At 39.4% G+C, this 107,719-nt stretch overlaps 3 protein-coding genes across 5 annotated transcripts; all 3 read left to right on the top strand.

Moving 5' to 3' along the window:
- The first annotated feature begins 19,136 nt into the window (after nucleotides 1-19,136).
- Nucleotides 19,137-23,143, top strand: LOC124172752. Its single transcript, XM_046552238.1, has 7 exons — nucleotides 19,137-19,292; nucleotides 19,527-19,655; nucleotides 20,311-20,524; nucleotides 20,608-21,006; nucleotides 21,363-21,571; nucleotides 21,730-21,892; nucleotides 22,540-23,143. Exons 1-7 carry the CDS (start codon nucleotides 19,137-19,139, stop codon nucleotides 22,629-22,631), a joined length of 1,362 nt encoding a protein of 453 aa, XP_046408194.1. The 3' UTR covers nucleotides 22,632-23,143.
- A 9,068-nt stretch (nucleotides 23,144-32,211) lies between these two features.
- LOC124172662 (zinc finger protein 569-like) lies at nucleotides 32,212-41,584 on the top strand. Its single transcript, XM_046552118.1, has 4 exons — nucleotides 32,212-32,409; nucleotides 33,823-33,957; nucleotides 37,468-37,608; nucleotides 39,857-41,584. The coding sequence occupies exons 1-4, from the start codon at nucleotides 32,260-32,262 to the stop codon at nucleotides 41,369-41,371; spliced, it is 1,941 nt and encodes a 646-aa protein (XP_046408074.1). The 5' UTR covers nucleotides 32,212-32,259; the 3' UTR covers nucleotides 41,372-41,584.
- A 10,021-nt stretch (nucleotides 41,585-51,605) lies between these two features.
- LOC124172645 (zinc finger protein 239-like) lies at nucleotides 51,606-99,330 on the top strand. Of its 3 annotated transcripts, none has more exons than XM_046552093.1 (8): nucleotides 51,606-51,910; nucleotides 67,460-67,645; nucleotides 72,695-72,784; nucleotides 84,571-84,698; nucleotides 84,820-84,994; nucleotides 85,517-85,638; nucleotides 85,760-85,988; nucleotides 97,722-97,807. In XM_046552093.1, exons 1-7 carry the CDS (start codon nucleotides 51,776-51,778, stop codon nucleotides 85,953-85,955), a joined length of 1,032 nt encoding a protein of 343 aa, XP_046408049.1. In that variant the 5' UTR covers nucleotides 51,606-51,775; the 3' UTR covers nucleotides 85,956-85,988; nucleotides 97,722-97,807. The 3 variants fall into 3 exon arrangements, with proteins under 3 accessions (XP_046408049.1, XP_046408050.1, XP_046408048.1); XM_046552094.1 differs by lacking the exon at nucleotides 97,722-97,807 and adding an exon at nucleotides 95,408-95,570; XM_046552092.1 differs by lacking the exons at nucleotides 84,571-84,698; nucleotides 84,820-84,994; nucleotides 85,517-85,638; nucleotides 85,760-85,988 and having other exon boundaries at nucleotides 97,722-99,330.
- The last annotated feature ends 8,389 nt before the right edge of the window (nucleotides 99,331-107,719 follow it).

Here is a 107,719-nt window from a genome sequence, read left to right as displayed (position 1 = left end):
ATTAAGACATGTTTCCCTCAGCTCTGCGCCTCATGCATGCATTGGTAATCTCAGACGATGTATAACTCCTATCTTCTCCTATAGAAACTAGGTCCCTGTGACGTCACGTGGAGTGGCATCGCATGGGCGCCAAATTGGCCCTTTTCAAATGAGGATAAAAATGGACCATTGCCATTCGTCTAAACCGGTATTTCTAAAACGAAATAATTTGTATGTTATGAATACAGTAATGGTGGGTAACAAATCGCAATCAATGCCTTTCGGTTTCTTTGATGAAGGAAACTTCCCTATTAAGGCTGGGGAGGGGGGTTTAGGTGCAACTAATGCCGGGGTGCGTGGGGGTTACGGTATACCCACCAGGATAAGCGGTAGGAGCGAGATTATTAAATTATTATTAGTAAATAGGAATTATAAATTAAATGGTTCAAAATGGTGAGTTTTACGGCTTTCTGAGGGATATTTTATTGATCCTTACGCTATTCCATTAGTAATATCAATCTAATTAAGTAAAATGGATTAATGCATAAAGGTGAAGAAAAAGACTTTGCTGTTTCACATAATAAAATATTTGAAAAATCTTCCCGGGATAACGCGCGGGTAAGATTATGCAAGAGCGCCGACGTTTCGGGTACCGACTCGCTACCCATTCCCACGGCTACAAAATATTTAAAAAAATATTCAAATATTGTTCGCCGGGAAAGTGTTAAATCACATATAAAATAAAATATATTTGCGACCGGTTTCGATACAGCGTATCATCATCTGGCAATTACAAGTATCAGTACATAGAATTTACACCCTTGAAGGCGTTAGAGGGGCGGTGGAGTGGAGGGGAATGGGGGAGGGTGGGACCTCCACTCCACCGCCCCTCTAACGCCTTCAAGGGTGTAAATTCTATGTACTGATACTTGTAATAGGGTGGTTTCCTATTATTTTTTTATTTTCTAATCGAAAGATTATTACTCCTGGAGTACGTATTTCACGCTTTTAGATTTTTAAATGACAATATCTATTTTTCGCGATCAAATGAAAAGTGAAAATTTTCAAGCGAGCGAAAACGCGACGCGTAAGTAGGAATGAAGGGAAAAAGTCCGTGCGACGCATTTCTGGTTCCCCCTCCCGCCTGGTAGGTGACCTTGATCGAGGCTCTGAGCGCTGATAGGACGCAGGATGCTAACGGGTAGCTGAGTACCTTCCTGGCTGGTAGCGCATGGCTTAAAATAGGTTTATTAATACCTTATCAAGCGAAGAAAACTTTCCGACCTTAGCCAGTTTTAATAGGTGATTATTAAGACATGTTTCCCTGAGCTCTGTGCCTCATGCGTGCATTGGTAATCTCAGAGGATGTATTATTCCTATCTACTCATATTGAAACTAGGTCCCTGTGACGTCACGTGGAGTGGCATCGCATGGGTGCCAATCTGGCCTTTTTCAAATGAGGATAAAATTGACCATTGCCATTCGTCTAAACCGGTATTTCTAAAACCAAATAATTTGTATATTATGAATACGCTAATGGTGGGTAACGAATCGCAATCAATGCCTTTCGTTTTCTTTCATGAAGGAAACTACCCTATTGCCAGATGATGATACGCCGTATCGAAACCGGTCGCAAATATATTTTATTTTGTGAAACAGCGAAGTCTTTTCTTAACCTTTGCGCATCATGAAGGAGTTTCACCATGTTAAGTCAACCACCATCGCATTTAAAATGGATTAAACTTAAAAATTTCTCTGTGCTCTGGGGGGGGGGTTTATCCCCCAAACCCCCCCCCCCCCTCGCTGCGCCACTGCTACAGGGTATTATGTAGATGCAGATAAAGGAAGAAAAATATCGGAATTTTGATTACATTCAACGCATGTCCTCCGCCGATGCAATCCATGGAATTAACAAGTGACTATCAGTCCGACTTTCTTCCTCCCGCGACCTTGAGTTCTCAGTACATTCATGAGGAACCGTTAAGAGACTCCGCCTCCAAACTACTTCCTCACGCCTACCATGACCAAAGACTCTCAAATTCGAATGAATGGCCTTGTTTCCAACTCGAAATACCCAACCCCCGTCTCTTTCCAACTGATTGCATTCGTTCAAGGCACAGTAGAGCGTTGATATGTATAACCACAATTGTTTAGGGACCAAGTCCACGTTATCGCAAAGGTTTGATATACTTCAAACGTGAAAAAACATTCGGCAAAAAAAATTGAATTCACTATGGTTGTGTCGTTAAATAATAGGGTAGTTTCCTTCATCAAAGAAACCGAAAGGCATTGATTGCGATTTGTTACCCACCATTACTGTATTCATAATATAAAAACTATTTCGTTTTAAAAATACCGGTTTAGACGAATGGCAATGGTCCATTTTTATCCTCATTTGAAAAGGGTCAGATTGGCGTCCATGAGATGCCACTCCACGTGACGTTACAGGGACCTAGTTTCTATAGGAGAAGATAGGTGTTATACATCGTCTGAGATTACCAATGCATGCATGAGGCGCAGAGCTCAGGGAAACATGTCTTAATAATCCCCTAAAAAAACTGGCTAGGGTCGGAAAGTTTTCTTCGTTTGATAAGGTATTAATAAGCCTTTTTTTAAGCCAAGCGCTAGCAGTCAGCAAGGTACTCAGCTACCCTCTAGCAGCCTGCGTCGTATCAACGCTCAGAGCCTCGATCAAGGTCACCTTACAAGACGGGAGGGGGAACCAGAAATACTTCACACGGAGAGATTTCCTTACCCGTCGCGTTTTCGCGCGCTTGAAATTTTTCACTTTCCATTCAATCGCGAAAAATAGATATTGTCATTTAAAAATCTAAAAGCATGAAATACGTACTCTAGGAGTAATAATCTTTCGATTTAGGCAATAAAAAAATAATAGGAAACCACCCTATTAAAGACGGTATATAAACCCATTTTATATGAACTTTATGCGTAGTATTTCAATGAAGCATTCATATACATTCATTTATGTAATTTTTAGTCACTTCACCTTATTTTTCAATAGATAAGAATCCACAGTGTCAACGGTTCACTGTTTTGACATGCGGCTTAGTAGTAATAGACTGTATTTCACATCTCACAAATACAGGGTGTTTCAAAAAGGACTTTACAACTTTGAAAATTCATATAAATTTTATTAAACGAGGTACAGAGCTAATTTTGGTGTTATTTTAAAGGAAAACACTTCAAGTTTTTTTACCTTAAACTAAAGATGTTCTATGTGGCTTCCGTTGGTTATTCTGCAGACATCCCATCGGTAGCCGATTTCTTCCCAGACTCTCACTAGCATTTCTGGTTTAACTTGCTCAGCAGCAGCGTAAATTCTTGCTCTAAGTTCAGCTAGAGTGGCCGGCAAAGGAGGTACGTACACCATATCTTTTATGAAACCCCAGAAGAAAAAATCGAGTGGTGTCAGGTCTGGGGAACGGGGGGGGCATGCAATTGGCGCATCATGGCTAGTGAGAGTTTCGGAAGAAATCGACTACCGATGGGATGTCTGCAGAATAACCAACGGAAGCCACATAGAACATCTTTAGTTTAAGATAAAAAAAACTTGAAGTTTTTTCCTTTAAAATAACACTAAAATCAGCTCTGTACCGTGTTTAATAAAATTAATATGAATTTTCAAAGTTGTAAAGTCCTTTTTGAAACACCCTGCATTCTCTTGAATTGGAAGAAAAGTTTAAATACTTTAAGTTACCAAGTGAGGAAGCTCAAGCTTATGTATTTAAGGAATTCTAGTTTGTGGCATAAACAAAAGTTTATATTAGTGATATAAAACAATAGGGAACTTGCATACATTTCATATATAATCAATAACCCCAAAATTATATAAAAATATATGTTTGCATACCTCGGTGAAAGTTTTTTTGTTATTTTATGAAGTGGTTTGCGATATTTAATGCATCAAAGTTCACGAGAATTTTCAAATGCAAGTGAGAAGCGAAAACGCCCGATGATTGGCTGGTAGAAAAGTGACGTCATAGTTCAGTACGAGGAGGCACGGCCATAGTACTTGAATTGATTACATGCGATGGCGTGGTTATGATTCATTTATTGAAGTGCAGACGTATCGGAGTGGTTCAGTGTGACTTCAGGGCTATTATTTGATCTATTTACCTCCATTGAAAGCGATAGATTGCGTAAAGATGAAGGAATATGGTTATTCCTAGGCTGATCCTAGCAAGCTTCCTGTTACTGATTCCATCATGATAACAGGGTATTTTAGTGAAACTGTAGACTTCGTCGGCGCGGAAAGTCGATGTCGAGAAATGGAATGGTAGCTGATGTGCATCTGAAATGTTTTATAGTTCATAAAAAAGTGAGACTTGCGTATAATATTGGCGAAAGCGTATACTCGTGTGAAATGTGTATTCTTTTGGTAGTCCGGAAGAGAGTCTTATGGTGAACTTATTTCCACCTCGAAGCTGTCGATGATACTTTCAACTTAAAAATACCTTGCCTGGAGGGCGACAGGAAGCTCTGAGGAAGCCAGACTATTAATTTTTCAATTTAGTAGCGATAATATATAGACGAACTTCCAACACAATGTACCATCTTGTGACTCAAAACCCCGAAGCCACTTCCTATTCTGCAGAAAGAATCGGTCAATCGCACTTCGATCAATATAATAAACACAACGTCTTCAGGTGTTAATAAGTTACTTTTGTAATGAAATCCTTCCTAAATTAGCATTAAAATGTGAATGTTTTCCAAACAGAGTCTTTAATACATTTTGGGAGCTTTTCTCACGATATATCTGAAACCTACTATAAAGGGGGGAGCTAATCTTCATTGCGATCGGTTGTCACTTAAAAATTCCGTATCGGAAATCCTAGAGGGATGACCTTCGACGATGACCATGATCACCTGCACTCTCACTATCACTAGAACCCGTGGTGAAAATATCATCCCAATCCTATTTCTATTTGGTTTCAACTGGGGAAAGACCAACATAGAACTGCACATTCTTTGGGCAACTTTGGGTTTGACTTTCCCTCAAACACCCTGTTTCCCCTATGGTGCGCATCAGTCCTACTTCATACGATGGCCTGACAACCTTTAAATGGATCCTTTGTTTATCCTGACAACCAATCGAAATTGCTGATCCACACATGTCTTCTTCTTATCTCCACAGTTTCCAAATCAAGGGCCGCGGAACATTCCTCTTGTGACTCAACTTTTTCTGAAAAGCAAGCCGGCGTAGAATAAAACCAAAGAATGCTGCGATTCATTTTTTGTGACCACCTCTGGATTCCATTCTTTTTCCATCTACAAATTCCTTTATCTTTCGGGGTAAACTATGGGACAAGATAATGTTTAAATATTTTCATTAATTTATAACAAAATAAAAGTTCTAAAAATATCCAAAAGTCATTTTATTAACCCGCACTGATGAGTGTAAAGATGAATGCTGTAGACGTAGTAGTTTTCCTTAGGTTGAGTTGCAAAGTTCATGAAATTGACAAAACGGCTAATTTTTCGGTGCGCGGAGTCATTTATTGCACAGGCCGTGTCAACATTTTTCAATTTTTTGTAATAAAATAAATCAGAATTTAGGATAAAATATCCTTTAAAATGACGTATAGTTCATTATTATAGCATGCAGTGAAGCCAGGATATAAATTTGCAAAGTACAGCGGCACATCATTTTGACGCCGACAGGAGAAGAAAACGCTGTCTTCTTGGCTGGCACTCGAATGCATGAGGATCAACGTTGCTCTATATTTTCATATTTCCTCCCTTGATTTTAAACATCATGGAATTTTCTATGTCCTTCCGTAACTGAAATTGAACAAGTGCCATAAATAATTTGAGTCCATCGTAACCATCGAGAAACACCTATCTCGATTTTTGTTGTGAATTTGAGTTTTTATTCTACGGCGGCCGAATTATCGAAAAATCTCAGTTTCAAGTTATTCAGTCAATGAATAATGGAAATATTATTTATATTAAAGTTATCATCGCTCACATAGCACACGGGTTTATCATTCTGTTTATTATACTTTTATTTTTCCGTAACGCTCATCCCGACAGACGGCATACACTGAGGCTTTTCTTCTAATTTCCTCCGTGGGAATGCAGACGAAAATTTTTTCTGGGGTGTTATTGCACAGAGGAACAATGCACCACTTGTAATTTTTCCTTACTTCACCCATGTTCTCCTTTAAACGCAACGTGGCTCTTCCAAACCTGCAGTTTGGGCTTGGATCTTGGACTCCTACTGAACTATGACGTCACGGCCAAATATTAGTGGGGGCGGTATTTCTTAGCCCGCGAAACTCGGGAGACTTTTGGGAGTCATTTTCTAGTGAATAAACTGAATTTTAAGCGGAAAAAAGTATATTGCGGTACTAAGTGTTTACTGTAGTATATCAGCATACTGTTTATAAAAAGTATGCAATTTCCCTATTGTAGAAATTGTAATTTCGATTTTATGGCTTCCAATTGCTCTTTATGCGAACTTTTATAAATCAAGTACGTTATAGGAATCAAAATACAATAATTAATATGAATTTATCACATAGTGTTTGAATCAAACGTAACCTTGTATTTATGAATCTAAGTCAACTTACTTTCCGTCAAATGTGAATCCTTATTTTCGACGTTCGTACTAGTAACCTACTATACTGCAATACTTAATTCTTTTTCACAAAAAATAATCATTTGAGTAATAGGGTGGTTTCCTATTATTTTTTTATTGCCTTAATCGAAAGATTATTACTCCTGCAGTACGTATTTCACGCTTTTAGATTTTTAAATGATAATATCTATTTTTCGCGATTAAATGAAAAGTGAAAATTTTCAAGCGCGCGAAAACGCGACGCGTTAGTAGGAATGATGGGAAATCTCTCCGTACGTCGTATTTCTGGTTCCCCCTCCGCCCGGTGAGGTGACCTTGAGGCGAGGCTTAGCGCTGATACGTCGCAGGCTGCCATCGGGTAGCCTAGTGCCCTGCCGCCTGGTAGCGCTTGGCTTAAATAATGATTATTAATACCTTATCAAACGAGGAAAACTTTCCGACCTTAGCCAGTTTTAATAAGTGATTATTAAGACATGTTTCCCTGAGCTCTGCGCCTCATGCATGCATTGGTAACCTCAGACGACGTATAACTCCTATCTTCTCCTATAGAAACTAGGTCCCTGTGACGTCACGTGGAGTGGCATCGCATGGGCGCCAATCTGGCCCTTTTCAAATGAGGATAAAAATGGACCATTGCCATTCGTCTACACCGGCATTTATAAAACGAAATAATTTGTATATTATGAATACACTAATGGTGGGTAACGAATCGCAATTATTGCCTTTTGTTTTCTTTGATGAAGGAAACTACCCTATTATGTATTATTAAACAATCTCTGATAACTCGAAAAACGACGTTGGTATTAGTATGATACTCTACTGAGGCAATGTTATTCTCACAAACTAATAATCATTTGACTAACCATGGATTCAAACAATGAACGACTTATTTTTTAAACCACAGAACAGACCGCGCATCAATCCTGAAATTCAATTTAAAGGACTTTAGATCATTGAGGTTATTTTCATTTGGTAGACACAACCATCTTACCTGCTACCCGATAAATTCAAGATGAATTTTGGCTTATATTAACTTATGACTAAGCTAAAGCTAAGTTATGGATTTTAAGTTGTTGTGATTCAAAAAATAAGGGTAAATGTGGAAAACAGTGTCTGACAAGCACTGATTTGAGGGTTCACCTCCTATGTCATGATCCTGGCAAGGGGTTTGCCTGTCCTTTGTGTCCCATGAGGTACAGACAGCCCAGCAATTTGTCCGCCCACATAAGGAATTTCCACAAGAAAATTAAACTGTATGAGTGTGGCATTTGCAAAAAACGATTTGCTGTGAAGCGCTATCTAATAGTACACTGCTCTGTCCATTCAGACCATCGGCCTTTCAAGTATCAACACTGTGAAAAACATTTCAAGACCAAGACTGGAGTGTATAATCACATCAGGCACATGCATGTTCAGCATCAGTTGCAAGTACAGGGTGTCCTCTAATTGGGAAAAATGCTGAATACTCTGGTAAAATCAGGTGAAAATCCTGAAAAATAGGTTTGTCATAGTGATAGGTTAATTATTTATGAAATGCTACCGGCTCCTATCACAATTACACTGTCATATTTCTAATCCATTACAATTAGAAATTATTCTTCAAAAAAGTAATGGGTAGGATTGCGATTGCAATTAGTCTTTATTTTCCTCATGTGCAAGATGCAATGACTGTTACTTTTCTCATTCAGAGGCAGGGGCGGATCCAGGATTATGTTCTGCAGGGGCACAAGGATATCTCGTAATACAAAACGAACACAATGATAATGGGACCATATTAAAAATCTTGCATATTTTTGAGGGTCACGTGCCCCCCCTCCCCTCCCTGGTTCCGCCTATGTTCAGAGGTACTATCATGCAAACCAGCTTTTTAATTCTTATCTGATTTCAATGTATAAAATAATAATGAAAATTTTCAATCTAGTTACTTAAATCATAAACCAAAACGTTCTCCCAGTAATATGTATACGTGGATTATGCTAACGTTGTTGGAACTGCTTTGTGATCATTGCCCTTGGAGTTAAAATTTTCACTTCTGCATTCTACAATGTAACTATCACTCGTGTGTAATGCTTACTCAGAAGAGTTTTGGAGTATATTACAAGTAAACATAACTTACTTAAAAATGTACCTGTAAAATTAAAAATTACCCGAGGTGTAATCTACAGAGATATATGTACGATTACTTTTAACCGTTACATCATATCACTTTTGAGAGTTTCATTAGATGAGATTTTGATGAGTTTAATTATTGTGATGCAGCTAATGCAAGCCAAAAATAAGAAAAGTAGTTACTTACGTCACTTTTGCTCCTGGCTCACTTATCTGAACACTGCAGTGGTCTCGCATCACGTGGAATGGCATCGCATGGGTGCCAATCTGGCCTTTTTCAAATGAGGATAAAATTGACCATTGACATTCGTCTAAACTGGGATTTATGAAACCAAATAATCTGTATATTATGAATACAGTAATGGTGGGTAACGAATCGCAATCAATGCCTCTCGTTTTCTTTGATGAAGGAAACTACCCTATTGGTAATTTTAATGGGTGATTATTAGGAGATGTTTCCCTGAGCTCTGTGCCTCATGCGAGCATTGGTAATCTCAGAGGATGTTTTATTCCTATCTACTCATATTGAAACTAGGTCCCTGTGACGTCACGTGGAGTGGCATCGCATGGGTGCCAATCTGGACTTTTTCAAATGAGGATAAAAATTGACCATTGCCATTCGTCTAAACCGGTATTTCTAAAACCAAATAATTTTTATATTATGAATACGCTAATGGTGGGTAACGAATCGCAATCAATGCCTTTCGTTTTCTTTCATGAAGGAAACTACCCTATTATCGCTCCACAATATGGTCCGCAGGGACAGATGTTCTGCATACCCTTTTCTCATTTCCTCATAGTTAGGGAATATAAGATATGATGTAGCACAGATGCCTTTAACTTCATCTGATTGGTTGATTATTCTCTGAAAAGCTAATAGGGTGGTTTCCTATTATTTTTTTATTGCCTAAATCGAAAGATTATTACTCCTGGAGTACGTATTTCACGCTTTTAGACTTTTAAATGACGATATCTATTTTTCGCGATTAAATGAAAAGTGAAAATTTTCAAGCGCGCGAAAACGCGACGCGTTAGTAGGAATGATGGGAAATCTCTCCGTACGTCGTATTTCTGGTTCCCCCTCCGCCCGGTGAGGTGACCTTGAGGCGAGGCTTAGCGCTGATACGTCGCAGGCTGCCAGCGGGTAGCCTAGTGCCCTGCCGCCTGGTAGCGCTTGGCTTAAATAAGGATTATTAATACCTTATCAAACGAGGAAAACTTTCCGACCTTAGCCAGTTTTAATAAGTGATTATTAAGACATGTTTCCCTGAGCTCTGCGCCTCATGCATACATTGGTAACCTCAGACGATGTATAACTCCTATCTTCTCGTATAGAAACTAGGTCCCTGTGACGTCACGTGGAGTGGCATCGCATGGGCGCCAATCTGGCCCTTTTCAAATGAGGATAAAAATGGACCATTGCCATTCGTCTAAACCGGTATATCTAATACGAAATAATTTGTATATTATGAATACACTAATGGTGGGTAACGAATCGCAATTAATGCCTTTCGTTTTCTTTGATGAAGGAAACAACCCTATTGTTGTAAGCTTAAAATATTACATAAAGTAGATTCCGGTTAATTGGGACACTTTGCCCCAATTAGGCAAACACTCTCGTATATGGGCATAAAAAACGTTGAAATAGTAGAAGGAAGACTAAAGAATGTTTATAATGCAAACAAAGTTTATTTATAGGAACACTTGTGAAACATAAGACTAAATCAAAGGAGGAAAATATAAAAAAACAATAATCTGTAACGAAAAAAATTTAATTTAGTCGCGAGCATAGAGTCAATGTCGCCTACTCGTGGCCCAATAAAGCGGGCATTTAATTCCTAGTAGTCTAGTTTCCTTAGTAAGCTACTAACGCCTAAGAAGTGTTCTAATTACAGTGGATTCCGGTTAATTGGGACATACTGGGACTGGCACACTTTGCCCCAATTAAGCGGCAACCCCAATTAGGCGAACTATCCTGCATATGGGCATAAACAAACGCTGAAATGATAGAAACTAGACTAAAGAATGTTTATAGTGCAACATAAGTTTATTAAACTATTAATTTTAATTTATATATCAGTGAGTTTAGTTAATTTATTATCATTTTTAAGAATGATAACATTTTTGTTAAAATATTTTTCACAGCCTCGGGTGATGCTGAATGAAGGTCTTTTACTAAGTCCTATTAATGAAAAGTCCTATCCTCTTGCGGATAGTATAGCATCAAGAGCTTTCAAAATAGGGCGAGAATAGGAACATTTGTGAAAAACACGAGTAAATCAATGGTGGAAAATAAAAAAATAGTACTCTGAAAACAAAAAATTTTAATTTCGTCGCAGTCTACGTCGCCGACTCATGGCCCAATAAAGCGGTATGCTGCCCCAATTAAGTGGAGAATACTCTGGGATATTCCTCTATTGGGTTCTGTTCTTCAAGAAATGTCCCAAGTAACCGGTGGACACATTAACCGGAATCTACTGTATTTAATTTGGGTATTACCCACGATTCACCTAAAACCTCACAGAAATCAAAGATTAGCGTATTTACAATCGTTCTAGCCTTACCTCTCGTAAGTTAAGAGAGCCATTATATCTGCTGTGCTTTACATTAGATAGGTAGTGGAATGTGTAAAATTTGCAGTCATTGTTTTAACTCCCGATTCCCATGTAACATTGTAGACTCATTACATAAAGGAAATTTTAATTCCGACACCGTCGTTCACGTAAGCCTTCCATACACGTTCCGTCCCGGCCTCAAGGCCCAGCCTTGAGGCCAGAATTGCGCAGTTTGGCCGGAGCCTCAGGCCCACCATACACGTTCAGTTTGTCCTCAAGGCCTGGACTGTAGTGATGAGCGGAACTGTGATTTTCGGATCACTTCGTTACCTGTGACTGCTACTCATCAGTAACGGTGATTCTTAACTGTGATTGCGATCACCGAGGTGAATCACTCTTTAAAGTCATCGGTGATTTGTGGCGCTGCTATTCCTGCTACTTTGTCCAATTCCAAGGAATGAGCTCTTCTCAATAGGAACATATAAACTTATAGAAAGTTGTAAAATTAGACAAAATATTTTTTTGAGGGAATAGTTCTGATTCCGAGTTTATATTACAATAATAAAGTAAATTTGATGTGGTAGAAGAATTGATAAGGGGCAATCATTTTTTATACATATTTATGATCAAACCATCATAATTCAAAGCTTTAGTTGTATATTTCGCACAGAATGTCTTATTTATCATTAAATATGAATAAGACGCCGTTATTTTACTGTTGGTAGCATCATGGTAACTGCCGAAGCTAACTTCACCGTATTCACAGTCGCAGTGATTTCGAGTATTTGGTGATTTAGTCACCGGCAGTGATCGGCTACTTCTATTCAATCACAGGTGGCGATATATCGCATATCACTTGGTAGTAGCCAGAGCTATCTTCACCGAATCCAGTGATTGAATCACCGATCACGGTGATTTCGAATATTGAATCACCGACAGTGACTGCTACTTTTCAGTAACGGTGATTCAATCACAGTTAGCGATATATCGCTCATCACTACTGGACTGTTCAGTTCTTGACTGAAGGCAGAAATGACAGTGTGTGGCGATACCTTGAGGTGGATTGTCGGCCGGATGGGTAAACAATGAGGTCCGGCCTCAAGGTCGCTTGGTCTTGAGGCCGGGCCTCATTGGATTCCCATCCGGCCAACGATCCGCCTTAAGGCCCCCCACACACGTTCAGTTCTGCCTTCAGTCCGGGACTGTACAGTCCAGGCCTTGAGGCCAAACTGAACGTGTATGGTGGGGCTTAAACGTTCAGGGCCGAATTTACCCAAAGTTACGCTATTGGCACCACTCCATTGAGTGACCCTCTGTGGCTGCGGCAAACGTAGCTCCTACATTTGCTGTGGTCATCCCTCTTCGCATTTCCAGACTTTCTCTTTTTCCTGGGATTTTATTGCCGTCCTTTCCGCAATTGCCCAACTCACTCAGCCCAACCTAATGGCAGAGAGCAATAAAGGCATCCTTTGAGAACTTGGCACCCTTTCCACGGGGAGCTCTACCCGGATTATCCCTTCTCTGAGAGAGAGGGAGCTCCCTGCTCTCTGCAGTGCATTCGCGATGAAAACAATTCCAACGAATCCTTGCATTTCCTAGGAATTTATTTATCTTGCCATTGTCCATTAGCCAGGGAAACTTATTTGAAAGCATTGGTCTCTCTTTCTTATACTTCTGGTGGTGGGTCACCCCTGCATAATTTCCATGGACATTTCTTTCCTTTGAGCATTATAATCTCTTTCTGGATTTTCCACTGAAATTTTGATTCTTAGAAAGGGCTCAATTGTATTCATGGTATGTCGTCAGGGGGTAGATTGGGCAGTCCCAGATAATGAGGGTCAACTATCTTCTAGACACACGCCCAGGGTCGACTGAAAAATATCTTCCCCGCTCATGTCCCACCCCAGGGAGAACACCAAGACCTATAAGACGTCTTCTAGACGTCTTATAGGTCATGAAATGGTCAATGGTTTTACTTTGGTTTTGAAAAGAAAAAAAATGACCAGCAAAAATGATGAGCAAAAGTTTTTTAATGCGTCGCTTTGCAGTTTTAGTACATTCTGGAATCCATTTTCATGAAGATTATTCGTTAATTCCAAATTTATTTACTTCATCATTAACGTGGTCTATGTTTGGTTTTGAAGTGGCCTAGAAAACGGCGAATAAGACGTCTTCAAAAGAGGTCGTAAAGACGTCAAAAAAACGTCATTTAGATGGTGAGAAAACCCTATCGATCTCATATTAATAATGCATATTCCCTATAAATTTTCCCTTTACGGGAAAGTTGCCAGCTTATATCAAGGTCTCGATCCTATTTTTTTTCAAAATCAGATATTGTTGACCACCTAACGCTAAAGTGGTTTTACTTTGGTCTTGAAAAGAAAAAAAATGACCAGTGAAAATTGTGAGGAAAAGCTGTTTAAATAGTTCACTTGGCAGTTATAAGGAATTCTGGAATCCATTTTCATGAAGATTACTCGTTAATTCCAAATGTATTTACTTCATCATTAACGTGGTCTATGTTTGGTTTTGAAATGGTCTAGAAAACGGCGAATAAGACGTCTTCAAAAGAGGTCGAAAAGACGTCAAAAAAACGTCATTTAGATGGTGAGAAAATCCTCTCGATCTCATATTAATAATGCATATTCCCTATAAATTTTCCCTTTGCGGGAAAGTTGCCAGCTTATATTAGGGCCTGACATGCCAGTTTTTTTTCAAAATCAAATATCGTTAACCACTGCCGCTAGGGCGGGAGAAACCCAAGGTCAAATTTTGATGTTCTAAAAAAACCTCTTAATCCCAAGTCAATGACACCTATTTTCTTCCCTCCACCATATGAACCAATCACGACCTCTCGTGGTTGGCGAAAAAGACGGCATTTTGATGTTTAAACTATCGTGTAAAATACACCAAGAAGACATATTTTCTTCCTTCCACCTTATAATATCCAAGGAAAATACCCTAATAGATGATGATGAACTGATGATGATAAAAGATAAATAGGTAAAATAGGTCATCTAAAAACAGGAGATGAATGAAGTAATTTTTTAACTGTGAGCAACCAAAAGAAAACTTAACATAGATTAATGTCGGAGAAACAAAATATATTGCGAAATGTAGAAAACTCGAACATAACACAAAATATCTTTTAAAATCTGAAATTGCCAAAAACCTATTTCTGAAAATATGAAGACGAAAATTTGTGAAGCAAATAACAATTTCGACTACATGTATTTCTGGCATATTTTCCGGCATACATAATATTAAATAACAATGATACGGCGAATGCGTATAATTTTTTCTTCCCCTCGGTGGTATCTATATGATTATCTATTACATTTCTAAATTGAGCTCGTTTCCACCGTTAGGTCACATATGTGACTTAATTGTTCATGCAAATGCTATCACAAAAATTAGAGCTAACAAGGAACTTGCAAGGAACATAGTTATTTATTATAATGGCAATCCGTAACAACCACTAACAACGCAAACTAATTGGTTTCCATGCGAACCTTTTCCTGTAACAACGGTCTAAACAAACAGATTTTCACAGCAGTTTGTTCATACTGAGTTGTATCGTTGTATGGCGTGCAAACGTAGTACAAATAGAACTTTTATCAGTTAATAATAATAATTATTATTATTTAACTTAAGTTACCCGGATACTGAAATTTTTTCGTGTGATCTCACGGATATGGAGGACACGGGAGTAGAAGAAACTGGCAAACCTGTAAGTATCTGAATGCTTTTTATTATCGCACATTATTGGCTTCTATCTCGATATTTCAATCCGCATAATTTCTACGCCTATATACCCTTACTCATGGGTGACCGTAACTAAAACGTTCTCAATCTCAATTCCGCCGTTCATTAATGAAATTGTGGCTGACGCGGCATGGCCTGACTTCGAAAAACAGAATGATAAAAAAACCTCTTCTATGCTATCAATGAATTAATGCTACGGCTAATCGTAGAAGTGCATTTATATGATTTCCTGTTTAGTGTCCCTTTTTTGGAGCCAATTACTTTTTTATTATCTTTTTATGTATTTATCATTAACCCAGATAAGTGGATTGGATTCGGTGGGCGATTGTTGATCGCTTGTACAATGACGGTATCGTTATGTCTACCAGCAGCTTCGGGAAATGGTGAACTTATATCGTATTTACTGCACTTAAGGTATTATTGGGTATTCCGGAAGTACGGACGAGGTTAGACTGGTTAGGTGATTAAAAATTGGCGCCTGTGGTGGTCTGCAGGTGTGCAGTGCGGCCGTCAGTTGTTTCTAGTTTTTTTGTTTACGATAAAGGCCGAGCCGAAAGCATACGCCACAATTCCCTTTGTGGCGGGCACATCAGAAAAGATTGCCAGAATGCTCAGAAAACACAACGTAATTACACGTTTCAATTGCGTGGCAAAGATATCAGACATGCTACCCGGAGCGAAGGACAAACTCCCAATGGACCATTATGAGGGTATATATCGAGTGCCTTGCTCATGTGGTAAATATTACATTGGCGAGACCTGCAGATCAATGAAAGTCCGATTGCAGGAACATCGGAGGGCTATGAAAAACAAGCAGCACCAACTCTCAGCCATATCTGAGCATGCTTGGAGTGAACCTGGGCATAACATCCTCTTTGAAGACGCCAGGATAATAGCTAAAGAGAATAAATACTTCCCTCGCTTGATCAGAGAAGCTATTGAGATAGCGAAAACGCCCGCAAATTTCAACAGAGATCAAGGCTACAGCTTGCATACTGCATGGAAGAGGATTCTCCGACCACCAACAATGAGAGATGGACAACCGGCCAATGAGAGAGCAGCAGCGGATCAGCAGCCGCCGCCGCCTATATAAGGCGGAAAATTTTATGCCTATAAAAGGCGAAAAAATTTTCCAAAAATTTTACCTTTGACCTGAAGACGCCGACTGTAACGCCGGCGAAACTGTTGTCTTTAAAATACAACAAACGCGGTGAAGAAACCCGAATAGAATGGAAATATCATAATGGAAATAATTTTGAAATTGCTTTGAAAATGCTACTGGATTTCAAAAAAGTAATACCTAATACATTATTTTAAAATGTTTGAAAGTCGAATTTAGCCATCTTATGATATTTTGTTGTTAAAATTTTTTGAAAAAATTAAAAAATCTGTTTTCAATATTCTTATGCTAATTGGACAATTGCAACAACAAAGTTAATGTCAACATTTTCCATATTCAGCTATCAGACTACTCTAATGATACGCGGAAGTGGCATTGAGGGCGCCATATTTTGGCGACTATTATAATATTAGTTGGTACATAATATTAGATTGCAGTCATATGATATTCTTTTCCATGAATACATTTTTAGGTGTGCTCCAAAACCCGGAAGCATAGAGCAGAAAAGTGTGTCAGAAAAAAATTGCGTTTGGAGCACTTAGTGAGGATTGCTGAAAATCAGGACATTGATGAAAGTAATAGCTCTGCTTCCTTTTCGACCTCAAACATTGAGTGTGATGGCCTATCTTCCTTTGGTTCAGACATCGATTGTTCTCCTGAAAAATTTAAAAGTGAAGATGGGTCCATCACAAGTCAGGAAAGTGAGCGTTCTTTCGGAAGCCTGAATGCAGGGGAAAGTGTGTTGTCTGAACAAAGTGAGGAAGAGGGGGAAGTTATGGGTCCTGTCCTTACTGAAAATGAGCAGGAGAAGACTTCATACTTAATGAAATCACTGCAGGAGTGGGCATCGCAGGGAGTTTCATAAAGGAAAGTTGATGAACTCCTCTTCAGGTTAAAGCCATTGTTTCCTTCTATTCCAAAGAGCTATAAGACCCTTTTAAAAACACCCAGGCGTACTACAACCATAGCTATGAGTAATGGTGAACTATGGTACCAAGGTATCGCAGTGAATCTCACCTCAATTTTGACAGAAGATTACCTAAATGAGCACGACAGTGTTATAATAATTGATATTGCCATTGATGGGTTACCTTTATCTAAGAGTTCCTCGGTACAATTTTGGCCTATTATGGGTATGTTAAACAATGATAAAGGAGGTCCATTTATTATTCAAGTGTTTTGTGGCAAAGGGAAACCATCTAGCTTGGGGTCATTTCTTGCTCAATATATTGAGGAAGTTCAGCAGCTTACAAAATATGGTTTTTTCTTCAATGACAAAGTGTGTCACTTTATTGTGAGAAACTACATATTAGATGCTCCTGCGCGTGCATTCATTAAGTGTATCGTTGGTCATACCGGCTATTCTGCCTGTGAAAAGTGCACAGTGCCTGGTGAGTGGCATGCCAACCGTATGACTTTTCCAGGGGTTGATTTTGAGGAGAGGACAGATAAGTCATTCCAAAATCGTACTGATATGGCTCATCATTCCTCCGAAACATCACCATTGGAGGCCTTAAATACTGGCATGGTCTCTCAGTTCAGATTAGAATACATGCACCTTGTATGTGAAGGAGCCTTCAAAAGACTATTGCATGCCTGGCTGACATGGCCAGGACCATGGAAATTGCATAGAGATGTTGTCAACATGATATCCAATGAACTGAATATTGTAAAAAATTTTCTGCCCAGTGATTTCAACCGACCTGCTAGGCCACTGTCGGAATGGAAAATGTACAAAGCCACAGAGTTTCGGCGCATTCTCCTATACGATGGACTAAAAGTGTTTAGATTAGTGGATGAAAATGTTTTCAAGCACTTCCTTCTCCTACATTGTGGAGTATTCATACTTGCCAGTGCAAAATTAGTAAAAACTCATGCAGATATTGCTGAAAATTGCCTAAAAACATTTGTTAAACATAGCTCTACTATTTACGGGAAAGAATTTGTATCCTACAACATACATAGCCTTATTCACTTGGCTGCAGAGTGTCGAAATTATGGGCCATTAGATTCATTTTCTGCTTTTCCTTATGAAAATTGTTTGAAGTCGGTGAAAGATTCTTTGACATCAGGGTACAAACCACTTCAACAACTAGCGAATCGTGAAACTGAGAAGAGGAGACTTGGCCTGAGGAAAATTTCCCCTCGAGGAGATTGTATTAATTCACAGTTTTCAAAGACGCAAGTGGGCATGCGGGATGATGCATCAAAAATCAAATATAAATCAGTGAAAATAAATGGTGCAAAATTAAGCATTGGGCAGCGTGATTCGTGCTGTAAATTGAAGACGAAGGATGTCGTCATCATTCAGAGTATTTCTTACCTACCAACAGGCAATGTTCAATTCATTGGTCATAAATTCACAGAGGGATCTGACTATTATGAATATCCTATTAAATCATCAGAATTAGGGATTCTGAAAGTGTCAAAATTAAAAACAGAACCAATATCCTTTTGTGAAGGTGATATATTTGCAAAGTGCCTGCTTCTACCTTTGACTAACTCTCAATTTTTGTGCATCCCAATGGTTCATTTCAGTGATGCTTTTGTGAAGTGAACAACTTTCATGAACACCAATTACATAGATATTGGGAAAATAAGTTGTTTAAAGTGATGATGAAGAAATGTTAAGCTTAGTAATTAATTATAATCAATATTCAATTCAAAAGATTGCTTCTGCCTTACTGAAATGCATTAATTTTTCTAGAGTGTCATTCTTCTTGGTGATCATGTTTTATTTTTTAATGTTCATGGTTCAATTTGCTTTCCCTTGGGCTATTACCCTATTGCAATGGAAATACTTGCCCATTCCTGTGACCCCTAGAGCTGCACTGGTGGGATTAATTCTAAATTATTCCCGGTAGGGCCACCCATGATAGGTCAGAGGGTAGGAGTCAGACTAAAGGTAGTCCACGTGATGGTGTCACGTAAAAAGCACTGATGGAATGGAAGTGGGAAACCCTACAAACTATCTCTTCCCTGAAAACATGGAGTAGGTACTACAAAAATGAGCCTTGGAAACTCATTGAACGAGGTCGGCAAGGTCCTCGTGTTCGTCAACATCCGAAATCCTTGCAGAGGCTCATCATCATCAGCAGCAGCAGCAATGAAGAAAGAAGAGCAGGAAGATAGAGAAGAAGCAATAAGTATAGGGACGTGGAATGTGAGGGGAAAATAACAAAAGGGAAATGGAAAAAGGGATGATAGATTCTTAGGATTATGCGAGTTGAGATGGAACAATTGTGGGGATTACTGGATTGGTGGTATAGCATTATACATACCTAGTGATGGGGAGGAAAGTTTACAAGGGGTAGCATTAGTATTAAACTAGAAGATGGGTAAGTGTGTGGTGGGTATAGATTATGTAAGCCACAGAATTTTTGTGGTTAATATTGAGGTGCGATCCACCAACCTTGTAGTGGTTCAAATTCACATGCCCAGCAACAATCACAGGGAGGAAGAAGTAGATGAGGTGTATGAACAGCTCAAAGCATCACAAGCTAGGAATGAGGGCCTCAAGATAAAAGTAGGTGGAGAAAGCAGGTAGAGCAATGCAACTATTTGGGTAGGATATTAGAGAAAAATGGAGACAACGTTAAGGGCATCAGGAAGAGAATTGCATTAGCAACGGAGGCTTTCATGAACAGGAAGGAGCTTCTGAGAGGATCGTTATGTAAGAGTTTAAAGAAAAGGTTAGTGAAGAGTCTAATCTGGAGTGTAGCACTTTACGGTGTAGAAACATAGACACCTGCGAAGGAGGACGAGAAAAGACTGGAGGCATTCGAGATGTGGGTGTGGCGAAGGTAAATTGGAGAAGGTATGGTGAAGGTAACTGGGATGGAAAGGAGGAGGAACAATAAAGTGCTGGACATGGTGGGTGAGGAGAGGCAGCTTTAAGATGAGATACAGAGGGGACAGAAGGTAATGGTGGTGCGAGTACTTGGCGGGGAGGGGATGTTGAAAACAGTGTTGGAGGGTAGAATGTTAGGTAAACGATGGAGGGGAGGGAAGAGAATAGGATTTTTAGATGGACTGAAAGGGAAGAGGCCTTACTGCAAATTGAAAGGTAAGCGCTTGAAGGAAAGGGAAGCTCCCAGAGTACTTGTTAAGTACTCCATGGTAACCCATCTCAATCGGTATAATATTTTAATAAAAATAATATGTAATAATAATAATTTCAGTTTGCTGTGGTGAAATTTATGGAGGAGGATAATTGTGAAGTTATTCCATCAAAATGGATAGTAACTGATGGACCACTGCCACCAGCCAGCTCAAGGGCACAAGTGCTGTGGCCTCCTGCAGCTACAAAATTTTCAGTTTCAAAGGCTATTGTTCGCCTAGCTGACCCTCTGCCAACCTGGGATAAGCATGACACATGTGTTATGCGATATTATGGTATTTTCCTATATTCTTAACCTGTTAATTTCCTTTGTCTGATACTGTAGTTAATTTTTAAAACTTTTATTTTTGATTTTTAGATGACTATTCAAAAGCTCGCCTTGGAGCTAAGCAAGCTGAAGAAACTTCAAATTTGGACACAGATTTGGACGTGAGAAAAAGAAAGAGGAAACCAAACAGGAGGTTCTTGAGTGACAGAGATGTATCACCAAGTAAAGGGTGGAAGCGGATTTCAGTTTGCCATAACATGGATGACTCTGATGATTCAGATGAGGTGCAAAATACCTCAAGACCTAAACATAAAATTCCTTCTCCTCCACCCATTCATCCATCTACTACTGGACAAACGACGTTCAGTGACTGCCCAACTTCATTACCTCATAGACTAACCTCATCCAATTCACTTATTTTATCAGAGGATGAGGAGACAACTGAGGAGAAGCAACCAAAGAGAGAAAGCATTGATAACTACAGATCTGGTAAGCTATGCTGAATGTTTTACGCAGTGTTTGTAGTTACTTATGGTGTGTTAGTTTGATTTCATTCTCAAACTTTGGCTAAGCCTTTTTTTGACTAGTCTAAGAATATTTGTTGCACTTGGGGAGGACTTAATGATTTACTTTTTATGTTGCTTGCCCATAAAAAGTAGGTAATAACTTACTGTCAAATACAAATTTTGTTGGGCTTGCTAATGAACTGGAAATATACTATCTAAATTAGTCAATAACAATCAGAATAGTAGGGTAATCCTAGAACATGTACAATTTGCTTGGCCTTGTGGACTTTGTCTATTGATGGTCTCTGTGACATTATATGGATTTTTAATATTTTTCAGAAATGAATGTCCTGAGTAAATTGGTCGCAGAGCTAAGCAGCAAACTAGATGTGATAATAATGAATCAGGAAATGCTGATGACCGAATTGATGCCAGGGAAGAAAAGGTTATTAAGACCCAATGGCCTCCCATCACTGCCTCTCAAAAGTGTTTCCGCTATAATGGAATTTGAAAGATTCCTTGGCAGCGAGGAAAGCATGATATCCTTTGTAAGTATTTAGCATGTAGATATTATAATAAATTAATATTTTCATTCTTTTTTTCTGAAATATTTTAACATTAATAGGGCTATGCTTTAATTGCGATTTCCAGTAGATTTATTGAAATGCTCTTTAGCTGCATAATATTTCTCTCTCCTCTTGATCAGGTTGATTACATCAGTACTTATGCCGGTACAGCAGATGAGGCAAAAGCAACAGTGAGAATGTTAAAAAAAATTTTTACTAACGAAGCAGCCAAGAATTACAACTGGCAAGGGACAGCTCCCAAGAAATCATTCAAGGAGTTGAGAATTTGTGAAGCGGTTTTAGGTAGGTGGACATTTCAATTGCATTGTATGGCCACATGTACCAGACATAGACTTCTGATCATAGTTAGGAAAATTACCAAGAATGTTCCTGTGCACCTTTTCTCGCAATTCAATGGGGACTGTTCTTATATTTGATGTGTTAGAGTGGGTCAACTCATTGCATTCTTGCACAACTACCCATTCTTGCATACTGTTTCATTTTCCCATTGTCTATTGTGCAAACTTTGCCTCTGAAATGAGGCAGGTCAGCTGTTGCAAAAAATTAACTAGAATTACTTTTCGAATCAGTTTATGCTCAATTAGAAGGATTAAAAGTTTAAGGCCTCTGCATTTATTTTGGGATTGCTTCATGTATGTTGACTTCGCTTAAAGAGAGTTACATTAGCATTCCAGCTGGAGTCTTCAGGTCAACTACTGCATATTGGTGAAAACCTTCGAACATACACTGAAAGTTCACTTCTGAAAAAAATTGTTAACTTAAATAGTTTGTAACCTTGCAAAATATTAATTTAAATTGATAATCCCAAATTAGCTCATGATTATAGTGCCAATGCGAACTGTAATTGTTAGTTTAAAAAAATAATTGTGTTGATCACTGTTGTGTTGCACTTGATCTAATTTTTTTCTGTATTACATTTTATTTTGCAGCTGCTGTGTTAAAAAAAATGCCTTCCTCACGCCTTGAAGTGGCAGAAAAAACAATAAAGGTGTGGCTGAAAAATGCGCCATTCAGAAAATGATTTGTATGAAAGAAAATAATAACACATGCAGTAACCGAGATAGCATGCTATATGTACTTGCTGCAAACTTGCCATAAATTTGTCATGGCAAAGTTGCAAGTTTGCAGCAAGCTTGTCATGACAAGCCTGCAAACTTGCTGCAAGCTTGAATCAAACCTAGTTATGCTTTTTCTAACTTGTCTTGTCATGTCAAAGTTGCTGCCAACTTCTAGTGTTATACCAGCTGCAAACTTGTAGTATCATACCTGCTGGGTCATATCATGCTCAACTCATACATGCCATATTATTCTGGCTGCAAACATGTCTCATCATGTGCAATGAAAGCTTAGTTTCACACCCATTATTTAAGTAATGGCACTTGCTTAAGGAAAAAGTCTTAAATTGTCTACTGTTGTAATAATGGCCACGAATAACCTCAATTTACAAGGACTAAACCTGAAAAATTCTGTAGTCAATTAAATTTTCTCCTCAATTTATTCTTCTTCATTGCACATAAGTTGGCAGATAAATTTAGTGGCAAATTTATGTACTGAAATAATGTTCAACTAATAAATACTAAAAATAGTTAATTAATCCCATTAATTATTTGCAAGCTGAAGACTTTAGCCAGGATATTACCTATTTTTCAAATTTTGAAATGCTAAATAAGAATTGACCTAGACATGGTACAAAATCAGTAGAAAACATCACTGCAGAATTTGGAGTCATTTCCCTTAAAGGAGGTAGATTCACACAATGGAAGAGTATCAGCAAACATCAGTTGAATTGCTAATTCACATTCACATACTTTACATAGAGAATTATTACCTAGATGAGTAGAGCTGTTAAAATTCACATTAGCCATCGTTACGCAGGGTCTGCTAAACGCCGTTATTTAACGGCGAGAATGCTGGAAAAATTGCGCGACGGTGAAAAAATTTCATTTCCCTACTTACTGCATATCAGCTACTTATAAGTTGTCTGCATATCTAACATTGTCGTGTTTATGGTGATGCTCAGAATTGCTGCAAAAATTAACGTCCCGGGCTCCCGCGACAGAAGAGTCAAATTTCGCGGCATTTCTGTCTTCATGGATATATGGGAGCGCAGTTGAATATATTTAGCGCAGCGCAATATAGTTGAAATATTTTCGCCGGAAGTTGTGATCATCTAGGCTGCAGTTTAGTCGCCTCTTTCATTAATTGTAAATAGTATGTGAGCACTTATAGAGAAGTCGAGCAATAAACAATATAGGAATCGGGCGCTATCGCACGATTTTTACCATGAATCGAGAGAAATTAACTATCTTAATCTTTCTCATTTCTACAGTCACTTGCACGCGGCAGCATTAATGATCTTTGTTTATTTTCCTATTTGTTATGCACAATGGACCTTGGTGGAGGGAAGAAAATATGTCTTCCTTGTGTAGTATTTTACACATTTTTTCGACCGTCTAAATGACGCCTAAAAGACGTCTTCTTGACGAATTAGAAGACGTCGTGGGTAAGTCATGGTGGAGGGAAGGAAATAGGTTTTTTTGACCTGTGATTAAGAGGTTTTTTCGACCGTCTAAATGACGCCTAAAAGACGTCTTCTTGACGAATTAGAAGACGTCGTGGGTAAGTCATGGTGGAGGGAAGGAAATAGGTTTTTTTGACCTGTGATTAAGAGGTTTTTTCGACCGACTAAATGACGCCTAAAAGACGTCTTCTTGACGAATTAGAAGACGTCGTGGATAGGTCATGGTGGAGGGAAGGAAATAGGTTTTTTTGACCTGTGATTAAGAGGTTTTTTCGACCGACTAAATGACGCCTAAAAGACGTCGTGGATAGGTCATGGTGGAGGGAAGGAAATAGGTTATTTTGACCTGTGATTAAGAGGTTTTTTCGACCGCCTAAATGACGCCTAAAAGACGTCTTCTTGACGAATTAGAAGACGTCGTGGATAGGTCATGGTGGAGGGAAGGAAATAGGTTTTTTTGACCTGGGATTAAGAGGTTTTTTCGACCGCCTAAATGACGCCTAAAAGACGTCTTCTTGACGAATTAGAAGACGTCGTGGATAGGTCATGGTGGAGGGAAGGAAATAGGTTTTTTTGACCTGGGATTAAGACGTTATTTCGACCGTCTAAATGACGTCTAGAAGACGTCTTTTTGACCTTGGTGTTCTCCCTGGGACACACAGTGGCAGCAAAATTTCTACGCTCCTGCAGCTTTTGGGTTAAAAAATTCTATTTATATTATTGTTTAACAATTTATGAATTAATAATCATTGTTTGATTAATATAGTCAGAAAAAATAAACCTATATATTTTTTTCTCTCTTCTTATCTTGACCTTGTTTAATATAAGTTATAATATTTCCTGGAGTCTAGGTCAATGTAAAACAAGTTAAAGTCAACGTTTCGATTTATTTAAAATCATCCTCTGAGCTATGAAAGAAAAAACATGAGCAATATAAAATACAAAGATAACAACGATATACAATATTTTTTCATAAAAATGTCACTATCGTGTTTTTTATACAATAATATAATTTAAAAAATATATATATAAACATATATATATATAAGAACAGAATAGAATACACAAAAAATTTTGACATACCTCTTAACTTTGTACATATTTATTGATGTCATGTTACTAACCCTGTAAACACAATGAGTTGCAGCAACGTTGCAGTCAGGTTGCACGAGGTTGCAGAGGTTGCAGGGCTGTTGAGGTCTCTTTGCAACGTCCTGGCAACGTTGCAGACAGGTTGCACGAGGTTGCAGAGCTACTTAGGTCTCTTGAAACGTTGCAGACAGGTTGCTTTGCAACGTCCTTACAACAATTTTCCCTCATTCATTAAAATATGAAAATATTGAGCTAAAAGAATAGGTACCCACACAGCAGAGGATATTCCTGGAATATCCTATTTTGATCCGTTATATTCCTATTTCGTCCCAGAGACATTGCGAACCATTGTGGGATATTCGCGGTATATATTTTGACAGTAGGCTTTTGTGTATGTAATAACTGAGTCACAGTTGTTACAGTGTGTTTCATCATTTCTTTTCGGAACACCCAAGAACGCCGTCCACCTGGGGTGCTACGAAATGCAGATTAATTAAAAAATCAATCAATTCCCTTAAGATGTAAAAAAAATCCTGCCATGATAAGTTTTCCTCGTTTCATAAAGAAGAATGTTCTTCGAAATGTGATTTCACTCGTGCTTTTTAATCTACTAAGGTGATGATACAAAAAAGATATATTTCCCAGTGGGATTTATTCCTCAAGTCATAAGGCGAAACTTAATTTTTCGCCTACCAAGATTTAGACTCCCGCCCGCGATGTCGAGCTATCGATTGTGGATACCATCGATGGTCGATTCCACCAATAGTCGATTTCCATCGAGAGAAAAACAACATGCCAACGGCCATGGCCGTTTGATGGCCGTTGTCGTATTCATGTGCACATTAATAATGTTACGTGAACTGTGTTGTGTTCTTCGTGAGCGGAATTGATCCTGCCGAAGCATATCAGCCTCTTAAGTTCTTCTTTTACTTGTTTCACCAGCACCTAGGCAATCATCTACTGTTACTACGTAATTTTGTAGTGTTATGTTTGCGAAACTTCTCCAACAAAAGTTTATCAACCGCTGAAGTTCTACTTTTGCTTCCTTCATCAGAATCTGGGTAAGTAGAAGTGTTGCTTATTGCAACATTTTTTATTTTAAATGAAGCATATTCTTAATATTTTCAACCTTCTCACACTTCCTGAGACAGCTCAGTCAATCCATCTTCTGTGGATTGAAAAACATTGCATATGCATAAACTTAAATTTATTTTAATGCTTGACGCATTGCATCACCGTAGTGTGGGAGGATTATGAAGAAAAACTTCTCGGCTTTACTATTTATCGAGTCATTTAAAGTTATTTACATTTTTTATAGTGTTTATTTTTCATTTAGGTGTAGTGGGTTTAAGTGTAGCTTCATGTCAAAAACATCTTCATGATGATGTAAAAAGTTTTGGATCAAAGTTCCAATCAGGTAATTGTTATTAAAAGAAAACATTTCAATCAATTTTGTGTCTCATTTTTGATAATTTTTTGTAGTTAAAGATGTCACTGTGATTTTGTTAAAGAGGGGATAAGTAATGGGATTTGATTTGTTGGAGGCAAGTCTATTTGTGCACATTACTCAGGGATAAAACCATTGGGCCATAATGATAAAGTGAATATCAGTTTATCTGTGGTAATATTATTAATACCCAGCCCAGTATAGGAAATGGTTTAGATTTATCTTCCTTTATGTTTGCTTGAAGCACTTTTCAATAGAGTGATCAAAGACTTTGAGATGCGTTGGCTCCCTAATATTGTTTTCTTCTAAGCAAGCAGACTGTTTGATCTTGATTCCAATTATGCAGGGTATCCCATTTATCTTGACCACCCGAAATAACTTTTTGTTCAGATGGAAGTTCAAAAATGTGTCAAGCAAATGTTCATAAGCCCTCAGGGGGACATTAATCAGCATGACTGCCTTCCTTGTATCTTTGTTTCTACAAAGATTTGAAGAGTGGTATGTCTTTTTTAAATGACACCCTATATTTTTTATGAATGACTGGTGGAGTAGTTCCAATACCCGCCTTCCTGCACTAAGTGCTATTGAGTCAGACATTTTTCATAGCACTGTGTTTATGTTAATGGTCCACTGTGCTACATTTTTGAATAAGTCTTTAGGAGAGGAAATGAACTGCCAAATAAAAAATATAGGGTGCTATTTTAAAAAGGCATACCGCTGTTCATATCTTTGTAAATAATAAAGCTACAAGGAAGTCAATCATGCTAATTAATGTCCCCCTGACGGCTAATGAACATTTGCTTGACACATTTTTGAATTTCCATCTGGACAAAAAGTTATTTCGGGTGATCAAGATAAATGGGACACCCAGTATTCTTCATGTAAAATTGTCATAGTGGATGTGTACAGCCTTTGGTTCAATGAATTATCCCTAATATAATAATTTTTATTTCAGATTGATTTTTTGAAAAGAGTTGGGGGTTCTACTCCACCAGATGCAACAAGGCGTGGGTTGAGAGCATCATTCTTAGATGATATTGCAAAATATTATTTATTGGAAGGCCTTAAAGGGAACATAAAGTTTGGACAGACACACATTCATTTGGCTCTAAGCTGTAAGTAAAGTTTTCAAATTTCTATTAATTAAATACTTCAATGAGACCAACATATGTCAGTAGCTTAGGTATTTTCCTTGAGAGCTATCAGCAATCCATCCTTGCATTTTGTTGAAATTCTTGCAAGGACATTACTTTTGTTATTTTGTGCTGTCCAGCGCCCAGAATTGAATTATGCTCTCTAGTCTCTTGGGTTGTATTCAAAGTTAGTACTCTCCCTTTCAATACAACCCTAGCATTCGATTATTTTTATTACCATTCCTATGATTTTCAAGATTGGCTGTTCTAAAAAATATCATGAGATAATTTCTGTTTTCTTTGAATGACATTCAATTATTGTTGTGCTTGCTTATTTCATTAACATTTGGACTAAACTTTTATTTCTCTAAAGTAAAGAAACCACTCTCCAGCCTTAAATTTATCAGGTGGATTTTGTGGGAAAATTAACTGCTTACGCCTTAATTATCGAGGTCATTTCAAGATCTCATGTAATGACAGTAATGATAATAGAATCGCTCAAGAAAATGACTAAGTATATGCAGCCAAGCTCGTGTCTCAAACCCTTGTTTGTCATTTCATATGAAGTAATTTGCCAACTCTTGCCTCATAGAAAGTCCAAATTTGTGGGCTCTGACCTAGGTGGCAAGTGCAATACTAATCCTGCTGATTTCATCAGCTGACCATCACATCTTATTGGTTATGTGCATCTATTTAAAAATGGCCCTATAAAAACTACTGTCTTAATTATATTATAGTCAATTTACTTCTCACCTTTATAATAAGATGAAAAGTACATTATACATATTTTTTAGTAATGTAAACTTCTTCTGGTCCCATAGTTATTTCTGAAGACCTTCTTCAGTATTTAAAGAGAATTGAGAAGACGCAGCTGGAAATTTTAAAGGAAATTCGGGCTTTGAAAAGAGCTAAGTCGAACTGCCAGATGCCAGATGAAAGTGACAACGACTTATTATTGACCTGGAAATTCCCCATGGATACAATGGAAGAATTTGATGCCCTGGAGGTGGAACTCCTCAAAAAGCCATTCCACGCAGCTCTGGTAAAATAAAACTTTTGAGTGTCATTTGTTTGATGGGCTTTTATAAGTAGCTATTTGTGAGTTTTTTTGTGTTGTAAAAATTCCTCTGATTTTTCAGACTGTAGAGTTATGCAGACGAGGTCGGAATAACATTACTGAGGGTGTTTTCGGCATGTTATACCACCTATTTACCAATAACCTTGGTCGGAGATTTTCATTTTTCGGCCATTCCAAAATGAACACTAAAAAAATCCAGTTCTGTGCCACCAGAACGTGTGCCTGTATTATTGGTATGTTGTGCTTATAAAATTATTTCAAAATGGGAACTGTTCAATAAAACTACTTGTGTCTAAAATCCTTACTAAAATTTAATTTCAGATGCTTTCCGTTGCAAGCCCACATTAAAGGAATATGGCCATAAGCACATAAAGGAGAAGGCAATTGACTGGTTCAGGCACGCTGAGTCAAGGCATCAGAGGGTGGAGGAAAGGAAAACAAATTGTAAATAAGGAATAATAAAAAAATTTCCTTTGAAACGACACAATTTAAAGTATTATTTATTAAAGGTTGCATCACGTTACGCTTCTGGTGGCGAAGATTTGTGAAAATGTAGTAAGGATTAAATTTTGGCAGTAAATTGGTTGACGTGAGACGTAGCTGCAACGTTGTGGCAACCTATATGGTTTACAGAAGGTTGCAATCATGTTACGTGTCACGTTGCAAAGATGTTGTGAAGACGTTGTGAAAACGTAGTACGGAGGACGTTTGGCAGTAAATAAGACGTTGTCACAACGTTGCATGGAACTCCCAGTTGGTTGCCGTGAGACGTTGCTGCAACGTTGTGGCAACCATTATGGTTTACAGGGAAGGCATTGCCACACCTAGTTACCATTGATTTTGATTGACATGTAACTTTTTTAATCCCTTGCTCCGTAATGACTAGTCTCGCTCGTCATGATTCCAAAGCCAAACTGCTCATTGACGAGTGTATCTCGTTATTGGATTTTCATAATTTTAGCACTATTTAGAGGAACAATATAATTAATTTGAAAGCTTAAAAATGGTAAAACATACATAGTATACATGAATAATTCATATTTCATGATAAATGATGCATTGTAAGGATTAAAATGATTTCATTCGAGTATAGCGATAGCTGTGTTCTCCATGTTTAATGATCACATTTATTACACGGTTCTATACTTTGATTAGAAAATATCATTTCACTACGAACCATTTAAAAGAGAACCACAGATAAAAATAACTAAAGAATAGCAGCACAATATTCGGAAAATTAATCGAAGTGGAAGGTGTTAATAAACTTTTAAATTTTTACCGTCCCCTGAAATATGCCACCCAAGCAAGGGCGTCTCTCCCCTCCCCTGTTCCGGGCCTGCTGTGAATACGACGAAAACCATGTGTGTCGGTGTTCATGTTCGAAGTATACCTTATAATTACCGACTGGTTCCATAATTTCCAATTATCCTTTGCATATACGTTTCAGAGGCAGAAAAATTTACCGTTGACCGTCGCTTTGTGAAGTAAAAAAACTAAAAAGGTATAAAATTATGACGTAATTTAAGCATATACCATGAATTTCGAACCATTATAAACATGCTGAACAAACCATACTGGAGGTACGTCTTCTTCTGTCTCATACTTTCTCATATTTCCTTATTCTCAAAGAAACCTTGGTAGGGTTATTAAACAATAGGTAAAAGTTTCCAAGTGACCTCATGAACCTATTATTCGAAATTATCATTTGCTAATGTGATCTAATATTAACCCACCTGATGCAATGAATTGACAAACTAGTGTCACTAGCTTAGTACTTATAAACTACTGATACCGCAAATGTGTTCAGCGACTCATGATTCTTCCCAGAGCTACAATGTATCCGCTAATGGGAAGCTGCGTGAGTTTTTCACGCTATTCCTAAACCTCTGTCTCACTATAATGTAGTCTGTTGGATATCTCCCAACATCCCCTGGACTTTTCCATGTGTACCTTCGCCCTTTATGATGACTGAACCACGTGTTTGTGATGACTAATTTGTTTCTCCTGAAAAAAATGCTGCTTTCTCTCCCTTGTCATTCCTAGTCCAAAATCTCCTATTTCATGTCCATCCCACCCTTTCCTGATCGAGGCGCTCCAGTCCCCCATCACTACTGCATTTTTCTTACCCAGGGTTTCTCTAATTATTTCCTCTAGCTGTTCATACACCTCATCTACTTCTTCATCCCTATGATTGCTATAGTGAACCACTGCAAGGTAGGTGGGTCGTGCCTCAATTTCTACCACCAGAAACCTAAATCGGTCACCTGGTCTAAACCTACCACACGCTTACCCATCCCCTGTTTGATAATAAAGCTACCTCGATCGCTGGCTTGCCTCCCTACCACTATATACAACCCTATAACCATCACTCCAACAGTCCCCCCCATCCTTCCACTTCACCTCGCTTAATCCTAAGACATCTATATCATCCCTTTATCCATTTCCCTTTTGATATTTTGCTAACTTCCCTGCCCTCATCATTGTCCTCACATTCCACGTCCCTACATTTATAGCCGACTTCTTCTTCTCCTTAATCTTCTGTACAATAAAATTTAGTAATTATAAAAATGTTATTTTTAAACTTTAATATTATTTTTCATTTCAATTTGCATTTTTTCACTATTCAAGGTTGGAACTAAATAAACACAGCTGCGAAGCGCTTGAAAAATAACAGTGCAATACTATAGGCACTCCAAAGTTTCATGCTAATTTCCCCATCCATTCCAATGCGCACAAACCCAAAGCTAACTTAGCAATAGCTTAATAGTTTCACAAGGTTCCGCGCTAAGTTTAACTATAGAGCTTCCATTAGACGCAATTTTTATATTGGACAGTATGGGAGAATATACCCTCTGGATTGTGTTGCACAAAAAATAGAGACAGTATAGTTTCTTTACCAAAAATAAATGAGTTGGTGAGCAGTTGAGATTCACTTCGAATTCGCTCTTGATTCTTTTTTTACGTTAATAAAATTTAAAATGGAATAAAAACTAAACTGGGAAGCAATATTGATTCATTTACGATTCAATTCTGCGTTATTACCTATAAAAAATAAAAATTTCATCGATCATTGAATTATTGATTTAACGATGATTTTAATAAATCCGCATAATTCAGCGCTATTTCCTTTGGTTTTGAATTAAATGATTATGCGCGAAACTTTTGAATTTTATCGCCAATCACTTTTTCCTTAGTACTTATTCGTATTCTTTTTCTTGGCTGGTTGTTGCGTACCCCCACTTTTCCTCATTTGAGAAAGGCGCCACCTTTTTCTACCGTGCATAAAACAGTTGCGAAATGATATGAAATGTTATTGAGGTGGGCATTCAGTTTGGTGATTACGGTCTGATTACGGTCCTGCTGGGTTTATTGTGAAATATGAATGGATTTCCTTGTATTCCGTCGGTTGTTGAATATTGTCGATTTTGCAATGAGAAGAAGCCGACTTTTGTGGATATATTTTCGACCATGGTGTTCCGGGACGGCTGCTCTTTGGCGAAGAAACTCAACGAATTATACGGTATCGAAGTGAGTAGCATCTTCCTGACAATCTTGTATTATTACTAATAACTTAGCCATTTTTCATGTGAAATTGATGTTCTCAACAACCGTATCGTAAATAAATTAGGCATGGCTTTACCGTTCGTTTGTTTTCTCTTCGAATAATTCTTCGTTGAATATATTTAAGTGTCGTGACGTACCACATAATATTTGTTTAACGAAACACTTGATTTTGACTAATTATTAACTTTTAGGCGCTGTTTTTGTGTATAACGTAGATACGGATCGCCTTTTTATTATCGTTACCCCAAAAAGTTTGTAATATTTCGGAAATATTGCTGCAGGTGTCTACTATAACCTTTGTAATCATGTTGTAAGCGTTAGAAGTTTCATCACAGAGGATAGTTAATGGAATTTTTAGAGGATAATTGCTAGTTTCTATGTAATAACTCATTCGAAGCTGTCCCTTGCCCTTCCACCTGATCTTCCAAGATTGTTTTCATCAGGCCATCGTGTATAGTAATTTGTGACCAATTAAGTTGTCCTGTCTCCTCCCTGACGATTTTAGGAGGCTTCTCTTTTCTCCCACTCTTCTTAGGACTTTCTCGTTACAAACTGGGTCGATCCATTTTAATTTCATCATTCTTCGGTAGCACCTCATTTCGAATGCTTCCACTCGTGACTTCTCTGCTGCTGTCAACGTCCAAGCCTATCTCCTATTCTTTCCATCTCTTCACTTTGTTTCGTTTTCAACTAAAATATTTCCTTTCTCGTCCCTTACGGTGTTACATGTTGTTTTCAATTCCTACTTCAAGTGTTTCTTCACTATTATATGGGCCACTTCCTTTTTCCTTTGTACGAGGTTATTTTGCAGTCAGAAAGTGTAGATATTTATTATTTTTTTAAAACCTAAATTTTCATTAACGTAGGAATAGGAATGATGACTAGGTATATCTCCTGTTTAGTTCATATTGCAGATGGTTTGGTACAGTTGAGTTAAAGACTTCTCTCCTATTTTTTTTAAGTTCTACTGGAGTTACATCTATTCCCAAAGCCTTATTCATTTGAAGGTCATTTATTTCAGTGTCAAATTCAAATCTGAAGATTGTTAAATAATGGGCAGCAGAGAAAACTTTTCTTGTTCCATGATGGGTTTTATTCAAGATCACGAGTCAGACTGGAAGCACATGTTTGGCGGTAACACGCCCACACCACTATACAAAAGAATAACGAAAGTACGTGAAGTTCATAATACATTCACAACAAAGATATGCTGGCTCCCACGTCATCCTTTCCTACTTTACTGTCCTCCTCGTCCTATACTATTGATGTATTTTATTGGTGCAGGAAAAGGTACATGACTGCGTACAAAGTCACTGATTGTATGCAATGCTTTGAATTTACAACTCTGCTGAACATGTTACTCTTTTAATTCTTTAGGCCTCATCTCCGGACGATGACCTCTCCAAATTCATCTGCATTGAGTGTCTACGTCAGATTATGAGGCACGGGAACTTGACTTACAATCTCTGGAGCACGCTGGACTATTTGTTGAGGATGCATGCAGAGAAGGTGGTAAGTAAATCAAGGTTTGAATGCTGCAATTGTCCTACTACAGCTCCATCTTTTAAGCCGGCGTATCAAAATAACTACCAAAAAATCGATGTCATCCTCATATTGAGAAAAGGACGAGCTACAATCCTAGGGTAAGGGCTAAAATACGAAAATCGGCCATCTTTCACCGATCCTTACATATAAATTTCTCTCCATTATGTAAACATTCAGTTCAAAACGTTATCCTAACGTTTATATCATCGTCTTTACTAAGACGACCTCAAGTATTGTTGTGGGCAAATATGCGTGTGGTCCGTCTATTCTGCCCAATTAAGCGACATTGTGAGTGTTTTATTTTTGCTTTTTAAGCAACTTATGGACCCATTACTCGAACACACGTGACACAAATACAGTGGAACCTCGTTAAAGCGAGTACGGGCTACAGCGACACCCCCGCTATTACGAGAGATAGCCGATGCACCGTCAATTGACCCTATAATAAGCGTGTTAAAAAATTCGTTTTTACGAGACCCTTTCGGTGTTGGCTCTCGCCATAGCGAGGGTTTCACCGCCGGAAGACTTTCATCAAGACTCCTTAACCTCTGTATTTGCTAGCGATCTGTTAGAAATGAAGTTAATGGAGTGCTCAGTCTCAAATTTATGTGGTAAACTGTCGTTCGATAAATACAATGATTGACGAAACAATGCTTTGCATGATTTTTATTCAGTGCGGCGCTTATAAATTGTTTGAATAGTTAGTCGTTATTTGAGTAAGGAAATTTAGTGATGCAAAAAAACATCGCCTTTTGCCTGGATTTATGCTTACGTTTATCGGATAGATGTTCATCTGTCGCCGCACCACTCCTGTTCCTGTATATCTGTTTGCAAGAGGTATATTGGCTATTATTTGCTCCACCCCCGGTAAAGCGACAATTCGCTATAGCGAGTGTTTATTAGTGCACCGTGGGGTGTCGTTATATCGAGGTTGCACTGTATGTTCCCACCCCCCTCGAAAACCTGCTTGATGAAATCAAGCGACCATCGACTTGTCAAGCTGAGCACTTATGGTGAGTTTCCAGGAGCATCAATGGCTGTGGGGTAGCCAGGAATTTTGTTTGGGGGGGTCTAAGGCCAGGCGCGCACTAGCGCAACCACGACCACGACAGATCTCTGTCACACACCTTCCAACCAGAGCACGACCACACCCACGATAGCAAAACACATTCACCTTCCCCTTGCTCAGTCGGTATGGTCGGGTCGGAGTCAGTGCGCGGCGCGCCATTACAATGTGTGTAATTTCTGGCCGCAATGACTGCTGAGTCGGGGACGACCAAATTCAAAAATTTTGGTCGCACGACTCGGATCCGACCTACGAGTCGCACTTGGCCTAATCGCGTCGCTCCATTTGTTGCAATGCTGAAACTGGTTGTGTGCCGCAGGTCGTGGTCGTGCTAGTGTGTGCCTGCCCTAAGAACTAACTATTATCGCTGCAAAAAAGGTGGAATGCTTAACTTTTAGCATATGTATTAACACGTTGCGTACCGGGGTATTTAAATTCCTTGGAACGCTGATTCTGGGTGGAGGTGTTGAGAATGGAAATATGTGCCTATTAGGCCATAATGCCTTTGGTTTATACATGGTTATAAAGCTAATGTTTAGAATATAACTTTACCTAATCAAACGTTATGATGCATCAATTCATTATGAATAATGAACAACTACTGAAAACGTACAAACGAATACTAAACTAAAAACAGGTTGTGGTCTTGGTCGTGCTAGTGCGCGCCTTCCCTAAGACCAGAGGGAAATTTTTGAAAACCACAGTACTATGGAGTCCTTACTCCCCTTCCCTTTCAGCTCCTTTGGCGAGTGTCACCCTGCACAGGGTTTCCCCTGTTTGACCTTTTCTGCCCTCCCGTGGTCTCCGCCCAGGGGATTTCACTAGCACCCTTTTGCGGTGAGGGCTCCTTGGCCGTTACTCGAGGGTCAGTAACCCTTTCCCATCCGGGCCCTTGCCTCAGGCGTGGGTGTCATTCAGTGTTTGTCGAAAGCCGGGAACGTGCAGATACAGAGTTTTGCCGTGCAGTCATCGCAAGTAGCGCACAAAGTAAATCCGCACTCGGTAAGAGTTTTCCTCGTCTCATTTCATTTGGCATAACCTTGGGCACAAGGCCCTGCACGCGCGTCCATTGGTCCACCACGGGACAGAATGCGTGCTCAAGTACTAAATAGAGTGTAAAAATCTAAATTTAACACTTTTCATTGGCGAAAAAACTTCATATTTTAAAAACATCTTTTGTAAATTCATGATTTTTCAATATTTTTTTTCTTTTAGGAATAAATGTGATTGTGTTTTTAAAATTTGGGGGGTCCAGAACCCATTCATCTTCCCCCTTGCTGCGATACTGATCTATGGGAGTATTCATGGAAAAAATTAACGCGCTAACTTTTTAAAATATCGACAAAAAATTTGTGGAATTTGGCCTATTTCGAATTAATGAATTATGAGAACATTTTTGTGAAATTGTTATTTTTATGGGCTTTGTAACAGATTTTTGGTATTTCTCAATGAGAATTTTGAAAGAAGACACCTTGGAATGAAATACAGGGTGTTTCAAAAAGGACTTTACAACTTTGAAAATTCATATTAATTTTATTAAACACGGTACAGAGCTGATTTTAGTGTTATTTTAAAGGAAAAAACTTCAAGTTTTTTTACCTTAAACTAAAGATGTTCTATGTGGCTTCCGTTGGTTATTCTGCAGACATCCCATCGGTAGTCGATTTCTTCCCAGACTCTCACTAGCCATGATGCGCCAATTGCCCCGTTCCCCAGACCTGACACCACTCGATTTTTTCTTCTGGGGTTTCATAAAAGATATGGTGTACGTACCTCCTTTGCCGGCCACTCTAGCTGAACTTAGAGCAAGAATTTACGCTGCTGCTGAGCAAGTTAAACCAGAAATGCTAGTGAGAGTCTGGGAAGAAATCAACTACCGATGGGATGTCTGCAGAATAACCAACGGAAGCCACATAGAACATCTTTAGTTTAAGGTAAAAAAACTTGAAGTTTTTTCCTTTAAAATAACACCAAAACCAGCTCTGTACCTTGTTTAATAAAATTTATATGAATTTTCAAAGTTGTAAAGTCCTTTTTGAAACACCCTGTATAATGTGGACATGAAATTGAGAAGTTAATGGCGGAAAAGAAATCGATGTGGCTGAAAAACGGCTCAACTCCATTTGAATACCTTCTTGTGCAGCAGTTTGCGTTAATGTTCTCCAAATAAATGATGCATATTGCCCAGTCCAACCATATTTATCTATGAACACCCCAAATCTGTGAAGGTGGTATTTTCTGTATTCAGGACAAAAATAACTACTTCTGAGAAAAATTAGTAAATTTTCGGTGGTTTATGAAAATTTCCAGTTAGATGTTGAAGATATTTTGTAAAGAAGTAATTGCAACTTGCAAGAACTTGTATCTAGAGGTTCCTTATACAACTAAAATAATTTATGTATTCTATTAAGATGGACGTCACATCCTTTTACATTCCTGCGGATTCTCTGGACTTCCTGTTCTCAAGGGAAATGGATTGTTCACTCCAGCCTCTTGTGCTTGAGAAGAAAAATCAGCCGTACGGATCGCAAGTCTCAAGTTGTGGAAATAAGGTTAGAATTGAGTTCTTTAACAATGTTTCTAATAATGAAAGAATTGTAATATTATTTATTAATTTATAATTTTCTCTGTCAATTTTTCGCACAATTTTTGCATTGTGAGTTACTCCGTAAAAGTCATCACCGCGGCTAGTCCCGGTATACTTAAATAAGTCTAGAGCGAACACATCTCGTGTTCAAAGTTCGGGCTTTGCTCTCCGGTTGTGGTGCCATGCGCACGACATGGACTGCTGGTCGCATAATATGCTCGGCAGTCCATACCACCTTGTCCGGTATAGTCCACAAATTTCTTCAGGGGAGAATGACGCCTCGGTAGCTTAACTGGCTAAAGCACTCGGCCGAAAATCGAGGGATCCGGGTTCGAATCCCGGTCAAGGCGAATGATTTTTTTCCTCTGTGGATTTTTCGCACAATTTGTGCATTGCGGGTGACTCCGTAAAAGTTATCACCGCGGCTAGTCCAAGAATACTTAAATAAAATTATGAATTGTAAATATGAATGCAATACGGAAAATTTGGGCTATTCCTAGTAATTATTTGCATTGATTGTTACTGTTTTCGTACTGTCGATGAAGCAAGCTTGTGCTCCATGTATTAAGCTCGAATGTTAATTTCTGCCCAAATCACATAACTAGTTAAATATTCATCACTTATGCTACAATTATTTAATTAAAATAAAGTAGATATAATTTTATTCTTTGGCATAATATTACGCCGCATGTGGTCATGAGAAAATTGTGAGCAGCGTAATATTACTACGGGCATATTGTACACATTGTAACGGCTCCCACCTCCAAAATACGCCACTCGTGTTTCTCAGATTCATAGATTAAGTCTTTTAGTTTGCTTGAATGGCACTATGTAGCATATGCCTTCATATTTTATTCTTGCAAGTCATACATTGTGAGAGCCGTCAGAACTGATAGCTACGGTAACACTGAGGGATAGACCTGGTTAAAATGACCCAACACAAAAAAAGTGTTAAATCAATTTATAAATTTGGCCGGCTTCTCAGCCATAAAAATTAATAATTTTTGGATTCAGGACATTGTTCTGAATGTTATGGCAACAGAACAGTAACAAAAAATTATTCATATAATTTCTCGAGTGTAGATTAAATTGCATTCTCGAAATTGATGATTGGTTTTACGGGTTAATTTGATGTGGAATTTAACGGGTTACCAATCATCAATTTAAAATTCGCTGAAGCCTCTGTAATTTTGTGTTTATTCATGTAAGCCGCACCCTCCTTTATCCCATGCACCCCCATTTTTCGGCTGACTTGTGAGGAAAAAAACTTCTTTGCACTTTTTGGGTGCGGTCTAATAGAGGAAATTGTGATTCATTGGTGAATCGATGAATTTAAGTTGTGATACCATGATTATTGAATTTGATGTATAGTTTCCCACGGCGTTGTCTAGATGATGTCTCCATGCTTCTGGGTTTAACGGCGTGGATTTTCTTTGCGACGACAGTTTCTCCCGTATTCCAACCACTGTCGATCGACCTGAAGATGCCAGTTGGAATGCCAGAGGAACTGTCGTTGGGAAAAAAAACACGCGATGAAACCCAGAAGTATGGAGATATGATTATTAAAGTTAAATAATGTCAGAAATGTGATTTTGACCTTCTTTACAAATGCTTAACTCTCAAGAAATAAACGATGGCAGCATTTTGACGGAAAATGGCTTACATTAAAATTTGGAGAATTTGTGTAAGCCGCCCAAACCTCTTTAATCACTTGCATATCTGGGAAAAAAGGTACGTGGCTTCTGTGGGTAAATACGATCTAACGATTTGATCGTTGGATTATTCTTCCTCATAGAATAATCCTACAAGGTGGTTAGAATATTAATTGCGTATGCATGGTTTCGTTAGTAGTAGGACCTGCCCGCCTTGTGACGGTGCAGGATTCCTCGTCCCCTCCCTTCCTTCCCCGTCCTTCCCCCGGAGGCGTCGTCGGGCTCTCATCGCGGCGGCGCCTCCTTTCCTTGCTCCTTCCTGTCCTTCCCCTTCTGGTGGTAGAGGAGAAAAGCTAACGCTTACAGTCCCTGCCCCAGGAGTGTACCCCGCGAGCCCATCCTAAGGGTTTTGTTCCACCTGTGGGTAAATGCGATTCATAGTGTTCTCGAAAAATTTTTAAAATGCTTCTTAAGCATTTTGTTGACATAAGTATTTTGAAGTGATTTTGAACCTAGAAAAGGTGGTGCAATTTTTAGTTTCGTCATTCATTTTGTTTATAGGATAGAGGCAGTGTGGCTGGGACATTTATGACAGAGAAAGCTGGAAGTGATACGGAAGAAGAAGAACTGCCGCAGGTGGAGTTTTGTTGGTGTACCAAGTGCAACGAAGAATTCATCTCTCGGGAGGAACTACGACTTCACGCCAAGAAACATGACGAGACTGGAACTAGGGATAGCTTTGAGCAAAGTGAGGACTTAATACTTTCAAGTGAGGAGTACAAGTTGTTGTCTGGAGAAGTGAGTTTGTTGAAGAATAAATTATGTTGTAGTAAGTGCCAAAAAGAATTTAGAAGTGAGAAGAAATTGGTGAGGCACATTAAGAAATATGATTTTCAGTGCGAACACAGGAGCTTTGTGAATTTAAACAATCAGTTGAAGAGTTTGAAAACCAAGAGGGCTGAAGATAGTGCCTTGATGGACACCTGGAGCAAAGATAGTACTTTTCATGTAAATTCTAAATTGTGTGAAGCCACACCACTACTAACCACAGATTTATTAGGCAAAGGTAATGGTGTTTTGGTTAATAATAAATGTATAAGTGATAATACTGGGGAGGCAGGTGTATCAGATGTGAGCTTGAAAGTGAAGCAAAGGAAATTTCATGAAAAACTGCCAAGTTATGTTTCTTCTCCTCCCTTGATGGTGAGTTCATGTGATCAAGATGAAGATGAATTAAAAACCATTTCTAAAGAGGGTGCTGGAATAGTCAACCTTGATACATCAACAACAGCGTTAAACCCGTTTCAAGGGGTTGTGGTCTGCGATTACTGCACTAAGCCACATTTCTCAAAGTCAAAACTTCGTGAGCATATTGTTGTTTGCCATCTCTCTGTAGTTTCCTACAAGTGTTCAACTTGTCACACATTTTTCCCTACGGAGTCTGAATTGAAAGTTCATGAGGCGATTCATTTCAGCAAGTGTAAATATATTTGTAGTGTATGCTACAAGAACTTCTCATTTAAAGCCAAAGTGTTAATGCACATGAAATATGTGCATAATATGGACAGACCTAATACATGTAGTGCTTGCTTCGTTTGTTTTCCATCCCAATCGGAACTTGGACTTCATCAATACTGCCACTCTTTGGAAAAGAAATACTGCTGCTCAAAATGTGGAAAGAGGTTTATGGTCAAGTGGTACTACAGAACCCATGTTCGTGTTTGCCAATCTGGAGAACTCTTGCATAAATGTGGTGCATGTGGGAAAGGATTTATGAATCGTAGTCATTTGAAATTGCACTTGCTCTCTCATGATCCTGAAAAGAGATTTGCATGTCATTTATGTCCCAAAAGGTATTCACATTCCAGCAACTTGTTCATACATGTTAGGAATTTTCACTTGAAACTTAAACTGTTTGAGTGTGGCATTTGTAAGAAACGATTTACTTTTATGGGTAATCTAAGAGTCCACTACTCTGTCCATTCAGACCATCGACCTTTTAAGTGCCAACATTGTGAAAAACATTTTAAATCAAAGGCTTCAATGTATAGTCACACTAAGCGGATGCATGTTTAGCATCAGTTGCAAATACAGGGTTTCCACTAATCGGGAAAAATCCCGAATACTCTGGTAAAATCAGGAGAACATCGTGAAAAATAGGTTTTTGACTGTGATTGATTAATTATTTAAGAAATGCTACCAGCCCCAATCCAAATTACTCTGTCATGTTTGAAGTTCATTACAATTAGAAATTGTTCTTCGAAAAAGTAATGGGTAGGGTTACAATATGGTGGTTTCCTATTATTTTTTTATTGCCTAAATTGAAAGATTATTACTCCTGGAGTAAGTATTTCGCGCTTTTAGATTTTTCAAATGACAATATCTATTTTTGGTGATTAAATGAAAAGAGAAAAATTTCAAGCGCACAAAAACGCAACGCGTAAGTAGGAAAGTCCGTGCGACGCATTTCTGGTTCCCCCTCTCTCCTTGTGAAGTGACCTTGATCGAGGCTCTGAGCGCTGATAGGACGCAGGATGCTAGCGGATAGCTGAGTACCTTGCTGAATGGTAGCGCTTGGCTTAAAAAAGGTTTATTAATACCTTATCAAACGAAGAAAACTTTCCGACCTTAGCCAGTTTTAATAGGTGATTATTAAGACATGTTTCCCTGAGCTCTGTGCCTCATGCGTGCATTGGTAACCTCAGATGATGCATAACTCCTATCCTCTCGTGTAGAAACTAGGTCCCTTTGACGTCACGTGGAGTGGAATCGCATGGGCGCCAATCTGGCCTTTTTCAAATGAGGATAAAATTTGACCCTTTCCATTCGTCTAAACCGGTATTTCAAAAACCAAATAATTTGTGTACTATGAATACACTAATGGTGGGTAACGAATCGCAATCAATGCCTATAGTTTTCTTTGATGAAGGAAACTACCCTATTCAAATTAGTCTTAATTTTTCTCATGTGCAAGATGCAATCACTGTCAGTTTTCTCAGTCAGAGGTACAGACCAGCATTTTAATTATTATCTGATTCCATTGCATGAAATAATAATTAAAATGCTCGATTTTGTCACTTTAAGCATAAATACATCTTTCATCACTAGTGACGGGAGAAGCAAGAAAGAAATTATCAGCAGAATTGCCCAAGCAAAGAGAGCATTCCACCAAAAGAGAGACCTGCTTACAGCGGAAAACTTAAATATGGAAATAAAGAAACAATTTATAAGAACCTACATCTGGAGTACGCTCCCATATGGAAGTGAACCATGGACAATGATAGCAGTGGAGAAAGCAATGATACAGGCCTTCGAATGAACAGAATAATGATGAAAATCAAATGGATCGACCGAGTTAGTAACGAGGAAGTTCTATTAAGATTTAGTTATGTTATAAAGTTATGTTTTCCTAGTCTCAAAATGATCCAAATGAAGTTCATATTCACATGTTAAAATTTGGTTACTTTAAAATAACGGCAACCCGTGCCCCAAGCGCCCTAAGTACTAAGGACCCTCAATTGAGTTTTTTGGAGCAGTTAAAGTGCTAACTCTATGTAAAACGTAAAAGTAAAGCCCTTTAGGGCCGATTTTTTTTTTGTTTTGACCTATCTCTAAGCATTAAGGAGATATCGTCCGTCGTAATGCAATGCACCCTCCAGGGCACCACCCCGCACCGCGGCACCGCTGAGGTACGGCCCGCACCACTTACTACAGACTTCCCCTCAACCACTCCCCTCCCTCGGCAAAGTCTTTGCTCCCACTGGCAAGATCTAGCCTCTGAAGTAATGTGCTTACGTTAGAAAGAATTTAATTGCAATGACAATATTTCCAATCCATTTGATCAATTTATTTTCACGCTGGTCATGAATTTCAGTCGATATCAACAAAAATAAAATACATTTTCAGAGTACTTCTAATCTTTCATTGACACCCCATATTTGGCAATTAAAGTGTCTTTGCGCACGTTAGGGGTTGTGCTGCAATGAAAATTCACACTTTGTAATAAATTTTGAAAGCTCTCTTCCTTCTACGTGACTGACTCAAAACCTTAGAATTTATTTCACCCCTCTCTCTGCACAATCATTTGCCACTTGTGGACCCCGAATAATTTGCAAATTGTTCTTTGATGTTCATCCCATCCTCGCATGTGTGCATCAAAGAATGGGGTGCGTATTTATAATGTATTAAATAGCTTTCTCAAATTAGTAGTGACAAAATTTTATATAGATACCTTGGTGATGTCTTTATGTTCATAGAATGCCTTCTTCGGTGGATCATATTTTTCCTCACATGTCCTTATACGGAGTATCACGTTTTCCTTTTCATACCTAGAAAGGATCCGTCAAAGATTGCCAGGCCTACAACTCCTCACTCAGGTACCACAAGTGGTTTGAAAACTTCTTTTGTACTCCTTTTACTATGTCCAGGTTATCACTTTCGTAATTAACAAATCTTTTTAGGAACTGCGGGTCCCTGTTGGGTGCAGATGCACCACAAGGAGTGGAGAACCACATCTTTTTCTTTCTTTTTGAATACATTGAAATCTATTCCACTAATAACTGCAATTCGTGCTCCTCTTTGATTGCGTAAGAATTTTACTTCTTCAGCCCAAGCACATTTATCCGAGAGATTAACTGCACTTTCCTCCTCGTACGTCTAAAACTCAATGGTACCGCTCCTTACAATTTCAAACAAATCATCAAATTTTGTTACAAAAGATTCTCTTCTCTTCATCTCTACAGTAGTTCGCGGTCTCTTCATGTTGTCGCACGTTCATCCATTCTTTGCGTCATTTTTTTAAAACTTTTCAATCGCCTCATTTACGGTAATAACAGGAATTCTAGTTTTGTACCATGGATGAGACGCATTTCTCACGGTTTTTCTCGCACTAAGTCTTACAAATTTCGAACCCATTAGGTGATAGAGAAAACACACAGTACTTCTCTCACTGTAGGTAAATTTGAGCCGAGTATTTCTTCAATTTCTTTTCCAATCAGTTCAATGCCTGGATTTAGTCTTGATTTCATGTCTTTCCTTGTTGGCCTATTCTTAAAATGAACATCACGTGCATTCACGATAAACTACTTATTTCGCCATTATTCTCCTTACATCCTAAAAAACTTAGCACTTCCTATCCTTTGCACACTGTACACTAGAACTATCTCTCCACTAATGTAGTGTTTATGATCTTGGAGTATAGGTACATGACCTATACTCCAAGATCATAAACACTACATTGTTGTAATAATAAGGAAGGTCAGGAGAAGAAACTGTATTTATCTCTCCACTGTCCGTGAACTGACTGCCTCGTTTCTTCTTCCTTGAATATTTCGATCTACTGTTGGAGCCTTGGAAGCCCTGCTCATCTCCTTCATTCCCTTATAACTCACAGACACAATGCTTGTAATATTTTGTACATAAAGAGCATTTTGGAACTTGCTGGAATGGTTCGCGGCCGTATGGTGGCAACAAATTGAGGTTTTAGGGGTCGGTACCCAGTGCATAGGATGGCACTGAAGGGTTAAAATTGACATTGTAGGCTTTAACAACATTGATTATGACACAAGAGGAACAACCTGCTCAATTCTGTACCACTAGAATGTAAATATTATCATCAGCAGGAAAGTCTTTGCCAAGGGAGGGGAGGGGGTGTAGGGGAAGTGTCTAGTAAGTGGTTTTATCCCCTAAAACACCCCCCCTCGCTGCGCCACTGCTAGCAATTACTCATTACGGGTTGCATGGAGCCCTACCATGACTCATTTCTTCTTGACCTAGGGTGGGCACAAAAAACACGTGGTTAGATAGTAAAAAACTAAGCAAAAAATAAAGCTTACGGGATAGAGTTTTCTCTAATTTTCGATGGGACGTAGTAGATCTTTCTCAAGAGAAGGGAGGAGCCGCTGGGGAAACTTTCCCTCTAGCAGCTACAAGTCTGCTGAAATGACCACTAGCCCACAGGCAACCATTCTCTGACCAGTGGCCCAGAGCTCAGAAATTGTTTTTAAGGTGTATCTGCTTATCTACTATATTATTTCTACTGTATAGATACCTTTTCCCAACTTATACGCAACCAAACACTACAAATGAGGTACCAAAATGCACGGAATTTATCAGAGAACATGCGACGGCAGATCTTACTTCCTAAATATTGCTTATGTTTCCTAAAATTGATTTTTAAAAATGAAAAAAAACATAATAATAATAATCGATTAAAAAAAATAATCGATTCCGGCAAGATTGTCCTCATCCCAAGAATAAAGTTAACGCCGTCGGATCCCACCATGCCTTTTAATTTGAATCGCGGACAATTTCCCATTAAGGTTTCCTATGTGATGACTATTAACAAGGCTCAGGATCAGACTTTGCAAAGAGCTGGCTTATTCCTGCCAGACCCTGTATTCTCTCATGGCCAACTTTATGTAGCATTCTCTAGGGTAAAATCTTTTCAAAATATTTTTGTAAATATTAAGGAAAACGCTTAACAAGTATTAACAGAGGATAGTGTAATTACTTCCAATGTTGTGTTTAAATAGGTCCTCTGACCTCAATTTCTACATTTTAAAATTAGAAACGCGCCTTTCCCTCTGTGGACCCGCATTGAAAAGAGCGGGGGAAGCCCTCAGGGTGCAGGCACATCACGCTCGTTTTACTTAATCAATTGGGTTAACATTACTTATAGAATAGAGTGAGGATTAATAAAATATCTCTCAGAAGTCCATAAAACTCATTATTTTGAACAATTTATCTTAACTTTTTCCTGACGGAAGGCCCCTGCACCTCCCGGTTACCTTGGCGGGTATGCCATACCCCAAGACACCCCAGCATTGGTTGTGCCTGAAACCCCCTCTAGCCTCAACACTTCGCGTGCCATGGACGTAATATTAAGTCCTGTTAATCTTTCTGAAGATTGCCATTGACGTAATGTTACGTCTTTCTATTTTATTGACTTTGTTTGCGTGAAGCCGAAGTATTTCCCCCATGGTTTTTTTCCAGTTTACTGCTTAGGGGTTCTGCCATTTCAAAAATCAACTCTCGATGGAAAAAGAGTTCTTTTAATGTCTTGTGGACGAAAAGTCCTCTGTAGCTACCGGCACCCTTATCTCAGCCTACTTTGAGTGAACATTCTTTGGAGGAAAGAACCGTTCGTTGAGGGTGCAGCGACCCTTTTTGTCATCCAGGATTTTGAATGCTACGCTTGGAACAATACTTTGGTACGATTTCCATGGTTTAAATAGCTCAAATTGAGGGCAATGAAAAAATATTATGCATTTTATGACGGTACATAATTTGTTGCAACTTTTTTTTATTTAAAAAAACATTAGGTTTTCATTGTTAAAAATGTACATTTAAAATTTAGCAATAAATGTTATTCAACTCATTCACAAAGAAGAGCAAAGTCCATTTTTATTGAAATGCACATCGATATAAATATATTTTTGATGCTATTGTTTAAAATAAATTTGCGAATTCAGTAAAAATGGCCGGATTTTTAAGTAAGGCTTTAAAATTAGTGGCCGGCACTCAAAGTGTTAATTCCTAGCTGCGCCCCTGTCTCCGACCCTCCATTTTTCGACGTATAGATACATTTCATAATGTCGGCCAATGGCCAACGATGAATTTGACTTTAGGTATTTTTCAAGCGAAACATACAGCCGATTTAATTACTTTTTGCTTCCCAAAGGGTGAAAATTCAGAGGCGTAGACAGGAATTTCTTTTTGGGGGGGGGGGTCCCAAAACCAGGGGGAAAATTTTTGAGAAACAGGGTACTAGGCAATGGGTTTTAAACACAATTTTTAACACTTTTCACAATCGGAAAAATTTCATATGTTAAATGAATATTTTGTAAATTCATGACGTTTCAATATTTTGTTTTCTTTTACGAAGGAAAATAATTGTTTATATATTTCGTGAGTGGGTTCGGATCCCCCCTTCCCCGAGCTACACCACTGCGCGAATTACCCACAAAATAACAGTATTATAAGATCAAGGCCCCAAGGTAGCTGTCAAATAGACTAAAATTTTCCTTCCTGCATCAAGGTATTGGAAGGGAGGATTGGAATGGTTTACCGGAGGAAATTTTTTTTGAGCCCTTTCCAACTCACGCCACTATATTTATCAATTGGATTAATAAAATTGAATTTTGAGGGCTTTATAAACATATATTTTTTTAATTTGGTGTTTCTTGTCTTTTTTACTTTGGTCTACGTATATTATTGTGTAAAAATGGATTTTGAGGGCAATGTAAATGTAGACATGCATTGTTTTTTTTGCTGATTTGGTGCTATGTAAGTACATGGGGACATGTATTGTGCAAAGAATGGTATTTTGAGGGCTTTTTAAAATTTTTTGTTGCTTAGTATTTTGTTTTGTATTTTGGTTTATTTATATTATTGTGGCTTTATGTTACCACCAGACTTCATGGACGACTTGTAATTAATTATTTAATAATATAATATGCAACGCGCATACCACACCGACATCCCAAAGCATATTTTATATGGAAAAATTAATCCGCGTTCTAGGTTGATTTTGATAATTGCGCAATTGTCCATGGTTTTATTTTCTGCTTGGTATGAATAGCAGAGTTCATTACGATTCTGGAAATGAGTGATCAGGAATAGCATCTATTTCACTATTACCACATTCCTCCCCACATAATCAGTGCCAAATCATATTTTGATAAATATAATAAATGAATCTTCTTCATCCTAGTGTTTGTCCCACGCTATTGGAGGGTCCGCTGTTCTGCAAAGCCTTCTCCACTTGGTTCGATCCAGGGCGTCTACTGGCGTGGCGTTGATGGTCTTCATGTCCGCCTTAATTTTGTCGAGCCAGCACATCTTTGGTCGTCCTCGTGGTCGGCGTCCTTCAGTACTCAGCCGCATTGCTGTTTGGGCCACGGAGTTCTCATCACTACGCACCACATGCCCATACCACTGCAGTCGAGCCTCCGGCATCTTGTCTGTGATCGGTGCAACTCCCATTCTTTTCCGAATGTCTTCATTCCTGATGTGATCCAGGCAGGAGATGCCTATGATGCTGCGATGGATCATTTCCATGACATGCATGGCCTGTTCTTGATTTGCTGTGGCTGGCCAACATTCTGTTCGATATAGGGCCACTGGGCAGACTACGGTCTTGTATACCTTGGCCCTGAACCGTTCGGGCGTTCGATGGTCGCACAATACGCCAGTCACTTGGCGCCATTTCAGCCATGTTGCATTTATTCAAGCTCGTGTGTTGGCGGTTGTGCTTCCATCGTTGCTGATGACAGAGCCCAAATATTTAAACTTCTCGACCTTTTCAAGGTCGTCGCCGTCGATGCTGATCGTGCCATCGGTTTGAGGCCCACACTCCATGTACTCAGTCTTCTTGATATTTAATCGCAACCCATAGTTGTCGAGTAGTACCTTCCTTAATTGAGTTCGCTGCTGTAATTTGGGTCTGGTGGTGCTGGCAAGGAAGACATCATCGGCGAACAGTAGTGACCAAGGATGCGATTCTTGGAGACAGGCCGTGATTGTGTCCATGCACAGGATGAAAAGGAGCGGAGAGAGGGCCGATCCTTGGTGGACGCCAACAGTGATTGGGAAAGGCGGTGATATTCCTGATGGGAAAATGATAAATGAATAACTCTAATAAATATAATAATAAATATAATAAATGAATAACTCTATTTAATACCCTTCGTAGGTACATTTCTATCGATGCCAGTTTTCGTTCAGACTGCGAATTTTAAAGCATTGAATTACGTGTAAATATGTATGGAATCTTTGTATTTTTTCATCGTGGGTAATCTAGAGTATATAATCTGTGTCCATAGATTACTCTGAGTAAAGTTATTTTTCAGCCGTTGTATTGTTTGTTTTGTTTTAACCCTCGACCATTTCGTTATTTGTGATCAAAGCACTTTCGGTCGGTGTTTTTTATACCATTCCTCTTAGCTTTTTTAGTACTTTACAAATATGCTATTTAGATTGAGATATTACGAGAAATTAAAAGAAGTTAATAGTTCTATTAGAGGTGCTAGTTGCCTTCGTATGGGGGACGGGCGAACGGACTCGCCACCTACCTGTGTCATACATTTCTTTTTGTCGTTCCATTCTTCATCCCCTCCTTTGCTCGCAGCTCACGCACTTCGCGGGCTCTCTGAGCCAACCAACTTACGGCATACACACTATAGTTTTGACGGACATCAAGACAAACGGAAGGAGCGTTACATTGTCGAGCCTCATTTATATCCGACAACAGCAGGGGTGGGTGGACAGTACGAGGTAAGGCAGGGGTGCACGTTAGGGGGAGGATCAAAACATATAGAAGCACGGGCGTACCCAGCGAGGGGCAGCTGCCCCCCCCTTAGAAGCTGAAATCACAAAAGTCTTTAACCATTTCTAACCCTAGAGCTACTTCAGGGAGAAATAAAATTTCAAGATTTTTCATTTTGAAAACTTGAAAATTTTCCATATAAGCATGTTCATCATGGTAGCTAAATATTTCGTCATTAAAATTTACGCCACAAAATAATGTGAGGTCTTGATAATTCCCCAAATAGGACTGAAAATGTATACATTTTTGATGTTGTTTGGAAGCAACATTGGGTTACTAAGGGATAAGCGAAATCAGTACTGATTTGAATCGAAAGTACATATTCATAAAATTTTCTTTAAACCCACAAAAAATGATATATATTAGTATAAGATATGTAACTAAAATAAAACCATTTTTTCAAGGAAATAATCTCATAAATCCCATGGCTTGCCACCCCCCCCCTAGACCATTGTTCCCCCCTCCCCTAGTCATGATCCCGCGCCCTTGCATAAAAGTATAAAATCTGGGGGGAGAGAGAAGCGAATAGAAGTTCAGGTGTGATGAGGTTAATTTGGTGGGGGGGGGGTGGGTTAGCAAGGAAGAAGTCAGATTTTAAAACAGTTGAAAAGAAGTGGGAACACTTGAATTCAGTCATGTCATTTGAAATTGGTGCTAGAGTGCATTTAATCAGGGATGCCAACTTACAGAAAATATTGGGGGGGCTCAAACCGGGGGTCTTGCCCCGGGAAACTTTGTAAGTAGTGAGTTTTAAGTTTTTTAAGAATTTTAGAAGAGTCATATGATCAACATTAGAACCCTGATAACTCGAATCTCGATATCTGCACACCCTGGGGAAAATCGACAAGCCTGATTCATTTTTTCCTCAAACCCACAACGAATTTTTGAGGGGTCTCGGGCCCCCTCATGCCCCATGGAGTCGGCGAAACCGCATTTAGTGATTTCTAGAATTTTTAAAACATACAGTTTAACACTTTTGTCTAACACATGTAAAACTTTAATGTTAAAATCACACTCATGGCCGGATTCGATGAGATGCTTGGAAAAATGTGACTTGAAGTCTATTAATCTGGCTTTTATTTTCGTCGACACGAGTTTTAAATTTACGACCCGTTTAACCGAAATCCAACCCATTGCACTCATCACATTTCAGTGAGTAGACGCCACTTTGATCTTCAGGAAGCACTTTCTCCTTTGAGTTAGTCGGACATTTTTTCAACCATGATCTGCCGTTTTCTAAGAAGGCTTTCCCGGCGAATACACCGCGTGAAGAGTTCTCGGGATCGCCACTGAGCCAGGAGCTGCATTACTTCCGACGTTTCGATGTCCGATTGTGCCACCTTCCTCAGGGCTGTGAGTCTCACTCAGTCCGTTGTGAGCGGGTTACACCGATTTTTATGCAAAAATTATAATTTAATACATCGAAGATGGATTCTCGAGTTGACTGTCGACATTTCATTTTAAACTTTCGATTATGAGAACATTATATAGCATGAAATTTTCAAATGATGTTGTAAATAGCCTAAGAATATTATGATCCATTTTGCTGACGTCCATTTCTTCATGTATCTTAAATCTCACCCATCTTAATAAACTTCATTTATGGGTAATGGAAGGCATTTCCTTAAATGTTGTTTTAAAACATAATAGGCACCTGCATTTAGATGCCAAGAGGTTTTTGCTGAGTGTCCCTTGATATCCTGACCAAAGGTTCCTATCACTGATCATATGATTTGCACATTTAAATAAAAAAATGACCTTGAAATAATTTTAAAGTCATAAGGCCGATTCCAAGTTATATTAATTCCTGCGTCACCTTTCCTGTACATTTGCTTTAGTAATGTAGATACGACGTAAATCGTCACTCATACATACCCAGTTGTAACAGCCGCGTTATGCTTTGATTGGTCGGCTGTCGATGGTAAACTATCGATACTATCTATGATTGTATCGAGTTCTGAAATATTTCGATTGTTCTTTATTTTCATTCAGTGCTTGCTTCGGTGAACGTTGTAGGGATAGTGGTTTCGTGTGTAATTGTTCGCGTTTGCGTGTGTCACTGTCATTTAAAAGATCCTTTGCGTCTTTCACCGGTTACAGATTCCAATTGTGCCGTTTTTCAACTTCTCAGTTTAGGTTCATTATTTGCCGTAATGGGAGATTGCGATATACGTGGAATGTGCAGGCTGTGTTTGTGCAAGTGTGATAATCTCGTTGAAATTTTTGTTCTCGGAGAATGTCACGGGTATTATGCAGCTGAAGTGATACAAGACTTACTACAGATAGAGGTTTGTAGCTTTATTTATTATTTGCGTAGCCATCAAACGAACCAAAAGTTGTTATTCTCCAATTCAAAAATGGTTTCTCCAGAGAACAGTTTGTTACGGTCTGGATATTATGCCGGATTGCCTCATTTCCTGTCCATTGTGATAAAAATAGAAATTCCAATATTATCAGTAGAGTATCAAAATTGTCAGTCTACGGCGAATGTTGTGTGATGTTAGCCAAAGAAATGTTCTTGATTTCTGAAAACAGTGTTTCCATCTTATATTGGAAAATGTAAAATTACCATGGTTGTCGTTGGTTATTTTTCTAGTTGTTAAGCCTTTCGAATTTGGCAGTGAAAAGTTGGAGGGGTTAGTGAATTCATGTTATTAAACAAGTTTATTGCCAGTAGACAGGTATATGTCACAGCGACACTTTGTAATAGCAGTTAACTATTGGAAATCATATTTTATTTTCTATAACCTGAGGATTCTACTACCTGAGGATTCATCTCCATAAAAATTACAAATTACACTTTGAACACGTTATTAATGCTAATTTTGCATGCTTCACCTAACTTTATATCGACAAATAAGTAGGAATATGGAAAATTGCTTCAGGCATTGACTGTAGACATTTTGTATTAAATTTTTCTATTATAGGGCATTCATTAGCATGAAGTATGTTATAAATGTAGTAAATATCTAAAAAATATTATAATTCAGAAGCAAAAGTAATGGGCATTACCGATTTTCTGTTATTGGACAACTAAATATTGCCTTAGCGGCTTCCAGGATTTGACTCTCAGCATTATTATTATCTCTCGACTTGTATTTGTAAGTATTTCATTAGCATAGCATTCGTTTGCATGAAACTTGCATCCAAAATAGTCAATAGGTTAGATATTCGATGCACATACATTGTGGGTTTTCCCACGATTGTTTTAACAGGGAATTAAACATTTAAAAGGTTACCAATTGCATTTGATTCATCATTCTATTTTTAATTGTTCAAATATGAGAGCATTCAGTGGCATGAAATTTTCGAAGAAATTAGCTTGAAAAAAATTGAATTGAATCATCAAAAGTCACGGATGTCTACCGATATCTCTGTCCATAAACAAAACAAATGTGGCATCCAGCATTTGTCTCTCGACATTTTAATTTAATTTGTTACATTATCAGAACATATATTGGCATGAAATGTGCAATTAATGTCGGAAAAAGATGAAAATGTTAAATTAATGTAGAAAACCTCCGTAAACTTGCATCATTGTAACCCTGTGTAGAAATTGAATGGATGAATAATGATTTTGTGATATCCTTGTCTAAAGGACTACTCGAACAATGCTAATTTAGCAAAGGTTAATGCCAATCGTGTCGATTACCGATACTGTGACCAGGGTTGATTGATTTAAATCACTTTGATTTAAATCACTTGATTTTTATTTTTAAAAATCAGGTGATTTAAATCAGATGCTTGATTTTTAAAGAGTGAAGAAAAGGAAGCTGTAAGTGTATAATTTTGAATTTTATTTCTTAATTAATACAATGAATCGACAGTTATCAGCACAATGGTGGCTCTTGAATAGAAATGATACTGAAGGAATGCATGTAACATGAAAATTTAAAAAAATGGCTTTGGTTAGAATACTAGTGTATCCGTTGAAAAAAAATTGTTTTCTGATTTAACTTCTAAGCGTAGGCACCATACAAAGTTGCTATCACAGAATTTTTCTAAACTTCATATGCTTTAGAACCACATAGTATAGCACATTTGATACTTCCAATGGCAATTTTATATTATGCTGGCGTAATTTTTAATTTGATACCATTGGCACTTCCATAGTTCTCTCCCCTGATTGACTAAATGTTGTTTAGTTGGAGTTTAGAATATGTTTCCTCTTGTTTTTTCTGCAAACCATCATTCTCCAATATGCTGCCCAAATAGTTAGTTTTGCAAATAACTGAATTTGTGATGAATGGAGAATCATAAAAATCTCATTTAAATCAATTAAATCAGATTTAAATCAATAAAATCTGATTTAAATAAAAAAAATCAACAAAAATGATTTTTTTGAAAAAAATCATGATTTTTATCAACCCTGACTGTGACCAATGGAGGGATGCTCTCATGGCTTTCTCTCATCAGTAGACTGATAACCTCCGATGACCTATTTTATTGATGTATATATAATTAATGTATAATATTATTTAAAAGTATTGAAGTAATTTTATACGTTTTAAATTTCTTATCTACATATCGCAGTAATCAAGCAAGATTAACTTGGAATTTTGTAAAAATTTCCTTCGAAAACAAGGAATTATGCATTAATTTTTTTTGCTTGGATTGGCTGAACAACTTTGGAGGCATCACGAATGCAGAGCAACGTGATTAAAATTTTATATTTTCAGTGCTGAAAGAAACGTGAAGGTCCCTGATTATCTTGAAGTCAGTTAGCTTGTCTGTATGTCTGTTCAGGCTGGCTGACAGACTTAAAGGTCTTCTCGGAACCAGTGCTTCTAGTCCTACTCCACCTTCTGGCAAGAGTTCCAATCAAGGGATTGAGTGAGCCATGCTCTTCTACACAGCAGTTGACCAAGATCATACGTTGAGAGAGCTCTTTATGATGAGTAATGCCAATTTTAAAATTCCTTCCTTAACAGTGTGGTCATTCTATTTTGAAATTCCAATTCATGATAAGAATTTAGTGTATGGTCAGGCAGCCGAGAGTTGTCCGATGACAGGGAGAAGGATCTAGTTCCGTGTGGGGGGCAAGATTGCCAGGTAAGGGCCAGGGAAATACCAACATCACATGTAAACAAAAGGTATCCGTGAAGATTGGAGCCAGAAGGGATGACAAGCGTGAAGGACCCAAAGGAAGAACCCCTTATTAATAATAATAATAATAATAATAGGGTCATTCCATGTCAGTTCACCCAGGCATGGCACCCACCGACTCGGATTTTGATGAAATTTTTGTCACTAGCTACTATCACCTATCTAATGACCCATGTAAAATATTTCTTCTCTCACTCTCATAGTTTGCAAGATATGAGGAGTCAAAGTTTGAGATGTTTGCTCAGAAGTGGCGCTAGTGGGAGTCAAATTCCAGAGTGCAGGGCACAGGGTAAAAATTCATAACTCAGAAACCACATAACATATTTGAATGAAATTTTGACCCCTTGTCTATCCAAGTACATAGCTTCCATAGTAATGTCTTTTATTCCCCTTGCATTGTTATGTTGGCCAAAATGATGTCAACAGTTGTTAATTAACCGATTTTTTTAGCTCAAAAACATTATTTCATATTTTCAGAATTATCACCAAAAGGCAGAGCAGTTAACTCATCCAATTTTTTTTTAAATTGAAGGTTAATATGTGCTCCAATATACTGTGAAATAAAAATGGTGGTGTTTTGACTGCCACTATGAGTATTTCAGGTTTTACTTTTTTTTCTGCCCCTGTGAGAGGGATTTTGGACACGTACTGTAAGATAATAAGTATAAGTGTATCCATACCTTCATGAGGATATATTTGAAATATTGGTCAGTAAATCTAAGACCAAACATGTAGTCTAGTGAATGTGGCTCTTGTTCATACAATTTTTTTTAATAGCAATACTTGGCTTGTGGCAGCTGAGGGTAAAAAAATCCAAATGGCTCAGAAATGTGAAATGATGCTTTTTTCCTGGAATTTACCCATTTTTCAAGTGTTTAGTTTATGGAAAAATTGGTATTAAAATACATTAGACTCTTACTGTGCATTAGAGGATAAATGGAAATACTAATTTAAATAAAATTATTTAAATAATACACTTCAATGTGTTTAAGGCATCTCCCGAACATCTCTGGAGGCTCTCTCGGGCAACTAAATGCTTTACAGTACCACCAATTCCATCACATTGGGATTTTCGATATGGGTGCATAAATTTCACTTTTACATCTTGTTCTTCCTCGTGTTTAGAAAGCACTCATCCAAAAAACCAGTGGTCATCATAAGCACATGCAATGTATAAGTTTGTTAAGATCTGTGAAAAAGTGATTAAATGAGTCCCGCTGAACTGGAGTTGTACAAATTTAGCCTCACTTTCACAGAAGAAGTATGGTCTTCCAAACCCTTAGTGATGGAAGAGCTGGCAGAGCAAATGGTATTACTTATAGATATGTAGCAGGTTGTCACCAATATCCACATTCCTTGATGGCAACTGGAGTATTAAATTTCTATTTCACTGGGAGAGATAATGCTGACATTATGTGCCACATTGTTTTCTCCCCTGCCTCACATATGATTGTATTACATGACAAACTTGAGAAGGTAATACAATCCCACCTATTCAGCCTCACTTTTCAGTGTTATTACATCTCCCCAAGGAATAAGAGAATTAAGTGCAACCTCTAGGAAGAATAAAGTGTTACAATGTATCACAGTGAGGGCATGATAAATCAAAATAGATTCTAGGGTACCACTTTTAGTCTTCTGCCAAGTCTTCTTGTGTAAAGATGCTCCCTGGGTGTCCAAGTTTATTCTGTGTATACGATCAGTGTATTTTTACCTGTACATTAATTGTGTGTGCTATGAGTTAGGCAAAGCTGCTCATTGTGAACTTCGACATTAAAAAAGGTTAGTGTCTCCACTATGCTTCAAAATGAGCAAATTGTTGAACTGTGCAGCATTGGAAAAGTAACTGCATCTGATTGCCTCAAAAAAAGCTACACACCAGTGGTGCAACTGAACAAAATTGAGATCATGAGTATGCTTGAAAAACAGCTGTTATCTCTCAGAAGTGGTGTACCTGGGGAAGTCCTATCCAATGTCTGCGAACATCACAGAATATACTATTTGAAAAAGTATGAAACCTACCAAATATATTGTCTTGATCCTTTTAAGAGCCACAAGAAGAAAATATCAAAATCACTGAGAAATGTAAGTCTTGAATTTGCAGAAAAGGCCTGTAAAATCCCAACTCTTCGGAAATTAGTGCCAGGAATGAAAGTATGCCAGCCATGTAGGGAGGAAGTACAGAAACACTCCAGGTTTGGAAATGAGCTTTCTGATGTTGAAGCAGTAGATAGTGACAGCAATGATAGTATTTTGAATTTTGAAACAACAGTATCCCAAGAAAAATCAACTAAGCTACTTAACAGAACGCTGCAAGATATAGAGGAGTCACCTTTAAAATTTCATGGCATATCATCTCACAGAAGGTCAACCTACGCTAAAAGGAAAGTAGAGTCAGCATGCAGTAATTTTAAAAGGAAAGTTAAAAGACTTCTTGATAAAGAATTATCTCCAGAAAAGGATGAGCCAAAACTGCCAAAAGAACTACTTCAGAAAGTTCATGATATAGATGTGCTCATAGACTTAACCCGTCAACGCCCACGGGTGCCATAGGGCACCCAGTGCAGTGCTGAGCCAATGCTCCGGCAATGTATTTAATATGTGAATTTTAGCATACCTTTCAGTGCACATATTTAGTAGAAGGTTTCCTCCATTATTCAGTCAGTTTGAATTGTGTTCTTTGTGTGAAGTTTCATATTTTTTAAAAGTGAAATATGCGTGAATTTAAAAAAAACTTTGGACGCTGACGGGTTAATCAAACAAAAAGTTGACACATCAAGCACTCATCAAGGAAAGGTACATCTGTTATCATTGGTACCAACTTTATGGAGCAGGAAGAAAGTAATGGAAGAGTTTCATGTGAGTGAGTACACTGCCCGCCAAGCAAGAGAACTTTTCAGAGACAATGGAAAATTAGCTGCACCTGAATTGAGAAAAGGGAAGGCAAAAATAAAACATTACAATTAGTTAGGACTTTCTATGAAAGTGATGAGTACTCAAGAATGATGCCTGGAAAGAAAGATTCCATAAGTATCTCCAAAAATGTACATGTTCAGAAGAGATTATTACTTGCTAACTTGAAGGAATTGTATTCCACGTTTAAATTTGACTTCCCCAGAATTAAAATTGGCTTTTCTAAATTCTGCAACCTTGGTCCAAAATGGTTTGTGGTAGCAGGATGTCATGGAACGCATTCAGTGTGTTTTTGCACAATTCATTAAAATGTCAACCTACTGCTTAGTGCCTGTAATATAGAGGAAACAAGCCAGGACCTAATTGGTTATTTCGTGTGCTCTAGAAATAATAGGGACTGTATACTGCGACATTGCTCTCAGTGTCCTTCACGTGAAAAATTGAAAAGCTTAGTGCTGAAAAAGTTTGAAGAATGTGACCCCGGAGATGAAGTTTCATACAGTCAGTGGGTTTCCAGTGACAGATATTAACTGGTGAACTTCACGGTGACATTTGATGAGTACCTATCAATTTAAATTCAAAGAGTGGAAAAACTGGTGCCCCATTCATTTACTACGAAGTTACAGGCAAACTACCTTAAGAAAATGAAAGAAAATCTTGGACCCCATGAAGCAGCTGTTCTCTTTGACTTCAGTGAGAGCTACTCATATGTTATCCAGGATGAGGCACAAGGGAATCACTGGACAAGTGATAGTTGTACGGTACACCCTGTTGTGATTTATACTCTAGATCACCTGACTAAACAGCTTATTATTTCCAGTTTATGCATCTTGTCAGATGATTTGGAGCATTATGTAGCTTTTGTTTATGAAACCCAAAGAATAATATTTTGCTTTGTTAAGGAAAATTTTACTTTAGTCAAAAAATTGAGTTACTTTAGTGATGGTTGTGCAGGACGGTACAAGAACTGCAAAATATTTCTCAATCTTTGCAAGCATTACCAGGATTTCTCCTTAATGGCATCATGGACATTCTTTGCTACAAGCAATGGAATATCCCCATGTGATGGAATTGGTGGTACTGTAAAGCATTTAGTTGCCCGAGAGAGCCTCCAGAGATGTTCGGGAGATGCCTTAAACACATTGAAGTGTATTATTTAAATAATTTTATTTAAATTAGTATTTCCATTTATCCTCTAATGCACAGTAAGAGTCTAATGTATTTTAATACCAATTTTTCCATAAACTAAACACTTGAAAAATGGGTAAATTCCAGGAAAAAAGCATCATTTCACATTTCTGAGCCATTTGGATTTTTTTACCCTCAGCTGCCACAAGCCAAGTATTGCTATTAAAAAAAATTGTATGAACAAGAGCCACATTCACTAGACTACATGTTTGGTCTTAGATTTACTGACCAATATTTCAAATATATCCTCATGAAGGTATGGATACACTTATACTTATTATCTTACAGTACGTGTCCAAAATCCCTCTCACAGGGGCAGAAAAAAAAGTAAAACCTGAAATACTCATAGTGGCAGTCAAAACACCACCATTTTTATTTCACAGTATATTGGAGCACATATTAACCTTCAATTTAAAAAAAAATTGGATGAGTTAACTGCTCTGCCTTTTGGTGATAATTCTGAAAATATGAAATAATGTTTTTGAGCTAAAAAAATCGGTTAATTAACAACTGTTGACATCATTTTGGCCAACATAACAATGCAAGGGGAATAAAAGACATTACTATGGAAGCTATGTACTTGGATAGACAAGGGGTCAAAATTTCATTCAAATATGTTATGTGGTTTCTGAGTTATGAATTTTTACCCTGTGCCCTGCACTCTGGAATTTGACTCCCACTAGCGCCACTTCTGAGCAAACATCTCAAACTTTGACTCCTCATATCTTGCAAACTATGAGAGTGAGAGAAGAAATATTTTACATGGGTCATTAGATAGGTGATAGTAGCTAGTGACAAAAATTTCATCAAAATCCGAGTCGGTGGGTGTCATTTTGAAAATTTCTGGGTGATTTGACGTGGAATGACCCAATAATAATACGTCTTTATTGGGCGAGATTGGGACTAGAAAGTCCCATCTTCCATCTAACCCCTCGTCAAACAGTAAATATATGCAGTTAAATACATTGTTTAGTTGCTCATGAAATTAAATGCAGAGAAATTACATAAAAATAAGTAGAAGTTCCATTTTCAATCAACAATTAGCATTATAAGTTAACAAAGTTACTATTGACCAAGTGTAAAAAGATGTTAGTGAACGTGGGAAAAACCTAAGGATATTGACTGTCGTCCTTATTGGAAAAAACCCACTGCAGGAAAACGCCCACACAAGAAGGGGGGCGTGAAAAACCTGCGAAAACCTACTGAGAAAGCTAATGTAAACCTGAGTAAACAAGGGGTGATTATTATTATTATTAGGGTGATTCGAAAGAGAAAGGGATTGTTTTGGTGGTTTATACGCATGTAACAACGCTGTATGACTTGGTGACGGTGTGAGGTGCGTTTGGGGGACAGCGATTGGCTGAAAACGGTGCTGGCGCAGGGGTACTCTGTCCATCCTCTTGAGCTGTCAGCGGACAACTCTCGCCGACCAGACTGTAGGCAGTGGCTTAGCCAGAAATTTTGTTTGGGGAGGGATCCAAAACTGGGGGGAAAAATTTTTAAAACAGGGTACCAAGTAGAGGGTTTTAAACAGCATTCGTCAAAGGAATATTTTGTAAATTCATGGTTTTTCAATATTTTTCTTCTTTGATGAAGGAAAATAATTGTGTTTTTACTTTTGGGTGGATCCAGACACCCCCACCTGGTTACGTCACTGACTGTGGGTGAGGATTATCTCCGTTGCAAACCACAGGTCTCACTTGTTAATCAAGCGCTCTGAATTATAAGTGATGTAATGCGTTTTTAGATCTGGATTTTATCATGTCATGTCACGTTAAATGCAAGAAATTCTGAGGTTATTTTAAAATAAAAGTGGGAAAGTTGACGCTAACTTCTCACAAGATAGCGAAGTCATTTATTCGCATCCATTTGACATTATTTTTCTATTTCATTACTAAATAATCATGTTCAATGTTCAACTTGTATCACTCAGAGTTCCAATATTTTTTACCCGAAGCACTTCACTGCTCATAATTCTATTTTTTAGCAATACTATTCTTTTTTCTTGCCTATTTTTCATCCAAAGAGAGATAGCTTGATACAAATTGTGACTTGGGCTTTTTTGCTACACCAATAATTACGTTAAAGAATTATTTTAAAGCAATAGTTAGGTTAATGTACAATAATATAACATTTGTTGCTTTTCTCCAAAATACCTTTTGATGAGTCTAGGTGAATTTGTATGTTTTCACATCGTGCCTACTTTTTTTAAGGGTCTTTCTTATTGAGTTATAATTGTGTTCTATTAACCCTCCAGCAGGCGCGCCATATTCTCTACACTAGCGGGCGCGCGTGGCACTCAGTGCAACACTTGGTTTTCCGCTGATATTAATTACAAAAAATCGAATTAAGAAGCGTACATTCATTACCTTGTTTTTAATAGAACTTTACATAGTTTAGACATACAGTACAGATTTTTAAACTCTTTTATAATTCAAAATTTTTTATCACAATGTTTTTAAAGCAATGGCAAAAACTCAGTTTTTATGTCTTAAGGTTTTTAACGTCATTTATGTACACTTCTTTCAGGTAGTAACTGTTTAACAGTGCTTTCGGAAAGAAAAGTTATTACACCTCCCACATTTTATTGTCGTTGATATGTTCTTTGCACGGCCACACAATACGCACTTTCCGCGTTTCTTACTTGCTGTCTCGCTCACCTTTTCAACTTGCAAGTCTTCATTTTGATAACTTGACAAGAATATTTTAATGTCAGCTGGTAGAGATAATATGTTTGACCTGTTTTTCAAGTGTGCGTTCATCAATATGTACGATAAAGTTTTCAGGAATGTCCTCCTGCAATGTTCATTTGTAGGATTATTTGCCCTTTATAATATGTGAGCATTGATTCCTGCAATGTCCAAAAATCTATAAAATAAAACTAATGGCCACCTTTTCGTAATTCTGGACACAGAATACATACAACACATTTGGTCAACCGTGTCGACACCTGTTTTCGTTGCATCGTAATCTAATATATTAAATGGTTTATTTGAACCTTCATCTGTGATCCCCTCATCATGCATTGTTGAAAGCAACAACACCGCCTTGTTCTTCTTTGTAACATATGATAGGAGGGTAATGTCTTTCTGAAACCCGTAGAGAGATGACCCTACAGCGCGCGTCTTGTTTGGCAAAAATTCAGGCAGAAAATCTCTTTTATTTTTTTTTTCAGCGTGCCAATGGTTGTAATGTTTTTTGTAAAGAGATGCTTGGCAAGCGGATAACTAGTATACCAGTTATCTGTAGTAAGATTACGATTAGTTGCCTCAATTGATCTTACAAGCCTCTTGACAACGTCTACTGGTGAGTTTGACACTAAATATAATGCTCATCTGCTTCCCGCAATACACTTCGAGATTACTGGTGAAGAATGTTTTGGCATCACACATAGAATAAAACTTTATCCCGTATTTCGCGGGTTTGCTCGGTATATATTGAATGAAACTTCAACGGCATCTGTATGTTTGCAGCATTTCGTCAATTGTCACAAATTCACTCATTTTATATGTTTTTTGACAATTTCCTATGAACGAGTTTATTATTGTTCCGATTGCAGCTAATTTATCTGTTTGTTTTCGGAAATCCCTACTTACTCTGTTGTCAAATCTTACTGATCGCAAAATAAACAAAAATCGCTTGTAACTCATAGCTGCCCTTAGAATTTGCATTCCTGATCCATCTTCACTCCACAAGTCTAAAGAATTAGTATGAAAACCTTTTTTCATGCCAATTAGAAAAAGTATTTTCAGCACAGCCATAAATTCTGTTCTTGTCGTTTCCTTACAATCCCTTTCCCTTGAATAGTGGACAAGAGCAATTTTATTTTGAATATACTCGTTTATTTGCATCACAATTTCATCAATCATGTCTATATCTATACATTTTTGAAAAGCCGCAGCCTTATCAGGAGTATTTCTTGCACAGAGTTTTGTCCTTGATAGGGTTTTCCTAATGTTTTCGCGCTTGATCTTTGTGGCACCGCAAAAAGAAGTTTTTTTCCACTTACAAGATTTATCAACTTTTCCAAAAAAATAATTATTCTCACCATCAATATCACAATCTTCAGCAGTTGTAGGTTCTTTCACGTCACCATCAGACGTAGCTTCATCAGAGTCTCTGCCGTTATCACGAGGGGAAATATTTTCCTCCTCATCTGTGTCATCGCTTTCCTCAATGCGGACTTCCTGTTCCTCGTCTGACAGCTCTTGTAGTACACTCAGATAGTCTTCTTCGGTAATGAACCTTCATGCCCTAAGCAGTGTGATAGCGAACTTTTGAATTTTTCTACATCAAAATCCCATAAAATAACAACAAACTATCCAATGAAAATTAATTCTAAAAATGTACTCACATCATAGGGCTCACGTTGGGGAAAATGCCACAGGTTCATTTCTCTCCACAAACAGCTGCTCCTACACACCAAACACTTAGCTGTTAGCTCAACCTGATTCAGAGAAGGAATGGTGAAAACTCTTGTGTTCCCACCAACTCACCTCATGCTACATCGTACAGAAAGAAACAATGTTGATCTATAATTTCCACTACGGGATAATATTACATCACCAGGCATGCATTGCACTGAGTGCAACAAGACAACCAGTTCATCTACTTATTCGTTTTATTTCGAAATTTTAGAAGCCAGGCGCTTGAATCAATAACAGAAATATTCATAGTGATACACAGAAGGAATAATTGGTGCGTTTGGTTCACTGACCAACTACTATTAATAACGTGAGACCGAAACGGCACAATGTTGCACTTTGGAGCCCGCTGGAGGGTTAATTAGTATAATATATCTCGTCATTTGTTTTCTCATTTATCTATGATTGTATACTCTTTATGTAATATTGTTATTTTTATCTTTCTTTTACATTTTTGTATTGGTTTATTTTTTTATGTATTTTAATCTTATAATGGGTTTTATTACCCATTAATGTACATTATAATTATCTTCTTGTTGTGGCTGAAAATTTCATTGGGGAAGCATTTGCTCACCCAAGTGTAGATTTATCCCCACTAAAGGACGTATGAGTGGAATACGTATCAGATAAATTGGTTGCAATAATTTGTTTTTCCTCTGGCTCTCTCTTAAAAAGATTTTCCAATCAACGCCCTATAACCAGGGCCGTTTTAAGGTCATTGTAGGCTCTAGGCACTTTCAAAGTTGTAGGCCCTCCCCAACTTTCTTTTAATTTATACCCGAATTTCTTTTGTTCTCAAGGATGTTTGCTGACAAGAAACTATGGCTGAAATGCTTACAGCACAAATCAGGGTTGATTGATTTAAATCACTTTGATTTAAATCATGATTTAAATCACGATTTAAATCACTTGATTTTTATTTAAAAAAATCAGGTGATTTAAATCAGATGCTTGATTTTTACAGAGTGAAGAAATTGAAGCTGTAAGTGTATAATTTTGAATTTTATTTCTTAATTAATACAATGAATCGACAGTTATCAGCACAATGGTGGCTCTTAAATAGAAATGATACTGTAGGAATGCATGTAACATGAAAATTTAAAAAAATGGCTTTGGTTAGAATACTAGTGTATCCGTTGAAAAAAAATTGTTTTCTGATTTAACTTCTAAGCGTAGGCACCATACAAAGTTGCAATTACAGAATTTTTCTAAACTTCATATGCTTTAGAACCGCATAATATAGCACATTTGATACTTCCAATGGCAATTTTATATTATGCTGGCGTAATTTTTAATTTGATACCATTGGCATTTCCATAGTTCTCTCCCCTGATTGACTAAATGTTGTATTGAGTTTAGAGTATGTTTCCTCTTGTTTTTTCTGCAAACCATCATTCTCCAATATGCTGCCCAAATAGTTAGTTTTGCAAATAACTGAATTTGTGATGAATGGAGAATCATAAAAATCTCATTTAAATCAATTAAATCAGATTTAAATCAATAAAATCTGATTTAAGTAAAAAAAATCAACAAAAATGATTTTTTTGAAAAAAATCATGATTTTTATCAACCCTGGCACAAATACAGAATAGGTTGGTGACAAGTTTTCCAAATGTAAATATTGCTGTCCGGATCTATATTTCAGTGTTTGGAACAATTGCTGAAGGGGAACGTTCCTTTTCTAAACTCAAATTGATAAAAACGTATCTTCGGTCAATGATGGGACAAACACGACTATCCTCCCTGGCATTACTTTCAATTGAAAAGGATTTGATGAGGGAAATGACATTTGAGGACGTCATATGTGACTTTGCTAAGACAAAGAGCCGAAAAGTTAACATACTGTAATTTACAGATCTACAGCACTGCAGCTTGACTTGCTCAGGTGATCATCTCACACGGTTATATATAGTTACTTTAATACAAAAGTTATTAAAATTTACTGGCATTCTGAACTTGTTTTCACATTGGTTTAAGTATACCGGGACTAGCCGCGGTGATAACTTTTACGGGAGTCACCCGCAATGCACAATCGTGCGAAAGATCCACAGAGGAAAAATCATTCGCCTTAACCGGGATTTGAACCCGGATCCCCCGATTTCTGGTTGAGTGCTTTGGCCAGTTAAGCTACCGAGGCGTCATTCTTCACTGTGGATCACTCGACCGGAAATCGGGGGATCGGGGTTCGAATCCCGGTCAAGGCGAATGATTTTTCCTCTGTGGATATTTCGCACGATTGTTTTCACATTATGTTCTCGCTTTCGTAGGCCCTTGAAAAGTCCGTAGGCCCTAGGTGCAGTGCCTGCTATGCCTAGTTGACGAAGCGGCCCTGCCTATAACAAGCATATCTCAGGGAATTATATACATCTGGATGACATTTATCATGTAAATTAAACTATCAGCCATTTACCTTGTGAGAAGGTTACTTCACTCCTATCCACCTTATTTCATTGACCTAATCCCATCAATGTACTGTTTCTTAATTGTTGTGTTGTATTGTCTGTATGGGAGGCTTTTAGGAGTAGCTGCATATTACTCTTTGTCAAGAATGCTTTCCTGGCCATAATAGGGTGCATCATTAGGGGTGAATAAAAACTGGAAGGTGGATGTCATTTATATACAGTGAGTCCTCGTTCTACGTCACCCCGTTTAACGTCATTTCGCGATAACGTCACGAAAATTTTACGACCGTGATTCGTTTATCGCCCCTTCGCTTCGCGATAACGTCACGTATTTTAAATTTCGCGCGAGAAAAACGGCGAAGTGGCAGGCGTTACAGGTTGTTTGTTTCGTGGGCGGTAATACAGTCAGTCTATTCAAAGTGTAAAACGGTGTGTATATTGTTAATTGCGATTACGGTTTTGGCAAATTTTGCATCAGAGACATTTCCACGACAATGTCCAAGAAAACAATGTTCACAATAATTTTGGTTCCTGTTACTGCGACGATGTTTCAGCGATGATGATGCCCAGGCGACGCCCGCCCGCCTCAATTCGCAATTAAAACCATCTCTTCGATTTCATAATCCCAGTTTGCCCGCCCTCACTCATTTGCGCCATTTTGATTTCGCTCCTGACTGGTCCGAAAAGAAATTCTCGTAGCGAGGGTAAGGCCTATGGACCGGAGCACCGGATCCCCGGTCTGTAGCATCTGGTAGCATTCATTGGACCGCGAAGCCGAAAAGCAGATGCAGGAAGATACAAAAATGGAGAAGGATTTACGTCACTGCCGCTATTGTCGTCGATGAAGACAGGAACTCGTATTTATGCCATAGTTTGGCATTCCCATCGTAAAAAATGCCCCAGATATGATACGCTAAAATTTTTTCGCATGGGAATTGTGAGGTCTAGGAACCGATATTCAATTTTTACATTGTTTTTATGGGATATTATGCTTCGATTAACGTCATTTCGTTTATCGTCACATTTTTCAGGAACGGTAGGTGACGTTAAACGAGGACTCACTGTACTTGTCAACCCTCCTCACTCCACTGCAGGTGGGGGCTAGAGTGTTGGCTTCCCACTTCGTAGGCTTGAGTTCAAATCCCAGCGGTCAGAGACTGCCTGTCCCCTGCTTGAATGTTGTGTGGAGGACATTTCAAGGACGACACTCAGTCCGTCGAATGGGACGTTGAGCCGTGGTCCCATTGGCGCCTTTCGTTAACAGCAGGCTAACGCCGATGCCGTGTTTCTCTCCACCCTTCCTTACCTACACTTCCCTCATGGCGTAGATGACCTAAGCTGTTGGTCGTTTCCTTCAAAATACCATCAACTACAATTGCAGATTAAGAGTCAAATTAGGGGGGGTTGTGGTGAGTTTGTAACACCCCCCAGGAGAGTGTGGCGTGTAAAATTTTTTGTAGGGAGTACAACACTCAGTGGCGTATTGAGGGGGGGGGGGGGCTCTGAGGGGCGGAACCACACCCGAAATATGGAAACACAATCACATACTTTCATAAAAGAAAATAAAATATTGTAATTAAAGTCTAACACCTTTTTTGCATTATATATGACATATATTCCTAGAATTATTTTATCATTTCCTTTTTATGTGTAAACAGCTGATGTCCTAGCACCCCCTTCCACACGCCTTTTAGGCGGCTTGCAGGGTAGTATATAGATGTGGATGAAAAGCCTACGTTTCATGTTCTATTGTCCTTCTAAACACACTTAATTTATCACAACTTTTCCTTCGTCTTGACTGTAGGTCAGTCTGGTGGATGGTTTCCCGCAATGCGTCTGTGCAGAGTGCCTGGACAAGTTAACTGACTTCAAAGTCTTCAAGGACAAGTGTCTTAAGTCACGCTCCACCTTCCAACAAATGCTTCAACGCAAGATCGAGCAAGCCGAACAGAAAGACCTTCAAGATGTACAAGTCGATGTATTACCTATGGTGAGTGAGCTATTCTTTGATGCAAATTCAATATTGGAAATGCCCGTCTTAATTTTTTTGGTATTTTATTAGGGTATAAGGACTGCTTTTTGATGAACTACTGTCTGGTTTAAACTTCTTGTCCCATGATGGGTGATACATAATTATATGTTCCTATCCCTTTCTTTCCTTACCTCTAGATTTATTTGTATGTTTACGCTTAAGGTGCTGTGTGAATGTGAATGAAGTAGTGTATCAGCCATATTGGCTTATTTCACTTGGGCTCAGCGTGCCCCGAAGCGCATGTTCCTGTCTCTTTCCTGCCATCGTGTGAGTGTGTATCTTTGCTTCCATCCTTGTTTCCTCGTCCATTTCTTCTGTTGGTGAGTGGCGAGCTGCCCCAGTGCCATCTATTGGTTACTCTCGTGGGCCACAGCAAAGGGATTTTCTGTTTATGAACCCCCGCCGAAATCATGGTAAATTTAAGCGTCCTGGTAGCGCAACTGGTAGAGCACCTGGCCGGCAACCAGGAGGTTCTGGGTTCGAGTCCCAGTCAGGCCGCATTTTTACCCTCTGATTTCTGGCTTTTTCCCATCTACCACAGCACCGTTGTCCTCGTCCTTTTTCCATTGTATGTTCCTATCCCTTTCTTTCCTTACCTCTGATTTTATTTGTATTTTACATAAAAGGATATATCTCTGTTTTTTACAATGATAAAATTGAAATAAATAGAATGCAGTTGTTAATTAATTTATAATTCTAGTCTTCTATTTAATAAATTAACAACTAAATTATTTTTCTTTTTTAATTTTACTAAAAAACTTTGTTTTAACCTTTTAAAAGTAGTAATGCTAAATAAATGCAGGTCAATTTGAACTACATACAGTACACTCCCGATTATCCGGGGTAATGATGGGGAGAGATGGCACGAATAATCGGAAAACACGGATAATCCAAACTTTCAGTTAAATGTCTTTAAATGTTCATAATTTACTTAAAACAAACAATATATTATTATTTATGCAGTTATTGTGTTGCTTTAGAGTGCTTCCAGGACTCCTTGAGAGCTTTCTTCGCCAGTTCGCGATCTTTTTTTAGCGACGATAGCGTGGATGTACTCGTATTATTAATGCTTTGTGTATGGCCTGGTTTCGAAAACCACACATCCGTGGCATGATCACGGATATAGAAAAGTGGTTTGCACGAATGCTTCAAAACCACTGCTTTTGTCGCAAACTACACTGTCAGGCACTACGCCACGTACTCGCGTCTCGCACAAGTTGCCCGGGTTGAAACTGCTGCGGGACTTGTATCCGTGATCAAGGAGCGCGGTCGCGCACTGCGAGGCTTGGAAAACAGGAACACGGTGCTCCCGTGAATGCAACTAGAGCGCGATCGCTTCCGTTTTACGAAGGGGATTCTAACGGAAATGATAAGCCCCGTATGTCCTAGCATTGATGCAGTAATTCTGGTGATTTTGCGTAGGATTTTTAAAAACAAAGATCGCGGAAAAAATTGAGCGAGAGTGAAAATCATGCACGGATAATCCGCAACCCGGATAAACCGCAGCCGGATAATCAGGAGTCTACTGTACATGTGAAAGTCGTGTGTTCTGGTGTATTGAATTAGAATGCTATTAATATAGGAGGGTTTATTCAATGGTTTTCCATCAAGTGTGTGTTTTAGTTATATTAATCCAAGTCTGATATGTTATGTTACTCCTTAACACGTTCCGTGCTGATGACGTAGCGTCTACGTCATGGCAGCCACTACCCAGTGACTGATGACGTAGACGCTACGTCATGATTCCCTTTTGCGTTATATTCCGCCCTGAGCGCCAGCCACCGCTGTTAGGGTATGGAAGAGGGTCAGTCACCACTCTTCGCCTGTTTGCCGTGCGGAAAGCTCCGAAAAAATTTTTTTTCGATTTTTTCTGTGTTTTTCTATTTTACCTGGTTTTTCTCTGCAAGGACGTCTTTGGGAGTGGCTTTTTACAATGTATTTTTTATTACTTTCATTTTATAATGCAGAAAACAGTTATATATTCTCACAATTGTTATTATACCTTAAAAAAAAACTTTTACAAATATTCAAAGCGAAATAATAAAAAGATACTTTTGCCTTTGACGAGGATAGGTAATTACTTTATTACAAGGTATTTTATCTTTCTTTATGACTTTTAACGCAATGATTAGATTGTGTTTATTTAATTGGTTTTTACAAGAAGGAATACAAATATTTTTCCCTTGTTGTTATTTTTATTTTTAACTTCAATTAACGCTATCGTGGTAAATTGCGTAGCTGGTTGCCTAATTTCGGACATACTCCAGGTATGTGTATTTTTATCCTTACGATATTAATAAATGCTTCCGTTCTTATACTTTTAAAGTTTCCGAGTGGATTTTATTTGCTATGATTTCATCATGGCAAGATTTGTTGTTATCCCTATGTTTATTTGCTGCTATGCATGAAATAATAAGTATATTTGCACAAATTTTACAATAACTTCAGTAAAGTCCTGGTTCCACATTGCAATTTATTTTTACTATTTACATTTCATGCACAATAGCTCGACTTCCCCATCCTTATGTTCACTAGCATTTGAATTAGAGACTCATTACTTGATTTTTTCCATAATATCCGAAATACTTACAAGCATTCTATTTGGCATCCTCCCCAACAAAAAAAGCCTAAGAGAACAATTTCCACTAACCCAGTTACATGCCGCCGAACTCGGAGAAACTGATCCGGCCCGAGGATATATACATCCGAGGATATAAAATGGGCTATACGTGTCCTGAAGGAAATTTACTAGATGGAAATATTTAGCCATAGAAGAATTTCCCCACTTTTTGGCTTTATTTTTCGTGCTAGAATTATCCAAATCTCCCGTATCTCCAATAATTGAAAGGCTTGATCTTTATATGACTTGCATTGCTTCAGGAGAGAGAAATCGCTTGATCAATTCATGTCGATTCTCCAAGCCCTTCAAATCAACAAGAACCTATCTACGTTCTCTGAATATAACACTCCTCTGGCCCACTGATTATTCAAAATTAGCCCCATATAGACGCATTCAAGGGATCAATGGAAAATGTAGTAACCCGCTCACGTGACCTAAGTTTGGAAGAGTCTATGGTTCCTTGGAGAGCTAGGCTGGGATATAGTGAATATTTGAGGGGAAAGATCTACAGGTACGCATAAATTGTATATGGTGACGGAAGCAAAGGGTTTGGCACTGCAGGTCCTCCAACTCAGAAGTGTCTGGAAAAGGGCATTCGGAGAAGATGGTAAAGAAACGATGGAGGATTATTTATACTGAGGCTAATCCTTTTATGTTGATAACTTTTATAACAGTGTAGCCAGTTCTAGACGCCATCCAAATGTGAAACCTAACTTGACGGGGACACTGAGGAGAGGCAAGAAAGTTGTTCCTCTTTTGGTGCTCTGCTGTGAATCAAAGAAAGGTGAGGTGGTGGAGGCCTTTCATGAGTATAAAATCGGTATCCTAAGGTGGACGGATAAGAGGGAAGTGCGGATGATCATCGCTGAATTCAGTGCAAAAAATGAACGAATCTACGAAAAAACGAGGGTGCACGCCAAGAAAGCCACATGCGGTGGTTGAATGCAGCAATTACAATTGTGGCCTCGATCATTGGGATCAAATGATGTCTGACTTTCCCATTGAAAGGCAATCCATCAAATGGTACTAAAAATTGGGAATCCACCAGCTGAAATCACTGCTGTTGTTAATTTTTATTCAAAGAAAATTTTTGAAAAATTCCTCTCATCGACTTTCTAATTCCAGTTATAGAATCTCTTATGACAATATCTGTACCTTCGATCCCTTTGAGGAGATAGTCATCCTAGCCTGCCTCAACCAAAACCAAGGGCTTATTAGGACATTTACCCGATTATATGAAAAACACGATAGACAGAAAAGACGAAAACAGAAGAGATGTAGGCAGTGCTTCAAGAAGAATGTCCACCAGGATACATCATATAATAGCCCCACCTGCCTATCTGATCCTCGATTGTGTCTTGACTGTTTCCAGAAGTATCACAAGACTTTGTGTTAAAATGCTGGTCAATTTTTGATTTGTAAAACAATATGTTTCGTTGCAACAATTCTTCGTTTATACAAATTTTCCCTTTCATTTATAAACCAATGTTTATCATTATAAAATCTTATCCAAAGGATATCATATTGTTCATAATAATTTTTCCACAATAGGGAGCAACACTTTTGCTGGAAATATTGGTAATACTCGCAATATTTTCTTTTGAGCAATAAAACATTTGAAATCGTATTTGAATGTATCATTTCCAGATTATAAAAATAATGTTTGCTGCATTACTATTTCCATTAGTTTTTCCAGAAAGTGATAAAGTCTGAACGGGTTTTCGCTACAGTACTGACAAAGAGCAAAGAAATGTGGGAAACATGTAGGTGTGTTGCGGGAAGGTATCAAAAGTTTGACAGGATACTTTGAAAATTTAAATTTCAAATTTTCAACAAATGAAGGGTTATTTTAAAAAAAAGTGCGAAAATATGTAGCAGGCATCACAAATCATAAGATAACGTCGTTAAAATAATAATAAAAAAATACAAATTTTTGCCAAAAAGTCAGCCACAGGGCAGTTTCTTCAAAAAACGGTCAGCACGGAATGTGTTAACCAATTTGTTAGCCTTTTGAATAGTCATATGAAAGTCATTTTAAATGTCTTATGTAAAGTAGAGTGTGTATTGTTTTTTAGCTTGAAACTCTCGTGCAGATGGAATTTTGAAGAAGTGCCCCATACCTTTCTGTTTTACATATCGTAGCCATGGCCTACTGGTGTTCAATATATATTTTACCTATTTATATTTTTATACAACTGGTTTTTACCATTAATAGTATACATATATTGATTCTTGCTTCTTTCTTTCTGGTAGCCCAGAATGTAATGTTAAGTTCCAGAGGAAATTTCATAATTTGATTCAAAGCCAGGATACCCTTTTGACAGTTGGAATTGGTGTGAACGCAACTGGCTCTTATTTAGACAGTGTTTTGTTTTTCCTTCTAATAGGTTTGCTCGATCAAGGAGGAGCCCCAAGAGTCGGAGATTGTTGAGATTCCTGTCGAGCCAGAAGTCTCCATCAACGAGGAGCCGAACGAGGTGATTATTATTAATCATCAATTTGGTATTTTGCAGCCCCCCATTTATTTTTATTGTAATGTATTCACTTTACGTTTTGCGTGTGAGCTTTTTTGTGGGAACGCAGACACTCCTGGAAGGCTACGCTAACGGGAAAGGGGAAGTACCCAGAGAGATGAGGAGGGAACTTAATGTACATACCAACCCTAGATTGTCGGTGCCAAGACAATATACAGTTGGGGACCTCAAATCCAGAAAGCTTGGGACCGAAGGGCTTCTGGATTTCTGGTTTCTCTGGACTTCATAGTATATTTAGTAAATTAATTAATTTAGACAAGTGCTCAGGCTCTTGTACTTGATATTTGATGTCCTTGTTTGTCCTTGACAAGGTTCTTAGCGTATGTCCATAGCATGTGCTAACTTCCTACTCATCATAGAACAAGGCTTGGAGAGTGGTGTCACGAGGTGGCAAGTCGAAGCACTATGCAGAGGAATTTTCAAATGTTCTGGATTTGTGGTTATCCAGGTTTCTTGATTCCGGATTTGAGGTCCTCAACTGTATAATATAATAATAATTTATTTACCTTGGAGGACATTTTGGTTTTACAGCTGAATACAAGGTAGCAAAGAAAAGTAGTCTTAGGTGGTCTCCAAGGTCATGGGACCAAAATTGAGCCACAATCAATTAAGAAAAATGTATGCCAGTGAAAGAAAATATTGATGCAGTAAATAATGCATGAGGGTTTTAGAGATACTACATCAAAGTAAATTGAGTGGTTTGGAAGCCTAAGGGTAAAAGTGATTTTTTTCTCAACAGAGTTAGGTAAGGTATTAATTGTTAGAATAAATACGCAAAAACTTAGTTGCCAAGGGAAACGAGTGAGTCTCTGCTCTGTGCTGACATCCAGTGGAAAATAAAATGCACTACTAAACATCTAATTGATCTTGTTTGTTTTCTGTACCTAATTTCTGTACCTGACTCTGTATGGAAAAGAGAAATCAGTTGTACCCTCTCAGCTCCCAACCCACTCAATTCAATTATTTCTTGCAAGAAAAGCCTGTCTTTGGCAAGTCTAAACATTTTATTTTTTTATTTAATTTTTTTAAATTTTACCCGGCAGCAAATGAAATAACTTTGGCCCCATGTGAAGAACACAACATTTATATAACGTTAACCTTGTCCTGTTTGTGCATGACTCACTCCTTAAATTATATTTAGATTTATTTAGATCCACTCGGCATATTTCCCCTTCTGGCTCAAAACAATTTTAAGACTTTGAATAAATACAAATGCCTTAGTGGCAACAATTTTAGGGCCACAAACAACGGAAGTGAGTGTTGACAAGAAGATTTGGACAACATTACCCAAAATATTATTTTTTTGCAAAACGAGAGCACGCTTGAATGTGTTCATGTATGCACTGCACCAGCAGATTATACTATAAGAAATTTTAGAATGAACAAGAGCATGATAAAGGTTTTTTTTTAACCAGAAGTGGACATTTGTTTTGCAAGTTGTAAAATTTGGACAAGGCACCTTTACGGCAATTTTTCACAGTTAGTACATGTTTATCCCAGCGTACATTACTGTCCAAAATTACTCCCAAGTATTTCATTTCATTCACTCTATCAATAGCTGGACAATTACAGAAACAATGGAAACAATTTGTAGTGCTACTCGTTTGGAAGATATTGAGGACAATCCTTTCACAAAAGCCCATCACATTGTCAGCTAGCACACTGAATGAGGCACATTTTGTGAAAGGCATACTAAGACATGTGCGAGGAAATTTCGTAAGATTTGGCAACTCTGCTGCATGATGTCCACTTGACGGAGGTGCTTAACAATTTACTTGCCATTACGCAACCCGCAAGTCGTTTCCTAGTACTGCATATTTTCTGGAGGAGTGTACACCTAGTAATTCATAACTTACTTTATTATTATCAGCCTTTGATCCTCTAGCATTCATCCCACAATCTCTCTTTCCACGCGCAAGTGTTGTGGGAGCAGACGATGCTTTGGATTTCCATGCGAGACTTAATGCAAAAATATCTGATCTCGGCACAAGAAATAGAAAGCAGACAACGTTGGACAAATGTTTTTAGAGAATTCCAACTGAAGAATATAAGAATTTGCTAATAATAATCTTTAAATGTCTTATTAATAGTCATATCAATATCGATATAATCATCAATATGGCATCATTCCGAGAGAGTGTATGGCTGTTGGCGGGATTTATGGTAAAGGAAATGTTGCCCAATTTTAGTGATTTTTTTAGAACAACGAATGGACATAGGTCAGGATTTCCGTCATTTTCTACAAGTAATCTGTGAGACAAAAGAAATGACTTAGGTGAACTTGTCCCCTTAATACATGTACGACAAATCACTGGAGAGTGATGACGTTTGTCTGTAATATCCTCTGGGAAATCCATGAGAACATTGTGATTTTTATTCACATGGTAGTGTTTTGGCGGTTTAGTGCTAATTTTCTTGATTGTTAAAGTGAAAAGAGTTTGGGAAGGCAATCCTAAAGGAACTTTGGACAGTAATTGTAATTATGATGACTTTTCCACAAACTACAATTACCCCAATTGCTATTACTGACTTCCCTGGTTAGCACGCATTCCTGGATAATACGTTCATTTTTTCTGGTCCCTTCGAAAAGGTACTGAAGAAGTTCTACTGTGTTTCGATAAAATTGTAAAATAAAAAAAGCTATTAGCTTAACTCCATAAGGTGGCAAGCATTTATTTCTAACAGAACGGGAGTTAATGCCCTCGGAGAATAACTCGCGTCGTCAATCGTCATGTAATCAATGAAGTCAAAATCAAGACGTGAGTGAACCTGTCCAGTGTTGTTATCAGATATGGGGAAGCAAAATATTGCGTGATGATGAGTCACACAGCTTGTAAGTCGTAGGTCCCGGCGCTGAACTCGTGGAAGAATGCCGACAGAGAATCTATTACCGGTAGATTCAATCTACTAATGCTAAAATTTCATGGGAAAAATGCTTTTTTAATGCGTAAAAATTATAAAGAGGGAAAATTGCTCCGGACTATTAATCATTTTTTTATTCATCACTGGCGGTTATTTAAATGGGTAGCTCACTTTAAAAAAGTGATCTAAACACCGGGAAAATCTAAATTTCCAAATATCCTGGGTCCTGTGTGCTTATTATTATATATGGTATGCTATTTGGAAGGAGGTAACCACCAGCTGGGGTCATTAGCGCCATGAATTAAGGGCTGGGGGGATAGGAACCCTATGTTGGCATTAGCCAGGTTGTAATGATAGGCTCCTATGAGAACAGGATTTAACGTCCCATCTGCTGAACAGAGTAGTGCACTGGAAGTGCCCTCCACATTACACTCAATTAGGGATAGGATCATCTCTGATAAGTTTCTGCTACTGCCAGGACTTGAACCCAGGCCCACAGGGTGTAAAGCCTTTGTGATGTATTATAGAAATTTTGCTCCCTGTTAATGGGGTTAATTTGGATGACTATCCTCAGATATCTCATTTCTTCAATCTCCAATCTTTGTCTGCAGGTGGTTTAACGGATTTCCTGAAAACTGCTTTTAACGAGAATATTTTCGAAAATTAGCTTCCCTGCGAGCATTTAGTATCACCATTCCGAAATTTCTCCTGGGTAACAGAAGTAATCTTAGTGCCAGAAATGCTAGCAATTCAACCATGGGAAACATTGTTCAGGAATGCAACGTTGCTTCTCTTAAGGTAACACGTCATCTGTGGAGTTGCTTGTGAGTAAATAAGATTATGAGGCTTCATTTTCTTGCCTCCAAATGAGTAATTGAATCTGGGAAACATATATGTGACGCGATTGAAAAGGATTTCATGCCCTTTTGCCATTAAACGTCACATATGAGACTTTTTCTGGTTGCGTTTCCGGCTTAAATCAGAACTATACAAAAGCGTATGACTAAACCTTCTTAAAATAATGAGCCAGTGTTATCCTGAAAACTATACTCCTCCTCAATACCAACTCTTGATTTTACACACTTTGATTTTACACAGTGCCCATATTTCGGTCCCTCCAACAGCGTAAAATCAAAGTTTCACTGTATGCCCGCAATTAACATGTGATGGAATCATTACCAGGTCAACCTCCCAACAGGGTAGTTTCCTTCATCAAAGAAAACAAAAGGCATTGATTGCGATTCGTTACCCACCATTAGTGCATTCATAATATACAAATTATTTCGTTTTAGAAATGCCGGTTTAGACGAATGGCAATGGTCAAATTTTATCCTCATTTGAAAAGGGCCAGATTGGCACCCATGCGATGCCACTCCACGTGACGTCACAGGGACCTAGTTCCTATATGAGTAGGTAGGAGTTATACGTCGTCTGAGGTTACCAATGCATGCAGGAGGCGCAGAGCTCAGGGAAACATGTCTTAATAATCACCTATTAAAACTGGCTAAGGTCGGAAAGTTTTCTTCGATTGATAAGGTATTAATAAACCTTATTTAAGCCAAGCGCTACCAGCCAGCAGGGTACTCAGCTACCCGCTAGCAACCTGCGACGTATCAGCGCTAAGCCTCGCCTCAAGGTCACCTCACCGGGCGGGAGGGGGAACCAGAAATACGACGTACGGAGAGATTTCCCGGCATTCCTACTTACGCATCGCGTTTTCGCGCGCTTGAAAATTTTCACTTTTCATTTAATCGCGAAAAATAGATATTGTCATTTGAAAAATCTAAATGCGTGAAATACGTACTCCAGGAGTAATAATCTTTCGATTTAGGCAATAAAAAAATAATAGGAAACCACCCTATTGTGATGATTTCAAACATTTTCAAAATGCTGTGAATCAAAGTTTAATTTGAAAGCTTTTGATAACGCTCTGAATATTGTTTCAAATACTGAGTTCATAAAATTCAAACATTTAGCCATTGATTTATCAAGGTAAAATATTTACAGCCTAAAGGCCGTATCACACTAGCGACTGCGACCGCCGCTGCGACCGCGATTTCGGCTGCGGCTGCACCCCATCACACATTGCGGCCGACGCCACGATCGCGCATGCGCACGTATGAACGTTTCTGCTTGTGGCTTGTTTGTTTACGAAAGCCCAAAGAATAGATAGAGAGCAGCAATTGTTGAAAATGTTCCTAAAATCTGTTAAAACGTACTTCATTTTCATTCACCTGTGTACTCGGGTGCAATATCCAATATACTGGGCTTCCATCTTCACTTTAAAAATCCGAAATTATCTCAGCGTTATCTTATAACCTTCTTGAACTTCCCTCGCTACGGTAACCAAAACAAACAAACACGTCTGCCGCAAGCGCGCGAGATTGAAATGGAGCTCTCTGATTGGCTGCGACTGCGACTCTGAAGAATAGCCGGTCGGCTATTCTTCGGAGTCACGTTTCGCAGCGTCGACTGCCTCGCTCTGATTGGTCAACGGGCCAGTTGCAGTTGCGGTCGCAGCCGCAGCGCCGGCCGCAGTCGCTAGTGTTATACAGCCTTAAGGCCTGTATTCGTAGTGGACCCTTTAGGGCCAACCAGCCCCCTTGAACTCCCTATCCCAGCCCATTGGAATCCATGTTCCTTTTTTGAAGCCATTTCATGAGTTCTCCGCTTTGGTTTGGGGGTGGCGCCACCAGTAGAAGAGCCCAACCTCGAGAGCCCTGAGGATATGATTCAGCGTTAATTGCGATCGAGAGCACACGTGTAAAAAACTTCAATTTGAAGATTGAGCGAGCTACGGAGGCTATTTACCACAGCAATATAGTGCGTATTGTGACGAACGGGTTTGCGTCCGTTATAAAATAGAGCAAGAAACACCTCAGAGCGGGGGCGACGTAAAAAACGAGTAATTTTGAGGATGCGAAACGTACGGGATAATTGGAAGGGGAGGTTGAGGGTGAAAGACCACACGTATTTCTGGGTTGCGAACACAAGAAATGCATTTATTGACAAAGATCGCAATAATTAAATTTAACATACAAAAATATGGGGAGTAGCACTTGAAAACATGTTAGTAGGGCCGGATTGTCAAGGATCAAATACAAAATACAAAGAAACCAAAAATCAACTTGATAACATAAAAGTAAACTTGAAATGAACTGCATTTAAATCTTTTCGCAGGGTTTAAAAAGTCCTCTGCTGCACTTTGAGATTGAAGATTCACTAATCGTTCCAGCGCTTTCTTGCAATGGGAAAAGAGGGGGGTAGGAGGGAGAAAGGTTCTCGACGCTGCTTCGAACGGGGACAGTGGTGGGGACACGGTTGATTACTGCACCTTATTCGGGAACACGAGGTGATGACGTGGCCGAGTAGACTTCTCATGCGCTCGTGATGGTTCCTCGTTGCATTTTCCAAGCCGACGACTGGGGAGTTGCCAAGGTGCTTTCTCTCTATCTCCAGTAGCCTGTGGCTCCAATGCTCCACCGTCTATCTCCGATGTTGAGTGGTTCAATGAATGCTCGACCGACTCCTCTCCACCGTCTCTCTCCGGTGTTGAGTGGTTCAATGCCTGGCTGTCTCTCTCCGATGTTGAGTGTCCCATCACTGACTGTCTAGTGAGAGGGGAAGGGAGGGGAGGGCAGTGGTTCCACTAGCGCGCTCTATCGGGTCGTGATTCACCTTGTTTGCGCGGTATTTAAAAAAAATGCTATTCACACGCACACATGAAACACTTACATTCATACCAAATACACTCAAATAGTAACAAAAAGGAAAGGGTAGGAATTGTGACAAGTGCTACTCTTAAATGATAATTAGCGCTGCCGTTACAGTATGTTATAGTGAACGTGGAAACAGTTTTCTTTTGAATTCCAATTGTTTATCTCTTTCGGATCCGTGGTCGTGTGTTGTGCCGAATTGTTGCCCCGGCTATGGCAGTTCCAAGACGGAATACTCTTTATTAAAAGTCCCGTCGAAGCCAGAAATAAGGAATTTATGGCAAAAAGCTATTCCTCGAAAGGATTTTACCCTGAATTTATTTAACACGAATTTATGTTTTGAAATTAGGCTGTTAAATAAATGTCTATGTTTGATTATGTTTTTCTTTGACAATCAAAATGTTTTGGATTTTTCGTATGGATTTTTTCCAAGGATTTGGATTGTGAACATTTAATAATTTATTCGAAAACATGGTGATTTATTAATTTTTCGGTAGTATTTGTGTTCAGCACTAACTTGTATTACAAGAGGCGGCAGCGCTCTTTTTTAGGGGCTTTGACAGTAGAAATGGAATCATATAAATTAAAGTGTTAAGGTATTTTTGTGTAGTGCCATTGAATAAATTAATTTAATATGGGGTTTGGTCAATATTTATATCCCAAAGGAGCAGTTCATGACAAGTTCAGTGGCGACGATTGAATTCGAATTATGTTCGGAGAAGAAATGACGATTTCATAGCAGCATGTTCAATCGATCTTCATTTCCAGATTAAGACTCAGAAAGTTAAAATTAATGCAATTTTTGAATTGCCAGACATTGTTTTCCGAGTAACATTTGAGTCAAATATGTTTGACTGAACACCTCATCGGCCGTTGTTAATTGTCTTCCTGCGGGTCACAACGGCTGTAATCCAGCATGGATTAATTTATTGGGCATGTACTATTTCATTTCATCGCAACGGTCGCGAAAAATGCCCAAAGTCGTTATTTTATGACTTATCAGAAATTGAACGTTGCCTCGTAAGACTGTGTTATAGCGGGTCCCGGTAACATGGCTAATGCGCAATTTGGCCACGCCCCCTTGGCTTCTCTCGTTGAATTTTACTGGTTTCCGGAGCAATTGTCCCATTTTGACCTCAATTAAAGGTGGCACGTTTTCCTTAATTTATGTTGACTCCTAATTCCTTTCTTTCCTTAATTTATGTTGACTCCTAATTCACCGCAGTGCTGAAGCGAACATAATAATTTCCTTCCCGGTTTCGTCACCCTTACAACTATCCCTTTTCTCCGCTTGGTTAGATAATTGCATTCCTTAAGATACACCTTAACTCGAGCATTTAATTTGGATGTTATTTGTATTACAAATCTATATTATATACAACCCGATGTGTGACAGATACCTCACTCACTCACTGACCACTCATTCACGTATACAAATTCCCGACCACTTCCGGACGTGCTGGGAAGACGAAATTTTTACAGGTCGTGGAGAAAAAATATTCATCGGGGGGAAAAGTCCGAAAACTCGAAAAAGTCGATCTGTTTTCGAGTTATATCGATCCGAATTAACATTGGAGCCTTATGGGACTAAAACTTTTTCCATTCATCGCCTACTTGCAAATGTCTCGGGAGCATGAAATTTCATTGACGGAAACTAGATTTTCGGCCGATTTTTTGATGCGTAACATTTTGCCATTTTTTGTTTATAAGTATTTTTTATATTTTTTTTAAATTTCCAATGCTTTTCTTATAGGCCTAACTTTGGATTTTTTTTAAACCAATTTTAAATAGTTGTAGGAATAAGTCCTTAACGTATGAGATACTAGATTTTTCGTTTGATTTTTTGGTGTGGTCGTCCTTGCAATATTTTGATTAAAAGTATTTTTTTTAACTTTTTAAAATTTCCAATGCTTTTCTTATGGGCCGAATTTCGGGATTTTTTTCACCAATTTGCAATAATCGTAGGTCTCTTTCCTTTCAATGCAAGTTACTAGATTTTTTACTCAATTTTTTGGCTTCCTTAAGTTTTCCATAAGTCGAACGAATTACGAGTAATTAACGACAATCGATTTTCCATTGAAATCGCGACTCCTACAACGTTTGGTAACTTACAACACATCCGCCGTGAAGTTTGCATTCCCTCAACACACGATTTTACATTTTTCGGCATTTTTTTTTGCCACTTCCTGACCACCTACGGACACCAAATTAACGTGAGTGACGTCTATCTCGTGCCCCTACGTGCCGCTACCCGATGAAGGCAGAATATTTAATTTTAACGGGTGACACCGTCGAAAAACCATGCTTGCAGTACAGCTAAAGAGCCGAAATTTTTATCGAAGGTAAATGATGCCGCGTTATACAGAAAAAGCACTTTAAGTCTCCCGAAAACCCTCTGTGACCCCCCTAAAAAAATAAAAATTACCTAATAAGTCGTATATTTCGTGTACCATTCATCCCAGTTGTATCGTTTTTATTGATTCGGAATGGGAATTGTGTCGGCTATATTTACCCGTAATGTTCAATTATCCATGCTCATTTACACCCCTGCAGTAAAACTTCCAATTTTTAAATGTACATTTCTTAACGAAATAGTAGTGGGATTTCGTTAGTCCTGGCGCATGGACACCTAAACGCGATTTTTTAAAACCACTTCCCCATAAGGTACGGCCACGAAATTCGCGTGAGTAATGCCTTATTACAGCGCCTATGCACCGCTATGTGGAGAACACAGAATTTGTAATCTATATGTGAGTAATAGGGCAAAATTCATTGTTCCCCTAAAGCTAGAGCGCTGGAATTTTTATTGTAGGTAGGCAAACAAATGTTATGCAGGAAAACCCATGTTTTTTTGTTGTTTTCGCATATTTTAGCAGAAATTCCGTTCTCCTATGACTCATCCCTAAGGAATTTCTTAGGATGATTGTGACCGTAGTCAGTACACTCATAAAAACCCCTGGAAACCCCCCGTACCGCCTTAAAAACATCGTCATAAGCTAAAATGCCACAATCACGGCTATCATGCGTCTACATTCTGCAACATTATCCCCCAGCAGCCTTTGTAAACGATAGGGGATAGCTGGTAGTACGCATTGCTTGGTGAGGAGTGAAAACCCTGGCGGCGAAGCTCCCCCGCTCCAGGAACGACGGATGCACTCCGAGGAGTCAGAGGCACGGAAAAACTCCGAGAACCCTCGGGCGCCGAATCCGCCCCAACACGTGGAGCAGCTGAACGGGTGTCTTACGAGGGGGGAGGGCGACAATAATCTTTGGGCGGCGAAGCCGGCCGGGAGGAGGAGTCGACGGCTCGGGGGGACACCGGTAACCCTTGGGCGGCGAAGCCGCCCTTACACGATGAACGGGGAAGCCGTTCCGAGGAACTAGCGGGTCTCTGTCAGAGGGCTGCCTCAATATCTGGGCGGCGAAGCCGACCCCCGACGAGGAACGGTGAAGCCATTCCGAGGAGTCCCAGGTGGGACGGCGTAGCCATCCGGTGGGGGCAGCCGGCGAAGCCGGACGTGGGGGGGTTGTAGGGGGCGCAGCCCCCTGGCGAGCGCGCGCAGCGCGGCGAGTAACGGGTTATATAGACGGTTTTCACCCTAAAGTCAGTAACTATTGCCAACAAAATCCAATGCTTCGCAATGCAACGTAATGCTCTCGGCGGGCTCTTTGCCTAGTGGCGCCTCTACTGGCCACTGCTCTGAACTGGCTTCAAAATAGGAACATGCCTAAAGCCCTAGTTCCAGGGGGCTGGGGCCAACCGACCCTGGATACATCATCAGCCCCTGCAAAACCGATCTCGCCCTGCATCCGCCACATCTATCCCTACAATGAGGCCATTTTGGGAACTAAACAGTAGGGTGGTGTGAAAAAACTCAAGTTACAAATTTTGTTTCGCTATAGGGCAGATAAGTTGCGATACGTTAGTACTAGAAAAACAAAAAAAATAATTATTAAAATCGGACGTCATCTTCCGATCCCGCAAAGCACCTGAAAAAATGAAAAAAATTGTTTTTTTTTTCATTGTAAAAAATGAAATAAAACTAATATCTTTTAACGCTATAGCAAGCAGTGATTACAAATAACTTATGTCATTGTTAATATATGCATATTTATGGTTTTAAACTTTTATTACCGATCGCACCAGATCAATGAAAATGTATAAATTTTGCAAATTGGCCGGTTTTTCAGAGTTGTGTAATAATTACTTAAGGTAATATTTTAGTCTCAAATACATGTTTGAATATGCAGCTCTTCCTTTGTTCAGATATGATTTTATTATATTTAAACAACCCCGAACTCACCGCGGAGAGGTGGCTGCACTTTGAGTTCTACCCACACCCTCCATCCACCCAGCTAATGAGGGTTAATGCTATTTACAATATTTACATTTTTTGTCCCTCTTTTAAATTTTAGCTTTTGAAAACTACTTTGTACTGCGATTTAGTGGTGAAGTCTGACATAATGGACCTTGATTTGAATATAGCCCTAATAAATCCATTTCTGGATGGATAGTCACAAAGCTTAAGGGATGCCTCCGTTACCAATTTCACAGAGGGCTCCATTGCTTGCGTGCGATATGGGAAGTTATAATATCCCAATCTTGTTTATCGCCTGATTCAATGAAGGAAGCTATTTCTTCAGTAGTAATTATTCTCCTAAGAAGAGGTAGAGTAGATAGTTTGACTACATTCCAGTCAATCAATTCTATATAGTCAGTTACTTCGTAGTTCATGGTAGGAGTAATGAAGTTTACGATAGGTTTGTCTTTTGGTGAAGTCTGTTTTGGCAGATGACACCGATTGCTTATTTACCTTGTGCCGTTTCCCTAACAATGCGCCCAAAAATTATCGGACGTTTTTTTCTTAGTTTCATGGTTAGATCTCACTACGCAACCAGAGTGGAAAACTGGCACTGTGCCATCATGTAAGTCACTCAGAGAAGTTGACGACGGAATTACCACTCACCACTTATGTAGGGTTGACTTTGAAATGCATGTAGGGGCCCCTCTTGTTATTGTTATGTAGGGACGGATATGTGGGGTCTTCTAAGAATACGGGCCTAAATGTTGATTTGAGAGAAAAAGCTGACATTATCATGGAAATTCCCTGCAATTTAATTTCAAAAGGGAACTATCATTTTTCTTGATAGTGTGCCAACGATCAAGTTTTGGGGAATCAATTACCTAGAAAGAAGAAAAAACCAGGTACCTACATGTACAAATCAAAGAAGAGGAAGCGCATATTCCACGGCTACAGGAATAAAGCTCCGGAGAAGAGGTAATGTTCGCTTGTTTAAAAATAATTTTATTGCTGATATTGATGACTCAATTTTTTAACCCATCGCATAACGAGCATTGTGGTAGTGTTTTGGTAATGAACAAATTGATATATTTTTTAGTGACCCCAAAGATGCTGCAGATTTGGGTCCTCAAGAAACTCTGCAGACCGTAAAAACAAGCGAAAAACCTGATGCACAAATAGCCCATGAAATGCTGGAAGAATCGACGCCACTCCCCATTCTAGCGTCATTACCAATGCCAGATTGCAGCCCCTCAGAAGACGAAATTGTAGTTGTAAGACAGTAATTGTAGTTATGATTACTTTTCCACGGATTCCAATTACCCCTATTTCTATTAAATATTTCCCTGGTTAGCATGTTCTCTTGGATAGAACCTTCATTTTTTGTGGTCCCTTCAAAAATGTACCGAAGAAGTTCTACTATAGTTCGATAAAATTGTAAAATAGAAAAAAATTGCAAAACTTCTAACATGATCAAAAAACACTAATGAAGGTGATGTTCATTTTCAGAAACAAATTAATTGTCTAAATGCCTTCTAAATATGCCCAGAATTAACATGTGACAGAATTACTCCCAGGTTAACCTCCTAACTGTAATGCTTTCAAAAATATTTAAAAACTATTTGAATGGAAGGATAATTAGAAAACTTTTAATAATGCTATTAGGGACGGATATGTAGGGTCGACTAAGAATACGGACCTAAATGTTGATTTGAGAGAAAAAGCTGACATTTTCAGGGAAATGCCCTGCTGTGTGGAATTTAATTTCAAAAGGGAACTAACATTTTTCTTGATAGTGTGCCAACGATCAAGTTTTGGAGAAGCAAATCCACAGAAAGAAGAAAAAACCAGGTACTTACATGTACAAATCGAAGAAGAGGAAGCACATATTCTACAGGAAAAAAGCTCTGGTGACAAGGTGATTGCTCGCTTGTTTCAAACTAATTTTATTGCTGATATTGATAATTCAATGTTTTAACCCATCTTCTTGCTAGCATCATGGTAGTGTTTTGGTAATGAATAAATTGATATATTTTTAGTGACCCCAAAGATGCTGCCGATTTGGGTCTTGAAGAAACTCTGCAGACCGTAAAAACAAGCGAAAAACCTGATGCACAGATAGCCCATGAAATGCTGGAAGAATCGACGCCACTCCCCATTCTGCCGTCATTACCAATGCCAGATTGCAGCCCCTCGGAAGACGAAATTGTTTCTCAATATACTCCACCGACATAGTAGTGTTGTGCACAGACCAGAATGCTGTCTCAGGTGAGATAATTATGTATGTACTCATTATTTATTCAATTAACCTTTTTACAGCCAACAGATACATCGGCCCTCGCTGGTTGAGCGAAAACTGCCTGGGGCCGATTTATCAGCCAGAATTATTTCACTTTTTTTTCGTGATTATGGCCTTTTCAGCGGCTTTAATTTATGTAAACCCCCATAATCTATCTATGGTTATAAGATCTATATGTATCTTAAGAATTGCAAAAAAATCTAGGCATATTAACCCTTTCGCGCCGGACCTTCGTTGAAGGAAATTCTTCCTCAATACGAGTCTCTTGAAAGTTTTCTTTACTCCTCTGTACGAAGCCTTTCCGCGTCGACTAAAGGCAGTGGGTCCCTCCTGAAACATTTTTGGACCCAACTCGGTGGGGCGCCGATCCTTTTCCTCGGCCTCTGTCCCAGACCCTAGAGGGATTAAAAGCCCCTTCCTAGCACGAGTCCGCGGTCAACTAGCTAAAATATTAACGCAGAATATATGCAAATATTTGTTGTTCGTATCGATTTTTTTAAATTCAAAATGAATTTCGTGTTTTTTTCTGAGCGTGCAGAAATTTTAAACGAAGTTCTAACGTTTATATAGACAGATTTAGTATATTTACTAGTTGTTCTATAACTCTGTTGATATTAACGTTAGAATTTCGTTTGAAATTTCCGTGTGGTCAGCTAAAAAAGATGAATTCATTTCTAGCATTGGATTTCAAAAGTAAGCAACAAATATTTTTTTGGAAAACACACTGCAAATAACAGTAGTTGACCGCGTGGAGAGGATAGGAAAGGGTCGACCTGAGCGGCCGAAGAAGGGGCTGGGCTCCCGCTAAGGCGGATCGCAAGGGGCGACCGCGTCCGTGGGTCTATTGTGTCCGCCACGGTCACTTTTTTCGACCTGTGCCGCACAGGCGCGGCATTCGTTGGTTAAGGTAAGAACATTCAAAACGCACTGGTGTGGCATTCGTAGTTGAGGAAAAAAAATCCTCGCCGCACAGGTGCGGGATTCGGCGCGAAAGGGTTAAATAAAATTAAGTAGCTGAAAATTTTAAAAAATCTGAAATGTTGCTAATTCCGGAAAATAGCATTGGCAGTCTTCGTAGATCCCATCCAAAATGGACTGGCAGTAATTGGGTTAAAACATACGTTTTGTCTTTATTGCATTTGAAAAAGTATCGGTCAGGTTGAGTGAAACTTTGGCTGCACTATTAAGTTCTTCATTGAGTGTATGTACATTTATTTACGCCCTTCAAAAAATTGTCCTAAGATAGCAAAATGCGTACAGTGAGTCCTTGTTCTACGTCACCCCGTTTACCGTCATTTCGCGATAACGTCACGAAAATTTTACGACCGTGATTCGTTTATCGCCCCTTCACTTCGCGATAACGTCACGTATTTTAAATTTCGCGCGAGAAAAAAGGCGAAGTGGCAGGCGTTACAGGTTGTTTGTTTCGTGGGCGGTAATACGGTCAGTCTATTCAAAGTGTAAAACGGTGTGTATATTGTTAATTGCGATTACGGTTTTGGCAAATTTTAGCATCAGAGACATTTCCACGACAATGTCCAAGAAAACAATGTTCACAATAATTTTGGTTCCTGTTACTGCGACGATGTTTCAGCGATGATGATGCCCAGGCGATGCCCGCCCGCCTCAATTCTCAATTAAAACCATCTCTTCGATTTCATAATCCCAGTTTGCCCGCCCTCGCTCATTTGCGCCATTTTGATTTCGCTCCTGACCGGTCCGAAAAGAAATTCTCGTAGCGAGGGTAGGGCCTATGGACCGGAGCACCGGATCCCCGGTCTGTAGCATCTGGTAACATTCATTGGACCGCACTATAGCGAAGCCGAAAAGCAAATGCGGGAAGATACAAAAATGGAGAAGGATTTATGTCACTGCTGCTATTGTCGTCGATGAAGACAGGAACTTGTATTTATGCCATAGTTTGGCATTCCCATCGTAAAAAAGGCCCCAGATATGATACGCTAAAATTTTTTCGCATAGGAATTGTGAGGTCTAGGAACCGATATTCAATTTTTACATTGTTTTTATGGGATATTATGCTTCGATTAACGTCACTTCGTTTATCGTCACATTTTTCAGGAACGGTAGGTGACGTTAAACGAGGACTCACTGTACTGATGAAATTGTGTCGTTGATAAAGAATACTGGCTTATGGACAAGTAAGCTAAATCATGGATGATGAGGCTGATAAGTTGTAAGTAAACATTCTTTGCAAGAAAAATCTGGTAACACCAATTTATTTAATCAATGATTATAATGTTTGAAAATTAAAACACTTTTGATTATGAATAACTATAAGGTTATCACGTACATCCCACCCGAAATGGGCTTTCAGTAAAAGGGTTATCAAGGGCGTATCCATGATGAAAACTACAGGAGGGCAATCCGAGGTCGTTCAAGTTGGGACACAGAAAAGGTTACGAAACCAAAATTTGCTATTAATTTTGCTATTTGGTGATTGTTTTTCGGGTTCATTCCGCGTTGACTCACGTTTTGCAGACGACAGTTTCGGGCGCGTTCCAGCAAATCCCGTCTTTGGGTCCAAATGATCTGCAAAGCTGCAATCCTTTATGTACAGGGTGTCCTCTTTATCTTGACCATCCGAAATAACTTTTGTCCAGATGAAAATTCATAAATGTGTCAAGCAAATGTTCATTAGCCGTCAGGGGGACATTAATCAGCAATTGATTGCCTTCCTAGCAGCTTTGATATTTACAAAGACATGAACCGCGGTATGTCTTTTTTAAATGGCACCATATATTTTTTATTCAGCAATAGGGTAGTTTCCTTCATCAAAGAAAACAAAAGGCATTGATGGCGATTCGTTACCCACCATTAGTGTATTCATAATACACAAATTATTTGTTTTTTGAAATACCGGTTTAGACGAATGGCAAGGGTCAAATTTTATCCTCATTTGAAAAAGGCCAGATTGGCGCCCATGCGATTCCACTCCACGTGACGTCACAGGGATCTAGTTTCTACACGAGAGGATAGGAGTTATGCATCGTCAGAGGCTACCAATACATGCATGAGTCACAGAGCTCAGGGAAACATGTCTTAATAATCACCTATTAAAACTGGCTAAGGTCGGAAAGTTTTCTTCGATTGATAAGGTATTAATAAACCTTTTTTAAGCCATGCGCTACCAGACAGGAAGGTACTCAGCTACCCGTTAGCATCCTGCGTCCTATCAGCGCTCAGAGCCTCGATCAAGGTCACCTACCAGGCGGGAGGGGGAACCAGAAATGCGTCGTACGGACTTTTTCCCTTCATTCCTACTTACGCGTCGCGTTTTCGCGCTCTTGAAATTTTTCACTTTTCATTTGATCGCGAAAAATAGATATCGTCATTTAAAAATCTAAAAGCATGAAATACGTACTCCAGGAGTAATAATCTTTCGATTTAGGCAATAAAAAAATAATAGGAAACCACCCTATTCCTTTCCTCTCCGAAAGACTTATTCAAAATTGTAGCACAGTGGACCATTAACATAAACAAAGCATTAAGGAGGATATGCTGGAACGTAACGTATGTGCTTGTAATTCTCTTCAACCGGCAACACTGGAAGAAGTAAATAAGTCTTTCATTCAACGAGTGAACCAATGTATTGTTGTACAGGGTCACCACTTTGAGTACCTTTGAATGATTGACTCCTGGGCAAGGTACATGTACTGTATTGTACAGTAGAGTGAGTCCTCGTTTAACGTCACCTACCGTTCCTGAAAAATGTGACGATAAACGAAATGATGTTAATCGAAGCATAATATCCCATAAAAACAATGTAAAAATTGAATATCGGTTCCTAGACCTCACAATTTCTATGCGAAAAAATTTTAGCGTATCATATCTGGGGCATTTTTTACGATGGGAATGCCAAACTATGGCATAAATACGAGTTCCTGTCTTCATCGACGACAATAGCAGCAGTGACATAAATCCTTCTCCATTTTTGTATCTTCCCGCATTTGCTTTTCGGCTTCGCTATAGTGCGGTCCAGTGAATGCTACCAGACGCTACAGACCGGGGATCCGGTCCATAGGCCCTACCCTCGCTACGAGAATTTCTTTTCGGACCGGTTAAGGAGCGAAATCAAAATGGCGCAGATGAGCGAGGGCGGGCAAACTGGGATTATGAAATCGAAGAGATGGTTTTAATTGAGAATTGAGGCGGGCGGGCGTCGCCTGGGCATCATCATCGCTGAAACATCGTCGCAGTAACAGGAGCCAAAATTATTGTGAACATTGTTCTCTTGGATATTGTCGTGGAAATGTCTCTGATGCTAAAATTTGCCAAAACCGTAATCGCAATCAACAATATACACACCGTTTTACACTTTGAATAGACTGACCGTATTACCGCCCACGAAACAAATAACCTGTAACGCCTGCCACTTCGCCTTTTTTCTCGCGCGAAATTTAAAATACGTGACGTTATCGCGAAGCGAAGGGGCGATAAACGAATCACGGTCGTAAAATTTTCGTGACGTTATCGTGAAATGACGTTAAACGGGGTGACGTAGAACGAGGATTCACTGTACTGTTGTACGGGAGAGTCCTCGTGACTTTTGTGCTATGTTTTGACTTGCTTGTCATTTGTTTACTGCTAACTCCAGTAAGTGGACGAGTTTCTTATGTTTTCATGACGTTGTTTTTATGTTAATGGTCCACTGTTCTACATTTTTTTATAAGTCCTTAGGAGAGCAAATGACTTGCCGAGTAAAAAAATATATGGTGCCATTTAAAAAAGACACTGCTGTTCACATCTTTGTAAATAACATAGCTACAAGGAAGGCAGTCACGCTGATTAATGTCCCCCTGACGGCTAATGGACATTTGCTTGACACATTTCTGAATTTGCGTCTGGACAAATAGTTATTTCGGGTGGTCAAGAGAAATGGGACACCCTGTATACGGCTATTCAGGCGACCGTTGATTTGAATTCCAATGTTGGAAGAGCCGTTTTTGAAGAAAACGGTCATCCGTAAAATATGAGTCAACGCGGAATGAACCCAAAAAACAATCGCCAATCAACTCACCGCGAAAGCCTCCGTAATAATTTCGCTATTTGTTTGACAAGGGTATCTTAATCAAAGTTGAGTAACATTGAAAAATGAAATTAAATCAAAAACCAACTCTTTGTTGGCAAATGTGTGCTTCCTTTTCAGTTTTATGAATTTTTGGTTTTTAAATTCAGTGTACCAAAAGAAAAAATGAATCTTTTTTTTTTTGTTTTTGCTCTCCTGAAAAGTTGCTATGTATTTGTTAGATACTATTGTTAGAACTGAGCCATCAATATACTTACTCTATGTAGTATATATATTAACTCACACTGTGGTAAAGGTGAGACGATTTTTGTCAAGTCCTTGAAGTTTTAAAATTGCTCCCCCGGTAAAATTTGGTTTCAATGACTTACCAAGTTTTTCCCCATGACCGTCGATATAGCCCTCGTTCCTGGCTGCTGTGCCTGGATTGGCTTGTTTCCCTCGTTGCTGCGCCGTGATTGGCGTATCTTAATGCTCTGAAGAGTATCCAGAGTTTTCCAACGAAATAATCCTTGGATTTTTCTCCTTACAGAAAAATCTTCCAATTTGGTTGGTAAATTAACGCATAAGAACGCAATGTTGCTTCCAAGTTACATCAAAAATGTATCTCTTTCTGCCCCGAACATATTTACTTGCTCCTCAAAGTACCGATGTTAGCATGGTCATGCCACCATCTGCAGGTCGCTGAGCAAAACGAAAAAAAGTGAGAAGCATGGACTGGAAATTGTACGAACTTGACACAATCATTGCAGTCTGGTGTGATACACAAAAGTAATATGAATTGACTGGGGAAATTTTGAAATGAACCAGGACGATCGTGTGGTGTCAGGTGGAAAGGGGCAGTGGTGCAGTGAGGGGGGGGTTTAAATAATATAAACTAAGAGTTGAATTATTTTTCTTTTGAGCAACGTTTACAATTTTTAAACAAAATTCTACGATAAATATTAACTTTTATCTCGATTTCAGAATAAACATCAATGTGGTCACTTTTGCTGCATTAAATATGTTAATATTGACCTTAGAACTTCATTTAAAACTGGCAATTCTCAGAGTAAATGAGGAATTCAATTCGAAGTCTCCAATTTACATGCAAGCAACAATTATCCAGATTGGCTGTTGTCAAAAAAAATCATGAGATAATAGGGTGGTTTCCTTTTCTTTTTTTATTGCCTAGATCGAAATATTATTACTCCTGGAGTGCGTATTTAATGCTTTTAGATTTTTAAATGACGATATCTATTATTCGCAATTAAATGAAAAGTTAAAAAATTTCAAGGGCGCGAAAACGCAGCAGCTAAGTATGAATGCTGGGAAAACACCGTGTGACGTCATTCTGGTTCCCACTGTTACCGTGTGAGGTGACCTTGGGGCGATGCTTTGAGCACTGATACGATGCAGGCTGCTGGCATGTAGCAGAATACCCTGCTAGCAGATAGCACTTCGCTCAAATAAGGATTATTAATACCCTATCAAACGAAGAAAACTTTCCGACCTTAGGCAATTTTAATTGGTGATTATTAAAGGCCTGTTTACACGGTACATTAGCACGTACGGGTTAATGTCTAAATGTATGAACGCGAGAATGAATGCCAAAATGCACCGTGTTAATCACCAAACTTGTGCGAATGCATGCACGGAAAATAGAACCTGTTCTAATTTGGTTCATGCATTCGTACATGTTCCGTTCCGGTCCACAAAAATCATTCACGCAAACGTACATTAACTCGTACGTGTTAATGTATCGTGTAAACAGGCCTTAAGAGATGTTTCCCTGAGCTCTGTGCCTCATGCATGCATTGGTAATCTCAGACGATGCATAATTTCTACCTGCTCCTATAGAATCTTGGTTCCTGTGACGTCACGTGGAGTGGCATCGCATGGGCACCAATCTGGCCTCTTTCAAATGTGGTTAAAATTGACCATTAACATTCGTCTAAATTGTGATTTCTAAAACCAAATCATTTATTTGTATATTATGAATACACTCATGGTGGATAACAAATCCCAATCAATGCCTTTTGTTTTCTATGATGTATGAAACTACCCTATTTGTGTTTTCTTTGAATAACTTTTTATTAGTGTTGTGCTAGCTTATTTCATGAACATTTGGACTTAAAGTTTTGTTTCTTTGAAGTATTGAAACCACTTTCCAACCTTAAATTTATCAGGTGGATTTTGTGGGAAAATGAACTGCTTAGGCCTTAATTATCAAAGACATTTCAAGATGTCATGTAATGACAGCTATGGTAATGGAATCGCTCAAGAAAATGACTAAGGCCCGTGTCATAAAAGTCCCTTCGAAGCCAGCCTCCACCTCATTGTCGTCAGGAGGAGGAGATGCGATATCATAAAACCGACCTCAGCCTCAAAAACGTCGAATTTTGAGGCCAGTCTCGGTTCAAACTTTGAGGTTAGATTATTGTCGGCTCAAAGCGTTTGAGGTGAAGATGATGATTATTCGTCCATGATTATTAAACTCTTCCGTTATTTTCTGCCAACATCTTGCCTTGCTTAAAACGGACTCCGAGTGCTTGCACTCAATTACGTCCTTGTACTTGACCACCAAATTGCACAAAATTTCCTGCTCCTGCCTGGCCATACGACTCCGACTTACAAGGGGAATACACGACCTTCGGGTGGCCAATTGAGCTCAAATTTTCTGATTCGGCAGATCACGGCTATCTATTAAATATGCAGAAGCAAGACGACGCACTTCTCAAAACTTTTCGAGGAAAAAGCAATTAAAAATCGTAAAAAATGGGTCTACGGTATATATCCGGTATTTCCTTACTTTTTCTTCAAGGCAGCGGCGGCCCAGTGGTATCGGTGGTTGACTGTGGATGTAAGGATGGCGAGCGCGATCCTCACTCACGGTACTTTTTTTTTTTAATTTTTCAAGGATTATATTGTTTGCATTTTTAAAGATTGATTTCTTATCTTCGTTAGCTCAATGAAAATATTTTTAATTTATTTTTTAAAGAATAGTAAGTGCTGAAATGGGTAGGAAATGATGCAAAGGCTATATAACAGTCTTTCCAAGGGCGATTTTGTATTCAATTGTTCTCTCTAGGTATATTAGGGTATTGCGAGTGTAAATTGTCTTCTGTAGGGGTGGGGACAGAATAATGACATTTAAATTACTAATTGGGAGGGAAATCCACCCTATCGACGGATTATGCTTTCATTGGGAAACGGAAGTGGATCAGCTTGGAATAAGTAACAGGATGAAAAGTGGACAGAAACGTGGCGTCGGCATTATGCAACTCTTAACAAATGGCACCAAGGGGACAACAGTTTAACGCCCCATCCGACGGACGATGTACTGCACTTCTGGTTTAATCCACATTACACGCAGGGATTCAATTTCGAAATGCTCTCAAATTATTTAACGAGATTTGGACGTGGAGGCCAGTACATTACCTGACCATTCCAGTAAATTCTTCGTTTGCAAGTTTCGGAATACTACTCGAACAAATGGAGAACGCGTTCTTTCCTCCACCGCATCGACTGCCCTGTATTTTTGACGGTATACACGCGTCATTCACGCTTACGAATAATTTTCTCAATGAAACTCAAAGTACCGTGAGTGAGGATCGCACTCGCCATCCTTACATCCACAGTCAACCACCGTTACCACTGGGCCACCGCTGCCTTGAAGAAAAGGTAAGGAAATACCGGATATATACCGTAGACCCGTTTTTTACGATTTGTAATTGCTTTTTTCTCAAAAAGTTATGAGAAGTGCGTCGCCTTGCTTCGGCATATTTAGTTGATAGCCGTGATCTACCGAATCAGAAAATTTGAGCTCAATCGGCCACCCGAAGGTCGTGTATTCCCCTTGTTAGCCATTTCTGTTTCTATTGTTGATATAGGCGGGTATATCCCTGGCCGCATTCGGTATATCGCTACTGCGCATGTCTGCGCAAATACGATTCGAAAAAATGAACATGGAACAATGCTGGAAGACTGTCAACTCTGAAACCAGAAACATCGTCCTCAACAATGCGTCATTTCCGCTGGCTCAAACCCCTCCTCCTATGAGCCGAGCTGGAGGAGACTTTTATGATATGACGCGGTCGAGGGATCTCCTCGTCGAGCTAGGCCGGCTTTAAACGAGGCCATCCTCAACTTCAACCTTGAGGGGACTTTTATGATACGGGCCTAATTATATGCAGCCAAGCTCATGTCTCGAACCCTTTTTTGTCATTTCGTGTGAAGTAATTTCTTGCCTTAGAGAAAGTCCAAATTTCTGGGCTCTTGCCTAGGTGGCAAGTGCAATACTGAAAGTGTTACAATTCTGTGATGAGCCGTTGTCTTATGCTGGTAATTTGCTTATAATGACAGGTGCAGTTCTAAGAAATTTCCCAGCCGCAACAAAGAAAGAAGTGGATTCAGCTATAAGGGATTGGCTGAGGCACGCTAATGATAGACGTAAATATAAGAAAAATGTAACTGGTGGTGTATTACATGGTGTTTAATTGTTGTTTCAATAAATTTTAAAAAATAAGGCTTTTACTCACTTATTGCCTTGCATCAGATTGTTTTGCACCCTTTAGATACCATTAGCCTGAAATAATTGCAAAATCCTGAAAATGACATCCTATGGATGTCCACAAGTGGGACATTTGGACGTCCATAGGACATCCAATGAATGTCCAAATGAGGAGGACTGTTGGGGTGTATGTAGCTTATTAGCCGAGGCGACCAGGCATGCAACTGTCGACTGAACATTGCCTGCACGGGCATGATACTGCCCTGACCATAACGCTCCAGGCAGACACGCAATCTCAGTTCACGGCCCATACTAGTGGTGAGTTGCTCCCTCTTGAAGTAACTTACTTCCACTAGCACGAATACTATCGTATAGTGTGTAATAAAGCCCGTAGGTAAGTCTAGACATCAACAGACGATGCTTCCAAAACCTTATAACCATTCACCATCTTTCCTAATTGTGGGAACAGCTAGCAATAGTACGTCCTCGCAAAACAAAAACATTTTAACTACTGCTGTGTGCTGGGAAATTTTTGAACCAATACTGTTGGCACCATTGGTGACCTGGGCGGAGTAAACCCGAGCAACCAGAAGACACTCCTCCATTGGAACGTGCGGTGGAGTGTCCAGGTTGCCTCGGCTAATAGAGGCCCAAGTCACACGTTTTCAGCGACAAACTAGGGCGACCATGTACACTTGGCAACGTTAACCCCTTTTGGACTCTGCATTATCTCGGAGTCTGAGGGTAGTTGTGCTCCCTCCTTTCGGGGTTTATAACGCTACCAGCGGTATTGGTTCGCTGTCAATCAAGCTTTGTTTATATGAATTGGCTATATGGATAATTGTTGCTTGAACGTAAATTGCACACTTCGAATTGAATTCCTCCTTTTATTCTGAGAATTGTCATTTTTTAACGAAGCTCTACCGTCAATATTAATTCATTTAATGCAGCAACAATTTCCATTTTGTGTATATACTGAAATCAAGGTGTAGCGAACCTAATTTTACACATTTTCAGTGACGAAGTAGGGTGGGTTGTACATTTGGCAACGTTAAGTTTACTCCAGCCCTCTCTCTCTCTGTACTTCCCTCCCCTATCAGCAAAGCACTTTAACCCTATTAGTGCTATACTTCTTCCCGGGGTGCAGTCGAAAAATGCGGAGGGTACTTTAATAAAATGTAGCAACTAGGAAAAATAAACATTATGTATATAGTTAATTTTTTTAGATATTTTCAAGCGGTTTTTTTTAAGTAATGAGATTAAATTGGACAATAATCACAACATTTTTATACTTTTACTGATGTATAAGTTTTTTCATTTCAATGTCCTCAAATTTAACAACAATAACGTAAAAGCTGATATATCGGCGTGCCGCACTAAAAGGGTTAAGAGTGTCCGGACATCCACAGAAGCTCACCCACAAACATGAGGGGAACAGACTAAAACAGGAATCAGTTCATGACCTTTGAGATCGAACACACAGTTGTAATGCAGTTTTGCTTTCTACAGGATAGCCCTCAATATACGATGTCTTGCTTAGGTTTTTCAATTTTCGAAGAAGTTCTCAGAATTCATCTAGTTGGCATGTTGAGGACTTACGTTACTTACTATGCATTGCTTCCTTATTTTCACACTTATATATTCAGCAGTATGATGATTTTGTGTATGTGATGTATTTTTGTTTGTGTATAAGAACTCTAAAATAACAGACAAACTGCATTAATAATAATATATTGTTTGTTTTAGGTAAATTATAAACATTGCAAGCAGGGTTGCCGACTTACAAAAGTATTGGGGGGCCCTAACCGGGGATCTTGCCTCGGGAAATATTATAAGTAGTGAGTCTTTAAGTTTTTTAAGCATTTTAGAAGAGCCAAATGATCAACGTTAGAGCCCTGATAACTCGAATCTCATATCTGAGAACTCCAGGGAAAATCAGCAAGCCTGACACATTTTTTCCTCAACCCATACCGAATTTATGAGGGGGCTCGGGCCCCCACAAATCCCATGGAGTCGGCGCCACTGATTGCAAGACATATAAGTGAAAGTTTGGATTATCCGTGTTTTTCGATTATCCGTGCATCCCTCCTTTACATTAGCCCGGATAATCCGGAGTGTAACTGTATGTTGATTTTGTGTATGTGACGTATTTTTTTTATTCTGAAGGTCCTGGATATTGGAGGTGAACATGGACCAGGGGTTGAGAGTCTACACTCTGGAGGAACGGTGGACAAGACTAACGGAAGCCGCAAGAGCGACGTCGGTGGCGGAAGGCAGCACGCGTGCGGCACGTGTTCGATGTCATTCGCTCGGAAAGACGACCTCAGCAGGCACGTGCGTTCGCATAGTGGAGAGAGGCCTTATTCGTGCAGCCTCTGCCACAAAACCTTCACTCAGAGCTTCAACCTGGACAGGCACGTGCGCGCGCACGGCTCGGAGAGGCCCCACGCGTGCGGCGAGTGTTCGAAAGCGTTCGTCGACAGCGGGGATCTCACGAAGCACATGCGTGTACATACGGGAGAGAAGCCGTACACATGCACCGTGTGCTGCAAGGCGTTCAGCAAGAGCTGCAACCTCAACAGACACGTCTTGACGCACACGGGACAGAAATTGTATTCGTGCGACGTCTGTTGCAAGGCTTTCTCCGGGAGCGATCACCTCCGCGTGCACATGCGAGTACATTCGGGAGAGAGGCCGTACTCGTGCAATGCGTGTCCCAAGGCGTTTGCGCAGAGTAGCGACCTGAAATCGCACGTCCGTACGCACACGGGGGAAAGACCGTACAAGTGCAGTGTTTGCGCAAAGGCATTCACGCAGAGTAGCAACCTCGACAGGCATATGCTCATTCATAAATCGGTTAAGGACGAAAAGTTGAATAAGGAGGAGGAGAAGGAGTCAACAACGTGATCACGATGAAAAGATACGTCTTATATGACTGACTCTCGATTATCCGGCTGCCGTTTATCCGTGAATGAGTTCACACAGTGACAGTGTAGTGTTCGATGTTCCGTAAAGGTTTGCCCCTTTGCATTGTTCGGTAATCAGCCTCAATGCTTGGCCTGAACTCAGTTTTATCAACATAACGTGCAGTCTTTTCAAAGCAAGGGGATTGCAAATGAGAGACCCAGTTCCATTCCATAGAAGGCTGATCTCTGTTGCCACGTCATATGGCATATGCTCATTCATAAATCTATCAGAGATGAAAAGTTTAAACAGGAGGAGGAGAAGGAGTCGATGACGTGATCACGATGAAAAGATAGAAAGTCTTATACGACCGACTCTCGATTATCCGGCTTCGGTTTATCCGTGTTGTTGATTATCCGCCCAGGAGTTCACACAGTGGCAATGGCAAACCGCATCGCAAGTTGACTTGTGACGACGTGTGTTGATGCATGGAAAGCACCCAGTGTAGTTTCCAATGTCGACTGGTGGATTGCCCCTTTGCATTGTTCAGGAATCAGCCTCAATGGTTGGCCTAGACTGCTGTTTTATCAACATAGTGTGCAGGGTCTTCAAAGCAAGGGGATTACATATAGGAGGCCCAATTCCATTCCATAGAAGGCTGATTTTTGTTGCCACTTTGGTCGCATTTTAATCAGTCTTTGTAAATGTCCTTGGCGTGGTCATGTGTGCAATGGGATCCCATTAATCTCCAATATTTTGCAGTGTAATGTTTATAATTGCAAGGAATGAGAAAAAGGCATTGAAAAGTAATGAATCTGATAATCTCTATAGTCTCTGGCTTAACTTTGTGGAAGTTCATTACAAACAAATGGAAAGAAAACTATTTGCTTATCGGGTTGGTGTGGTGGCTAGAGTGTTGGCTTCCCACCCCGTGGGCTCGGGTTCAAATCCTGAAGGTAGCACAGAATTTTTAGAGACTACCTGATCCCTGCTTTAATGCTGCGTGGAGGATATTTCAAGCATAACACTCTGTCCGTCGGATGGGACGTTAAACCGTGGTCCCCTTGGTGCCTTACGTTAACAGCAGGTTGATACCAGCGCCGGGTTTCTCGCCATCCTTCCCTACAAACCCATCCCTCATGGCGCAAATGACCTCAGCTGTCGGTCTCCTCCTCCAAATACCATACCACCAATTTACCGCATTTCTCCGAGTATAATCTCCATCTGAATATAGTACTGTTGATTTCTAAACAGCTTCTCCTGCCTCGGGAAGGTAATACAGGGATTGTTCGGGAACAACTCACAAATGAACGACGCGACACAAGGCGACTTCGTGTGAAAGGCCAAAAACAGATTGATTTTATTTCCGATAGAGGGCATTGCGGTACACATAAGAAAAGACAATAGAGAGACGAAAAAACTTAGGCGGCTTTTGTCAACTTAATATGAATTAACAGTACAGCACCTCTCCTCAAAATACACTAAGTTTTCTTTCTGATTTACTAGTCAAACAGGAGAGAAAAAAAATAATAATAAATAATATAAATAATAATAAAGCACTAAGATTAAGCGCTTAGCCCCATTCCTTTGGTGCAAGCAAGAGTATTGGATTGGGGTAGCAATTTTGTCAACAGATCAGCAATGTTCTCAGATGATGGAACGTAGCAAACACAAACTTGCGTATCACTAACACAGTCTCTCACAAAGTGATAGCGCATGCGGCTATGCTCGTTTCTCTCAGTCAGCTCATAGGAATCCGCTAAACTGTTAGCACCTTGATTATCTGCTAAGATGTTAGTGGGAATTTCTATGGGGTGCCCTAATGCTCTCATAAGATCCCTCAACCAAATCACTTCCTTACGGGCTTCAAATAGTGCATAATACTCAGCTAGCATGGTACTAGTAGCCACAATGTCCTGCTTCTTACTTCTCCAGCTGGTTGCAGTGCCTCCGAGCAAATCAATATATCCTCCTACAGACTTAGAATCCTCTCCGTCATTTGACCAGTCGGCATCACAATACACTTCTAAGTTTAAAATAGACACTTTGGAAAAGGCTAGCCTGTAATCTAGAGTATGCTTGAGATATGCTATCAGTCTCTTCACTGCAGTCCACTGTACAGTAGTAGGGTCATTACAAAACTTGCTGAGACACTCAACAATAAAATATATGTCTGGGCGGCTACAAGTACTCACATACAAGAGTTTTCCTATGGCAGTCTATACATTTCACAACAAACTGGTTCTCCACGTTCAGTGATCAGCACACCCATCGCACCTGGTGTCGGACTACCAATGCAGTCAGTCATCCCAAAGTCACTTAGAATCTCTTCGATGTAGCGCTTCTGCTCTAGCACTAAAGTACAATCATTTGGACGGTTGAAAGTAAGTCCTATGAAAAGGGAAATAGGACCTAATTCTTTTGTTTCCACATGTGCCTTTAAACCTTCCTTGGCAAAGGACAAAAATGAGTCTGTACCACACAGCAAGATGTCGTCGACATAAACACCATCGTGCCCATATGATGCACAAACAAACAAGGATCAGAGTAGCATCGACTTAAACCTCATCCCACCAGGATTCCTACCAATACACCATGCCACACTTTTCCTGATTGCTTGAGCCCATACAGGCTCTTCTTTAAGAGACACACACTATCACCATCTCCTACTTGGCACATCTCAGGTTGTTCCATGTAGACTACATCAGTTAGTACTCCGTTAAGGTAAGCTGCAACAACATCAACATGCTCTATGATCCAACCTTTCGACACAGCAAGAGACAATATTAATCTAAATGTGCTTTTATGGAGCACAGGACTGCAGGTATCCCAATAATCCAATCCAAACCTCTGTGTGAAACCCTGCGTAACAAGCCTTGCTTTGTAGATAAGTTCGCCATTTGGCCATTTCTTAGGGGGGGCAAACACCCACTTACACCCAACTACATTAACACCCTCCGGCCTCTCAGCAAGTGCCCAAGTGCCGTTCCTGTCATGGTTTTCCAACTCACGCTTCATGGCCTCACACCACTGCGGCCAGTCTCTACGGCGACGGGCCTCCTCGACGTTGGCTGGGGGCGCAAGGGGATCCCACACCACCCGGCTAGCGTAGTTACAGCAAGGCATCTTGCAGAGCACCCTTGGGACCTCCGGTCGTGCTGATCGTCGCGGACCCTCTTCGGCGACTGCGGGATGGCGACCTCTCCTGGAACGGCAGCCCTCGGACTTCGGGCGACCTCGGGTGGCGACTGCAGGACAGCGACCTCTCCTGGAACGGCGGGGACGTCGTCCGGGTTAGCGCCTTGGGTAGGCACCTCTCCTTGGTGAGCAGTCTCCTCCGGTATCACGTCGTCGAGCATATTGAAGTCGGCAACCTCCTCCCTGGTCGGCCTCTCCACAGCAAGGGACTCTCGCGTCTTGTAAGGAAATACAGCCTCGCAGTGGATGACATCACGGCTGTGAATCACCCTCCTCTCCTGGATGCTCCAGAGGCGGTAGCCCTTCGTGCCGTCAAGGTCTACACCGAGGTGCACACACTCTTGCGCGCGGGCACCAAGCTTGCCTTCTTGGCGTTCTGCTGGGACGTGGGCCCACGCCTGACACCCAAACACTCGGATGCCTTCCAGGTCACTCTTCTCCAGCTCTCTCCCCTCTAGCTTCTCCAAAAGGCGTAGAGTATTGACTTACACGTGATGGACATCTGTTCTTGAGATAACATGCAGCAAGGAGGGCCTCTGCCCAAAAATACATAGACATCCCGGATTCTAACAAGAGACATCTCACCATGTTCATCAACGACAAGTTCATTCTTTCAGCAAGGCCGTTTTGCTGAGGCGTGTATTCCACTGACCTCCTATGCTGAATACCTGCTTCTGCGAGATAGTCTTGAAAAGCTCTAGACAAGTACTCACTCCCTCTCGCTGTTTGAAGCTGCCTTATCCTTCTTCCATGCGCAAGTTCCATCTTCTCCCTGAACTTCCGGAACCCTCCCACGGCCTCGCTCTTGTTTCTCAACGGAATCGCCGTTACAAACCTCGAACACTCATCAATGAAGGTAATGACGAATTTCCTACGTCCAAGCGATTCTGGCATAATTGGTCCCATGATATCACTGTGGATACGGTGGAGTATTTCTGGGGCATGTTTATCTTCATTTCTGGGGAATGGCTTCCTCCTCATCTTTCATACAACACAAGACTCACAAAAAGTATCGTCACTAGTTTTCATCTTAACGTCAGGTAGCACCTTTAATCTTTTCATAGTTTCAAAGTTGGGGTGTCCGAGTCGACGATACCAAGTCGCATGCGACACTGTGGAGGCTTTCTTGGTGTTCACTCGATATTCTTCTTTCAGATCAGTCACAGAAACACCACCTCCTGTAGTGACGAAATATAGTCTCCCCACCCTGAATGCCTGGAACAGGAGTCTCTCTCCTTTTAACACCTTGTTCACTCCATCCTTGGATCTAAATTCATAGCCCTTCTCTTCTATCTGCCCCTGCGACAAAAGATTATCTTATTTTAGAATGAAAAAACTTTGTAAATTTCACATTAATTTTAATAACACGACCAGTTTCATCGCTGCGCGACATCATCAGGTGCATATACAGGAAATGACAGTCTTAAATACCCTGGGATACATGGGGGTGGGTGCTGGACAAGGGGGGGTGGTTGAGTGAGAGCGAGGGAAGGTGGGGGGAAAAAACCCAGGAAGAGGAAGGCTAGGAAAGGCGGTGCGGTGTGTCACACTAAGTCGTTAGGTGGGGGGTGGGGTAAGGGTTAGGATTGTGGTCAGTAATGACGGGTGTGAGAGGTAGGTTGAGTAATGGGGAGTGGGAAAGGAAAATGACATCGTTAAGTAGCAACTCTTTGTCATGACGTACCGTTTTTAAAATTTCCATGGACTCTAAGGCGTCCAGCTTGGGTCCTTTTCTCTCCACATGGAGGATTTCCGGCTCAAATGCACTGGCATGATTGGTCTCAAGTAAATGTTTGGCGAACAGCGAGGTGGGGTTGTTATTTTTGAAACATGCTTTATGTTCACTGATGCGTGTTTGGAATTTCCTCCCTGTTTGCCCAATGTAAAATTTTTGGCAATTATTGCAGGTGAGTTTATACACTCCGCTCTTGAGTAGTGGATTTGTCTTGTCTTTTGCGTGACTAATGAAGTGACTTAGTGAATTTTTGTTATAGAAGGCCGGATTTATTCTGTCTTTGGGAAATAAAGAGGTTATTTTATGGGAAATGTTTCCCAAAAATTGGATACTACGCCATTTTTTGCTATTTTCTTCTGGAAGGAGGGATGGGAAGATGTTTTTCATTGTTAATTTACGGCGTTTCTTTTTATAGAGGTTTTCAACTATATTAGTGGAGTATCCGTTGTTGGCGGCTATTAGTTTTATAGTGTTGAGTTCTTTTTGTATGTTGGCCTGTGACATAGGGATGTTGAGCAGTCTGTGTATGAGGGAGTGAAAAGCAGCCATCTTATGAGAAAAATGATGTCTGGATGATGAGGGAATGACTTGGTTCGTGTATGAGTGTTTTCTAAAGATGGAAAAATCAAGTTTTGATCGGCTTTCCGAATGGTGATGCCGAGGAAGTTGAGTGCTCCGTTGTCTTCCGTTTCCTTTGTGAATTGCAAACATTTGTCAATGCTGTTTATGAGGGTTGTGAACAAATCAAGTTGTCTCGTTGTGCCAGACCAAATGCAGAAAATATCGTCAACATACCTGTACCAGCAAACGCCGCAAACCATTCAAAGATTATCTTGTAATTCAGGAACGTACAAGACATCTGATATAGTGACGTCCTTACCACCACACTCTGTTGAAATTCTGATTGTAATCTTCCCAATACCAGCTATTTTTAATGGAGTCCCATCACCAATCTCTACTTCTCCTTTGCAATCTTTTAATTCAATGAAAAGGCTCTTCTTGCCCGTCATGTGGTCTGAAGCACCTCCGTCTGTGATCCAAACTCCACTCTCACCTGGCACGAATTTCCTGGCATACCACACTACATGCTCCCTTGTGACGACACTTGCTTTGCACATTGTTTCAGGTTGCCCTAGGTCACCCTCTTTCTTCCTTTTGTCATCTGAATCTTATACCTTGGGGCATGCGTTGGCCATATGACCTTCCTGGCCACAGGCATAGCAGAAGCATCTGTGCTGCTTACGTTTGGAGAATCTTCCACGACTCGAGTTACCACTAGTGCACTTCTTGTCTTGATTCTTCGTGGTCTTCAGAGCTTGGTGCTGGCTTTCTCCCCTTATATTCACTTCTGTCTCTTGCTGTAAAAGCACTTGCTTTATTATGCTCACTTGCATTTTGCTGGGTTGGGTCACTAAAGTCTTCACTGTGATTTCATACTCGGGTGGCAATCCAGACAGACATAGGTACGCTGCCTGTCCGTTAGATCTAGGTTGTTTACTCTCAGCATTCTATTTGAATCCACTATTGTGTTGAAATACTCTAGCATGGACGTGCTACCTTTAGTTATAGAGGTTAGTTCCTTCAACTTGAGCATCGCCCCATACTCGGTATTTTGAGGGCACTGTTTCTCCAATTTGGCCCAAGCCTCACTTGCTTGTTCGTAGTCCAGGATATCATTCATGAGGTCCTTGCCTGTTGATCTCTTGATAAGGGAGAGCGCCGTCAAGTTCTGCTTCCTCTGCCTCCTGATTTCTGCCGCAGATGGCTCATTACCAGGAGGATTGTCGTATCCAATTATAGCTTCGTAACACTACAAACAAACGAAGCATTTTGGTCTTGACCGTCGCTTTCCATGCTGGATAATTGTCCCTAGTCAGCTTGGGAATTGTGAAGGTATTTGCGTCTTCTCTCAAGTCCGCCATCTTGAACGCGTTTTGAATCTGCCGGCCGGCTCCACTTAAACACATGAAAATCTGCGAGTTACTCCCAAAACTCCACAAATCCACTGCTCAAATCGTTCCTGGACCCATAACCTGTTGATTTCTAAACAGCTCCTCCTGCCTCGGGGAAGGTAATACAGGGATTGTTCGGGAATAACTCAATGAACGACGCGACACAACATGACTTTGCGTGAAAGGCAAAAAACAGATTGATTTTATTTCCGATAGAGGGCAATGCAGTACACATAAGAAAAGACAATAGTGAGATGAAAAAACTTAGGTGGCTTTTGTCAACTTAATATGAATTAACATTTTGGTGTCGCAATCCATTTCTGGGCATGGAGTCTCCTAAAGTTTTCTCGGAAAGGGCCCCATCACGAGCCCCACCAAGGACCCCCATTCACCCCAGACTGCCCGTGAAATTGGCACAAAAAGTAAAAAAATCACAACCAAAACATCAAATGTATGCACAAATGAAAAATTCCCTGAATTGCTATTCTGACCTCAAAGAGGAAGGCAGGATAAATTTATTGACCAACAAAATATAGGCAACCAAGTTACTCTGCCTTTTCAATTAACCATAGGAAAATCTTCCGAAGAATGAACAAATTTACCAGCAAAAATTTGAGACATGATGGTCTCATGACATCATTCATCGGCAACCAAGAATTTTTGTCTACATGCCCAGACAAAAATGTTGATTTCATCCATTAAAGTTAATTATTACATTTTATTTCAATCAAAGTTGAATATACAACATGCTCCATCAAAATCAGCTCACAGAAAATAATTGATGCCTCTCAACAACCAACCTGGTTTTCCAACATCCAATACCTTCTCCAAAGATAGTATCACTTGCTCAGTGAGCAGAGGTGAGTGATCAGAGCAGCTGTATGCCTCAATTCTGTTCAGTGCAATGACCCAATCATTTTGAATGATTTCGTCAAGAGTGACACATTTCTTTGTTACTTAAAAAAACTTTTGGGCCTATGGGCCAAAACTTAAGGAACTGTGATTCCCTTAATCTTCCTTGAAAAAGCAGCCAAAATAGGTCAGGAACCATAGGGGCTAGCAAAAAATTAGCATGACAACATAGCGGAGAAGCTTTTCTTTAGCTCACAAGATGAGTAACCATGAATTTTCTAATGAAGACTTATGAAGCATCTCAAGTTTACTTATTCACATTTGATAAAGGAAGGGAAAAGGTATTGCTACTCTGGTAAATGATATTGGATTATTCCATAGAGGACTGAATTTGTGTAGTAGCAAAACAATGCTTAACAAGGCAAACATGAACTTATCATGTCGTCAGTTGCCAATGGGTCTAAAGCATCACTTGAAATTCCAGCTGGATCCAGAGTGTACATCACAGGATAATTACCTTCACTCGTCTTCGTTGTCCTCTTTCACAGTTACCTTGAAGATAATGCTGGGTGCCAATCAATTGGGGCAAAATAAAAATGTGAATAATTATAAAAAATAACAATAAAACCTCCTCTTTCACCTGTGACCTCTCAATCTGGCTGAAATCATGTTTGCACGAGATTTTTGGGACAACCTAGAATGAAATGGCTTACATGACCAGTTTACTCTGCACACATTGGTGTGGAATGCTTCTCAATGTGCTAGCCACAGTAGAAGTGGGTAAAACCTTCACCTTTCTACTCAGATATTACAGGTTCGAATCCCAAATGGGTGGCCTTCCCCCATCCAGGTCTTGGTATATGTATTTGCTTGTTCTCAACTTGATTGTAGGAGAGGACTGATACTTTATACCCAGATATTCGTGCTTCAAAGCAAGATCCAGATAATTTCCTTTCACTATTAAGGCCTCTGTTAATTTCATGTGATGGTCCTATCTGAAACCTGGCTCAGGAGTAAGTGGGCGACAGTCTGTGAAAAAGAGTCAATGACGTGATCACGATGAAAAGATAGAAAGTCTTATATGGTCGACTCCCGATAATCCAGCTGTGGTTTATCCGTTTTTCCTGATTATCCGTGCATGAGTTCACACAGTGACAGAGTAGTTTTTGATGTCACGTAGTGGTTTCGCTGCATCCGTGTGAAATCACTGTTCGATTCTCTTTTCAGAATCTCTGATCTTGCGGACAGGGATGTGTGGTTTTTCGGAAACTGGGTATTACATGGATCAGCAAGATTATGAGTGCAATCTCGCTATCCCCACTAAAAAGATCGCGTTTGGGAAAAGAAAGCTCCCACTGAGCCCAGGAATATATCTAGCAAACAGTGTGTGTAAATAATAATAATATATATATTTTGATTTACGTGAATTGTGAAAATTACGTGAAATTAAAGTGAAAGTGTGGATTATTTGCGTTTTCCAATTATTCCTTCTGCCTCTCCCAATCCATACCCATGATAATCGG

This window comes from Ischnura elegans, assembly GCF_921293095.1.
Source record: "Ischnura elegans chromosome 13 unlocalized genomic scaffold, ioIscEleg1.1 SUPER_13_unloc_2, whole genome shotgun sequence".
In the NCBI taxonomy this organism is placed as follows: Eukaryota; Metazoa; Arthropoda; class Insecta; order Odonata; family Coenagrionidae; genus Ischnura; species Ischnura elegans.
This window is presented reverse-complemented; position numbering and strand designations above follow the sequence as displayed.

Bases quoted from the DNA above. Each gene is read 5' to 3' on its own strand.
- LOC124172752 (XM_046552238.1), top strand. From the start codon at position 19,137: ATGAGCCTTGGAAACTCATTGAACGAGGTCGGCAAGGTCCTCGTGTTC. The intron at 20,525-20,607 runs GTATTTTCCTAT...TTTGATTTTTAG, and splicing joins ATGTGTTATGCGATATTATG to ATGACTATTCAAAAGCTCGC. The intron at 21,572-21,729 runs GTAAGTATTTAG...CCTCTTGATCAG, and splicing joins AGGAAAGCATGATATCCTTT to GTTGATTACATCAGTACTTA.
- LOC124172662 (XM_046552118.1), top strand. From the start codon at position 32,260: ATGAATGGATTTCCTTGTATTCCGTCGGTTGTTGAATATTGTCGATTT. The intron at 33,958-37,467 runs GTAAGTAAATCA...TATTCTATTAAG, and splicing joins GGATGCATGCAGAGAAGGTG to ATGGACGTCACATCCTTTTA. The intron at 37,609-39,856 runs GTTAGAATTGAG...TTTTGTTTATAG, and splicing joins TCTCAAGTTGTGGAAATAAG to GATAGAGGCAGTGTGGCTGG.
- LOC124172645 (XM_046552092.1), top strand. From the start codon at position 51,776: ATGGGAGATTGCGATATACGTGGAATGTGCAGGCTGTGTTTGTGCAAG. The intron at 67,646-72,694 runs GTGAGTGAGCTA...TCCTTCTAATAG, and splicing joins AAGTCGATGTATTACCTATG to GTTTGCTCGATCAAGGAGGA. The intron at 72,785-97,721 runs GTGATTATTATT...TTTATTCTGAAG, and splicing joins TCAACGAGGAGCCGAACGAG to GTCCTGGATATTGGAGGTGA.